The sequence below is a fragment of the Neovison vison genome, chromosome 6, assembly GCF_020171115.1.
Source record: "Neovison vison isolate M4711 chromosome 6, ASM_NN_V1, whole genome shotgun sequence".
Taxonomy (NCBI): Eukaryota; Metazoa; Chordata; class Mammalia; order Carnivora; family Mustelidae; genus Neogale; species Neogale vison.
The window spans coordinates 226870-347954 of NC_058096.1; the positions used below are offsets into that span (position 1 = coordinate 226870).

The following is a 121085-nucleotide window of genomic DNA, read 5'->3' on the forward strand; positions in this document are numbered from 1 at the left end:
CCCCCCGCGCAACCCCCCTGCGCCCCGGACCGCGGCTGCGGCGTGTTCGCGCGCGTCCTTTTCCGGGCGCGGCCGCTGCGGACCACGCGGTGACCCCGGGAGCCCCGGGGCGCGGGAGGGGCGTGTGTCCGCCGGGGCCCGACGCGGGGCGGTGCGGAGGCCGCGCCCGCCCTGGAGCCGCCGCAGCCGGGCCCGAGGGACGCCCGGAGGAGGACGGGCCCGAGTGGCCCCGACCCCGCGCCCCGCTCAGGAGCCGCCCCCGCCCCGCGACGGGCCAGGCCGGCCGGAGCTCCGCGCGCAGGGAGAAGCCGGCGGCGGCGGGAGGGACCCGGGAACGCAGCGGAGGACGCCGGTGGGGACGCGCGACGGCAGCCGTCCGGGAGGGTGCGCGGCCCGTGCCCTCGGGGCGCCGCCGAAGCCCCTGAGGACGACGGGGGCGCCGGGTGGCTCCGCCCTGGACTGCCGGACGCCGGACATCGGCTCCGCCCTCGGTCCCGGGGTCCTAGTCCGAGGCCTGCACGGGGCGCCCGGGGGGGGCGTGAAGCCGACTTTAAAAAATTACATAAAAAGGAAAACGGGCGCCTGGGGACTGCAGGGCCTGCGTGGGTCCCCTGCTCCGTGGGGCTCTGCTCCCTCCCTCCCCTGCTGCTCCCCTACTTTCTCTCTCGGCCAACAAAATAAATAAAAATCTCAAAAAGTAAATGGAAATCTAAAAGGAAAAGAAGACCAATGGGTAGCGGATGGCTAGCAGTGGATGGCGGCCTCTTCGGCCGCATATAAAGAAACCGTCCGCCACGCGGAGATGATAAAGACCAGGGCCAGGCCCAGAGACTACTACCGCAAAGATGGTGAACACCCGACGAGGCAGTTCTGTTATGCCAAGTGTGGGGCCCTGGCTGGGAAGAGCTGGGGCCATGACCCGGGTGCAGGTGTTTGATATCTCGCTAGATGCCATCAAAGGTTTGCACTCCCCAGCCTACCCCTGTGCCTTACCTCTCCCTATGTAGCGAGCACTCCTTCCCCCACCTGCAGGACCGGCGCCTATAACACAGTTATTTGGGGGCATAGTTTAGTTGGAAGCATGAGAAAGAACGGGAACTCTAGTCCCCTCCCCCTCAAAAGGACTGTAGCACAGACAAGGTGGCTTACCAGGAATTTGTCTCTGGAGGCCAGAAGTCAGAACAGGACAGCATGGGGGCCCCTGGCTGGCTCCGGAAGAGCATGGGGGTCATGAGCTAGAGCCCCACGTTGGGGGTAGAGATTACTAAAAAAAAAAAAGTTTAAAGAAAAAAAAGGACAGCATGTGTGGGTCCTGCTGAGAGGTCTCACTCCTCTGTCCCAGCTTACGGTTCGCTGGCAGTGGTCAGTGTTCCCTGGCTTGTGGGTGTGTGACACCCGTCTATGCCTTCATAGTCACATGCCTTTTCCCTCCACACGTGTCCGTTTCTGTGTCCAAATTTCCCCTACTTAGGGGGACACCAGTGGTAGGGAATTACAGCCCACCCGGAGGAATTCCTCTGAACTGGACCCAGGGTTAGTACTGCAACATCCTCTTCTGAAAGGGGGCGGAGATACCATTCAACCCAAAACAAGCTGGAAGACCAGCCAACATGTACTTCCAGGAACTGGGAAAATTTGTGTGGGCCTGGATTAGGAGTGTGTTTAATGAGTGCTGGTCCCCAATACCTTTAACTCACCAGCATGACCCTTACAGAAATCGGAAAGGAGCTGCAATGTCAATACAAAATTGGGCGAAGACAAACGTAGTGACCCGAAGGGGCCCCTGCCCCCCAGAGTTCACAGCAGCGACGCCCATGACAGCCGGACTGCGGGAAGAGCCCGGACGTCCGTCGGCAGATGCACGGACAGAGAGGACGGGCTTCGTCGACACAACGGAATGTGACTCGGCCATCAGAAAGGGAGACGTCCTGCCCCTGGCCTCGGCGTGGATGGAACCGGAGGGACTAGAGGTTATTATTCTGAGTGAAACAAGGCAGTCAGAGAAAGACAATTATGTGATCTCTTTGATACTCGGAAGTTAAGAAACAAAGCAGATGAACATGGAGGAAGGGAGAGAAAACTAAAACAAGACGAAACCAAAGAGGAGACAAACGAGAAGAGACTCTTAACCGGAGGAGATGAACCGAGGGTGGCTGGAGGGGGGGGGTGACTGGGGACGGGCATTAAGGAGGGCACGTGACGTGAGGAGCCCTGGTGTCAAGTGCACCTGATGAGTCATTGACCTCTACCTCTGAAACCAGTAATACGCTCCATGTGAATTAACTGAATTTAAGTAAATTAAGAAAGTAACATTGGCTGGAAGGATTTACTGGCTCACAAGCAATCTTCCGCGATGCGGGTTTTAAGACCTGCGCGAACAGGGTATGAACGTGCTGCGGGCGTGACGGGGTATCGAGAGCCACGTAACAAATGACCGCACACTTAGTGGCTTGACACAACAAGAATCTCTCTTGGGGACTCCTTTACTCACATGTGTGACGGCTGATGTTGGCCCCCAGGTGGTGGGACACGTGGACCAAACACAGAGTTTTGTCCGAAGGCCATGTTGACGACTGCATCGTCCCGCTCCGTCAAGAACAACATGTTCACGAGCCAGATGAGCTGGAGACCTTGGTGAGAGGCAGCTGCTCCGCAGGGACTAAGAAATCCTGTGAAGATCAGGGTCCTGCAGTGCCGTCCCAGTTTTGGGGACCCGGCGGTCCGCGGTGTCCCACAGGGCAGCCTTCTGAAAGTAAAAGACAATTCCTGCACCGGTGCCTTCAACAATTAGAAAGCCAGACATCGTTGGACTGCTTCCCGTTCCAGAAGCAGCATGTGCCACGCCCGGAACCCAGCTCTGACTCAAATACCGAGTGAGCTGGAGAACTTGAGCTCTGAGAAGAACCCAGAACTCCGATACCCATCCTTGGGCCATCATCGTGGTGTCCTGTTAGCGTGCCCCGTAAGGGGGTAGTAATGGATGGAGGCTATCATAGCAGGTGTCTAGCAGGTGGTACTGCCGGTTATTGGTGGTGGGCATCAACGCAACGTGGGGTTTCTGGCATGTCCCACGAGGAGATTCACAATTCAGGGCTCAGGGTTCATGCCATACTACTTGGAGCAGAGAATTTATATGTCTTTTGGGGCAAAAAAATATCCTATGCTGGTTTGCTGCTGCGCTCAGATAGAGAAGGAACACCCGACCTTGGGGCACTCAAGTCACCACGCAGGCGAAGTTGCCCGTTGAGACCCCGTCTCAACTTAGGAAGTCCCGACGTCGGCTGGGCCCAGCAGTAACCCGTCCTAAGCAGTTCACCACGACTCAGCAGGAGAAGGTACGGAGGTCCCAAGGGAGCCCAGACCGCGTGGCATCCGCTGCTGTTCTTTGAGAGCTGCTCTGGCCGTCACGTCCGCGGGACCTTTATGACCCACGGACAAAGGCGCAAATGTCTTGAGCTTGGTTCCTAAATGGGCTGGCGTGTGAGTTCAAGATGAAGACAGACAGCATGTAGGACGGTGTGGGATGGTGTGGGACGGTGTGCCCTCCCATAAGGCAAAGCTCCTAGTCACTTACCTTTTTTTTTTTTTTTTTTTTAACGTAATGAGCAAACCAAGGTGAGAATATATATGACTCACGGGCAGTGCTGGGTGACCTGGGGGACTGGTCGGGGCTGGAGTGAAAATAAGGAGCGGCGTGGGACAAAGCGGTCTGTGACGGAAGCCTGAGGGCAGGTTCGGAAGAGGCACCATGCGGCGTGGCCTCTGTATAAGATGCGAACGTCCAAGGGCATCCCTGAAAGAAGGACGAGACAGCCAGGTGGACAGAATGCGCCCGCCCCTCTGTCGGCAGCAGTTCTCCCCGGCGGCCCGAGTCCCGGCACTGCAGCACCAGGACGAGGGTGACAGCGGGTCATGCATGGTTCCTGGGCCCAGGGTGTGGGTTCTCTGACCAAAGCTGAGCTTTGCTCCAAGTCGCTGCTGCTCAATGTCCAGCCTGCCCACAAAAGACCGGTGCTGAGCTCCCGCGGGGCTCCTGACCTCGAGAAGGGCCATCAGGCAACTTCCGTCCGGGAAGAGCCGCTCCTTCCCACAGCAGCAGACTCACGTTCTCTGTGTCAGTTTGGCCTTCGTGCCCACAAAGACAGGCAGCGAGGGCTTCGGACGTGTGCTGCTCGGGCACAGGACCCTCACGGGGCGTCACGAGGCAGGACTCACTCACCGCAAAGGAGGTGCAGGACCGCACACTGCGCGGGACACGGGCAGGGAGCACAGGACCTGCTGCCTGGCAGAGCACTGGGATAGCCGGCCAGGGGCACGGCCGAAGCGTCAGAGCCGACTGCTACTCTGCAAAGACAGGGCGCCTTCCAGACCTTTACGGCAGCGCGCTCCCCCGGGGAGGGAGGCGTGAGCGGAAACCCAAGGGCTGGAAACAGGAGCGGTCCACTTCCCACCGCCCCCAGCCGTTCCCCAGGGAACTCTATGCTTCCCGTCGCCCGAGTGCAGACCGCAGGGTTAGAGGTCCTGGACCCCGCAAAGGACACTCACCAGAACATATCAACTATTCACTGGCCTGCAAACTACGGAGGCTGGCAACGGCGGGTCCGAAGGAGTCCGCGTCCTGGCGGTGAAGGTAGGGCTGCTCTTGGTTCACGACGCGATGGGGAAGAGCCGCTGGAGCCGCGGTGACCCGTGTGGGTGCGTCTTGCTGCTGCTTCGCCGTGACTAAGAAACAGTTAACACACTCCCTGGAGAGTTTCCCCGCACCGTGTGCTCACCGCGGGCGACTACCACAGCCAGGACTCGGGGGCGGCCCAGGGTCCGGCGACGGAGGACGGATCAAGAGGCGGTAAGCGTTCACGGTGGGGTTGCTCCTGGCCATTGAAAAGGAACGGAACCGCCCGCGCGTTCCTGTGGCTGGAGCCGCAGCGCTTTATGCTAAGCAGCCGCGTCCGGCACGGAGGGACCCGTCGGCTCTCGCTGCCTCGCGGGGTCTGGAAACAAACCGGAGACGCGAGGAGCCGGCCCAGGAGCACGAAGAACTGGTGGCTGCCGGGGGGAGACGGGGGGTCGGGGGGCGGCGCGGCTGCCGCTGACGAGCCGGTCGCGGGCGTGAGAACCGCAGCCGGGGGAGGCGGTCACACCCGCGAGCGCGGTGACCCCGTGCGGACTTGGACGGCTGCGCTCTGCACCCGCAGCTGGAGCCACACTGCCCGCCGACCGTCCTTCCAGGAGAAAGGAAACCATGGGGGCCGCTGGCTGGCGCCGGCCGTGGACTCTGCGACTCGATCCTGGGGTCATGAGTTTGACCCCCACGTGGGACAGGAAGCCTACCTAAAAAAGAAAGTAAAAACAAACAAAAAGAAAACTAAAAGGTAAAATGAAAAGTTAATAAAAGTGCATTAGAAACAAAAGCACACGTGAAGAACGTTTTGTTCCATGAAAAAACTAAGAAGCAGGCGCACCCGGGGCCGCATCCGTGGTGCACGCAGCTCCCCGTCTCGCGTCGTGAGTCCAAGCGCCGCGTGGGCCGCAGAGATGACTTAGAAATTGTTTCAATTCAGATAAAGTACAAACACGAAAATGCACTGGAAGAAAAAGAAACCTAAGAACTTCAACTTGCAGACGCAACGAAGGGGTCTGCCTCTTGATTCGCGGATTCCCGCGGCGCGGGAAGGGAGGCAGCGGCGGGGGGGCTGCCGGTTCAAGGGACACACCACTGAGACGGTCCCTCCAGGCTGCGGGAGGTGCTCCCAAGCCGCGGCTGGAAGGCGGCCTTCGGTCCCCTTCACTCAAGGCGGCGGTCTCCGGCCGCGGGGACACACGTGTGCGTTCACACACAGGGCCGTGTGCGCGGATGCCCAGAAGAGAAGGAGGCGAGAGGTGAGGCCGACCGCTGCCGGCTGTCGGGTGCAGGTATGACTCGCAAGGGGCTGATTTGGGAGGCCCGTCTTGGGCAGCGGAAGACGGGTAGATCTCCACACCCACCTACCAGCTGAAGGGTTAGACTGAGGCCTTAACTGGATTCAGTCACGTACTCAATCCGGACGGACTGCACAAGGCTCTGTGCTGGGAACAGCTCCCGCAGGGGAACAGGAGCAGAGCACACATTCCAAGGACGGGGAGGGAGTGAGGGGCCTCGGGCTGATTGCCTGGTCCGGCTCGCGGGCAGCTGGCAGTCACCTCCTGTCCGGGGCCGCCCCAAGAACAGGGAGCCCCTGACTTCCGGACCCTGCGCTCACCGCGCACACTCATCGCGGAACAGCCGGGGACTCAGAGGCGGCTGGGGCGGCGGGGGGGGGGCAGTCTGCAAGTTCACAGACGCCACCGACGGGGGGCCACACTCACACCTGCAGTCGGAGTCCCAGGATGACTGACCGCCGCCTCCTCTGTAGCGGAGGAAGCCGGCCACCGCGTCGGTCTCAGCACTGGCCGCTGGTCCTGGCAGCTCGGGCCTGAGGAGTGGCAGAAACCAAATGGAAATCCCACCCCCACCCCCGAGCTGGGGGGTAGGGCGGCCGGCAGGCTCTGTAGACCCGACCGCGGAGCAAGTCTGGGCTCTCCGGGGCCGCCAGCTGGCCCCAGCGAGCTCCCCGGGAGCCCTTGCCCGGCCCCCCACCCCAGGAGGCGGGAGGCGGGGGCCTGGGAGACTGGGCACCACCCGCTTTGGTGGGACGTGTGCAGGCCCAGCTGCGCACCTGCTAATGCGACGGCAGGGGGAGCTGTGGGAGGCCCCGGTTCCGGGGGTCGTTCCGGGGGTCGTTCCGGGGGTCTGAGGGCGAAGCCTCTGTGGGTGGCTCAGAGCCTGACGCGTCGCGGGAGCTCGCGCCCTCTGCCGTCCGCGCGGGAAGCCCCAGCGGGCAGTGTGCCCCCCGCAGCGCGGCCATGCGCTCCCCCGGACCTCCCGCCTGCACGACCGTGAGCGACACATTTCGTCCTGGGCTGTCGCCTGCCCAGTGTACGGCTTTGCTCACAGCCGCCGGAGCCAGGACGACACGGGGTCCAGCCCTCGGGGTTGCTGCTCGCCCCGCACTGACTTGCTCGGGCCGCCTCCGCCCAGAGCAGGGTCGCTCTCTTCTGGGACCAAACCCTCGACCAGGGTCCAGAAGCTACAACCCCTGATAAAGAGATTCAAGTCAGGCGCCTTCTCGGGTTTTCCTCGACACCAGTCATAAAAGACAGTTCCGTTCCCGGGGACAGAGGCAGCGGCGCCCGCCACAGTCTTATTTTGGCCCTCACGCACTTTGTTCCTCCTCCTCCAAGTCGGGATCGGCCGCCGGAGACGCCGCACAGTCCACACAGCAGCACCCGCTGAGACGGGAACACGAGGCTGCCAGCGCCAGGCTCCGCGGTGTCCTCAGGAACGCAGCAGAGGACCGTCCCCACCCCCCGCCCAGGAACGGGCCTGCACGTCTCGGTGAACAGAAGGTTCTCTCCCCTGTGTTTTCCTCGCGCAAGGCGGGGGCATCGGGACTTCCTCCCACGGGTACTGAGCTGGCGTGATGGCACCCGCCCACGTGAGGGTCGAGCCATTCAGTGTTTGATAACTACCACTGTGACTCTCCTTCTGGACGTGAAACTGAAGAGACCCTGCCTGGGCTCCACGTCCTGGGGCTGGGACGACCCGGCCTCGGGGACAGCAAGAGGCGGAGTGCACCGCTAGGCAGAAGAGGCGGAAAGGCCACCGATGGGCCTGACGGTCGTGTCCACGGACACACAGAGAACAGAGACGTGCACCAGGGCCGCGGACTATACGGAAAATCGACTGCGGAAATATGCGGTCATTCGTAAAAGTGGTTTGACATCAAAACCTACGCCCAGCAGAACGAATACGACGTTCCAAAGTCCTAAAACCCCATGGAAATACTAAGAAACCAAGAAAGACCAAGGCAAGTGGCCATCTTTCTCTCTTTACTGGGCGAGGAGGACTTTGCATTCCACCGAGAACGCGGACGTCCAGTTCAACATAAATTCTAGGTCTGTTCTGGTTTTTCACCAATGATGGGGCAAACCGGACAGAACGGAAAAACAACACAAGGGCCATTCACAAATAAAATAGTGCTTGATTTTATTCTTTTTGTTCTTGGGGTGTTTCTGTTTTTAAACCAAGTTCCCATCTGTACACTTTCAGAAAATCAACAACGAGGAGGCCAGCTCTGGCCGCTCACACCGAGCAGGACGGGCACCAGTCACCCCCGGGCGCGCGCCCCCTTCGGAAGGTTAGGAGCTCAAACACACGGCAGTCACACAGAACACCCTCCACCGGGCTCGCCAGCATCGCAGGGAGGTGGGGACGCCCCGCGAGCGGCTCCTGGGGCTGGCGTCTCAGGCTCGGAGGAGACCAGCCACTGAGCACAGGCCACGCCACGCCATGAGTCTTCCTTGAGAAAAGGGAAAAAACAAATCTTTTCCTCAAGTGGAACTGTCATGGTAAGAGCCACAAGGGTTTTATTCACTGTTTAATCTTCTGGCGGCAAGATTTCTTTGAAGCAGAATCTAAAAATAAAGGAAAATGACACAGCAATTCGTTAGAAGTCTTCCTGTGTCTTTTAAGAATTTCAAAATTTTTAGACAGTGCCCCTGTCTAAATGAGAATTAATCTCATTTCTGGTAAAAACAGACAACTGAGGTGCAGCACGGTTTCAAGGACAGTGAAGAAACCCCAACCCCAAAGCCGGGTCGCTGCGGCCCGAGCGTGTGAGGGAAGCAGCGAACAGTCCCCACGCTTCCCGCCAAGGACCCGTCTGAGGCGCCTGCGCTCGCGACCGTCCTGAGGCACCGACGGAAGCTCACTCAGCCTGCGCCCCGGGGCTGTGCGCTCCTCGGGTGCCCCGTCTCATCGAGAGAAACAGAACCCGTTACCTGGAGGGGCCCCGCCCAGTCTCTGCTGGACCATCTCCAAATGATGAATATATTCCGTCAAGGAACGTTCGGGGTCTTGAGAAGCAGCCAGGGATCTTTCGGATCTCGAATCCGGGGACGGAGTGGATCTTCAAACAAACAAACACACACACCAAGAAACGGTGAAACTCAAGCGACGGTGAACACAGCAGCAGACAGCGGGGACGGGGGCCACACGCCGTTTCCTTCTGACGCCTGCTGCACCCCAAAATGAGAGAGTAGAGCGTGTGTACTTCTCCGTGTGCTTCTGTGCGCGTACGTCGGTCGGCACGTCCTCTCTCTGCCACCGTGAGGGTCGAGCCCCTGACCCAGAGATCAGGAGCCACACAGGCCGCCAACGGGCCAGCCGGGCGCCCCCAAGCTCGGGCGCGGTTTCCGAGTGTCACGCGACGCTTTGAAAACCAACTTCCCGGGGCGCCTGGGTGGCTCCGTCGGGGCAACGTCTGCCTCCAGCTCAGGTCACGATCCCGGCGTCCTGGGGTCCAGCCCTGCCATCGGGCTCCCTGCTCAGCGGGAAGCCTGCTTCTCTCCCTCCCTCTCCTCCCGCTCATGCTGTCTTGGGCTCAGTCACTCTCGCAAATAAATAGATAAAATCTTGAAAAACAAACAAAACCAACTTCTATAAGAGTTAAAATGAATAAAAATTATTGTATATTACTTTATTATTTACAAAGACTTATTTATGGGGGCCCATCAGGAGACGGGTAGAGGGAAACAGAATCCCAAGCAGACTCCACACGGAGCATCGAATCTGATGCAGGGCTCGATCTCATGACCTTGAGATCATGACCTGAGCAGAAAGCAAGAATTGGACATTTAACCGACTAAGCCACCCAGGTGCCCCAAGATATGTTACTTTATTCACAAAAAATTTTTTTATTTACGAAATTTTCAAGTATAAATGTGTTACCTCAACTGGATTGCGCAGCCGTGTCCCTCAGAACCCCCCCCCCCCGGTGCCCTGCGGGTGACCCAATGACCCCCTGGCCTCTCCTTGATCATCCCAAAGCATCCCCTTTGCTCAGGGCACGACCTGCCCGATCCAGTCTCTGCACAGCACCTTTCCTCCCGGCCTCTGCCCTGCTACCCTCACGCTCCTTCGGCTGTCTTGGACTCTCCGTAACCATCACCCACCCAGACCCCAGGGGGGCCACAGCCACAGACGGAGCGTCTCTGCCCTCCCCACACGGGGCTGCGCCTCTGGGCCCCCGAGTCCTGCACACGCCCTGCCTTGCTTGGGGCCAGCCCAAAGCCAGAGCTTCCAAACCACATCTCCCCGAGGAGCCCCACGCGTCGGTGGGACGTCACCAGCAGGCGATCGACGTCAGCCGTACACCCAGCTGGTGCCGAGCTGGGGTGCGCGTTTGCGCCCGGGCGTGTGTCCTGTCTGTCCTGCCAGGACGGCCCCACCAGAGACGAGCCGTGTGCAGAGAAGCCCCCGTCAGCCAGGGGCAAGGGCTGGAGGCACACACGCCAGCGCGTCCTCCCCATCCTGTCCCGGAGCCGTGCTGCTGCGGAAAGCGCGCGCAGAGAAACGGGGGACCCTGGACGTGCGGACAGACGCGCAGACACAGACTGAACTTGGCCGCGTTAAGACCTGGCACCGTCGTGGCTGAGAGGAGGGAACACCGCGCGCGTCTCGGTGCCTGAGGCGGGCGTTCGGGCGTTTGCTCTGCAGAAAGGAAACCCAGGCCCCCCCCTGCACGGTAACACCCGGAGGGGAAGCCGCGGCCACAACCCCTTCCCGCCGGGTCTGCGCAGTCAGGGCTCCGCCTGCTCGCGGTAACGTGGAAGCGAACTTGCATTCCGCCGTCCGCCCACTGGCCCTCGGCGTGGGAACCCCTCAACAGCCAGCTGAGCGGGACGCAGGGAGGTGACATCGTGTGTGCAGAACCCCCCGAACGGCTCAGAGAGGAGATGAGCTCAAGCCCCCCCCAGGACTGCTGAGCACGGCTCGTCTGGGGAGCCGCCCCGCGCACGGAGCTGGCCCGCTGCCCACCTACGCCGGAAACGCGGCCCGGAAGCCCACTCACCTTTCCCTCCTGCGCGGGGAGGCCTTGGGCACACGGTCCCCGGCGTGGCTGGAGGACACGTCCCGGGTTGGCGGGGACGTGCTGGTTTTGGGTGGAGCCTGCTGGCGTGGAACCGGGACTCCTTCCCCGGCCACCGCTGAACAACACAGGGGTTAGCAAAAGAGACGAAAGCCTTTTAGCAGGAAGACCCCTCTACCAAAATTTAAAATTTACGAACGTCTAAGAGTCTGTATGGCAATTTGAAAACATTTTTAAAATACCCGATTTATAAAAACCACGTTTCAAAAAGCTCTAGAGAAAATGTTGGTTTGATCACTTGTGTTGTGCCCCTGCTGGGCTGACCTGACCCCAGGGGAGCCCTCTGTGACCTTGTGGAGCCAGTGGGGCGCTCCCCCCACCCTGGCTTTGAGGAGGGGGCTCTGGAGAAGGGAGAAGCTGAACCGAGACCACCAGGTACACCTGGTTGGGGAACAAACTCTCCTGAAGGCCCAAGGACCCCAGTACCCATCGGTGGCCGGGGGAGGCCAGCTGTCGAGGGTCTGGCCGCCTCCCCTCCAGATGCCCGAAGCCCTCCCTGCAGGACTGGGGGGCACGTCCCCCTGCGAGGGGGGGTTCTCTGCACACGGCTGCTCTGGGGCAGGGCCCGCGGCCAGCAGCCGAGGTCTGTTTCGGGGGTCACTCGCCTCTACCTCGGCACCTGCACACCGTTCCCACCGTAGCTGGTGTGCGCTTCCAGCACTGAAACCGCCCGCCTCCACGAGCCACCGCGCCCCGGGGCTTCCTGCGGGCTTCGCTGGGCTCCCACCTGGACGGGGCGCTCGGCCCAGCATGACGGCCCCTTTCCGATCTACCTCTTGCCACTTCTTAACCAAGAAACGCAACCTACAAAGGAAAGAAAGGACAGGAAACATCGGAAACTAGAGCGAAACCGTTGTGGAAAGAGCAATGAAGTCCAGGCGTGACCGACAGCCGGGATCAGACCCGGGTGGCCCCTGCTGTGGCGCTGCCCTGACACCCACCAGCCCGGGGTCCCCCAGACTCAGTTCAAAACCCGCAACACCCGCTCCCCGCCGCCACGAACGCCACCCGAGGACTCGGCGGGAGGAGCAAAGACAGAGGCCGCTGCCCTCAGGCGTTCTCGGTCAGATGGGGAGCACGGCTGTCAGGGTGACGAGCGCCAGAGGTCGGCCCCCAGAGGTGCACCGCGGCGGGGCTCCCTGGCCCCTCTTGGGACGGCCCCTCCGGGGCTCAGCAGACACCCTTCTGGCCTTCCTACCAGCTGCTCCTTCCAGACACCGCTGCCTCTGACCGTGCGCCCTCCCAGATGGCGCCTTCTGACCCGCATCAAAACCGCAGCCGCTGGAAATGCTCGGCCCCTTGGCAGGAAGGCTGAAGGCAGGGCCTGGGCCTGGTCAGCTGCCCGTATGGCACCCACCGGGCTCCCTGGCACGGGGCCTTCTCTCCAAACACGCAGACCGGAAGGACGGATGGACTGGGGATGGCTGGGCGGTGTGTGGTCAAAACTCAGAGATGAGGGGACCAAGTGCCCTGAGGCTGAGGGCTGAGAGCAGGAGAGCGAGGAGCCAGGCAGCCCCCGCCGCTGCTGGGACCGTCCGGCCGAGTGCTGGGTCTCTGCGGGCGTAGGGCTCCGCAGCACGGTCGGGAGAAGCCGGGGAAGCCAGCCCACCCGGCTGCTGCGTTGGGCGTTTGGCCCACACGGACGGCGACGACGGGGGCTGAGGAAGGCACCTCTCGGGCTTCCCACGGCACACATCGCACTAACAACTGTTAGTGGGACAAACGTGTGGAAATTCAGCAAATCTTAATGTTATAAAATGGATTTTCATCACTGTTAATTCTGAACGGGTCAAAATTCCCAGTCACACCAGAGACACACATAGCTGCTCCCGAAACAACAGCCCGTGTCAACAACCCCTGGGGCCCCGAGACTGGCAGGACCCCCGGGCCCTGACCTCCCCCGGGGCATGGGTTTGTAGCCAGGGTGACACCACCACACACAGCTACTGCCCGCGCGGGTCACGTGCTCCGGTGGACCCGGCCCCTCTCACGGAAATACAGGGACGGAGAACGTGAAGCCATGAATGCGGTTTCAAACTCTTATCGGCTGTGCCTGGTGTCAGAGGGTCCCACAGGAGGCCCACCGAGGGGCGAGGTGTTGCTGGGTGACAGGAAGGCCTCCCTGAACCCTAGTGTCAGAAGGAGACAGCTCTGCACACGGTCTCCTGGAGGCAAGTGTCGCTCAGAAGGGGGCACATTCACGCACACAGCCCGAGCCCTCGCACGCTCCGGCCCGGGACGCGGCGGCGGCAGGGGCCCCAGTGCTACCTTAGTATCGCGATCACCACCCTGACGGCCGTCCGAAACTTCGTAAAAGGGCGAGAAGGTGTCATTTTCTTGTCTGCTTTGGAAGGAAACACTCCCAAATGCGCGATCATGGACAGCGTTTCCTGTTCAGAGTCCTGGAATCCGCCAATCAATAGCAGAAGATACTTCTTTTGATAAATCAGAGCTTTTCTGAAGCTTTCTGCTCTCAAGTAATGCAGGTACAACTTCTCCACCTGAGAGAAAGCGGACGTCAAGCGATCAGGAAACGAAGACCCCTTCCGCCACGTGCACCGCGTCTGCACTGCCGGTGTCAGGGAGCAGCAGGCAGCGCGCGGCCGGCTCGGTCAGCACAGCGAACGCCCCAGGATCTTGGGGTTGTCAGCTCAAGCCCCACGTGGGGCGTAGGCAGGACTTAAATAGATAAATAATCTTCTAAAAGGTCAAACTGAGAAAACTCCGACTGTTCCTCTGTCCCGCAAACTGTCACATTGTTACGGAAGCCAGCCCTGCAGGACCCGTCCCCAGGGCCAGCCTCACGGGGCGCTTTGACAAACAGCAGATCAGACACCCTTTCCGAGTCTCACAGGAGCCCCCAAAGGCCCCAAGAATCGGACCACGAGGTGAGGTGCGCTCCCGGGGTGGGATGGGGTCTCATCCCCAGGCCCTTGGGACGTCTCGGGGCTGTGGGAAACCCCTGAAGGCCTACCCGGAGGCGTACCCGCAAACCCTGTTACTCTAACACACAGTTTCCTCTAGAGAGGCCTCGGAGCTCGGACCGCAGGGACAAACACGCTGACCAGCGAATCCCCAGTCTGGGGTGTTTTCAGGCTGCGATGACCATCACCTAACGCGACCCCAAGTCAGATGCCCTGAATTCGTGCGCACAGACACGAAGTACTTGTGCGGAACAACACCGCAGGGGCAACTGTATCCACTGTCGCTGCTCCCGTCTGTGGCGGCTCCACGTCTCCCGACGGACACGCGTGTACACGTGTCGGCACCTGTGCTCAGGCGAGGGAGAGCCCCGCCGTCACGACACTGCTTGTGCGGCTACAGGGGAGACCCTCGGAATGCGCTCCGCCGAGAGTGAACCCCGACGTCCCCTGTGGACGGGGTGACGGCCGTCGGTGCTCACCAAGTGTGGCCATCGACACAGGGGCAAGAACGCACCGGCGGTCTCCGCACCTTCGCTCCGACTCTGCCGTCAGCCCTGCGCTCTTCTAGGAACATGAAGGCCTTTTCCTTTTTAAGAGTACGAGTGAGCGAGCAGCAGAGGCAGAGGAGAGGGAGAGAGCATCCCAAGCCACTCCCTGCTGAGCACGGAGCCTAACACGGGGTCAGTCCCACGACCCCGAGATCATGGCCTGAGCCGAAATCAAGAGTCGGACATCAACTGGCGGAGCTCCCCATGCGCCCCAGAAATACAGTCTGAGAGACGGATAAGGGGCCCGCCCCAAGTGGGGGGCGCCGTACACACCCCGCGCGGCCCAGGCCTGGCCTTACTTGCACGCTGCAGCTGTTGGCCTCCTCGCGTGCGGCTGGCGCGGGCGGTGCCGGGTCAGGCTGTCGCGCTGAGCTCTGCAAGCCCGTCCCGTCCTGCTTCCACACAGACTTGTCCGGCCTCTGTAACAAACCCCAGAGGACATCGTCTGCACGGTTCCCCCAGCAGAAGACCATCTCGCGAGTACGGCCGAGGGCAGTCGGCACCACCACCCCAGGGTCAGGGTCACGTCTCCCGAGTGCCGGGACATGGGCCGTCCTGGGTCCATCCGGGCAGAGCGGTCACGTAGCATCAAGCAGATCGTCAGCCCTCAGGGGTGGGGACTGCATACCAATTACTGCACAACAGGTCCATTTTTATTAAAAACAAACTCCAAATACTGGTGAAAAAACAGCAGATTCAAAGCATTAAGCCTGTTGAACACACACAGTCTCAGGTCCTAGACAGGCTCCTTCCTGACAGGCCTGAGTCCCGGGTCGTACCGCGGGACCGGCAAATCCCAGGCCTGGAAACCTCAGCAAGGGCCCCACGCGGGCACCATGCACACTGAGGGGCTGTCACGGCCAAGCAGCACCCAAACGTGGGTAGTGCGGCCTGGATACCACAGTGTGCGGAGGGCGCCCAGAGCTCCGTGGGGGGCTTGTTTCCGGAGCACGAGGAACCCCCAGTGAGGACAGCAGAGGGGCTGCCCACACGGATGACCAGAGGGCACTCCGAGCATCGGGCCGTGTGCATGGTGGCCTTGGTCCCACCATGTGGAACAGGAATCAGAGGTCACCTGGTCACACCAGCCCCCAGCCCCAGGGTGCCGCTGAGAGAATGAGTCTGTGACCGAGCAAGATTCTAAGATTTATGCAGCAAGACAGAGGAACGGGAATAGCCACGTAATTGGAAGACAGAAAGCCTGAGCACTCCCACTGCCCTGCGCGAGGCTGCGGCGTGACCCAAGCTGCCGGGTCGGCAGCGCCGTAAGGACAGTCCAGACAGACACACACACACACTGCGCAAGGGCTTCTGGCATCGGTGCAAGACGTGTCAGGAAAAGAGACCGTCTTCCAACATGTCCCAGGAAATCGCGATCAGCACGCACACAACCCTCGACAGAAACCTAAAAAGTAGAACTACCGAACTCTTGGCGTGATCCACACACAAAAAAACTGACTTTATTAAAATGAAAAACTCCTGATCTGCAAAGGCTACTGTCTCTACAGAGGGGGCTGCACAGACCGCGGCGGGGCGGGGCGTCACACGTCACACCTCTAACCACACAGTCCTGTCCACAACACGCAAACCGCTCCGAACGCAGCAGTATCGGAACGCAAACAGCGCAGCTTACACGTGGGCAAGGCCGGTAAGGGACAGGTCACGAGGAAGATCCAGACGCCATCGGCACAGGGCGCGACGCCGGCAGCCAGCGAGCCGACACAGCGACGGCACTGCCCCTCTGCTCGAGGGGAAGGGGAACGGTGAGCGCTGCACACTAGGTTGCCTCGACATGCACATTGCAGGGACACAGCGGCCCCCGTGCGCCCACCCAGGCATTTGCCCCAGAGCAACTGCTTCCAGGAACGCGAGCAGCCCGTGTGCAGCCCCCGAGGCCACGCAGCCACCCTGCGGAGGCCCATCTGCACCCGAACGCTGCTCGGCGGCACGGCAGCTACGTCAACGCCCAGGACGGCTCACGGGTGCTCCCGGAAGAAGCAAAGGGCCTGCAAGAGGACACACCGTGCGCCTCGGGGCCTGTGACACGCGGGAAACAGCCAGGCTGTGCCTGGGGCAGCGGGCTCTGTCAGCACGAATGAGCACGCGGGTCACGAGTCTGGGCATGTGTAACCTCACGTGACCCTACTAACGAGGGGCTGACCTTACTGCGCGTAAAGTAAAAAATAATTTAAAATTTTTCACTGCAGGGGCGCCTGGATGTTTCAGTCATTAAGCCTCTGCCTTTGGCTCTGGTCATGATCTCAGGGTCCTGGGATGGCGCCCCGGAGCCTGCTTCTCCCTCCCCCACTCCCCCTGCTTGTGTTCCCGCTCTCGCGGAGTCTTCGTGAAATAAAATCTTAAAAAGAAGAATTTAAAAAAGCCTTTTTTTCTTTGTAAAAAAAGAAAAGTAAATCACAAAGATACGAATCTAAGTATAAAAGAAAAAACCAGGCATTGTAGGAATAAAGTCTATCAAACTACGTGATCAGGAACACTACATCATTTTAATTAGGTAAAAGTCAGATAGATTTCCTGCCCCAAGGCCGTGGGGAACGTGATCTGACGCGTGTCTGCGCGGGCGCTCGCGTCTGGGAACGGCGGACGCGGGGCCGCAGGGCGCACGCGGGGGCTCAGAGGCCCCCGGCCAGAGGGAGCCCCGCCGGCCCGCGGGCCGCAGGGAGGCGCGTACGTACACTGCACACACTGCGCCGCACCAGGTGCTGCTTCAGCGACTTCTCCAGCTGCGACACCGCCCGGCACAGCTCCGCCTTCTCCTGCGTCACCGTGCGCAAGGCTGTGGTCAGGGAGTCGTTGTCCTTCAGGAGGACGTCCACCAGCTGGGTCTGCAGCTCCGCCGTCATCTTCCTCTTAACAGGAGAAAACAAAAATTGGGAAACGAATCTGTCTGTTAAAAGGTATCTCTGAGCAGAGCCTGGGGGGCTGAGTCGGCGACACGTCTGCCTGCGGCTCGGGTCATGACCCCGAGGTCCTGAGATGGAGGCCCGCGTCGGGGAGGGGCCTGCTCAGCGGGGAGCCTGCTTCTCCCCGTCCCTCCGCCGCGCCCCTGCTTGTGAGCTCTCTCTCCCTCTCTCTCACTGAAGTGAATAAGATCTTTGCAAAAAAAAGGATACTTGCTACTTGTGTTTTTTACTGTTGGTTACTTTCAGGAACCACAGTTTTATACACGTCTGGGGCTCAGCGGGAGCTTGTGGGGCTGGACAGACGTCTCCACCTACGGGACCGCAGGTAACAAGTCCTGACTCTTATTGCCGTTCCTCTGTGCACGAGACACCACCCAGCGCGGGGCTGCACTGACGAAGCCCGAGCGACAGAACTCCGTGTGGACGGGGAACGGGGAACGCCGTGTGCTCGTCCGGGGGGCCCAACACGCACGTCCCTGGAGCGTGCAGCCTGCAGCTGACTCGGGACGCGGACACGGGCACGGCCTCCTCGGAGAGCACGCCCCACACAGACCGGGCGGCCCCACGGGCACGCGGTCCGCTCTCCTGCTGCCTACGTGTGCCACCTCCACGAGACGCGGCGGGATCTCACGGGGTCACCCACCAGGAACCGACATCAGCCTCAGGACTTCCGAACCCTCCAGGCGCCGCTGCCAGGGAGCGTGGACTCGGCCCTCGGGAGCTCACTTCTGGCTCAGGCTTTCAACCCACCTGTACGTGGAGCAGCCTGGGTCCGCGGGGGCCCTGGGACACCTGCCCTGAGCACCACAGCCCAGCCTGTGCCCGCCGGAGGGTGCGCCCGGGCACTTGGCAAGGTCACGCCCACGGGAGGGGGTCAGACTGAGGAACCACGCGGGGGGCGGGAGAGCTGCCCTCACCTGGGAGGGTCCGGGTGTGCTCAGCTCAGACTTGAGTTCCTCTAACGTGCGCAGTAAGGAGGTCACGGCTTTCTCGTTCGATGACGTCCAGTCGCTAATTGTCCTGTGAACAGAGAGAGACACTGGAAGGGCTGGCGCAGGCCACGCCGCCGCCCCTGGAGGGTGTGCTTCGGACCACCCCCTCGAGCTGCGCTCTGCCCACGGCGGCCGCAGGGACGGGACGCAGCCCTCGTGCGCACAGTCCGCGAGGGCCAGAGACGTCCGGCCGCTGAGCACAGACCACAGCGACTGCCCGAGCGCGGCTTTCCGCTGGCGTCTGGTTTGGGTGTGAAGCACCGTGTGGAAGGAAGGCCTGCTTGGAGCTCCAGCCGCTCTCCAAGTGAAACCGATACCCGACGGAAGAACCATGCAGACAGCAGAGGGCAAGTGTGAACTCTTTGGTCGGCCCCTTAAACACGGGGGGCACCCGGCTTGCGTGAGCCGCGGTCCTGGCAGACACCGTGCGGACCTGCTGCACCACCCGACCCCAGCGGGCCCCAGTGGGCCGGGCCTGTATCCCCGCCCGGAACCTCGGGATGGGGACTGGTTGCAAAGGGACGTGAGGAGACCAGATCTAAGAGAAACCTGGGCTTTACTGTTCCAACCGCAACGCAAACAAACACAATCCTGTCGCCGTCTTTCAGGAAGGTGCTGCCCAGAAATCCATCAAACCCGTGGGAACACAAGAACCTGCCGCATTAACACGGGACTGGAAGCCGAAGACCGGTCCCCAGCGCCCACCCGGCTCGGCTGGGGGACAGCCCGTCCGACGGGCTCACCTGTCCACCGTCCGGCTGACAAAGCTGGTCAGGAGCCCGGCGGCGCACAGCAGCTGCTGCCGGACCTTCTCCAGGCCGAGCCGCTCCTCCTGCAGCCGTTCCGCCTCCGGGGCCTGGCCAGCCGCCTCCTTCGCCTGCAGGGCCTGCACCATCCGCTGAAGCTGCCGGATCTTGTGCTCGCCTCGCTGGCGCTGCAGCTCCAGCTCTCGCTGTTGCGGAAAAACAACAAAGTCCTTCACACGCCTGTTCCCGAAGCAGAAGCCTGAAGCCCAGCCATCATGGGGGGGGGGGGCACGGGCGGCACGGGGTCCCGGGGCAGGGTGGGGGGCGAAGCGGGGCTTGCATGGTACAGCAACACCCTCCACGCCGCCTCTGAGAACGGTCGGGCTTCTACAAGCGCGCGCTGGGGAGGCGGGACACGGAAACAGGAGTCCTCACAGGCCCACGTCCCGGCTTCCCCCGTGGGCGCCCGCACACACGCCCACACACACCCACACACGGACCCGACGGGCACGGAGGAAGGTGCACGTGCACCTGGCGGAAATGGCCTCACTGCCCTTCACCACGGAGGTGCCGGGCGTGGCAGGACAGCCCCCGGCTCCCGGCCCAGCACGGGGATCTGCACCCCCATCGGGGACACAGAGCGGGTCACCGGCGGAAACCCGTCCAGGCAGCCGTGAACGCAAGAAGGCCGCTTGGAGGAGCTTCCGCAGGTGAGGATGCCTTGGGAAGGGCCAGAGAGGCGGCGTGTCCGGTAGAACCTGGGTCGCCCAGAACCCAGCCCAGGCCTCCTGCCGCTGCGCGGCCCACGCAGCACAGACCACAGTGTCCGCTCGATCGACGCAACAGCCTCGTGAGGACGGGGGCATCGGTACTTGGCTATTTTCTGGGTGAGGAAAGCAAGACGCCGAGAGACCTACGAGTTACGGGGTGCGGAAGAGCTGGGACAGACCGGGAGCAGCCACCGCGGGAGGCAGCCGCGCCCGGAAGAAAGTCCACAATCCGGAGCAAACCAACCGTCTACGGACCAGCACACCCAGAGAGCTGTGTCAATCCCTTAAATCTCTGTTCCATGACACGCTGTGAAGAACAATTTATTAACTTGAAAAACATTTTTGTTGCATTTTTAAAGCTAAAACAAATCAAAGTTAAGGGGTTTGGCTGAAAACTTTGGAGGTGGTTTGAGGAAGTTCTTCAAAAGCACGTGGAGGCCACAGGCTGCCCAGGGAGAAAAGGCAAGCAGGTACACACGTGCGCACAAACACACACACGCACACAATCCTGGACACATTCAGGGGTTCTGCACCAGCAAGGTCCACCCTGGGCGTGACTCGACCCGTCTCTTTCACAAACAGCACAGGGTCCGTCCAGCCCCTGCTCCTTGCAACACCTCCAAACTGGTGCGTGTTTCCGGGTGGGGGCGCGGTAAACACGACCATGACCGGGAAAGCTGCGTCCCACAGCACGGCACACACATGGGCCTTGGAAACACCGTGGAAGGAGCTGGGCAGGGAGGCCCCACACTGCCCGATTCCTTCCCAGGAAACGTGCACCACAGGCCGACCCACACACAGGAAGGTGACTTGCCAGGGCCAGGGCTGAGCATTAATGGTGTGGCTTCCGTGTGGGGCGACGGACGTGTCCTAACATGCGTGGTGGCGACAGGCACAAGATTCCGAAGCTACCGAAACCCCTGATGCACGGAAGCGAGGCTGCTGAACTCGGGTGTGAGCCGGGTCTCAGCAAACCGTCCAGCGCACTGATCACACCGGCTGTGAACTTCCCGAACTAACCAATCGCATAGCATCGGGGGAGCTGACGTATCCTTGTAACACTGAGAAATCTAGTTTTCGGAAACATATTCATTTCTCAAATATTTCAGGACAGGCTAACCACTGAGAACACCAGGCTACTCGCTTTCCTCGTATGTTTTTAAAAACTTATTTGGATTTTCACAATTTAAAAAAATTACGTTTAAAAAACATTTTTTAAGAGAACAACACAAGTGTCCATCCGTGCAAAGACACACAGTTCAATTTTCTCGGAAACAAAGATTTCTGATTGACATAAAACATACCTAAAAGTAACATTTTATCCAAAACACTGAAACACTTCCCAGCCTGCAAGGCAAAAATCATCCAGGTGTCAAGGTCAAAAACACCACAACTTGAAAAAGACCCATGTCCCCTACGAACACAGATGCAGAACCCTAACCAAACGCGGCAAGCCGCAGCCAGCGCCGTACACAAAAGCACCACCGGAGCGGGGTTCGGCCGGGAACGCACGGCGGGCTCCACAGACGGGACCTGATCTACAGGAAGCTCGGCGTCAACAGAATAAAGGGCAAAAGCATCGATTCCAAGACACGAAAAATGCAATCCAAACTCTCACGATGAAGACACGGCACACGCAGGCTGAGCGACCAGCAAGAGAGCCTCCTGCGACGGCGGGAGACCCTGACGGTGGCCCTGGGACGGTCAGGGGCCGTGGGAAAGTCAGCTGCACAGGGACGGTTGGAGCCGCCGCGGACGTGCAGGAGACGTGATCTCACACACGGGAAACTCCACGTACGTTAAGCCGCTGGGAATAAGGGACGTCGCGGACACCTGGCCGATGGCGCCCACTCATCACCTGGAAGCCGCAGCCCCGAGGATCAGGCCCAGCTGTGCGGAGGGACTGCCTCCTTCACCCTCCGCAGAGGGGACCTCGCCAAGGGGACTGCCCCCCGGAGCTGCCCGCAGAGTCTGCGCGGGACCCAAGTGCCCAGATGATCCCAAGAGACCCGCCACGGAGCAGTGGCGACCGAAGGGCGGCGGATGGATGGACCAGCGGGACGGAGGGGGTGGGATCCGGCCCCACCGCGGGAGTCAGGGCGGCAACGCGGCGCGTGCTCACCCGTTTCTCCTTGTCTCCCGGCGGCCGCAGCTCCGCGTCGGCCCGGCCCGGCCCCGTCTCCGCTCGCCTTCTTGCGTCCTTGTGTCCTTCCCGCGCGGCCGGCCTCGCCTGTGCGCACTCTAGTCCCGCTGGTGGCCCCGCGGCTGCCAGCCGGGGCTCCCGGGCCGGGGACGGCTCCGTGCTGGGGCCGTGCGCCGCCCTTACCTCCTTGTCCCGCTCCAGCTCCGCCGCCCGCCGCTGCATCTGCTCCAGTCGGGCCTGCGGCTCCGGCCCATGCGCCCGCTCGTCCCTCGGCCTCCGCGGCGGGGCCTGCTGCGCTGGGGGGTCGCGGGCGCCGCGGCTCAGCTGCTCCGTCAGCAGCCGCTCGTGACGCAGGGCAGCCGCCAGCTCCCGCGAGCGGCCCTTCTCGGCCTCCAGGCTGCGCCGCAGCTCACACAGCTGGCCCTGCTCCTGCGCCAGCAGCGCCTCGCAGCGGGAGGCCTCGATCTGCAGCTCCCGCCGCAGGTTGTCCGCGGCCGTCTGCTCGTGCTCCAGGGCCACGCGCAGCCGGCTGCTCTGGGCGCACTGCTGCTCCAGGGCCGACCTCAGCTCCTGCCAGGGGAGCGGACGGCACGTGGTAACCCAAGGGGAAGGATCCTGCTGTCCGGCCGCAGCCGCCGCACCCCCCAATCCACGGACGGGGCCGTCCCACCGTCCCCCGCCCGAGCCTCGCCGCGGAAGGTCTGGAGGCCACAACCCCGGCCTCGGCTCGCCGTCCTGCCCGTCCAACCCCAGCACCCGTGGGTCACGACAAAGATGCCGCCGGTCCGCCCGGCCGCCGGGCACATGCCCGCGGTGAGAGGACGAGAGGGGCCCCGCCAGCCCCGCCGCCCACTGGCCCCGCCGCCCAGGCACCTCCAGGGTCTTGGAGCTCTGGCCCTCCTCGCGCAGGTGCCGTAGCCGCTGCTCCTCCAGCCGGCCCCGCAGGGCGCGCTCCTTCCCGCGCTCACACTCCAGCTCCTGCAGCGCGGCCTTCAGGCTGCTCTCCTTGCCGTCCAGCACGGACCTGCGCGGGAGACGGGGACAGAGCCCGCGGCCTCGTCTGACCTGCATGTGTGCCTGCGCCGGGCGCCCCCCGCACATCCAACACCCCGTCACAGCCTGCGCACAAACCGCAGCCCGCCAGGGCCGCCCTCCCCGGCCACACCAAGGGAAGGGGTGCAGACGCCTGCCAGGCCTCTGTGCCTCCCTCGACAGAGTCTGCGGACGGACCGGACCGGGGCCCGGAGGCGCGTGCAGGGGGGGTGGCGGCCTACCTCAGCTGCAGGACCTCCTTCTGCGCCTCGCTGAGGGAGGCCAGCAGCCTCTCGTTGTCCTGTTTGCACTCACGGAGCTCAGCTCTCAAGTCTCGAACGGCGGTCTGCTCCACCGCCAGGAGCTTCCGCGCACTGCCGGCCTTCTCCTGCTCCTCCTTCAGGGTTTTCTGCACGTCACTGGCTATCCGCTTCTCCTGCTCGACCTTATACGCCAGTAGCTCCACTGAGAAAGACACAGAGGACAGGAGACAGCCTCACCCACAAATCCAGGGTGAGCTGTGCCCATGACCTCAGAAATTAAACACAAACTGTATGGGGACGGGACATACTCACTCTTGGGGAAAACGACACTTCCAGGCTTACAGCCGGGTCGCTGGCCTCCCCACCACACTCCCCGGGCCTCAGGGCACCCAGAGGTAGATGGGCAGACTGACCCCACAGGCCAGAGGACAGGACAAGGCTCCCCAGGGCCAGTGGCTCAGGCCTGGGGTCTGCCTGGAGGCTCAGGAAGGAGATGGACCGTCCCCTGCTCTTTCTGGATCACCACTTCCCTGTGACTCCTACACCGTGCGCTCCCCACAGAGACGGCCCCAACCCCAACAGTGTCACGGCCCCAAACCCTAGGGAGGGAACAGCCCCGGTCCTCTATAGACCTATCTGGAACCCAGAAGAAAAGGGACACCTGCACACCCTCCACAGGGCTGGCATGACTCCAGCACCAGAGCCAAAGACAAAACCACAGCCCCTCACGCATGCAGACGAGAAGAACCAGCAGCCCGGCCCAGAAACGCTCCCAAGACAAGGCAACACGACGCAAACGCAAGGCCACGCGCTGGACGGCTCTGGCCCGCCGTTCAGCACCCCGAACCAGGAGGAGAAGGGGCCCTGGGAGCTGCCGGCACGCGCGGGCAGGGACCACAGCTGGCACCACGAGTCGGAGCAGGAGGTGGGGCACTGCCCCCGTGGCCAGACCTGCTCCTGCCCTCACTCACCAATGCTCAAGGCCTAACCAGAGCGACAGTAGCAGGAGGCAGGTGGGAAAAAAAATAAAATTGTGCCCCCGTGTCCCACTCTCGCAGCAGACGCGAGCATGGCACCCACCCTGCCTGCGCAGCTGGTGCTCCTGCCGGCTCCCGCGGGCCTCCGCGCTGGTCAGCGCCCCGCACAGCTGCTGCAGCTTCTCCTGGTTCTGCAGGTGCGTCATGCGCAGCTGGGCGCGCAGGGCCTGGATCTCCGCCAGCAAGCTGCTCCTGTCCGACAGACGGAGGTGCTCCAAGGACTTCTCCTGCACACGGCCCGAGAGATGGGGCGGGAAGGGAGGGGAGCAGGGTCACGGACTCGGCCACTGGACGGCCCTGTGGAGGAACACCCCTGAATGGAGGAACGGGAGCATGGAGTGCGCCCCAGGGCGGGCGAGGGCGGGCCTGGCAACGTGCTGGTGGCTCCACACGAGCAGCGCACCCTCTGCAAATTCGTGCCTCCAGCTCCGCGGGCCCGAGCCTGGGGACGGAGCCTCGTCCCCGACAGAGTAAGAACAGGCTCGCAGGAGGGGTCGGCGACAAACAGGTAGTGTGGAACGGAGGCCCCAGGGGACCTTCCGACCTCACACGGCTCCCTGCGGGTCTGTGCTACAGGCCACTGTGACCTACCGTGGACCTGCCTCTAGACTCTAGTGCCCTCTCCTCCAAAGGACTCGGTGGAGACCGTGCTGACCCCTCTGGCTCTCTGACCTTCCCCACCCGGGGCTCAGCGCTCATGGCCTACGTCAGGACACTTGGTGCTGCTCTGCCTTTAGGAAAAGGCCAGTTACTTCCAGAACACAGAGACTGAGAAGCAGGATAAACGTACAGACGTCTGCACTGGGCGAGATCGCGATTCAACAGTGTTACACGTGGACGGAGGCAGGACACCTTCCCCAGTCCCTGCCGCGTCCCAAGGTCAAACTCCCACGAACCCATTCCGTCACCCTCTCCGTTGCGGGGCTGCAGGAACCGCATCACGGCACGTGCTCACCTGCTCCTGGACCACCTTCTCCAGCCGCTGCAGCAGGGAGCTGTGGTCCCCGGGGTCCGGAGCACAGGCCTGCGGCTGCAACTCGGCCCTCAGCACCTCCCACTCTCTTCCAAATGCCTCCTGCACAACCTGCAGAAATTCTCCTCTCCAGGCAAGACACGTGTCGGGAGGTTCCTAAAATATTGGGACAAGAAGCTCAGCGTTCTTACAAACACATCCTGCGGTGGCCCCGGAAACCGCCCCCCACAAGAGCACCCACCGGTGCACCCACGACCGCCCTAGGGCACACGAAGCCAACGCCGCTGACGGAGGAGACACTACCGGAGGGAGAGCACGTGAGACCGGGCCAACGGTGGGCCAACTTCCTCCTTTCCCACCACCACGCCAGGCCCAGCGCGGACACTGCTGTCTGGCCACCTTGTCCGCCGGCAGGCCTGGGGCTGGCACTGGGGTATTGCTTCCTGCACACCCTGTGGTAGGTAGGTCCCTTGGGTGTGGAACCTACCCTTGGGTTCCCGGGCCTTCACCCAGCTGCCCTGGTTCCCCACTCACGGAGCAGGCACTGGGACCCCATAGGCCCAGGCCTGGCCCCCGTGCCCGGCCCCCGTCACCCACCTCTAGGTCCACCATGTGTCCTCCTCCCACGGCCTTTCCTGCCCTAAAGGGCCTGGAAGGTGCCAGCAAACATGACTGAGAGGGCGGCCGGCCGGGTCCAAGGCCCCTGTGCCCAGCGCTGACCACCCTCCTTCCCTTTATCCCACTCATCTAGCCAAGCGTCCCCCACCAAGTGCTCCTTGCCCACACCTTACCCTCTCTCAGGTGGAACGCCCCGTACCTTCTCTCCCTTTTGGAGGGCTAGGGTCTCATGTCTCCGCAGGGCCGGCACCGCCTCCAAAAGCCTGGAGCCCTCCCTTGGGAAGCACTCAAGGGGGGCCCTCGGCTCGCCCTTGCTCAGGGTGCTGGGTGGCCCGTGGCGCTCGGACAAGGCCAGTATGTGGTGGCTCTCGTCACAAACCATCTGCAGCAGGGCCTGCAACGGGACAGGCCTTTCAGGAAGAAGGAAAAGCGGCCGGAAGCCACCCGTCCATCTAGGCCCTGCCCATCCCCCAGGAACGCTCACCAGGGCTGCGCGCAGAGCTCTCCACAACCTCTGAACCCGAGAGCGGGCTCTGGGGTTCCGCGAGATTCTTCAACAACCACCCCCCACCGACCTTCAGACCCACTAGGAAACCATCTGGAAAGAGGATGTCGCTGTGCGCTACCCCCAGACGGCCGCCCCACCAGCGCCTGCACCAGGGACAGCGTCCCCACCACCCCTTCCATAAGCCTGGGCGGGGCGCAGGGCCGGGCCTTGGGCCAACTTCCCAGGCCCCATCATGGAGATGCCCAGCGACTCCCCAGCTCTCCTGGGACGGCAGCCACCACCGCGCTCTGAGAAGACTGCAGGGACCCGCACAGGGGGCCTGGGCTTCCCTAGGGGTGAGGCACCTGCACACAGCACCCGACCCACTGCAGGCCGCTCTGGCCCTCGCCGCCTACAGCAGGGCCCGGACATGGGCAGCAGGGAGAGGGTCGCCCAACGCCCAGACAAGTCCCGGCACACATGCTGGGACTGTGAGCACAGAACGGGTCCCGCACGGCACCAGGACTCTGGGACATGCACTGGCCGGGTCTCCTGCCCAAAGACACGGACAGAGGAACAAAGTGGCTTCCCCAGAGCTGCCCCCAGGTTAGGACCGACACAGGGTCCGAAGTAACCCGAGCGGCCCTCGCTGCACACGCAGGGTCATTCAAGGGGCGTGTTCCGCGTCCGTCTCTGCGGAACAGATGCTTCGAACAGGGAAGAACGAACGTAGCACTGAAGCGGGGGTGGCCGGGTCGGCTCGGAGGCCGGCCCTTGATTCCAGCCCGTGTCATGGTCTCGGGGTCCTCAGTTCGAGCCCCACATCAGGCTCCAGGCTCAGTGCAGGGTCTGCTTGTGGTTCTCTCCCTCTTGTGCGCCTGCTCTTGCCCAAGGAATCAGAAAAAGCAAGAACAAGAACAAAACCAAGAAACCCAAGTTCAACACCCAAAAAACAAACAACCCAGTTAAGAAGTGGACAAAAGGCACGAAGAGACACTTTTCCGAAAAAGACGTCCAGGCGGCGAAGAAATGCATGAAAAGATGCTCAACATCTCGCTCATCATCAGGGAAATACGAATCGACACCACAGTGAGGGTCGCCCGGTGGCTCAGTAGGTTAAAGCCGCTGCCTCTAGCTCAGGCCATGGTCCCAGGGTCCTGGGATCGAGTCCCGCATCGGGCTCTCTGCTCAGCGGGGAGCCTGCTTCCTCCTCTCTGTCTGCCTCTCTGCCTACTTGTGATCTGTCTCTCTGTCAGGTAAATAAATAAAATCTTTAAAAAAAAAAAATTTTTTTTTTAAATGAGTAAGTAAGTAAATGCGTGTTAAAATTCCTCTGTGGGAGAAGCAGCCATGAAGAGGCTTAGGACAGAGCAGGACCAGTTCACTAGAAACAGGTCTGGCTAGGATCCTAGCGATGGAGCCAGAACCGCGCAGAACCGATGCAGAAAGCGCTAACAGCCCAAGCACCTGTCGCGTCCATGCTCATGCTTCCCGCGCCGCAGCCCAGGGCAGACAGCGGCCGCTGTGGGGAGACGAGAGGCCGTCCCCGAGTCGGCAGCCCCACGCGCGGCCGGAAGAACTCCGTGGCAGACGACCGCCAGCCCCTCCTCCGGGAGCACTTGCCCGCGACTAGGCGTTCCGCGGAGCGCCTGTGAGGACGAAGGACCACGGCCTGCACCATCCCGCGAGTGAAGCTGCCGTCAGGTCACCGCGGCCCTTCGGGGACGTCGCAGGACCCCGGGTCTGCTGCTGAGCCCTACCCTCAGGACTGGCATTCCACCGCGGGACCTGCGCTTTGGGACTGCCCCTCCACGCGCGGTGTCGCCACGGCCTGCGAGCCTGCCCACCCCTCCTGTGGAGCCCGCGTTAGCTCCCGCCGGTGCACAGCACCCCCCAGCACCGCAGCACCAAGGTCCGTGCCACGGACCTGCTCGCGGCTGCTTCCGGAGAGGCCCTGGAGATGTCCAAGTCGGGCCTACCATGGCCTCCAGCGCCCGCTGGGCCTCCCCCCAAGTACTCCTGGCTGCGGGGCACCTGGAGCCGGGGCCACTCCGGCTCACGGCTGCCACGTCGGGAGGCCTGGTAGGGCCAGCTCAGACGGGAGCACAGGCTTCTCTTGACGCTGCCGTTCCCCCGTGGAGAGCGCGGCGGCCTCATGCTCCAGAAACAGTGTAGACACTTAAAGAAAAATGCGCCGAGAAACCTACCGGAAGATACCTCCGTCCTCTCCTCCTTTTTAACGAGGGAACGTGCGGACAAACACAGGGAGGGGCAGAGGGAGAATCTCAAGCAGACTGTGGGCTGAGGAGGAGCCAGGTGTGGGGCTCGATCCCACGACCCTGAGATCACCAAGCTCAACTGACCTCGCCAGCCGGGCGCCCCTCCTGTCCACTGTCACTTGGAAACAGGGAAGTCGCAGGTTCTGAGGGGCTGATGAAGGGCTGCACTAACCGCTCCTGACGCTCGCCCGCGTCCACGCGGCTCCCCTGCAGACCGCGGCTCCCTACAGACAGTCTCAGCCACTTCCTGGGCTCCAGGGCCTTCACTGGGCTTCTGTGTTTTCTTCGTTAATCACTGAACATTAAACCTCAAAGCCCAAGTATACGGAATTGTCCAAACAACTGAATCCAGTCCTGAAAATTACAGGTTCTTCCACCATTAGGTTGCCTGGATTGGAGCTGCTAAGAAACGTGCCTTTAATATTTTATGTCCCATAAAAAACTGAGGAGTGCAAGGGCACCGGGGTGGCTCAGGTCACGATCCCAGCATCCCGGGATCGAGCCCCACAGCAGGCTCCCTGCTCAGCGGAGGGGAGGGGGGGGCGGCTTCTCCCTCTGCCTCTGCCCCTCCCCCACACCGCTCACACTGGTGCGCGCACTCTCCCTCTCAAATAACCTTTAAAAAGAATCCCTTCCTTTGGCCGGCATTCTAACGGCGACGTCACGGGACAGGGGGCCCGTGGGGGCAGCACGCGTGACAGACTTGTCGAGCCGCCGAGCCATGCACCTGAAACCGCAGGGACACCGGCGTCAACGATCCTCACGCTAAAAGCAAACACGGAGCTGTCTTTGGACATGCTCTCGGGGTTGGAGCAGGACACGATGCGGACGCTGCACCACTGACTTATTCAGCCACGTCTGTGTCCGTGCCGTGACACCAACGGTTTGGTCTGCTAGTCCGGCGAGGGAAAGGGAACTCGTGGGAAGTGCCACGGACTTTCTGGCCAAGCAGACGGATGGCACCGTGGAGTCGCTGTACCACGAGCACACGGCGCCCACCGGCCGCGGTCAGTTCACACTAACGCAGCGTTCGCCCACGTCGGCTCCAAGTGGAACCGCGGCACGCGGACTGGGGCTTCCTTCCTCCGGCGACGCCCTGGCTCTGACCCGGAGCACCGAGTCCTCCCACCGTGACCGTGAGTGGAGGACAGGCCCCCGCTCTGTGACCAGGTGGCCATGTGACCGGGTCCTCGGGGGAGGCACATGCATAGCCGCGGCGGGCGGCTCACACCACACCCGGGTCAGAACGAGCCCAGCGCGCCGACGGGGCTGGTCTGGCGGGTGGATGAGCAGGTCTGCCCCGGCGGGCAGGAAAGGTCTTGTTGGGGGGCGGGGGAGGGCAAGGATGCTGCTGGCAAACAGGCGCGAAGGAAGCCTTGGGCCCGTTCTCTGCAGACAGGCCCCCCGCCATGCCGAGAGCCAGCGGATGGCGGAAGGGATGGGACAAGCGAGTGTGGACTCATTGGGGGCCCCCAGGTGTGCCCTTGGAGCTGCCCCACAGGAAGCTTCCGGTCTGGTACAGGAACACACGTGACTGGTGGAGCCGCGGGGCCGGGCCGGAGACTGCCCGTCCGCAATGCCCGCACCGCTACCCAAGTCCGGACAAGCTTCCTTCTCAAGAGCCGCCGCCGGGAAGACGGAGACAGCAGGGCAGAGCGCTCTACTCAACGGGACGGAGACGCCCTCTCCAGCGGCAGCTCCCGCGGCAAAGCCGGCCGCGCTCTCCACCGAGGCCCGGCGGCCCTGTGCCCGCAGACAGCCCCACTGCCCGTGCCCCGCAGCTCGGTTCCCCGCAGGTGCCGGGCAGAGGGCGGCCCAGTCAGGAGCACAGGCCACAGCTGTCTCAGGAAAGGCGAGAGTCCGTCTCCAGAACCAGACAAAGCCCACAACCACTTCCCCATAGAGGGTCATGCGTTCTGATACCTAAACTCAGTTCAGGAAGGCTGACCCTAATTTTGTCTTTTGTGATTTAGTACAACCGAGGCACCTGCAGGCCCCCAGCAGGTGCAGGGAGAGCTGGCCCTCCTCTGGGGACCCCGGAGCCCGAGGCTCCCGCAGCCCCCTCAAGCCCGCCGCGCCAGGATCTCACCTGGGACACCTGTCCCCACGCCCCCCAGGACAGCAGCTGGCTCCGTCTGCAAACACTCACAGGAGACGTCGTTCGAGCGCAGCTACAACCGACGCAGCGGCCTGGGTGGCAGGACGTACGCCACCCGACACGTCAGCACCACGCGGCAGTCACGGCGGCCGCCGACGGAGGCCCATCAACACCGCACGCCCTGCTCCTGCTGGCCCTCACCTTCACTTGTTTCAGATGGACTCCCTTCTCCTTCATGGCTTCCAGCGGCTGCCGGAACTTTCCAGAGGCAGGAGGCAGCACTGCAGGACTAGCAGTGGAGGCGTCGAGTCTTCCCGAACCTTGGTTTAGTATCTCTCCAAACCCCGAGCCATCACCTAAAAACACGGCACAAGGTCCAAGTCAAACCACAATCCTCTGGTGGCCTTCCTGGGGGAGGGCCCGGGGGCAGACACTCGGCAGTGACAGGGGTGTGGCCAGACCCCCGCTTCCTGGTGCTGTGTGAGGCCCCGAAACACCGGGAGAGCTATGGCTGGGACGCCCCTTCCTGAAGACACCCGCAGAGCACCAAAGAGAACAGAAATGTTTCTATAAATCTGTACGATGACTTAATTACATCCATTAAGAAAAAGCGTATTTTGCACGTTTGGCATGTAAACCCATGACTCCAATACAAGCCTTAATAGTCTCTCAGCTCATCTGTAAACAGACGCACGAGTGGGTTTCCTCATCCCCCAAAGACAGGACCCCAAGCCCACAGGGCTCCTGCCAGAAGCACCTGGGCTGACACACGTGTGTGGGATCCATACTTCCACACCCCAGGAAGGGACAAAGACAGGGCAGGACTCCACTCAGGCACACGGAGAGAAGACGGGGGACAGGAGACGCATGGTACCAACTGCAGGGCCGTGTGCGGGCGGCAGGTCAAGCAGCAAGGATCTGGCCAGGTAAAGGGGAGCCTGATGGGGGTGTTTGGAGGCCAGCCCTGAGACCAGCCAGGCTGGACGGGGGAGCCCTCTGGTGTTGAGGGCTCCAGATGCCAGAAACCCCACGGTGGGGCCTCAGAGAGGAGCCGCAAATGTGTCTGACGGACGCGGCACGTCCCTGAGCCTTGCAGAGGCTCGGAAAGCAGAGGGAGGCATCCAGGGAAAAGCAAGCTCGGCGTCTGCAGCTGCTTCTCTGACCGGGCTGGGGCGCCTCGCACAGACCTGGGAGCGCAGCTGCCCACGTGCACCCTGCTGGGGGTCTGAGTTCTCAGACACGCCAAGGGCTGCTCAGAAGACAGTGTGGAACAGGGGCTCAGAGGCGGCCGGAGGAGCCGGTGAAGCCGACACAGGAAACATCAGAAAACCAGAACATCTCCAGAGAAGTCAGTCGACGCAACAAGGAATTGTCAAGAAAAAGGACCAGAGAATACGAAAGAAGAGCTCTTTGAAGTTAAGACCCAGCAGAATGAAAACATTTACTTCCAAGCTTAAGAAATAATTCCTTAAAAGCTTCTTTTAAGAACCTTTATTATCAAATAAAACAAAAGTACAAAGAAATGGAAACAAAGTGAGAAAGTAAGAAAATCAGTTCCGTGGGCGACAGAAGTACAGCAAGATGAGAGCCACGGGTAGGACCCAAGGAGCAACGAGGCCTGTTCAGGGGGAAGGCTGCGGCCAGGCGTGTGGAGTCACGTGGTGGCCGCCCTGCTTCGCGACGCCAGGCTCTGGGACACTGGTCAGACCTGCTGGGGCCTGCGGGAACCTGACTTCTCCCCTGCAAGTCTGCACCAAGCCCAAACTATCCACGCTCGCTGGAAGATGCGGAAATTCTGACAACCCACCTCACACACGCTTTCTCTGCAAACGCTTCTAGAGAGCAGAGTACTTAAATGAGGGGCACGAAGGAGGGACAAGGGGTCTGACCCGGAGAGCGGAGGCGGCACATTCAGAGGGGGACGGCCGCGTGGGCAGCGCACACCCATGCTCGTGGACAGTGGGGCGGGACCCATGACGGAGAACAGGAGGGAGGCCACGAGAAAGGAAAACCAGCTGTCTGCGAGAGGACCCCGTCCCCGAGGCTCTGCGGGCAGGTGACCCGTGCGCTCGACACACACACACCCTGGGGTGTGCGGACAGGACAGGACGACGGGGCCACCTTACAAAGACCCAGAAGGGACGTATGAGGAGACCTGGCAGCCAGAAGTTTACACATGTTGCTGGAACCAGCAAATGGAATTTAGAAATAAATACCACACACACTTCCCGAAGTTAAACGTGGCGTCCTCAGGGAATGGTGGTTTGGCCGGGGGGCTGGGGGGCACCTTGCAGAACCGCTTGATTCTTAGACCAGGAACTCAGCACATGGAGTAACTCAAAACTAGAATTAGGAGGTCGCTGGCCCCACTGAGCACAAGCGGAAATGCCCATGAACTCGCCTTTGCGGTCTCGTTTTCAAAAGCACCGAGTTGAGTCAATGATGACTTTCTTATAAAAAGTGGAAACATCTCAGGAGGTGACGGACTTGGGAAAACCAGTCAGAGAAGGACAAAGCTAGGAGGCTGTGCTTTGGCAACCATCCTAATGATGACCCAGGCCACACTCACGCCTGGAGACCAACACGAGCGGGTCCGAGTCAGAAACGAGATCACGGCACGAGGTCCACGCAGTCTCCCGCCCGACACCAGGCAGTCAAAATCGGGAAATCTGAACAAAGCCTGGCAGACACCAAGGGGTCCAACGGACACAGGCCTCGTGCCGGGGTGCCCTGGAAGGCCACGGCATTGGTGTGCACACTCTCCGGACACCGGGGACCCCCACGCTGACGACGTTGCCACAGACCCTGACGAGATTCAGGACCTGCTGGCAAAGGGCTTCCTCTCCAGTCCAGACGGCATAGCCTCCCTCCCACACTGCGGTGGTCAGCAAGGGACACCCGAGTGCCTCGTAACGCGCAGCACCCCTCCCGTGAAGGGCGCCGACGGGAGAGTGGCAAAATCTGAGGAGGGTCTGTAGTTGAGATGCTGCCGTGGGCCACGAGGAGGTCTGGGTGCGGAGTGCAGGTTTTGAAGGTGCCCAGTTGGGTTTTCCAGAAGAACAAGACCTCAGGCCTTCGAGTGCCACTCAGCACAGGGAGGAGAGGGAGGCAGGCACGGCCAGGCTGCACCTGCAGGTGTAGCAAACGCCAGCCTGGAGGGCCCGTGGTTCCCTGAAACCTTAACAGTTAAAAAAAGAAAAAAGATGGACTCACTGTTTTCACTTCCGTTGTTTTTCCCTTCAAACCCGAGAGGACAGGTTCTGGGCTTTTCTTGAGCGTCAAGAGATGTTACAATAAAATCTTCAACATCTTTCTCCTGTTCAAACAGGCAAGTTTTTAAATGGTCATAAAATAACAACTTATCACATCAGGGAGCTGAACTAGCCAGACGGAAACTTTCTAAGGCCTGAACTGATCATTTTCCCACACAGAACCCAAGTAAGAGTGTTTCACGCCTGGGAACGCACTGAAATCATGTGCTTCTAAGAAGTTAAACAAACCCGGCCACAGTTCTCTAGGACTATTTTAAAGGAGTCACCAGCAAACATCTCAGATTAGAAACCAGTTCCGTGGTAGTGTGTGCACGGGTATCTCAGGCATCATGTTCCCTGTAACTTGTTTTTTATTTTATCTAACCCAGGATGTGCAAAATCTCAATATTATTCCGTACAAAAAGACACAATCCATCTCAAAAATAACTTTTTGAGATTAATTACCATTAGATGTAGAACCTTGTAAGAAATACAACCGAAAACCCATCTAGAAAACCCGCCCTAGACCAAGAACCTGAACAACTACATGCGCAGGCGGGTTTGGGGCCGCACTGCTCGAGGCCGCGCTAGGAGCGCACGGAGGCCTGGCACATCTGAGCAGGACTCGTGCATCACACGTACTTTCAGGGATACCTCAAGTCCTCTAACTATTCATATTACAAGCGACTGGGGCTGGAGCTGCAGCTGTCCCTAAACATGGCTGACCAGGGGACTGCCGTGCACACCCGCGCCAGGGCCGCTGGCCCCGTGAGGAGATGAGCCAACAATGGCTGCAGCTATGATACCGCAGACGCTGCGGACACACCCCCATGGGAACACTCTGGGGCCTGGGCAACCCGAGGACGCCAAACCAGGGCAGCGGCCCCAGAAGACCACTCACCACAGACATCCACTGCACATGGCGGTCAGCGGAGGGCGCCCTATCTGCAGCCAAGGGAGATGCTGCCCACGTGGAGGCCTTTCCTGCTGCTGACCCACCCAGGTACCCAAGCAGCTCCACCTGGTCTGCCTGCAGTGAGGCACCGGTCCTGTCCTGCAGGGAGGCGTCCAAGCTCAGGGAGTCTGAGCACGGCGTCAGGGGCAGGCTGGGTGCAGGCTCAAGGGTCGAGTCCTTCCTGACAACCTCCGGCGAGCTCCAGGAGGACAGATCCATTCCCCGGAGTGCGTTCTTCAAGGGCCCGGGCCTCTCAGGATGGGCCAGGTCACGGGAGCCACCGTGGAAGCCTGCTTGTAAACAAGGTGACCCGTCCTGCAAATCAACCTGGTCTTGCTCGGGAACATCCGACATTTCATTTTTTATCAGTGGATCCTGACTTCCACTGAGGTTGATTAGATCACATGTGGTTTTCTCGATACGAGACGCATCAACAAGAGATTTATCCGTTTCTTCACCATTATCAGAACAATCACTCCAACTGTTTTCTAGAGCACGTGGAGATGCCACTGGCTGAAGTCTGAAATCCTCTGTCTCAATGTTCTGGAAGTTCACAGAATACAGCAAATGGTTCAACTTTTCTTGAAGTTCTTTCACCTGACTTAGGAGACCAACTTTCCATGGCTGACAATCTTCCAGTAGTTTTCCCTTATTCTGCATGTAAAAATGAAGAGGCATAAAGTGAAATAATTGAATCACACCTAGTCATATCTGTCTGGTTTCTATAAGCTAGTTTCAGAACTGCCTGAGCCCTTGAGAAGAAGCCTCCACGATGAGCGCTTGGGTGGAGATTTCAAGCTTTTTTAACTCCATGAAAGACAGAATCACAGCTGAGAGCTCCTTGCCTATGAGCTGACTGCTGCAAAGGACTCTGGGAAGATGGAAGAGCAGGAAGCAACAGGAATCTGTCTCCTGCCCAGGCATCTGCGCTGGCAGAACCGTGCCTGCTGTTATAACTCTGGAGTCTGTCCAAGGCTCGCAACTTCCAGGGGGAGGCTTGGAGGGTAAGCTGAGTCAGTCTGGGTCAGTTCCAGCTCTTAGCACAGCAGCAGCTACCCATCCCTGGACCTCCAGCCCCTCGGCAGGCTGGGGTGCGCCTACTCCTGGAGCATCTCGCACACAGCCTGCAGCACCTGGTTGGTTTCTACACACCAACAGGGCAAAAAAGGACCCTGTCCTCCAAACATTGGGCATCTGTGCTCTGCTTCGGCTTCTGATCGCAGCCCACAGGCAAAGTGGTGGGAAGCCGTTGTTGTGGCCCCTACCCCTCCGGCTGAAGTGACCACCAGAGGATTTAAAGGGAAACTGTCCTTCTTCCCCACCACAGCATTTTTCTTTTTGAGGAAAAACTAAACACTAGAACATTAAAAAAACAACTGCATATAGAGAGGAAATGAGAAAGTACACTGCATGTGCTCAGGTGAAGGTGCAAACTAAGAAAATATCTGAAGAGACCTGAAGTTTAAACTTCAAGCTGATCCTCAGCACAGAGACAGTCTACAACTAAAAACAACAAAAACAAAAAATAGCAAATTATGAGTAAGTAGGAGATTCAGATTTCCAAATACACAGTAGACTCAAATGTTCACTGTGCAAACACATACCAGAAAAAAAAGTATCCCAAGGCATATAAGGAAATAGGAAAGTATGGCCTATATTCAAAGAAAGAAAACAAACCCAAAGGAACTGTCCCAGAAAAAGACCCAATGTCGGATCTACTAGCCAAAAACGTTAAGACAACAGTCATGAAGACATTTGAGGAACTACAGGAAGATGTGGAGAAGATCAAGAAAGTGATGTGTAAACAAAGTAGAAATATCAAAGGAGAGAGGAAAATCTAAAGAAACCAAAAAGAAATTGCAAAGCAGAAAAGTAGAATAATTAAAATTAAAAATTTACTAAAGGGGGCGCCTGGGTGGCTCAGTGGGTTGGGCCGCTGCCTTCGGCTCAGGTCATGATCTCAGGGTCCTGGGATCGAGTCCCGCATCGGGCTCTCTGCTCAGCGGGGAGCCTGCTTCCTCCTCCCCCTCTGCCTGCCTCTCTGCCTACTTGTGATCTCTCTCTCTGTCAAATAAATAAATAAAATATTTAAAAAAAAATTTACTAAAGGGATTCAAAGACAGATTTGAGGAAGAGAAAGAACTGAACTTAAAGACAATAATGGAAATGATCCTGTCTGAGGGAAAAAAGAGGAGAAGATTGATAAAAGTGAATTCAGACTAAGGGACCTGTGGGACAGCAGCAAGCGGACCAACATACGCATTGTGGAGTCCCAGAGGACGAGAGAAAGGCGGCTGAGAGAATATCTGAGGACAGACTGACGAAAAGTTCCCAGAATTGATGAAAGACACAAATATAAACATCCAAGAAACTGAACAAACCCCAAAAAAGACGAATTCAAAGAGAGACGCACCAAGCTAGGTGACAACCAGATGCATAAAAGCTAAAGGCTCTAACTGACTTGTCACATACAAGGGTCCTCAGTAACATCACCACCAGGTTTCTCCTCAGAGACCGTGGCGGCCGGAGAACAGCAACTCGGCGTATTCCGAGTGCAGAAAGAAAAAACCCTGTCAGCGACAAATCCAACATCCAGCGAAACCGTCCTTGAGAGTGAGGAAGAAATTCAGACACTCCCAGGTCAGTAAAAGCAAGAGTTTGTGACCACTCCCCCTGCCCTGCAGCTGCATCTGTGCGGCCGACACCAGGTCGCCAGAGGTGCTGACTCAAGGTCCCGTGGCAAAGTAAAGACCTCAGTAAAGGTAAGAGCAAGCACAAGGAAAGCCAGTGTATACGACGGTGTGCCTGAAACAGAACACGGATTGTTCAAACACATGAATTTTTTTAAAAGTTCATGCTGTTATGACAGTGGTTTGCAACTCCACATTTTGTTTTCACCGTGATTTAAAAGATACATTTTTAAAAAGTTAATGGTCTAAAAGTCAGTATTATTAACTTCAGTTTGTAACTCCACATTTTTTTTCTACATAACTTAAAAAATTAACGAATATAAAACAATCATTAGTTTATCCTGTGAGGCACACAGGTATAAAAATGTACTTGGTGGGCGCCTGGGTGGCTCAGTGGGTTAAGCCGCTGCCTTCGGCTCAGGTCATGATCTCAGGGTCCTGGGATCGAGTCCCCATCAGGCTCTCTGCTCAGCGGGGAACCTGCTTCCCTTCCTCTCTCTCTGCCTGCCTCTCTGCCTACTTGTGATCTGTGTCTGTCAAATAAATAAATCTTTAAAAAAAAAATGTACTTGGTCACAACAAAAACCAAAAAGGGTGGGGCAGAGCTAAAAAGAAACAGTTTTCAAGAGTTAGGCTGGTGTAAATTCAAACCACAGTGTTATAATGCTGGATTCTGAATGTAATGCCTAACAGAAACCCCCCCCAACACACACACACACAGCTATAGTATATACATAAAGAAATGAAAAAGGAACTTAAAGATTTCAGTATAAAATGTCAAGTAAGCACAAGAGAATACAGTAATGCAGGAAATCAGAACAAAAAAAAGCTATATTAGCCATATAGGAAACAGAGCAAAATGACAAAAATATATGCTTCTTTATCCATAATTGCTTTAAATATAAGCGGATTAATCTCTCCAATCAAAGACAGAGATCAGCAGAAAGGATAAAAACACATGATCCTGGGGCACCCGGGTGGCATAGTCAGTTGGGAGTCTGACTCCTGATTTCAACTCAGGTCATGGTCTCAGTCCGTGGGAGATCACAAGTCCCACTTCAGGTTCATGCTCAGTGGGGTGTCTCCTCCTCTTCCCCCCCATATGCGCACGTGATCTCTGTCAAATAAATTAACAAAATCTTTGAAAGAAAAAAGATGGAAGCATGAGGTTGCTTCCAGACTCATGGCAAGAGCCCAGCATTACCTTGATCCTAAAGCTAGAGAAAGAAACTACAAAAACGAAAACTACAGACCAATATCCCCTATGAACTTTGATACAAAAAATTCTAAAATGCTACTAGCAAACTGAATTCAGTACCACACTAAAGGGATTATAAACTCTAACCAAGCAGTATTTACTCCTGGAATGTAAAGACAGTTCAACATAGGAAAACCAGTCTACATAATACACATTAGTAAAACGAAGGAGAAAAAAGTCACGCGATTGTCTCAATTGGTGCAGAAAATGTGTCTGACAAAGTTCAAGACTCTCCATTATAAAGACAGTCAACATACTGAAAGAAAACTACCCTAACATATAAAACCCATGCATGAAAACATGCAGTGAACCTCGTACTCAATGGTGACAGACTAAAACATCTTCCTCCAACACCAGGAACAAAGTGAGAACTCCCGCTTTCAGCACCTCCCTTCAGCACAGTACTGGACCTTCCAGTCAGAGCAATTTTGTAAGGAAAAAGACGTAAAATGGGTCCAAGTTGGAAAGGAAGAACTGAAATTATCTATGTTCCAAGATAGTATGATTGTACATTAAGAAAAACCCCATTAGAGGGGTGCCTGGGTGGCTCAGTGGGTTAAGCCTCTGCCTTCGGCTCAGGTCATGATCTCAGGGTCCTGGGATCGGGCCCCGCATCGGGCTCTCTGCTCAGAGGGGAGCCTGCTTCCTTCTCTCTCTCTGTCTGCCTCTCTGCCTGCTTGTGATCTCTGTCTGTCGAATAAATAAATAAAATCTTTAAAAAAAAATTGTAAGAAAAACCCCATTAGAATTAATATACCAATTCAGCAAAGTAACAGGATACAAAGTAAACACACAAAAAATCAGTCGTATTTCTACACACCAACAATAAGCAACCTGAAAAAATGAAGAAAACAATTCCATTTACAATAGCAACAAAAGAGAAGAAAAGAATTCACTGAACCAAGGAGATGAAAGTTTTGTACAAGCAAACTATAAAACACTGATGAGACAAATTACAGAAGAGAAATAAGCAGAAACACGTTTCACACACACGGACTGAAAGGCCTACTGGTGTCAGGGTGTCAATGCTAACAGTGACCGACAGGTTCAAAACAATCCCTGTAAAAATTCTAAGGATGTTTTTTGCAGAAACAGAAAAACCCATCCTAAAATTCAGAGAATCAACACAGTCCTGGAAAAGAACAAAGCTGGAGGATTATAATTGTCTGACTTCAGAACTTACAACCAAGCTGCAGTGATCCAAGCAGTGAGGTGTCGGTCGGGGGCTCAGTCTGCTAAGCAGCGGCCTTCAGCTCAGGTCATGATCCTGGAGCCCCAGGGCTAAGGGTGGGCAAGGGCTCGCAGGGGGTCTGATCCCCCCTAACACTCCCACGCCTCCCCCCAGCCCCTGCCCCAGCTCCTGCTCTTTCACCCTCTCTCTAATACATAAAATCTTTAAAAAAAAAAAAAAAACGGTTAAGATGGGGGGCACCCAGCTGGCTCAGTGCGTGGAGCCTACACCTGCTGGTCTCTGGGTTCTAAGCAAGCCCCAGGTTGGATGTAGAGATCACTTACCAAAAAATAAAATCTTTTTTAAGACTTATTTTTCAGGGGCGCCTGGGTGGCTCAGGGGGTTAAGCCTCTGCCTTTGGCTCAGGTCATGATCTCAGGGTCCTGGGATCGAGCCCCACATGGGGCTCTCTGCTCAGCAGGGAGCCTGCTTCCCTCTCTCTCTGCTGCCTCTCTGCCTGCTTGTAATCTCTGTCTCTGTCAAATAAATAAATAAAATCTTAAAAAAAAATTTTTTTCAAAAAAAAATTGTTTTTCCATCTGAGAGAGAGAAAACATGAGGGAGGGAGAGAAGAGGGAATCCAAGCAGACTCCCAGAAGCACGAGGCCCAATGCGGGGCTCCATCTCACCACCCCAAGATCATGACGTGAGCCAAAACCAAGAGTCAGATGCTCAAATGACTGAGTCGCCAGGGGACCCCAAAAATAAAAGTCTTTCTTTTTTAAAAAGTGGTTAAAATATAACTCTTCGGTTGCATGTATTTTACTACATACACTAAAAAGGCAACTGTCCTAACCTACTTCTGTGGTAGTTTACTTAAAACAATAGCATTTTTCCTTTTTTTTTTTTTAAAGGGAAAAAGGGCATGGGGCTCTTGATTTCAGGGTCACAAATTCAAGCCCAACACTGGGCGTACTGATCACTTAAAAACTAAAAGATAAGAAAAAAAGAAAGAATAATATAAAATTGTGACTTATGGAGTGAATCTGCAATTTCCCTGTCTGTGTGTAACTGCTAAGAATCTGGCAACCAGCTCATAATCACACAGCTGAGCTTTCCCGTAAGAATTCAAACAAATGTTTGTATCCCAAGGGCAGTGAGGAGTTTGCAGGGCAGAGTCAGAAAGGCCTCTCCAGCGAACTAAATGCCCCGCAGGGTCTGATAAACACATAAAGCCACGGCCGAGCATCTTCTATCAAAACCGCAGGCACAGGCCCCACACCCGCTCTGAGGCCACTGGACCGGTCCCTGCAGAATCCAGAACCACCTCATTTTACAGCAGGACTGTGGTGCATACGGCACGTTCCAGAAGAGTTCTCGGGCAGGGAGAGTGGGAACGTTCTTGTCAAACTGCGCAACGTCTACACCAGCAGGTTTACGGGAGGCTCAGGAGATCCTGGGCCCAAGCAGGCCACGGATCGAAGCACACTTTGCCACTGCACTTAGGAAAACCTCCCAACCAGCCAGCCACTTCCTATGTTCAGAACATCTCGACCCTGCGAGCCCTGACGTGGCCAGCGTGCAGCCTTCCCCACAGGAAAAGACAGGTCGGCTCTCCTGGGGCAGCCCTCGCGGTGACCGGAACCCCAAACGGTTGCATTCTTGATCACTGCGCTCTTCTCTGCCGGGAGCATGAACCAAAGTACGGAGGAAAAAACCCTGCGGTCCAAAAAATAAACAAGAGCCTTTCGAAGCAACCGACGCTGGTGACAAAGGCCTTGAGCCACAGAGCAGCCGTGTGGGCCACCTGTCCTCCCAGAACACCCAGAGACCGGCCTCGCAGTGCCATCAAGTCCTACTTGCATCGTTGCTGGAAAGTACGCGACGGCTCGTCTCCACAGGCCGAGAGACCGCGGGGGAGAGGTAGAGGGTTTCCCCAGCGAAGGTACAGAAGTTCAGGACCGATCTGAACAGACGAGCGGAAGGACCCGAGAGGGCAGCTGTCCTGTGTAACGTGCACGTCCCCTCCGCAAAAGCGTCAGGGACGTCTCTGCCCGTGCACAGCACGGCGGCGTGCCACGTACCTGCACCCCTCCCGGCCCTTGGCCGCCGTCCTCCGTCCTCACGTGCATCTCGGTCTCCGCCAAGAGCAGCTCCGACTGCAGCTGCTTCTGGCACGCGGCCAGCACCGACATCACGCTGTCCCGTCTGTGCAGAGCCGGGTGGCGGAAGCACCCTGGGGCCTCGGCCGGCTCCAAGTCCTCGGGAGCTGCACGCTACAGCGAACAGAGGAAACATCGACAATGAAGCTAGAGGCACCGGAGTCTGACGTGCCCCGAGCCCCGTCCCTGGGCTCCCTCGGGCTCTTGGAGCTCTGGAGCGGACGCGTCAGCCGGCAGGACCCCGAGGGAGCGTCCCCGTCTCCTATGCATCTCCTAAATCAGACCAGAGCCGCGCCCCACAGTCCTGCTTGCACACGGCCACCACAGGTCAGGGCACAGCCCCAGCTGGGCCACCCCACGACGCACGGGCCAGCGGGAGTGGCACAAGGCAGCGGGCGGCGAAGCGTGGCGTCTCCTCACAAGCAAAGTGCAGCTCGTCCCAGCGTGACTGGAGCTTGACGCGCGCCCAGGAAGGAAAACCCAGGGAGCCTGCGCAAGCCACAGCCTCTCCGTCTCATCGGACGCTCCCAGCCACGGGCTCCGAAAGCCTCGAGTGACAACAATGGTAGGTGAGAGCTGCCTGAAACAGGGAACCTTCCGGTCCGGTTTCAGCGTCTAAGCACGGTCTGAAACCCGAGCTTCTGTGCGCCTAACCACACCCAGGAGCCCCGAGCCTCAGCTCCACTCGACGCACCAGGAGCTGCCTACGAAACCACAGCCCCCGCTGCCACAGAAAGGACACCGGCTCCAGCTTACAGACAGAAGACCCGCAACGGGAGGTTCTGCAGAGAACCCGTAGCCCCCTCTGGTCCAGCCCCAGTGCCTGGCCACCCGCGGCCTGCGTCGGGGCCTCTCACAGGCGCCAAGGGCCTGCTGGCTCTGCGTGTGTGCCCGTACTCCCCACCCCCCAAACCCGTGCCCACCCCCACGTGCCCCCGCATGCCCCGCACACCCCTGGACCCATGTGCCCCCACGCCCCCCGCGCGCCCGTGTCCCCCGCGCCCCCCACACAGACAACAGGCCTCCGGCACACGGGCAGGAGGGAGCACAGCTCACCTGTGTGTCCCCAGCCTGGCCCTGCAGGTCTGTGGGCAGCGGTGACTCTTCGTCCCACGAGGCCCCTGCGGCCCTGGGGCCCTGGCCCTGGGGGCGGCCCTCCACACGAGGGTGCAGGTGAACCCGCGGCGCCTGCTGCCCATCCGGCTGCCCCTGGCAGCTGAGGAAGCGGAGGTGCAGCAGCTGCAGCTGGCGGCCCAGGCGGACACACCGGGCCCGCAGCCGCCGCAGCTCGGGGGGCTCGCCCTCGGTCTCGGCGGCCAGCGGCTGCTGCTCCAGCGCCAGGCGGAAGCGGGAAAAGGCCGCCAGGAGGGTCTCCAGCTCCGCCGATTGGGCCAGTTTCTGCCGCTTCATGGCGTCGATCTCTGAGTCCCTTTCCGCGATCCTGGCCTCCTTGGCCTCCAGGGCGGCTTCGAAGGCCTGGACCTGAGCGGCCAGGCCCCGGACCTGCGCCTCCCCGCGGGCCGCGCAGCGCTCCAGGTCCGCCAGCTGCGTCGCGGCGGCCTCCTCCGCAGCCCGCAGCCGCTGCTGCAGGGCCTCCAGGGCCTGGCCGTGCCTGCGCTCCTGCTCCACGAGCAGCTGGCCCGTGGCCCCCGCCGCCGCCAACGCCTCGGGTCCCACGGTGGGGACGGCCGGCGGCCGGCCGCTCTCAGCCCCAGGCCCCGCGGGCCCCCCGAGCGAGAGCTCTCTCTGCAGCCTCTCGATGACCTCGTGCAGACGCTCCGTCTCCTCCGCCTTCTCTCTCTGCAGGCGCTGCTGGTTCTCGCGCAGGTTCTCGATGATGGATCTCAGCTCCTCGACCTCGGAGCTCCTGTCCCACGGGACCTGGGGAGGAAGCACGGTCAGAGGACAAAGCCAGGCTTCCCCTTCAGGGTCTCTCCTCAGCCTGCGGACGACCCCCCGGAATTGCCCTGGTGCTGCACTCGGGCACGGCAGGTGCACCGAGCCGCTCGGAGTCACACAGCGGCCGCCCAGCCGCCTGCTCGGACACTTGCCGCGTCCGACACGTACCGTGCCACCCCCGCTGCAGGCAGGGGGGCGCAGACCGGCCACTTTTCACCTTCGGCATGTGTGTTCTTTGTATTTAAACTTTATAAATCATGAGTAAAAATCACTAGGGATCCGTCTAACACTAGAGGAACCAAGCAAGGAAACGGGCTTGGGAACGAGCAGTGCCGACGGCCAGGACCAAGGCGCATGGAGGGGGCCACAGGGTCTCGGTCACGGCCACCCTGGCTGCTCCAGGCCGAGGGCTGGGGCCCCTCACGTGTCGGAGCAACTTTGCCTCGTGCCGCTTAGTGCCGGCCTCCACAACCGTAAGGTAGGACTGTGCTCACGCGAACTCTGGAGCTAACACAACTAACATTCAGACGTTCAATATCCCGCCAAGACTACGAAGACGGAAAGTAGGAAGTCAGGTGGAAACGGTCATCAGCAAAGCTCAAGCTCCGTTCTCGTGAGGCTGAACCACCAGTGACACGGACCGACTCAGGCTCAGCGGACGATCCTCAGCCAATTTCTCACACTCCAATGTCTGCTTCCCAAAAGTCGAGGGTTTCGTAATAATTCTTGGTTTCATTAGTACCACCTCGTGCCTTTAAACTCAAGATCAAATCTGGCCCATACTGAACACAGAAGCAAGAAAACAGATGGCTTTCTGGTTGTGACTTCGATGCCATGAGCGGTCCTAGGACACACACCTGTGCATCTCCGAGCTCGGCTGTGACCAGTCCAGTTAGCCGAGGGCACTCTGGCGCTCAGGCGAGACTCACGGCCAGCTCCGGGGCGCCCCGCACTTCTGGAGCACCGACGGGAGTCTCAGCAGTGATGCCGTCCGCTCACGACCTGGGCGTACCACTCGCCGCTCCAGGCACCCACCACAGAGCAGCCCCACCACCACACAAACAGAAACCAGCACGGGAGGTGGTTGTAACCCCAAAACCAAGACGACTCCTCCGGTGTTCCGGGCAGATGGGGCAGGCAAGGCCAGCGAGGGGCAACACTGGTTGCCCCAAACCAGGAAAACCGCGCAGGCTGGGAACGGAGGACACGGCTGGACACGTGCGACAGGAGCACCTCAGGTCTCCGGGAGGTCTCGCGCAGCCTGAGGCAGCTCCGCTCCAAGCGGGGCCCTACAGAGGGCCGAGGCCCGAGAGCCCCCACCCCAGGGCGGTCAGCAGGGGCGCTCATCCCTCGACCAGCGCGGTTCCGGTGCAGGACTGTGGTCTGGGTGTGTGGCGCCGGGAAAGGCCTACCTCACCAAGCGTGCCACCTCCCACGCTGGCCCGCGGTGCCCCGAGCTGCTCGCTCCCACGCACGATCTCCTCCTCTTTGCTCTGAAGGAACGCCTGCGGGGACACAGTAACCGGCCATAGCCGTGCCGACGAAACGGGGCCCGAGCGCGGGAAGCACCCGCCTGCCCGCAACTCAGCGTGAGAACGGTCTCCCGTTCCCACGGAAGAAGCAGGAAACCCCCCGGAGAGATGCCTGCTGCCTGCCACTGGCCCACACCCTGCTGCCACGGACGTCACACACGGACGTCACACGCGTGGCCTGGGAGCGCCCACACAAAGCACAGGCCGAGGGTCTTCCGGCGCCTTCCGCTCACTCCGACAGCTGCTGGGCGCCAGCAAGGGCTCGGCACTCGGGCCATTTCTCTACAACTCGACTCCCCACTAAAGCACGTCAGATTAAGATGACAGATTTAAAAACCGTTCTACAGGAGAGTGCTGGGCGGCTTGGTTGGTTAAGCGCCTGACTTGATTCCTGCTCAGGGCATGGTGCTGGGGCGAGAGATGAAGCCCCGTGTGGGAGTCCGAGGCTCTCCTGCTGCCCCCACGTCCACTGCACGACCAGCCGACCAACCCGGCTCCTTCTCATCCTGCTCTGACGAGAGGTTAACTGTGAGCAAGTACTTAGCACAAGTCACCTCTCCTACAACAGGGTAACCCTTTCATGACCCAAATCAGGCCAACGCTGATGGTTTATTTCCTCATGACGGCTTCTGCCATCGGACAGGTGCGTCTCTCTTCTAAAACACGGGCTCTCAGAGCCGTAAGCCGGGTGCGGAGGATGCGCAGGAGGGACGCGGGCCACTGTCCCCTTTGGTGGCTCTGGGCTCCACCCCGGCTGCCGACCTCAGTACGGAAGGTCAGCGCCTCCTACACACGGACAGCGCGTGCGTCCTTGAGCTCCGGCCCCGGCGGGCCACAGCCCTGCCAGGAGCACCACCCCTGCGGGGGTCCGGGCGGGCGACCCGGTTTACCTTCAGGCCGGCGTTCTCCTCCGCAAGCTCCCGCGCGCCGCCGGCGGCTCGGCCGCGCTGCGCCCCCAGCTTCGCGTTCCGGCGTAGCACCTCGTCGCTGTCACACGCAGAGTCGTCTCTGATCGTCTCCAGCTGCTCGCGTAGGTCCAACACCTTCAGTACAACAGAAAATGCTGCAGATGATCTCCGATTCTGCCACTCCTCGGTACTAAAATTACTTTAAAATATTTAAAAGTGCACGCCACGAAGAGTCATCACTGTTTTGTAACTGAAAATCACGGAGCCCTCCAGCCGTCACAAGCCGTTCGCAGACCGGGTGGGGATCCCGCCCCAACAGCAGCCCCGAGCGGGCGGAGCCCCGGAGCCCCCCACTTGCCTCATGCTCTCGCTGCCGGAGCGCGCTCTGCACAGCGTCTAACTGGACGTCGGGGCCCTCGGGACGGCTGCCTGCGGGAGGCCCGGGTTGCAGAGTGGACACCAGAAGCAATTGGCTCATCAGCTGCTCCTCCAGCGCCGCCTTATCCTGAGGAGAAGAAAAGGAGGTTTATTCTCCGTAAGTATCTCGGGAATCGGGGGCCTCGAACTGTGGTAGGAATGCACCGTGCCCTCAGACCTCCCCGGTGCTCCGCGGAGCGTGCCTGTGTGCGCCCACCGTGAGAGCCACACGCCGGCTGCGCCCCAGAGCGCCCCTGGTGAAGACGGCGTGTGCCCGCGATGCCACCGCTAATTATTCAAGAAGGTGCGCAACAGTCTCTAGACTACGGCTGTCACGGCAACAAGAGGAAACAAAGTGAAGAACCTGTCCAAGGACAGGACAGCGACTGACGATGACGTTGTGCATCTGTACAATGCACATTAACATCTCCTCAAGGTGTTTCCAAAGGACATTTACTAGGGAAAAATTAGTCACAACAAGTAAAAAAGTTACAAAAGTGGTTCAACTTTGTAGAAGGAAAAAGGGCATTGCCTCCACCTGGAGCATCTGATACGCTCAGGAAATGTTCGCTAAGGGGAGAAAGGAGGGATGGAGGGAGCAGGGGTGGAGGGAGCAGGTGTGGAGGGAGTAGGGGTGAAGGGAGCAGGGTGGAGGGAGCACGGGTGGAGGGAGTAGGGGTGAAGGGAGCAGGGAGGAGGGATGGAGAGATCAGAAGGGGTCTTTCAGCTCCGCTGCCACCCCCGACCTCTGGGGAGTGAAGCCCCCACAAGAACCCCGAAGACTGGGTTTAGGGAGCTCCTGGGCCGGGGAAACGTGCCGGTGGCGCGCCTGGAGGGGGCCCAGGGGCCCCACTGCCCTCCCCCCGCGGCCCGCCCCCTCCACCTGGCTGCTCCTGAGTTCTACCCTTTCACAGGAAGTCCAGGTTTCCCTGGGATCTGTCAGCCGCTCTAGCAAGTCAGCTGAACCTGATCCAACCGGATGTGGGAACGACCCCGGAAGGGACCGAGCCCCTCGGCCACGGGGCCGATGCCACCTCCAGGCTGACGGTGTGTGAACAAGGGAGCCCGAGAACAGGCGGCCTGTGGGTGGGTGAGGCCTGGTGGCCGGAGGGACGGGCTGGGAGTGACTGAAGCACGGGGGGCCCAGGAGACGCTTCCCTCGGAGGCTGGGGCGGGGGCGGGGGCGGTGCGGCACCTGCTGCAAGGCTTTCACCGAGTCCCTCTGCCTCTCCAGCTCCTCCCGCAGCGCGGCCGCCTCCCTCCTGCAGCTGGCATTGGTCTCCTCCAGACGCCGGATCTCCTCGTCCTGGACTAACATCTGTCTGTCCACCAACTCCTTCTTCGCGGCCAACTCATTAAACCCATCTGATTTCTCTTGCAACTTTTCTTGTAACAATTTAACCTAAAATAACAAAAACACTAAGAAATGCAGGAGTGAAAACCGCGATCTCTGTAGAGGGAAGCGCGGCCCGCGGCGGAGCGCACACTGACCCCCATGAGCCTGTCTGCGGGGAGGGGCTCCCGGAGCCCAGAGACAGAGGTGGGGAAGCCGTGACGCGGGCGTTCTCTCAGGAAAGACGCAGAAAATCACAAGCCCAAAATGTATCCGTAAAATAAGGTTAATTTTGTCGGGAGACACTACTGGGCAAGAAGAGAGAAAAAGGCCAGGCAGGGCGGCCCCCAGGGGGCTCCAGACTCGGACTGGGGGCAGGTCAGTCCCCGACGGTCCCTCCCCCAGCCTGGTCCCCTGGTGCGGCCGTGAGGATGACACAACCAGCACCGAGGGCAGGGGCGTGGCTGGGAGGGCCCATGCCGAGGGGTGGGCTCCGTCTCCGTGGGCGTCACCCTGAGGAACGGGGTGGAGGCCGCACGGGACCACGTCCTACTGCTCACACCCAAACACAGGCCACAACTGTCCAAAAAGTGCTCAGGGTCTGGGGAGAACAGAGCAAATCAACGACAGCCATGCCGGCAGGTCCGGCTCCCCGCCAGAAACAGGCCCGCCCGTAGCAGCTCTCCCTCCCCACTGGCCACGCAGGGGTGAGGCGGGAAGGCAGCCCCCCTCCCCCATGCAGACCCACGACGCACCGTACCTCCTCCTCCAGCTGCTCCTGCTGCCGTTTCCACACACATGGAAAAAAAAAAAGTCATTCAAAAGGTTCAGTCTTTCAAATGCTCCCGAGACGGCGGGCAGACGGGTCCCGTTGCGGCTGACTTACCTCGCTGCCGCAGGAGCCCCGGGGCCGCGGCCGGGCCGCCTGTCGGAGCCGCTCCTCCAGACTCTCGATCTCCCGCTGGAACTCCTCCCGCTCGTGCTCCCTCTCCACGGCCTGCTCCTGTGGGGAGAGGGGCAGCGGCCTGGAGACGTCGGACGCCCTGACGGACACAGCACTTCTCCCCCCGGACGGAAGGGGGACGGCGTGGGGTCAGGAGAGAAGACTGCCCGCTCAGACGCGGATGTCCAGGGGGCCTCCCACACCGCACCCGGCCTTCCCCTTCCCACACGTGTCCACGGGCCAGGCTGGGGGCTCCCTGCCACGGGGCTCTGTGAGCGGAGCGGAGCGAAGAGGCAGGTACAAGGACAGGGACGGCAGAACGTGGACACAAGGGCATCCCGGGCGCCACGTCACTGAGCCATCTGCCTTCGGCTCAGGACAGGGTCTCAGGTCCTGGGATCGAGCCTCGCATGGGGCTCCCTGCTCGGCGGAAGCCGGCCCCTCCCCCGCCCCGCTTGTGCGTCCGCCCTCTCTCCCGCCCTCTCTCCTCCTCAAATAAATAAAACCAGAAGGAGGGAGACAGAGAGAACGACAGCCACGGACGGCAGATGGCTCGGGCCCGACCGGGGGAGTGCTGGGCACGCGGGGCCTGCAAGGTGGGCGGCCGAGGGCCCTCCGCAGCCCGCACGGGCACGCGGCGACAACCCCCGGGCCACGCACGGAGAAGCGAAGGGACCACAACAACGGGGCTGTGCACGGGCCCTAACGCCGTGTCCTGGCAGCGCACGCTGCGGAGGAGACCTCCGGGGACGCCCATCTAGCGCGTCCAAGACGCTCACGTCCATGAAGTGGCGCTGGCCCCGCAGCTGCTTGTCCAGAGCCGCCAGCTGCTGCCTCAGCGCGCAGAGCTCCTCGGCCTGCTGGGCGCTCGCTTCCTGCTGGGCCTGCTGCTCCTCCAGCTCCGCCTCCAGCACCGTCATCTGGGAAAGCAGCACGGCGCGGTCCTTCTCCGACTGCTTCCTGGCCTCCGCCTGCTCCTGGGTCAGACCGTCCACCTCCCTACGAAGAGCTGAAGACACGAAGCACACAGGGAGAAGAGCCCCACGGGTCAGAGTGGGTGCTCGGACGGAAGCAGAAGCATGAACCGTGCGCGGCGGGTGCCCCACAGATCCAGGGCCGCCCGAGGACAGAGCACGCCCAGGTCTAGCCTCCCTGGCAGCCCCAGCCCGAAGCCCGGCCAGGGGGCCGGGACGCGGCGTCGCTGAGGCTCCCAGACCCCACCCCGAGGAAACAACAGGATGCCGCAAGCCAGCGTGAGCCCGAGCCTGGCCAGACACTAACCCTAACCCTAACCCTAACAGCCACCACTTAGCCAAATACCCTCGGAAAATAGTCGAGTACCTCAGAAAAAAGAAAAAAAAATTACATCTTTTAAATTAAGACCGGCTAAAATAAAAAACTTTAAAGCCGGAGAAAACTCCATCCTGGTTCTTTCCAAGTGACACATCGGTTAATTTTCGAGAAAGTACAATTCTACATAGTCTCTCGTGTAGAAAAAGAACGGTCACTTCAGACGTCCACGGGAGGGCGCCCGAGGCCTGATGCAGGACGAGCTCCCCGTGCTCCCAGGGCATGAAGCCATCTCCGAGGAAACGGGTCCAGCCATCGCACATCAAAAGCCAATCTAGGGGCGCCTCCGTGGCTCAGTGGTTAAGCCCCTGCCTTCGGCTCAGGTCATGATCTCGGGGTCCTGGGATCGAGCCCCGCATCGGGCCCTCTGCTCAGGGGAAGTCTGCTTCCCTCTCTCTCTCTCTGCCTGCCTCTCTGCCTACTTGTGATCTCTGTCGAATAAATAAATAACATATTTAAAAAAGAAAAAAAAAAGCCGATCTAAAATTAACTGGATGATAAGGCCATAATCCAATGGAAACTGGAAATTCGTAAGCACCATATAAAAGGAGGCTTGCCTCTGATGAATCCTCGAGTGTTCAAACTGTCCCCAAACTGAAATTTTAATCTCATAAGTTTCACTACATTTTACCGGCTCTCTAAACTCCTTTCTTTTACACAAATCTGCCAGTCTCATGCCAAACCAGCATGACCGCGAACAGAACGTCCCCAATCAACTCCATGCTGCTAAGTCAGCACCTCGGGGACCCGCCTTCCACATGCGGTTAGGACAAGGAGCTCCCCACCCCTGCAGCCGGCCAGACCGCACCACCCCCAGGGGCCGCGTGCGGGAGGAAGAACCCCAGCCACGGCCCACATGGCCCCATGCAGGTGACGCTGCGGGGAAGCTGTCCTGTGGCCGTTCAGGCCATGCTGAGGGCCAGCCACGACGTCGGAGCAGCCCAGGAGCTCCGCTCGGGTTCCCCGAGCCCCTCCCTCGACCTCCCAGGACAGCGCATCTCCCGGCAGCCGTGGCTCCCGCACAGCAGCACCGGCCGCGGCTCAGGGCCGCAGAGGGCCTCACTGGACAGAAGCTCGTGCAGGGTCACGGGTCAGTTCAGAAGGTAACACCGGCATTGTTGTTAACAGTTTGCCACAAAAGCCTTGACGTAGTTTTCCTCTTTAGTGAAACACTGGGGCAATCTGGGGCAGACACAGCTCGTCTCACACAGCAGTCCCCTGACTGGTTTACAAACCTGAGTCCTCGTAGGCTAGGGGACCAGGTGTGCCTATGAAGGAAAACACAGCATCTTCAGATGTGGACACGGACGGTCAGTCAGCAGGAATCCAGGGCACGTCTGTGGTCCTGGGCAGTCCCTAACAGCCACGCTTTTCCGTAACGTCACCGCGACGGTCTGAACATGTGTCCCCCAACATCCATACATCGAACCTCACGGTTGGGATCGGAGCCTTCCCAGAGGCTCCAGCGTGTGGGACACAGCCCAGAGGGGGGCACTCATCCTTTACCCTGGACGTCCACCCTCAAGGACCGAGGGCACAGCGTCCGTCGGTTGTACCCGTCCGCACTGTTCTAGGACCGCAGCCTGGGCAGACTAGTTCCCTTTGGGCTGCAGCAGCTCCTGGAGGCCAAAGGATCTGGACTGTTAAAGGGGACAGAAGTCACGGCCCTGAGCGCAGCCACAAAACACACCACACGCCTACACACAGGCGAGGCCAACCTGAGTTTCTCTGACCGCCAAAAGCTCTTAGAAGTGGGTCAGCCTTCAGGAAGGCCCAAGGCAGAATCAGGACCACATACTGAACTGTGCCGGGGCAGGGGGGCATGGTCAGGGACGGTCAGGAGGTGCTGGGTAGGCGGCAGCGTTTTGTTTATAAAGATTTACTTATTTGGAGAGGAGGGAGGAAAAGAAAGCACGCGCACACACGCATGAGTGTGCACAGGGGGAGGGGCCGGGGAGAAACGCGGACTTGGCGCTGTGCATGGAGCCCAGTGTGGGGCTGGGTCTCACCATCCTGAGTCCACTGACAGAGCCACCAGGTGCCCCGAACTGTGTGTTAAACGATGTAATCATCTGCGAGTCCCAAAATGTGCGAATGGGTGAAGGAAAGGAAGAGCGCTCCGAGAAGAAATTCAGGGGGCACTAACGATGTAAGAGGGAAGCCAGCCAAGGGCCCCAGAGGATCCCAGAGGAGCGACAAAGACTGGCCCCACTCTCCCTTCTGCTAAGGAGTGCCAGGGCTCTGGGCGCGGGGGTGACCAGAGACGCAGAAGGGCAGCCGTGGACACAGCCTCGGGAAACGTGCAGGAGGAGCCAGGCCCAGGCACAGCAGAGGGACCTCACAGAGCTGGGTCCTCTCGGGCCTCAGGCAGGGAGCACGAGCCCGCTCCCCAGCTCAGGCCCCAGCTCTGAAGTCCTGACACCCTAGAAGTACACACATTCACGGGGGTAAACTCGGTGGACGGGTGCAGGCCTGGCCACCCCGCAGACCCGGAGGCTGGGCCAGGAACCCCTGAGAATGAGCAGGAGGGGCCCTGCACAGGCACTGGATCCACAGAGCACACGTGCTCGTGCCCCACTCCCCCACGGCCACGTGCCTTCTCTCACACAGGTGCACGCCCACACACACACGCCCGCGCGCTCACGCCGGCTCACATGCAGGCTGGCTCTCAGGTGCACAGACACAGGTGCACACCCCGGCTCACAGGCTTTTGCTCACGCATACGCTTGCTAACACGCCTGCACACATGCAGACACAGTCTCACGCGTGAATGAAGCCTTACTGGACACCAGCAGGGCTGGGCACCGGGCAGAGACGGGAACGGGGGAGAACGGGACAGGCTCAGCGCTGGGGAGCACGAGACAGTGGCCTGAACGAGGAAGGAGCAAAGCCCGGAGGAGAACGGGACGCACGGCTTCCGGGCAGCCGAGGAAGGTTCCTTCCACCCAGAGAGACACGGGAAGGAGAACAGGTCACCGGAAGAGCACGGCGGACAGAGAGGCTGCAGGCACAGCCACGAGACACAGCAGACACGACGTGGACCCTCCTCGGAAGTCATGCTAACGTGAGATCCGCAAGAGACACACTTGAAGGTGGAAAAAGACTTACCGGGTGGAAATAACATTCAAGAGAAAAAACAAAGCTCGGTTAAGTTTTCAACCTCAGAATCCTAGCTCAAAGAGTGGAAAGGGGCAGAGATACGTACAGGTGGACAGCCAAGCAGGGAGAGGTGGGCACCATTACACACAGACCTTCCAGAACATCCCCCGTGGGGGGAACCACGAGCCCCCGACAACTCCCTCCGCCTCAAGCAACCACGGCTCGTGAGACCCGCCTCTCAGCACGAGTAAGCCCGCGGCCTGGAGAGCTCACGGGACAAAGCAGGCCAGAAAGAATAAAGACAAGGCCGGAAACCCGTGAGCGGAGGACACAGGATACAGCAATGACCGGCACCCCCGGCAGCTGGTCGCGTACTGAGGGACGCCAAGCGGAGAAGAAAAGGGCCTTTCCCGAGCTGTTCGGGGTCGCAGGAGAACGGCTGAGGCGTCCCTCCATCAGACCCGTGCACCGGGACCCGGCCGGGGCCCAGGCCAGCGCACGCACACGGGGACGCGCGCTGCAGTCGGCCGGCGGGGAGAGAAGCCCAGTGAGCGAGACGCGGGTCTGGGGAAGGCCAGACCCACGCCGGCCGCTTCTTAAAACTCTGCCCGGACGCCGGACCCTCCCACGCACCCGTCTGAACGCTCGTGCTCTGACTGTTCACACCTGAAACACTGTAACACCAAAGCTCCGACCACCTGAAGTCACAACTTTCACGACAACTGCGTTTCCTACTCCAGGTTCATATTACACGATTTTTAAAAAATTTAAATAAAAATTTTCAGTAGCCTGCATTTCCCCCCAGACTTGGTTATTTGCCTCAAAGAGTCCAAAGCTCTTTTACTGGGAACAGCGGCATTTCCAGCATCCTCGTGCCGGCCAGAGGCGACGCGGGCCTCACACAGGCGTCCACCCGGCTTGCGGTCACCAGGACAACCCTGCCCCCCCCCGGCGGGGCAGCAGCAGCAGGGCCGCCCGCACGGGAAGGCCCTCGGCCCAGGGCTCCCACCGTCTTCCCCGGCCCTCCGCCACACTGAGCATCGCTAAACGGCGGCCGCCCCTGCTCCCGCCCTGCACCGTGCCCGTCTCTGACCCCCGGGCCAGCAACCCTTACCGGCTTCTCGCTCTCCCGCTTCGGCGGCCAAGGCCTCCTTCTGGGCGCACAGGGCGGAGTTCTGCTCCTCCAGCTCTGCCTTCTGCCGGGCCGCCCGCTGCAGCTGCTGCCTCAGGCTCTCCAGCTCGACTGCGAGGCCCTGCTCGGCCGCCTCCTTCTGGCCCAGCGCCTCCTGCAGGCTGGTCTTCTCCACCTTGAACCCTTCAATGATGCCTGCGGAGGCGCGGAGAGACCCAGCTCCTGAGGCTTTGCTGGCAGAGCAGAAGGATGGGCGTCCCCGCGAGGGAATCCAGCCCCAGTGAGATGCGGCCGGGGACACGAGAGCTGCAGGGTCACGCCTGCGACCCCGGACGGACAGCACAGGACTGGCGCACCAGGAGGACCGGGCGACACGCCCTGGAGCCGCTGCGCGCGCAACACCCCCACACCACGCGCCCAGCACACGAGACACTGTGACCACCACAAACCAGAAGCGTGGGGGCCAGAGGGGTCACAAATGTCACTTCCTGGGGCTAGGGAGGACCGACATGCATCTCCGCCCAGGAGGCCACTCAGGGGCTCGCAGCCTGGGGAGCAGCTTGGTGGCGCCTTGTTTCACGGACGAAAGTCAGAGGCCTTCCCCGGCATTAATTTCGTTCTACATTTTGCCTGTAAGACCTCTGTTAACACGGCCCTTCCCCACGCGCCGCGGCCTGCGTGCCCCACCGCCCTCCCCGGCCCGCACCGGTGCTCACCCTGAGCCTGGTGCAGCTCCAGCACCAGCTGCGTCCGGGCCGCGCTCGCCTCCTCCAGGCGCTCCAGTAACTCCTGGTGCTTCCTAACCACCTGCGCGGTCTCCTCGTTCTTACAGCTGAATTCCTTCTCGAAACGGGAATGGATCTGACGCGCTTCCTCCAGCTGTTAACACACACGGGGAAAACGAAACCGCACGTCCAAACAGAGCTGACGGTACCACCAACAGGACGAGGATTCTGGACAGCAGAATCGGACAAAACCACAAATACCCTGGAAGCAACGATACTGATCCTCGGCACCGTGTCAATCACTGGACAAGTTACTCATTCAGCAGTTTTTAAAAAAGAAAACTTCAAACACACACATTTAATGCAGCACAGAACATTCACATGTCCATGAACTACGGATACCACGTCTGCCCAACAACGCTGTTAAGGGAAAGGGCGCTCCAAAGGTCTCAAAAACTGTCCCTCAGGACCCTAGAATCCGAGCAGGGGTAGCCACCTGGCGCTCCACAGGGAGGGAGGGATGTGGAGGCCATGGGCGGGAGGAAGGGCTCCTTGGGCCGGTCACCACGGCGGGCCAGGCGCCTGACCCGTTTCTACCACCCATGCCACCACGCCTGCCTCCGTCACACCAGGGCCTCTGGGCCTCCTCTGATGCCACCCAGGCCTGGCCCAGTCCCAGGCCCCAATCTCCCCTTCCTCCCCTGCCCAGCCTGAGGCTCCCAGGCCACCTTCAGGCTTGGGGGTGAGGGGTGCCCAGACTGACCTCTGAATTCAGACGCCCACGCGCTGAGCCGAGAGACACCCGAACGCCTCGCTGGGCTTCCCCCCACCTCCTTCCCACGAACCCTAACTGCAGCTTCCCTAGACCCTGCCTCTGAGGGCATCTACTGGCGTCCCCCTGAAAAGAGCCCCGAGGCTCCCCTTCTCATACCTTCACCAAGTGGGGAGAACGTACTCAAGGCTTTCTGGGATGTAAACAGCAATGTTTCGGCTAAAAATGCTTATTTTCTAATTGGGCTGAACAGAAGAAAGGAACTCTATACTGCTTTTCATAATTCGTATTTAAGGTCTCTCCTGTGTAAAATGTTCTGAAAGGGTTAATGAACGTAATTTCCTTTGCTAGTGATAAGCTCTAAACACACATCCAATGTAACGTAAGTACTGCCGAAGGCAGAACAGAGTAAAGGCGAGAGATGGAACCATCTGTCCTTGGCCTGACACTCAGCTCTGACTTTCCATTCGCAGCAAGCCTACTGCTTCCAGAATTTCAGTTCAGAAAAGACTTCTGCTTAGGAAAAACAGGAGAATATCACTGGTGGCAACAGAAGATCAAAACAATGTGAGAAGAAGGCAGGTGCACACCCAGAACTGAGTTTCTGCTCTGCCCAGAGGAGTGAACAGCGAGAAAAGCCAGACCCACCTGGAAAGCGCCAAGGCCCCTTCTCGCCCTGCAGGTAACGCTCGAGAAGGACAAACACGCGTGTTCTGTGCCCAGCAGAGCACCTGGGAGCTGTGCTGGCCTCGTCTATCAAGCGGATGTCACCGAACCATTCAACTCGCCCACGAGTCAGCCTGTCGCCTTCTCAAAGGCGAGCAGCTGCGCAGCCGCGGCTCACCTGCCGGGTGGAGTCCAGAGCCAGCTCCAGCAGGCCGTCCACCGCCAGGCCGAGGCTCCGGTAGAGCTTCCTAACTGGCTGCTCACACTCCAGCGAACTTTCTGGGCTCATGAAAAAGCTTTCACAGAGGTGACTGCTAATTTCAGCCTCGGAAGACACCTCCGCACACTCGGGCAAAGTTCGGTCCAGCTCCAACGGGGCTGCCTCGGCCGCAGGCCACGTCTCATCGAGCACTGGGGCTGCAGAGTGAGCACACACAGAAACCGGCACACACAGTGCGTGGCCAGCTCCCCCGCCCCCCAGCGCTACTGCAGGACGAGCCCACCCGCGTCCCAGAGGCAACGACCCGTCCCGAACATCAGGAGCTCCTCCGGCCCGGCCCCAGCAGGGAAGGGGGACGGGTCACCAGCGGCGCACTCAGCGCCCCGGCCCAGGGGCTGCAGGCACAGGGCTGTCCGGGCACTCACCTGCAAACAGGGCCTGGCCACTGGGCCGCGCGTCAGGTAGGCCCTCGTCCTCCAGACAGAGCCCCACACGCTCACCGATGCGGCTCCTCAGGGTGACGGCAGCCCTCAGCGTCTCTCCAAACAAAGTGAGCAGCCTCCGCAGAGCGTCCCGGAGAGCCCTCCTGAACAAAGCACGGAGCGGACAGCAGACTGTCAGCCACGCCCCGAAGCCGGACGGACTCAGACAAGAGGGGCACAGCCCAGGGGGCAGCTCTGCCAACAAGACCAAACGCCTGGTCTTGACTTTAAAAAGACATCATCTCATCCCAGTTTTACCAGGCTCCTGTCCCCACTCACAGCCTTTCTACCCCTCAGGAGGAGAGCAGAGCACCCACATGGCCCCCTGTTCAGAGCACCGTGACCCCGTCCAGGACACGGCTGGGGGCAAAGTGCTGGAGCCGAGGCGGGGTCCTCACCGCTGGGAGATGCCAGGGCCCAGCGGGCGGGAGACAGGCTCCTCCGCCCCCATGCACATACTTCCGTCCCCACCATGGGCCTGGAACTACATCTGCTCCCAACACGGGGACATGCCACTGAACGAAACTCGGGAGAGCTGCCCCTTACAGAGCCGAAGGGCAGGGGAGAGACACAGCAGGAATGGGCGGGAAGGAAGCAGCAGGACAGACGAGAACGCGCAGGAACAGCCAGGGCCCCACGGCTCCCCGCTGCTGCCCAGGCCACCACAGCAGACTGCGGGGACCTTGCGGACAGAGGGTGGGCGGGCACAGGACGAGAGGGCACCGTCGGGGAGCGGGTGGAGGCAGGCGCGGGGTGACGGCGGACAGGGCGGGTCAGGGAGCTCAAGCAGAAACCCAAGTCAGCGTCAAAGCTGCCCCCTCTTCCCCGGCCCGGTGCAGGCCCGGATGGCGCGGAGCACGTGGGTGCCGGGGAGCGACACAGCCGTGACATGGCGCGAACACGGGGAAGCCTGTGCTCCCGCCGGTCTTGAGCTTAGAAACGACGCGCATCTGTAAGTCAGTGGACCGGCTCGGGCAGAAGTGACTCAGGACTCCGATGGCCGTTACCAGAACTGTTGACCCCCCTCAACCTGCTCTACGTGGAATTAAACTAGAAGCCACGGGTCCTTCCCGGAAGAGGAGGAACCTGCCGGGCCGGGCCGCCGACTTTAAATGTCTCGAGGCTCCCGGAGTCCCGAGATTCTGCCTCTTCACAAAACATTAAACTAAACTAAACTGAGGCAAACTGGGTCGCCTCGGCCTCCGGCTCAGGTCGCGACCTCAGGGTCCCGGGATCCAGCCCCGCATCGGGCTCCCCGCTCACTCTCCCCCGCCGGCGGTGCCCTGCCCATGCGCGCGCTCTCTCTCATGAATAAATTTAAAAACCTTTAAAAAATACAGATAAAAAATAAAGGAGCTGAGGCTTCTGAGGCCCCGCCCCCATCGCCTCCGCAGACACTCGGAACCGCCCAGTACCGGGTCCGGCTATCCCTGGCTCTTCTCTGGCCCAGCTGCCCTCCTCCTCCGACCCACCGAACCCGCCCCTGCAGGTCTTCCGAGGCCCCGCACGACCCCCAAGCTTCCGTGTCCTCCGCACCGAGAACGAGCCGTGAACCGCAGCTGGAGCGCGTCCTGAGGCGGCTGCGGGGCCTGGTCGCTCGGACGTGCACCGTCGGCCGGCGCGGGACGCAAGCGGCCCAGAGGACGCAGCCCCAGGGGGCTTCGGAGAACCCAGCCCTTCACCTTCTGTCAGGGCGCTACCACGGGCTCGGGAAATCACGGAGCGGATGCTCTCCTGAGCCCGCTCACTGGAACAACACTCAGGCTGTACACAGAAGCCTCAGACCTCTTCATGACCACCACAGCCAATGAGACCATTCCAGCTTCTAGCTGAATCCACCTGGGTAGCATTTAACTCTCTACACTTTTTAACAGGCTGAACTAGGATCTTTCCCTTTAGTTATAAAGGACCAGGACAGGGGCGCCTGGTGACTCAGTGGGTTAAGCCTCTGCCTTCGGCTCAGGTCATGATCTCAGGGTCCTGAGATCGAGTCCCGCATCGGGCTCTCTGCTCCGCGGGGAGCCTGCTTCCCCCTCTCTCTTTCTCTGCCTGCCTCTCTGCCTACCTGTGATCTCTGTCAAATAAATAAATAAAATCTTTAAAAAAAAAAAAAAAAAAAGGACCAGGACAGAACGAGACAGTGCCCACTCCAGATTTACTGACGACAGCAAACGAGCTGCTTATATCCTACATGAGTCACTGAAAGAACTGCGAAAATCCTCCATTTTCAAATCTGACAAGTAAAGGCCCCTAAACAAAACCAGAAAACTTACAGTTTCTGCTATTGCAAAGAGCCAGGATGCTGGGCCGGGCAGGGAGTGGGGCGATCTACTACAAACGTAAGCACTCCAGCCCTCCAGCCCTCCAGCTGGCCTTTTCTGTTGTTATTGTTTTTGTTTTTAAAGATTTTATTTATTTATTTGGGAGAGAGCGCGCGTGCACGAGCCCGCATGAGGGCAGAGGCAGAGGTAGGAGGCTTCCCACTGAGCAGGGAGCCTAACCAGCCCCTCTAGCCAGGCTTTTCTGAGGTAGGACAGGACAACCAGGAAAGTCCTTCCTGGCATGGAGGGACAAGACCATTAAACATGAAACACTTGACTCTTGGTCAGCTTTCGAGGAAAGATCTGGTCAAAAGGGAGAAAGGTAACAATTAAGAAAACCCCGACCAGAATGGGGTCAGGATGGGGCGCCTGGGCGGCTCAGTTGTTAAGCGTCTGCCTCAGGCTCAGGTCGTGGTCTCAGGGTCCTGGGATCGAGCCCCACATCAGCCTCCCTGCTCCGCGGAAAGCCTGCTTCTCCTTCTCCCTTCGCCCCTGCCTGTGATCCTTTCTCGCTGTGCCTCCCTCTGTCAAATAAAAAAAAGATCTTTAAGGAAAAAAAGAAAGAAAGAAAGAAAGAGAGAGAGAAAGAACGAACGAACGGGGTCAGGAAGCGGGGTGGAGGAGGTGGGGGGTGGGGAACTCCCTGGAGGGAAAGCCCTTCCAGCCGCTTATCTCTCAGGAAGAGGGGAACGTTGACCACATTAGGATTCCAGCAGGAGAAGGAGGGTTTCCTTCTGCCCAGCAACAACTCAGCCAATGAGAAACCACTATACCTTCAATACAGTTTCCTAATGGACTTTTGTTTCCAACAGTCCTAGTCCTCCTTCCATCTATAAAAGAGCTTCCTCTGTTCTCCAGACTTGTTTCTGGTGATGCACTAGCGAGCTTGTCCTGGACTGCAATTCTGTTATTCCAGAATAAACCCACCGTTTAAAGATTCCTTAAGAAATTAAAAATGGAGCTACCCTATGATCCTATACTTGCACTACTGGGTATTTACCCCAAAGACACAGATGCAGTGAAAAGAAGGGCCATCTGTACCCCAATGTTCATAGCAACAATGGCCACGGTCACCAAACTGTGGAAAGAACCAAGATGCCCTTCAACGGACGAATGGATAAAATAGATGTGGTCCAGATACACTATGGAGTGTTATGCCTCCATCAGAAAGGATGAATACCCAACTTTTGTAGCAACTTGGACGGGACTGGAAGAGATGATGCTGAGTGAAATAAGTCAAGCAGAGAGAGTCAATCATCATATGGTTTCACTTACTGTGGAGCATAAGGAATAACACAGAGGACATGGGGAGATGGAGAGAAGTGAGCTGGGGGAAATCGGAGGGGGAGATGAACCATGAGAGACTGTGGACTCTGAGAAACAAACTGAGGGTTTGGGAGGGGAGCGGGGGGAGGTTGGGTGAGCCCGGTGGTGGGCACTAAGGAGGGCACGGATCGCACGGATGTGGGTGTGGAGCATAAACAGTGAATATTGGAACACTGAAAAAATAAAAAAATAGAAAAAAATTTAAAGTTTTATTAGTTAGGGCGCCTGGGTGGCTCAGTGGGTTAAGCTGCTGCCTTCGCCTCGGGTTGTGATCTCAGGGTCCTGGGATCAAGTCCCGCATCGGGCTCTCTGCTCAGCAGGGAGCCTGCTTCCTCCTCTCTCTCTCTGCCTGCCTCTCTGCCTACTTGTGATCTCTGTCTGTCAAATAAATAAATAAAATCTTTAAAAAAAAAAAAAAAGTTTTATTAGTTTAAAAAAAAAAAAAAGAAAGAAAGAAAGAAAGAAAAAGAAAAAAAGAAAACAAACCAAAAATCCTGGCAATTTAACTTTAAGGTTAACTCCACATTACAGCATCAAATTTTATAATCTGGCAAAATGTGAAAATTTGGCAGAGTGAGTGGTGGGTATATGGGTATCGAACATTACTCAGTTCTTTTCTTGATGTTTCAAGTGTTTTTAAATGAGAAGAAGAAGGTGGCACAGAGTTCCATCCCGCCAGGTACTACCATGCACTTGGCAGCTCTGACAGAGGAGCACGTGACTGACCTTTCACGGTCAGACAGATCAACGTCGGACTTCAGCATCGAGATGAGATTTGTGCCTTCCTGGTTCTCCCTTTCACGCCTTTGCTGGAGCTTCTCCAGTTCAGAATGGCACTCGTCTACTTCTTGACTTAAGGATAAAATTTGGTCTTTCAGCTGTTGAGGAAAAATTGTTACAGCTTTATTTAGAACAATTTAGTCAGGAATAAACTTCTGTAAGAAACACTCATCATCCTAGTTAATAGTGATTAAAGGTGAAAATTACTAATTTTCTAATTACTAATTTTCCTAATTACAGGTACCCCCCAACCCCGCCATTATTCATTGCCTACAAAAGCAGAACGCATAAACATTCTGGCCTGCCCCAGGCACCGAGGGAAGGGGCAAACTCACCAGAGATTACTCTCACAAGTAAGAACTCAAAATCTCTTTTCTAGTCATCCAGAATAAACACCAGTTTCTAGACAAGTGAAGATCATTCTTATTTATTTCTCCTTGAAAAAGGAGCCCACAAAGGCGCCTGGGAGGCCCCGTCAGCTGAGCATCCAACTCTGGGTTCTGGCTCAGGTCGTCATCTCAGGGTCCTGGGATAGAGCCCCAGTGAGGCTGAGCTCAGAAGAGAGTTTGCTTGTGGTTCTCTCTCTCCCTCTGCCCCTCCTACTGTGCACACGCACACTCTAAATTAAATAAATAAGTCTTTTAAAAAAACAGTCAACAATCATGGGGTCTCAGTGAGCCAGCGGGGTGGGCAGCACCAGCTACCCTGGGCACCCCTGGCTACTGTGGGCTCCCCAGGTTGCCCAAGCACTGAGCACAGATCCCTGCAGTTTTGTTGTGCAGCTTAGTGAAATGACAAGTATGTCTTCCCGGCAATGCAGCGCCCGGAGCCCAGAGCCAACACAGTGATTTCTCAGGGCTGGCTGAGCTAATGGTCAAGAACCCGGGCATCGTCCGCACACAGAGCACGACAGAGCGTGACCACGCACACAGGCGGCACAGAGCCAGGCAGGCCACAGGCCTGTCCTCCGCCGCTCCCAAGAACCAGGAACAACGGGTGTCCACGGCGGCCGAGGCATGACACGCCCAGTGCCTCCGGCTCTAGAAGCGGACGCGTGGAGCCCGGAAGCAAGCGGACTCCAGGTGCGGAAGCCTGCCGGCAGGTGCACCCCAGCTGGCGCGGACAGCTCTTCAGCCGGAGTAAGAAAAGGTTTGCGTGGAGTAGGAAATGGGTAAGAGAACCCCAGGGGGGACCCATAAAATGTTAGCAAGTACAAGAAAGAAACAAAGACCAGATAAAAGAAGAGTGCAGTTTTGAAACCCGTACCAGGAGCGAAAGGAAACTGCAAAAACAACTGCAATGCTGCGCTTGTACGGAAATTAGAAAAAAACGCAGCTCCATAAACCACTGGTACCCCACGAAGATGGCAAGCCAGGACTACAACCAACAAAAGAGAGGAGAGGATGCTGCCGGCACACGAAACGGGCACCTGCGTGGCTCCAGGCCTGGCTGGGCCCCCGCTGGGGGCTGTGAAGAGAAGGCAGAGGCCCTCCAGGCGTGCAGCATGGAGCCCTGTTCCCACGGGCAGCCGCGGGCTGAGGCAGCAGCACCGCGAGGGCCAGCGGCACAGGCCTCCAGAGGCTGAGTCCACTTTCGAGCCTGTGGGACACAGACTTTTCCCTCTGCCGGCCCTGCTCCCTCCTTTTCACAAAAACAGTATGGAGACTGAAAAAAACCTAATAGATACATCTCTAGTGACACTGATCAAAAAACAGGAAAGTACAAATAAACATCCTAACAAAACCTTTTCTGGGGCGCCTGGGTGGCTCAGTCAGTTAAGCGGCTGCCTCCAGTTCAGGTCATGATCCTGAGGTCCTGGGATCGAGTCCTGCCTCAGGCTTCCCGCTCAGTGGGGAGCCTGCTTCTCCCTCTCCCTCTGCTTGTGCTCTCGCTCTGTCAAAAAAGTAAATAAAATCTTAAAAAAAAGAAAAAAGAAAAAGAAACAGAATTATTACACTCCTGAAAGATCTACATTGTGAGACTATCTCAAAAAATAGTATAAATAGGTGAACCCTGAGAGACTATGGACTCTGAAAAACAATCTGAGGGGTTGGAAGTGGCGGGGGGTGGGAGGTTGGGGTGCCAGGTGGTGGGTATCATAGAGGGCACGGCTTGCATGGAGCACTGGGTGTGGTGAAAAAATAATGAATACTGTTTTTCTGAAAATAAATAAATTGGAAAAAAAAATAGTATAAATCGGGACACCTGGCTGGCTGGGCTGCTGGAATACGTGACTCCTGATCTCAGGCCCTGAGTTCAAGCCCCACGCTGTGCGGGGAGCATACTTAAAAAAAAAGAAAAGAAAACAGTAAAACTGCACATACTAAACTTACAAAGGACGAACAAAAAACCAAACCCAATTCAAAAGCCATCAAAGAGCCTGAACAGACATTTCTCCGAAGACAAATGAACGGCCAATAAGCTCCTGAGAAGACGCTCGTCACTCCGCACCAGGGAAACGCACATCCGAACCACGATGTGGTCCGACCTCACGGCCGCTGTGACGGTCCGACCTCACGGCCGCTGTGACGGTCCGACCTCACGGCCGCTGTGACGTGCTCATGAACAGAGGGAAGACGGCGGACAAATGATGGCTGTGGGGAAACCGGAGCCCCGCACGCAGCCGGCAGGGGCACGCAATGGGGCAGCCGCCAGGAAGACAGTGCGGCGGCTCCTCAAGACAAAAACAGAGTCGCCAGGACCCGGCAATGCCGTTCTAGAAGCCCACAGCCCGAACCGACGGCAGGGACTGGAACAAGACTCGTACAGGTGGTGACGTTATTCACAGCAGCCGAGACGGAGAAACAAGCATGCAGAGGTCTACCAGCCGCCAAATCCATGGAGAGAGCAGCAGGACACGCATCTCTGTGTCACAGAACTGTCACTCCGCCACAAAACACCGAGACGCTCTGAGCCGCGCTGCCGCCCGGCGGGCCCCGCGGACGTTGCACTGAGTGACTAAACCAGACGCAGGAGGACTAATGCTGTTGGCCCCATCACAGGAGGCCCCAGAAGCCGTCAGAGTCAGCGGCACAAGGCAGAAGAGTGGGTGCCAGGGGCTGGAGGGAGGGAAAGGGGAGCTCGTGGGCAGTGGGGTAGTTTCTGCTTGTGTGAGGATGAGCAGTGCTGGAAACGGACAGCGGTGACAGCCGCACAACCCTGGGAACGGGGTACAATGCCCCTGAACCGTAACACTTAAAAATGATTAAAATGGTACATTTAATGTTATGCACATTTTACCACACACACACAAAAATAAAAACAAAGACAAGACACTTGCCACATACCCGTAGAATTTGGTCATTCTTCTCCTGAAGCTGCAGAAACAAAGACTCTTCCTCTTTTCGGCGAGGAGACTGTGCCTGCTCACACTCCAGCCTAGGGATCTCCTCCTGTTCATGCAAAGCAGCTTTCTTTTCCCCTTCAAATTCACCCTGTATAAAAGAACACTGTTAACAAAAACAACAAAAATGTCACTCTAAGCTCTAGAAGTTATGCTTGCTCCATTTCCTTGCTGTTTGCTAAAACAGTTCATTGAACAAGTATTTACTGAGTCCACCCTGTGCCAAGAGCAGTGATCAAAAGGGACGAAGCCACTACCCACAGTGAACACGTATTCAATGTGCTTCCCACAGAGAACATCAAGAGGACAGCTCGCTTCTTTTCCCAAACGATCACATTAAGAAATTACCCATCACCACGATACCACGGCCATCAGAATCTAAGATATTTAGAAACAAAGTTCCTTTGGTTTCAAAACATAAACCCTATTTCTTCCTAAATAATAAACATTGTTCTTCGTAAGATTCACCTAACAACTTATATTAATGAAATAAGCTTCTTTTTTTTTTTAAGGCCATCGTTTAAAAAAAAGAAAAGATATATATCCGATATATATACATATGCATACGTATACGTATATACATACGCACATATATATATATATTTGAGAGAGAGAGCACGAGATGGGGGAGGTCAGAGGGAGAAGCAGACTCTCCGCCAAGCAGGGAGCCTGATGCGAACTCCATCCCTGGACTCCAGGATCATGACCTGAGCTGAAGCAGTGGCTCAACCAACTGAGCCACCCTGGCATCTTTAATGAAATAAGCTTTAAACAAACAAACAAACAAACAAAACAACAACTACCACAGAGGCAGCACTTCCAAAATGGCAGAATAAGGACATCCAAGAACGCATTCCTCTATAACAGCACTGAGAACACTGACAGAAACTGTGAAAATGCAACTTCTTCAGAGCTCTGGAAATTAAGAAAGACTTGTAACAATCTAGAGTTTACTAAAAACAAAGTTTGAGTCTCCATCCAAACAGCAGCTATGAGGCACTCAAACCTGCCCTAATCCCATCCCTCGCACCTCCGGTAGAGCTCTGCCAACAGCCTCCCGCAGTCGTAAGGGTTGGGGGGGACCAGAGGGGTTCGGAGCTCCTCAAGAGCACCGGCCCGCCGACTCTCACCCACTGACCTATCCTGCAGCCCACTGAGAAGCTCCGTTCTCAAGGATGAGCTCCCAGAGCTCACGCTGTCACAACCCTACTGCCGGGCCACTTACCACAATCAACCGACAGCTACTGCTTAACATTACAGTGGCTGAAACCCATTAACTTGTCGCAGTTGGGGCCAGGAAGAGGTAAACAAAAAAAGCTTAAAAGCTTAAAAGGAACCACTAGAGAATGTGGTGTCAACAGGGAGCTCTGAAAGGCTCCAGCACATTCCTGGGAATTTAGGAAGCAAGTATAGGGCTATGTACCTATCAAGGAAAAGCTGAGAAGGCTCTAACACTCCTTGTTGACCTCACACTCACACAAAGTCAACGCTAAGGAAGAAGCCACCCACCAGTGCACTGGAAGCATGCCCCAGCCAGAGCCCCTCAGTAAAGAGACAGATTAGAAAGTGGAACTATAGAGCTATTCTGGAGCGGAGAGGTACAATTACTGAAATGAAAAATTCACTAGAGGCTCAACTGTAAATTCGAATGGGCAAAAGAATCAGCAAATATGAAGACAGATCAAATATGACTATTTGGTCTGAAGAATAAAAAGAAAAAAGAATAAAGAAAAGTAAATAGAAAAACGCCTTGGGTGTCCAACTCTTGATTTCAGCTCAGGCCATAATCTCAGAGATTCTCTCTTTCTATCCCTCTCACCCGCCCCTGCTCCCGAGCACACTCTCTCTTTAAATAAATAAATAAAGTAAAACCTCTAAAAAGAAGAAAGAAAGAAAAGTAAACAGAGCTCCCAAGGCCTGTGGGACACTCTCAAAGACCAACATACACGCAATGGGAGTCGCAGAGGAGAGGAGAAAGGAACAAGGTAGAAAGCCTGCTTTATGATATGATGGCCAAAAACCACAACTTGGATGAAAAAATATTAATCTACAAACACAAGAAGCCCAACTGACCCCAGGTAGGATAGATTCAAAGAGATCCATACCAAGAGACATTCCAATTAAACTGTGAAAGACTAAGAAAAAGAATCTTGAAAGCAGAAAGATGACAGACGAGGAGGGCACCCTATTTCAACCGGTCCCCTGAACTGAGCTGGGTACCTGCCAGCCCACTCTGAACACCCACAAAATCAGCCTGAGATGCTACACCTGAAGACGCATCTGGATTCCCACAAATGGGGTATCTCGGGCAGCTGGTCTCAAGGTCTGAAGGGGGAGCCGAGACTCCACACTCTACGGGTAGATACTGGAAGATAAACAGAAGGGGGAGGGAGTGGGATCCTGCACCACTGGAGCAGTGCCTGGACCTGGAAGCAGAGGGAGGGAGTGCTGCCGTGGGGCCCACAACCCAGGACGCTAAGGGGTTTAACAGAACAGACAGTAATGGAGACAGTGCGGCGTGGGGAGCTCACTGAAGAATAGACGGCGATCTCGGTCTTCTGAGAAAGGAGCCTGGACACAGTCACTTCTGTTCTCTCAGAAGAGACGGAAAAGCCACCTGGGGAAAGCCGCCAGAGAACAAAAGCCCCCCAAAACTGGTTTTCACTGAGCCAACTCCCACCTCCGGGGCATGGCAACTCTGCCCAAACAGGGTTGCCTGAGTAACAGCACAGCAGGTCCCTCCCCCAGAAGACAGGCTGGAAGACCAAGAGGCCGACAACCCTAAGGTCCCTATAAAACAGGTGCCTCTTGCTTGGGTCATGGTCAATACTTTGGACCCCGTGCACTCCCTCAACCACCACACAACAGAATGACTATGAAGAGGAACCCCCAACACAGGAATAATTCAGAGACTGTGGCTTCTGCCACAGAACTAATGGATATGGATATAACCAAACGTCAGAAACTGACATCAGAGTAACATTATGAAGGCGATCTCTAGGCTTAAGAAAAATATGGACAATATAGAATCTCTGAGGGCAGAAATGAGATCTAATCAGGCCGAACTTAAAAATGCTATAAATGAAATGCAGCCTAAACTGAATACTCCGACTGCCAGGGTAAAATAGGCAGAAGAATGAATTAGTGACCTAGAGGATAAGATGACAGAAAAGAAGCCAAGGAGGCCTGGAAAAACAGCTTAAAGCCCAAGAGATCAGACTGAGAGAGATTAATGACCATGAAATATTCCAATGTCAGAACTGCTGGGATCCCTGAGGGGATGGAGAGGGGTCCAGAAAATAAATTTGAGCATATCGTAACTGAGAACTTCCCTAATCTGGGGAAGGAAACAAGCAATCGTATCCAAGAGGCAGAGAGGACCCGTCCCAAGATCAATGAGACCAGACCAACACCACAACATATAATAGTACAATTTGCAAATCTTAGATCCAAGGGAAAAATCTTAAAAGCAGTGAGGGAGAAGAGATTTCTTACTTACAGAGTGAGGAACATCAGAAGAACATCAGACCTGTCGACAGAGCCCTGGCAAGCCAGAAAGGGCTGGCAAGACATATCCAGGGCACTAAATGAGAAGAACATGCAGCCAAGAAGTCTTTATTCAGCAAGGCTGTCATTCAGAATGGATGGACAGACAAGGAACTTCCAAGACCGGCAGAAACTGAAAGAGTATGTAACCACCAAGCAGGCCCTGCAAGAAATATTAAGGGGGGGGGGTTCTATAAAAGGAAAAAGGCCCCAAGAGTGATATAGAACAGAAATTTACAGAGACGACCTATAGAAACAACGATCTCACAGGCAACATAATGACAATAAAATCGTGTCTTTCAATAATCACTCTCAATGTGAACAGCCTAACTGCTCCCATGAAACAGCACAGGGCTGCAGACTGGATAAAAAGACATTACCTTTCCATACGCTGTCTACAAGAGACTCATTCTGAACCTAAAGATACATCCAGACTGAAAGTGAAGGGATGAAAACCATCTTTCATGCCAATAGGCCTCAAAAGAAAACTGGGGTAGCAATTCTCATATCAGACTAATTAGATTTCAAACTAAAGACTGTAGTCAGAGATGCAGAGGGACACTACATCATACTTAAAGGGCCTATCCAACAAGAGGATCTAACAACTGTAAGTATCTGTGCCCCTACAGTTGGAAGCAGCCAACTACGTAAGCCAACTGTTAACCGAAATAGACACATTGATGATAAGATGCTAACAGAAGGGGACGGCAACACTCCACTCACAGCAACACACAGGTCATCTAAGCAGAAGATCTACAAACAAGAGCTTAGAATGACACACGGGACCAGAGGGACCTCACAGATACACACAGAACATTCCATCATCAAACAACAGAATACTCATTCTTCTCAAGAGGCAGATGGAACTTTCTCTAGACCACATCCTGGGTCACAAATCAGGGCTCAACCGACACCAAAAGACTGAGACGACTCTCGGCATATTCTCAGACCACAAGGCTTTAAAACTGGAACTCACTCACAAGAAAACATTTGGAAGGAACACAAACACTTGGAAGCAAAAGACCACCCTGCTCAAGAACATTCGGATCAGGGACGCCTGGGTGGCTCAGCTGGGTAAGCAGCTGCCTTCAGCTCAGGTCATGATCCCATCGTCCTGGGATGGAGTCCCACATCGGGCTCCTTGCTCAGCAGGGAGTTCTACTTCTCCCTCTGCCTCTGCCTGCCACTCTGTCTGCCTGCGCTCGCTCTCTCTCCCTCTCTCTCTGACAAATAAATAAATAAAGTCTTAAAAAAAAAAAATGTTCGGATCAACCAGGAAATCAAAGAACTTAAACAATTCCTGGGAACCAATGAGAATGAAAACGCATTGGTCCAACACCTACGGGACACAGCAAAGGCAGTCTTAAGGGGGAAATACATAGCCATCCAAGCCTCATTCACATAAGTAGAAAAATCCCAAATGCAGAAGCTAAACTTACACCTAAAAGAACTGGAGAAAAAACAACAAAGAAAACTTAAACCAAGCAGAAGAAGAGGAATTATAAAGATTAGAGCAGAGATCAATGAAACAGACACCAGAATAACAGTAGAGCAGATCAATGAAACTAGAAGCTGGTTCTCTGAAAGATTAATAAGATCAATAAACCTTTGGCCAGACTTACCCAAAAGAACAGAGAGTGGACCCAAATAAATAAAATCATGAATGAAAGGAGAGAGATCATGACTAACACCGAGGAAACAGAAAAAATTATTAGAAATTATTATCAGCAACAATATGCCAATATGTTAAGCAAACTGGAAGAAATGGATGTCTTCCTGGAAACTTATAAACTGCCAAAACTGAAGCAGGAAGAAATACACAATCTGAATAGACCAATAACCAGTAACAAATTTGAAGCAGTAAATCAAAAAACTCCCAAAAAACAGGAATCCAGGGCCAGATGGATCCCAGGGGACTTCTACCAAATATTTAAAGAAGAAATAATACCTATTCTTCTAAAGCTGTTTCAAAAAAGAGAAACAGAAGGAAAACTCCCCAATTCATTCTATGAGGCCAGCATTATCTTGATCCCAAAACCGGACAAAGACCCTATCCAAAAGGAGAATTACAGACCAATATCCCTGATGAACATGGTTGCCAAAGTACTCAACAAGATCCTAGCCAACAGAATTCAACAGTATATTAAAAGGATTATCCTACAGGACCAGGAGGGATTTATTCCTGGGATGCAAGGGCGGTTCAACATTTGCAAATCAATCAACTTGATAGAGCACATTAATAAAAGACAAGAACCATATGATACTTTCAATTGATGCAGAAAAATCATTTGACAAAATACAGCATCTTTTCCTGAGTAAAACTCTTCAGAGTGTAGGGATAAAGGGAACAGTTCTTAAAAAAAACATCTATGAAAGCCCACAGTGAACATCATTCTCAATGGGGCAAAGCTGACAGCCTGCCCTTAAGACCAGGAACACGACGAGGATGCCCCCGCCTTGCCGCTGTTGTTCAGCACTGTACTAGAAGTCCTAACATCCGCAACCAGACAATAAAAAGGAGAAAGAGGTATTCAAAATGGCAATGAAGAAGTCAAACTCTCTCTCTTCGCAGATGACATGGTAACTTTATATGGAAAACCCAAAAGACTATATCCAAACTACTAGAACTCATACAGCAATTCAGTAATGTGCCAGGATACAGAATCAATGTACAGAAATCAGTTGCTTTCTTATACACTAACAATGAAAATATAGAAAGGGAAATTAGAGAACCAATTCTATTTACTGTAACACCAAAAAACCGTAAGATACCTGAGAATAAACCTAACCGAAGATGTAAAGGATCTATACTCAAGGAACTACTGAACACATGAAAGAAATTGAAGAAGACAGAAAAAGATGGAAGACCATTCCATGCTCACGTATTGGAAGAATGAACATTGTTAAAATATCTATACTGCCTAGAGCAATCTATACTTTCAATGCCATTCCAATCAAAATTCCACTGGCCTTTTTCAAAGAGGTGGAACAAACAATCCTAACACTTGTATGGAACCAGAAAAGACCCTGAATTGCTAAGGAAATGTTGAAAAAGGAAAACAAAGCTGGGGGAATCACATTGCCTGATTTCGAGCTGTATTACAAAGCAGTGGTCACCAAGACAAGCACAGTATTGGCAAAAAAAAAAAAAAAAAAAACAAAAAAAAACCCGGAGACATAGATCAATGGAACAGAATAGAGAGCACCGATATGGACACTCAACTCTGTGGTCAAATAATCTTGGATGAAGCAAGAAAAAATATCCAGTGGAAAAAAGACAGCCTCTTCAATAAATGGTGCTGGGAAAACTGGACAGCTATGTGCAGAAGAATGAAACTCGACCATTCTCTTACACCATACACAAAGATGAAACCGAAATGGATAAAAGACCTCAACGTGAGGCAGGAATCCATCAGAATCCTAGAAAAGAACATAGGCAGTAACCTCTTCACATCAGCCACAACAACTTCTTTCAAGACAGGTCTCCAAAGGGAAAGGAAACAAAAGCGAAAATGAACTTTTGGGACTTCATCAAGATCAAAACTTCTGCACAGCAAAGGAAACAGTCCATAAAACAAAGAGGCAACCCATGGAATGGGAGAAGATATTCATAAATGACAGTACAGACAAAGGGCTAATATCCAAAATCTACAAAGAACTCCTCAAACTCAACACACACAAAACAGATAATCGTGTCAAAAAATGGGCAGAAGACATGAACAGACACTTCTCCAAAGAATACATACAAATGGCTAACAGACACATGAAAAAATGTTCATCATCACTAGCCATCAGGGAGATTCTAATCAAAAACACACTGAGATACCACCTTACGCCAGTTAGAATGGCCAAAATTAACAAGGCAAGAAACAGTAAGTGCTGGAGGGGATGTGGAGAAAGGGGAAACCTCTCCCACTGTTGGTGGGAATGCAAGTTGGTGCAGCCACTTTGGAGAACAGTGTGGAGATTCCTCAAGAAATTAAAAATAGAGCTTCCCTATGACCCTGCCATTGCACTACTGGGTATTTACCCCAAAGACACAGATGTCGTGAAAAGAAGGGCCATCTGTACCCCAATGTTCATAGCAGCAATGGCCACGGTCGCCAAACTGTGGAAGGAGCCAAGATGCCCTTCAACGGACGAATGGATAAGGAAGATGTGGTCCATATACACTATGGAGTATGATGCCTCCATCAGAAAGGATGAATACCCAACTTTTGTAGCAACATGGACGGGACTGGAAGAGATTATGCTGAGTGAAGTAAGTCAAGCAGAGAGAGTCAGTCATCATACGGTTTCAATTACTGTGGAGCATAAGGAATAACTCGGAGGACATTCGGAGAAGTGAAAAATGACTGGGGGGAAGTCAGAGGGGGAGACGCACAAAGAGAGATTATGGACTCCGGGAATCAAACTGGGGGTTTTGGGGGGACGGTGAGCCCGGAGATGGGTATTAAGGGAGGCAAACCCTGCAGGGGGCACTGGGGGTTAACACACAAGCAATGAATCACGGAACACTACATCAAAAACTAATGACGTACTACATGGTGACTAACACAATACAAAACAAATCTTGAAAGCAGCAAGAGTGACTCAACACAAGCCATCCTCCACAGCGGGTCAACAGCTAGCCAGCTGCTCAGACCACAGAGGCCCAAAGGCAGCAGGGTGCTATCATCGGTGCTGAAAGAAAGACTTAAGCAGGAATTAGGTATCCAGGAAACTATCTTTCCAAAATGAGGGAGAAATTAAAACATTCCCAGGTAAATGAAAAGTGAGAGAATTCACTACTAACAGGCCTGCCCTGAAGATATACTGGAGGGCATCCTCAGGCCAAAGTGAAAGGACACTGGGCATGACCTTGAAACCACACAAAGAAACGAAGAACGTGGTAAAGGTGACTGAACGAGTAAATGGAAAGACAAAATAAACATAATTGTGGTCATTTTTTTCTTCTATCTAATTTAGAAGAAACTGAATAAATCAATGAGCATAAGTTGTAGATAACCGTAGTTTGTTGGACGGTACTAGGGACAGAGAAGGGAATGAAGCTACAAAGGAGAAGAGATCCGGAAACTATTAAAATTAAGACGGTACTAATTGGATCTCCACATTATAAAGGGCTCACTGTAATCCCCAGGGCAGGCACTAAGAAAATAACTAAAAAATATATAGAAAAATAAACATCAAGGAAATTGAAATGAAAAGAAGGCAGTAATGGAAAATTAGGAAAACAAGAGATAAAAGACACCTGAAAAGCAAACAGCAGGCACTGGAACACGCTACAGCACCTGTGACCTAGGAAAGGCCGGGCCAAGTCGAAGACACCAGCACAAAAGGCACTTACTGTATGAGTCCGCATCTACAAGGCCCAGAAGAGGCAAACCCGCACAACCCCTGCCGGGGCTGGGGGTCAGAGGAGGGGGCTGGGGGACGGGGAGTCCTCTGTGCAGAGGCGGATGTTCTGAAGTAGTGACAGAACAGTGACAGCTGCGTCACTTGGTGAATACGCTGAAATCCACTGAAATGCCTACTTAACAAGAGTGATTTTTACAGTACGGAAATTCTATCTCAATAACGTTCTTGTTAAAAAACTAAAACAGGCGCCTGGGTGGCTCAGTGGGTGAAGCCTCTGCCTTCAGCTCAGGTCATGATCTCAGGGTCCTGGGATCGAGCCCCGCATCGGGCTCTCTGCTCAGCGGGGAGCCTGCTTCCCCCTCTCTCTGCCGGCCTCTCTGCCTGCTTGTGATCTCTGTCAAATGAATAATAAATAAAATCCTCTGAAAGTTTTTTTAAAAAATAAAAATAAAATAAAGAACTAAACAAAGCTACATGAGAACTCCTCAGAGCAGGTGTCCGCGTGTCCCACACGAAGAGTGGTGATGTGGCTTCTGGGTCACCAAAGCAAGAAGACCCAAACTTCTCAGATTTAGGATATCGGTGGTAATTTCCTAGTGGAAAAGGAATGATAACCATCCTATTTAAAGAGAAAAAAATGAATGAAAAAGTTGCCTAAAAAGTCTAACACAGTGCAAATATTTCTTTTCACTTTGCAGATCACTGTTGACTGAAGAGTACAATTTCTCATTGATTTTGCAGCCGGGAAAGGGGAGCAGCAACACAGATCCCTCTTCACCCCTGCGCCCCCCGGCTGTGTGACCTACCGCTCTGCAAAGGCTTCCGACCGGCTCTTCTGCAGCCCCGTCTCCTTCCCTTGCAGCTCGGCCGGAAGAGCTGGGCGCTGGCCCCAAGCACTGCAGGAGCCAGGGTGCCCCCCGTGAACAGGGAGGAAGAGTCAGCCCTGAGCTCTTCTGCGTATGCACAGCCCTGACCATACTGGATCCCCTCTATTCCACGTATTCTCACTGTGACGACACACAGGAGTCAGGCTACAGCTCCTAGAACGTTCCGGACCACTGTGTAGGCTCTGGATTCTCATCTCGATCACAATCATCAGAAAACGGGACATGCATGGCACAACACTAAAATTATACTTTCTTTTTTTTTTTTTTTTTTTTAAGATTTTATTTATTTATTTGACAGGCAGAGATCACAAGTAGGCAGAGAGGCAGGCAGAGAGAGAAGAGGAAGCAGGCTCCCCGCCGAGCAGAGATCCCGATGCGGGACTCGATCCCAGGACCCCGGGATCATGACTTGAGCTGAAGGAGAGGCTTAACCCACTAAGCTGCCCCAGGTGCCCCTAAAATTATACATTCAAGTTACAGAGATAACATAAATTATTCCTATAAACTTTGTCTCCTGAAATAAATTTAACTCCAAAGCCTTTAAAAAGAAGCATCAAATCTCACTGACATGAAAAATCTGAGAAACAAGGCAGGGATCACAGGGAAAGGGAAGGAACACTGACAGAAGATGAAACCAGAGAGGGAGACAAACCCTAAGAGACTCTTCATCTCTGGAAACAGACTGCGGGGGGAGTTGGGGGTGGGAGGGACGGGGTGGCCGGTTGAGGGACACTGGGGAGGCATGAGCTACGGCGAGCGCTGTGACCTGTGTGAGACTACGGACCACAGACCTGCACCCCCGATACAGTAACACATTGTGTTACTAAAGAAAGAAGCATCGAGTGCAAACTCCAAGTCCTCACACGTCTCAGAGTTTCTCAAGTACTTGAATGACACGTTTAGGCCACAATTCCCCTCCGAGGGAAGGACGGGGCTGAGCCCACCGGTCGCAGCTGCGAAGGAAGCGGCAGCCCGGAGGGCAGTCAGGGTCGACGAGGCCCACTAATTCCGCGAGTGACAACCACAAAATGCGGGTTAATACAGGGAAAACCCTGAACGCCAACAGCACCACAGACCGGCAAGGCCAAGGCCAAGGGACAGGAACCATACTGCCTTTCCCCCAAAAAGACAGCTCAGGAAACACCGCCACCACTGTGAAGGACACCGGAAAAAAGAAAACCATCGACATGGAGGAAGAGGAAACCACCGCCCTGCCTCACCCCCAGCACACGAGAAACTGACTGATGTGGGAAACAAAGGCAGAAAAAAACTGATAAATTTCCTTACTACCTACAGCCCACTGACAAGTCCTCGACACAGGCAGCGCGACCTTCCTCTAGGGACTCAAGTGCCTCCATGTTATTACTTTGCTGAGGGCAAAGGCAGTGCCAGCCTGACCCCCGCTCCCCGGCCAGGACCCTGTGAGTCTACTTCAACATAGAGAAATTCCTTTGGAAACTTCCTTTACCTCTAAACCCCACAAGAGAGGTGTTGGTCGTCACCCCCCAAGCATACAGCCCACTGCTATGCATCTGAAGGGTCTGGTGACAACAGCCCCCCAAGATCCCGGGAACCTTGCTTCCGAATTCCTTAGACTCCCGCGATCTCTGGCCCCTCCCAACCTGGAAGTATGGAACGGGCCACTCCTCATGACCCCAGTGCGGCATTGCCCGTGCTTGAATAAATCCACCCTTTTGCACCAAAGACGTCTTAAGAATGCTTTCCCGGTGTTCGTCACGATGAACAACGCGACAGGAAAGGGGAACCACACTTCTTCCGGCCCTGGGACCCTGGTACAGGCCCGGGGGCGCTTCCCTCCCCGCGCCTTCAGGGACTGGTCAGGATGGCTGACCCCCCCCATGCTCACCCTGCCCGTCAAATGCTCTTCTGCAGACGCAGGAGGATTAGATACATGCTTCTTGGGAAACCTTGAAGATCGCTTTCTTCCGGCAACAATCCTTATAGAAGCCGACTTCTGTGTGAGGTCAGGCAGGAGTCCAAGAGCTCCGCATGCCCCCACATGCCCTTGAGGAACCCCGCCCTCCAGTCCTGGGGCACGTGGACCTGGTACCACGGCAGCAGTGATCAGCAGGCTCCAGGCCCCGCTCTCTGGCCACCTGGTCCTTCTGGACCTCAGCGTCCCTGCCACAGAGACTGCAGCCCCTCACGTGCCTGAGGGACCCACGGCCACACGGCGCACAGCTGCACTTGCTAAAAGACGGTGGACGCTAAGCGTATCATGTGCCCCCCATCGCTGTCTCGGGATCTTATGACGCACACGCGGCATGACAAGGGCATAAACGCACGAAGCCAGCAGCAAACAAAAGCACCCACCCCACGTGCACTGTGCGTAGGAGGAACGGCTCTACAAGGGGGCAGCGGACGCACTTCACACCTGTCCTGCCCAGTGCTCGCCCGGCCCCCAGCGGGAACTTGCGGGAAAAGTGCACCATCGCCATAACCGAGGCAAAGGCCAAACGGCAGCATCGTATGGCCGGATGGTCTCCGGGAAACACTCGGGAGTCCGGTGAGGCAGGAAAGGTGCAGGACAGCATCCGGCCATTGGACCTTGAAGGCCCAGTAGCTGCGGGATGGTTGCGGACGCCCAGTGGGACGCATTCTCAGGCCACCCCCTCCAACTGACTGGAGAGGCTCCAAGTCAAGTCCCCTCTGACTCATGCAACCCTACCCCACCCACAAGGCCTCCTCACACATAACCCTTTCTACTTCCAGCCTTGCGTGAAACTCCATTTGATTTTCCAGGTGCTAAACAGTAAGGTCCATGTAACAAAAAGATGCTTTTTGAAGTTTATTCTCCATTTTTTCTAAAGACACGGGAGAGAAACGTCATATATATCTTTTTAACCATTAAGAAAACATGAGAGATGTGCCCGGGAAAAAAAAAGTAGTATTACACAAAAAATACCAACACCGTCAGGAGCCAGGGCGGCTCGGGTTATGAGCTCAGGGTCCTGGGATAGAGCCCACATCGGGCTCCCTGCTCAGCGGGGAGCCTGCTTCCCCCCCACCCCGCCCCTCACCACCCCACAGCACCCCCGTGCACACTCCTGCTCCTTCTCTAATGAATAAAATCTTTTTAAAAAGTAATATAAATTCACCCGGTAATGAATTAACAACATTCTAACTATATCTAAAACGACCTTACTGTTTTCGAAAATTATATGTATGGAATTTTTTTTTAAATTGAAGAACAGATGAAACTGCCTTGAGCAACTGACACTGGGCAAACTGTGGTCCGCTCCCGTGCTCCAGACCTCGGCTGAGTGGTCCGGCCACAAGGGACAGTGTTCCACGGGAGGCACATCTCCAAGAAAAGGAAATCAAGCTTACAGTTTCAGAGAACTTTCCTCAGAAGTAACTCCAAAAGGAAGTAACCTGGAAAGTAATCCAATTAGCTCCCAAGTGCAAGTGAAATTACTCTTCTGGGAAGTGACCCTGCTTGACCAACAGGTGCAAAGATATTTGTGGCCCAGAGAAAAGCTGTCAGAGGAGGAACAGCGTGTCCGTGCTATTCTGGGGACACTGTCCCTGGCAGCCCAGAAAGTGCCCAGTTAAGCTTTCTGCAGGACCTGCCTGCGGGCCAGAGCCTGAGGGAAGGCCACAGCGGGAACACCCAGGAGTCCACACCGAGGCCCGACGGGACGGCCTGTGCAGCGGTCAGACAGGTCAGCCGGCATCCCAGCAGGCAGGAAAACCAGACTCCGAGCACACGTACCCCGTGTGGACCCAGAACTGAACCACGACAGGAAGAGACGGGAACTTGGGCTGGATACAGGATGACATCAAGGATTCCTGACCATTTTTAAGTTAGAACGGATCGCAGTTATGTTCTCTTGCCGGGAGAGAAACACACTACTTGGTACAGACACGGTGACGTCTTTATAGATGAAAACACACGCTCCCTGGGATCTGCTGTAAATCCGTGGGGGTGGGGGGAGCCCCCAGGCACGACGACGGGCACGTACCCGCCTGCGCAGCCAGAGAGCCTCACCCAACTATCCTATTTCCGCCCATGTCGAAATGTTCTCCGCTAAAAGCTAAAGTAGGGTCAGAAACAGCTTCCCACCTTCCCACAAGTCCAGCGGTTTCTGAGAAACCAGCCAGACAGCAAAGTCCCTTAAAAAGTATCTCATGTTCACCCTGGTGGCGGAGTAAAGGGAGCTCTAGCTTGAGCAAGGACTCACTCGTACGACTGGAAACGCTCCCGAAATGCTGTGGGACGCCCAGACGGCCGTCCACACAGAAATACAAGGAGGCCCGGCCCGAGCCCGGACCGGACGCGCGGCTCCAGCAAGCTCACGGCCGTGTCCCCACACGACAACGCGCCAGGAGGAGATGGTCGCCAACCACAGTCCGCGGCGGCAGGGCCGCAGCCCGGGAGACCCCGGAGAGAGGCGACAACCAGACCTCATCTTCCCAAGCTGAGACGACGGCCACCGTCCACGCGCGGGGACCGCCCCCCACCGCAGCTCAGCCGCGCGCCAGACCCAGGCCGGGGCGCGCCCGTCTCCCGGAGGCCCGTCCCACGCAGCTGGCTCACGAGACTCCCGGCCCCCGCCGGCACCCCGCTGCTACCACGGACGGCAGCGAGACAGAGCTGACAGGTCTGCCGCTGAACCTCCCTGCAGTGACGCCCCTTCCAGGCGGCCACCTGACCCCGCCGTGATGGCCACTGCGCCTGAGGGGCCTGGGGGACACCGTGGGGGCGAAGGGAGCACTGCTAGGACACCGAGATGGCTAAGGGTACACTGGAGGACACTATGGGGACACTGAGAGGGTTAAGGGGACACTGGGGGGACACTGGAGGGTTAAGGGGACATGGCGGGTGACATGGAAAGGGCTTCACCCGCTTAGTGAAAGTAGGAGCACAGTGTGAAGAGGAGACCATCCCCGTGGCCGCGTCACTGACCAGCTACAGCCCTGGCTCCCAGCAGAGGTCCTGCTGTGTCTCTCGAAGCCACCCTGAGGACACAGGCTTGCGCGCGTGCCTCCTCCGTCTTCTCCTCCCTCGGAGGGGAGAAACCCACCCAGAGCGGCCAGACTCAAGGCAACTTAAGAGTCCAAGAACCAAATCTCAAGAAAAATGCCGATTCCCAGATTTTTCAGCCAAACCAATGGGGATAAACCTCATTTTTATGCCTCCCTTTTTGTAATCGCCCGTAATTCTCCGGCTGGCAGGCGTCGCGGAGGAAACGGTGGAACCATGGACTTCACCGACGGACCGATGGCCACACAACTACGCACACGAGCCACCAACCCAGGACACGCAGACAGCGCCAGGCCTTATTTCGTGGTTAGAGAAAAGGGAGGGATGCGTCCTTCATAAAAAGCCCCACAGAAACACGGACAACAATCCGTACCCTCAACAGAACGGGGCACGACCGCTTCACACGAACGCCCGCCCGGAGTGTGGGAAGCAGGACAGCGCGCGTCCTCCGCCCCCAGGGCCTGGGAGGGGCAGGAGACACAAGCACTTCCCACCGGAAGATTCGGGGAGCGCAGCCCGCACCCCACTCGCCACCCCGCCTGCATGCACAGGACCGCAGGACACGAGCGCCCCTTCGCCGGGTCCCAGCCCACACGTCCCTCCCCACGGCAGCCTCGCGCGTTCCAGAGAATTCCACCGCTCTGCAGACTTCTGCCAACGACCACGAGGCACGTGGACACTCCGGCCTCGTGGAAGAGCCCGCGCAGGGAACCGGGGCGCACGCTGTAGCGCACGTGTTCCGTGTGGACACGAGGCGGCAGCACTGCTGCGGCAGCCGCCCCGCACGGTCCTCCCCTTCCCGCGGGGACGCCTCTTCCGCCTCAGCCGCCTCTGCCTCCCGCGAGCCCAGCGCCGTCTGTCCCCCCCCGCCGTCCCCCAGCCTCTGCACGACCCCAGAAGCACCGTGTCAGTCTTCCCCCAGCACACCCTGTGGGGCACCGGGTACCTCCTGCGGGGGTCCCGGGCCTGCCTCTGCGCCCTCCCATCCCAGCTTCCTGGGGGCCGCAGCCGACGCTCACCCCATGTGGCCCCATCACCGCCAGCCCTTCCTCCGTCCCGCCGTCCGACGGACGCTGCCGGAACAGAGCTGCGCCTTTGCCGCAGCCTGCGAGGTCAGGCCCCGCCTTCCAAGGACTCCACCCTCCAGTTCACCCCTGTGGATCCTGCCGACACTCCTCCCCACCCTGACCTCCGAGGTCACACCTACACAGGTCGGCCGGGCCACAGGGGTGGCCCCTGAAGGCGTCTGCAAAGACGCGCGGGGTCAGCCCAGGGTACAATCCCTTCTCGCAGGCTCCAGCCCGGGGCACAACGGAGAGCGCAGCCAGCACGAGAGCAAGGATGACGGGCACGACCCTCACGCTCTGCTCCCGCTGGGCCTGTGCAGGGCCCGGCCGAGACGTCCTGGACGAAGAGGAGGGTCCGCGCCGGGCAGGAGGGGACACATTGGTTGGGGAGGCGATCTGACGGGAACGGTGAGCGCAGGAGAAGACGATCACAGCACAGAGCGGCCAGCACCGGCCAGGTAACAAGGGACAGGACGGCGGGAGACACGGTCTGCGTGCACCTGCGGCAAGAGCTGGAGCAGCCCCGGACCAGAGGGAGCCGCCTGGGTGCACAACGCTGGGACCCACGTGCAGAAGAGACTACGGAGGAAGCCACCTTGCACGGACGACTGCTGCCGGCCGGACCGGGCGCTGGGACACGTTCTCCCCCAGCACGCGGCCCCGCCCGCATCTCCACGCACCCGTCCGCCCACCGCGCGCCCCCACCCCTGTCCGAGGCCACCTGCGAGGCAGCCCCAAGGCAGGAAGAGACCCGCCCTGAGCCCGGCCTCACCTGCTGCGCGACCCCGGCAGCCCCCGGATCCGCTTCCGTCTGTGCCGTGAAGCCGCCGTCCGCGGGCGGGAGCTCCTGGCCCCGCTCCCCAGTCGGCGCCGCGGGGCGGGAGGCGTCCTTGTGCGGCCGCTGCTTCTCCAGCTCTGCGCTCAGCTGCTCCAGAGCCCGGCGGTGCTGCTCCCGCAGGGCCTGCACCTCCGACCGGTGGCGCGACTCCAGAGAATCCAGGTGGGACGAGTGTCTGGCCTCGAGAGCCCGGAGCGCGGCCGCGTGCCCGGACTGCATCTCGGCCTCACGGGCCTGCGCCAGGGCCCGCTGCTCCCCCTCCACGGAGGCTCTCAGCTCCTCCTGCTCCGCGCGGCGCACGGCCTCCAGCTCGGCCGTCAGGGACAGCACGTGCCGCTGGTGTCTCTCCTGGAGCCGCTGGAGCTCGCGGCTGTGCTTCTCCTGGGCCTCCCGAAGGAGCGCGTCTTGCTCGGCCGCGAACTTCTCCGTGATCTCCTTCCGCTCCTTCAGGAACCTGCAAGGACCCGCAGCGTGAACACGGGCCGCGGAGCGACGGTCCTACACGCGCCCCCGGCCCTTCCCACACGAAACACGAGGTCGCTGCCGTGTCGGACTGTCCCCGCTCCTTCTCCCTCTGCCGTCCACCGCCCGCGAGCACCACCATCAGAAGTACGCGGGAGGGAAGGGGCCACACAAAGCCAGAGGAGCTCAAAGGACAAGGCCGCTCACGAACTAAGTGGGGATGCGGGACCCACAGCAAGACACCGCCTCCGCGCCGAAGCCGACGCACCGGCCCACGCGCGGTGAGAAGGACCGCGATGGGGCAGGGGCAGTAGGGTCCCCTGCAGGAGCCCACAGGGCCGTAAAGAACACTCAAAGGACCTCAGGAGAACTGCTGAATTAAGGGACACGAATGAGAAAGAGCCCCAGGGGTGCTGGCTGGCAGAGACACAGGCCAGCAGACTCCCCCTGAGCCGGGGCACCCAGGATCCCACCAGGGACAGGAAGACGCCCCACACGCTACACGGGCATGACTTGCCCTGGGGCGCTCCCACGAGGAGCGGTAAGACCCGGGTCACTGCTCTGCTTGGGCCGGTCGGCCACCAGAGACTCTGGAGGCGTCCCACACCACCCACGTACCCTCTGCACACGGGGCGGGCAGGAAGCGTTTGTGAGGCTGAGCACAGCGCCTGCATCCACCCAGCGTGCACCTGCTGGGCCGAGATCTGAACTCACGTCCTTAGACCCCAGACCCAAAGCTCCTGCACTCCAGTCACGACGGCGGGAGCTGCGGACCCGGGAGGACAAGCAGCCCAACGGCGAGTCCAATGGCCCCAAGACTCACCATCACCCCCAGGCAAGAAAGCTCAGATCTGCAGACTTGCCATGAACAGAGGCAAAGAACCAAACTACATTCTCAATCTATTTTCAAGGAAATGTGTGCAAGTTTTAGGAGGAAAACACTTACTTTTAAAAATATCTGCCTGGACCTTCAAAATAGAAAGAACTAATAGGACAAAGTGCCGTCAGGTAAGTGAGGTCTAATTCTTTGAAGCTTTGAAGCTTTTTTAAGCTTTTGAAGCTTTTAAATGTGGAAAGAACAAAACGGACGTGAAGACGCGTGCACAGTAGCGTCCACCAAGGGACACAGACTCCACCAGGAGCATCCGGACGCGGTCTCTGGCTGGTTCCCACACATCCAGTGTTGGGACAGGCGGTTCGACCCGCTGCCACTTCAGGGTGAGGACCAGGCGTCCGGGACTCCGGGCACACCATGCTCGGCCCTGCCTTCCTGCAGATCTCCCCACCCTGCTGAAAGCCCACAGCAGATGGCCCAGGGGACCTGCGTCCCATGCCGTGCGGCGGGTGCCGGGGTCGGGCCTCAGGCGGGAGAGCGACAGGCGTCTCTACAGCCAGCGCCCGCTCCGAGAGCGCCACCCACCTGTTCTGCGCCTGCATCAGCTGGAGGGCACAGTCCTCCTTCAGGCGGAGCGTGGCGAGCTCCCCGCCCTGGTCTGCGGGAGCCAGACGGCCGCCCGGCTCCCGGCCACACTGCGGACACTCCTCCCCGGCAAGGCCAAGCTCCAGCTGCCGTAGGCGGCCCTGCTGCTCCAGCAGGGACCCCTCCAGGTCCCGGATCTGGGCGGCCTGCTGATCCTGAAGCCGCCTCATTTCGAGCTCCCGCAGCTCAAACCTGGTCACCAGGGACCGCGTCTCGGCTTCGGCTTGCTCCCGGAGCTGCAGGAGGGCCAGCGCCCGTTCCTCTTCAGCTTCTCTCTTTAGGACTTCACTTGCCACCTTCCATCCTGCTTCTCTGTCTCTGGATTCCTGCTTCATCAGCTCCAGTTTCTCCTTCGCTTTCTTCAGCTCCTCCTGGTGACCTTCTACCAACTCACATTTTACCTACAGGGAGCAGAATCTCAGGTAAAACAGAAAGAACTTTTTAAAGGAGAAGATTACTGGCAGCAATGACAGCAAAGCCGGCTGCCCGTCCCTCTGGAGCCGGCAGGCCCGGACGAAACTAACGGAGTTCAACGCACACGCACACGTGCTCAGCAAACCCAGGGAGCGTCAGAGGCCTTCGTCGTGTGCCAGGACCGGCGGCAGAGGCAGGCACATCCCAGGGCCTCTGCCAGGGGAGGCCGACCACCCCAGACAGAGCAGAGCCGCCCTCAGCGAAAAGACCAGAAGAGCAAACGCCGCAACGAGCTCTAGTCTGTGGCCGCCTCTGTGCCCGCGATCTCCACGGAGCCTCGTCAAAGGACCGACGAACCAAAATTTAAACTTTTAAGAGTTTCTTCTGAAAAGGGAGGTGAACCACAAAGCTGACAGTAGGCAAACATTTCGATTTTCAAAAAAAGGAGGAAAGGAGGTCAATGAATGACAAAACATCATCAGAAAGAAACAAAAGTAAAAGCGGTATTGAAGACTGACCTCAGCTTCTTATTTAAAAGTTAAGTTATGGGGCACCTGGGGGGCTCAGTGGGTTAAAGCCTCTGCCTTCGGCTCAGGTCATGATCTCAGGGTCCTGGGATCGAGCCCCGCATCGGGCTCTCTGCTCAGCGGGGAGCCTGCTTCCCTCTCTCTCTGCCTGCCTCTCTGCCTACTTGTGATTTCTCTCTGTCCAATAAATGAATAAATAAATAAAAGTGAAGTTATTAAAGCAGCACCTGGCCGGCGTTAGTAGATCAACTTGCTCTCAGGGTCATGAGTTCACGCCCCACACTGGGTATAAAGTTTCTTAAAAAAAAAAAAAAATTAATAAAAGTAAGTTTAGGGTCATGCTTCTGGAGATGGCTGAGAAGCTTTAATCAGGCTAGCCCTCCCAGAGGGTAACAGCTATAAAGGCTAGAAAGAACATAAGAAACCACCCAAAGGCCTGAGAGAGCATCTATACGCAGAGAGATTGTGCAGAAGGCTGGACACCCAGAAGGAAGAGATGGCACTGGGCAATTTCCCTGTCCGTGCCACGCACACCGAAATCCCACAATCCCACGTGTGTGAACAGAGGAGGTAGAAAGTGAGAGGTGCCCATTAGGACGGAGCCAGAGAGACAGTCGGCTGTAAAATCTCTGCATCAGCCTCTGCCCGCATCTCAGGCGGACTCTGACGCACACGCGTGTGGGCAGACGCCAAGAGCCGAGCAACACAGGGAAGACACGGTGTGGAGTCAGAGCGCGCCAAGTCAGCTCCTGCTAAACAGAAAAACTCACACCCTTCAGCAGCGTGAAACAGATGCAGAGTCTCCACAACGTCTCCCTCACGACGTCCAGAATACAGTCCAAAATTAGTTTATATACAAATAAGCAGGAAATATGACCCATGCTAAAAAAAAAAAAAATACAATCACTGGAGAACCCCAAAATGACACAGATGTTGAACGGCAGACAAAGATTTTAGAAGCAGATACCCTAACTGCAAGAAAAACATGCTCATGACGAATAAAAAACAGCAAATCACGACAAAGAAAGAAGACCCTCTTGGGGGAAAAGAAAACAACAACCGAACAGAAATCCCAGAACTAGAAAGCACAGTATCTGAAATTTTAAAAACCACTGGATGGACTTAAAAGCAGATCAGAGCGAGCAAGAGACCACGAACCGGAGACCAACAGAATCCAACCAACAGGAAGGGAGCAAACCAGACAGAAACCGAACCAACAGAACCTCAGACACTGAAAGACGGAACATCCATGGGAACGGAGTCCAAGAGAAAGGACAGAATGGAGCAGAAGGAAGAAACTGGAGAACATACTTGGTAAAAATTTCTCAAACTTGGGAAAACACATAAACATACAGAATACTCTGTAAGTCACTAAAACAGGCTACCTTTTCAGTAGTGTCATTATTAAATGTAAGAAAAAATAAGGTCAATCCAGTATAAAGTTTTGTTTTCCTTTTTTTAGGTAACTATCTCAGAATCAATTTTATGCTTTTAAGATTTTAAGAATTTCACGAGAGGAAAAAACATCCAAGAAAATCACACGTAGGCACACCGTGGTAAAATGACTAAGAATAGGGGCACCTAGGGGTGCCTGGGTGGCTCAGTGGGTTAAAGCCTCTGCTCGGGTCATGATCTCAGAGCCCTGGGATCAAGCCCTGCATTGGGCTCTCTGCTCAGCGGGAACCTGCCTCCTCTTCTCTCTGCCTGCCTCTCTGCCTACTTGTGATCTTTGTCTGTCAAATGAGTAAATAAAATCTTCAAAAAAAAAGAGAGAATAAAAGATAGAGAGAAAAACAAGCAGTCAAAAGAAAATGACACATTACATTCGGGGTAAGACTGATTTCAGTGATCACTTATCGGAAATAAGGTCATACGTGAACACCTTTAAATCCTGGACAAAAACCTTGCCTTCTATATGTAGCAAAAATATTTCTTCATCAAAGACGGTAAAATAGATACTCTCAGCTCAAAGAAAACTTGTGAAGAAAACAGGCACAACATGAAAGGCTGAAGGAAAGTGAGGCCAAATGGAAACTCCTATCTTCTGGAGGAAAGAAAGAACGCTTCAGTGTTGTGAATCTAAGACCACTTTCCCTTTTAATTAATCAAGGACCCATGATTGTTCAAAGCAAAACTTCTATTGTGGAATCTAACCACCAAGACAGATGTGACACCGTCAGCGTGGAAGCACGGAAGACAGCGGACGAAGGACGCAGCTGGAGCTCACCTTCTAGCTGCATGGCGACCGTGTACCTCTGAGAAGACCGTGAGAACAAGACTATCCCCGAAAGCAATCATTAAACGCATGATGCAAAGAAATAGGACTGAGAAATCAACAGACACATTAAAATCAATTCTAAAAATTAATCCAATTCAATTAATCCAATCCAATTAATCAATCCAATTAACTAACCCAATTCTAAAAATAATACAAATAAATACAAAATAATACAAATAAATCCAAATAATCCAAGTAAATAAATACTCAAATAATCCGAAAGGCAAGAAAGAAGGAACACGGGAGCAAACAGAGAAACAGACGCACACACAGAAGAGTAAAACGCAGACACAGCTTCAACCAGGTCAACAACGAAACGAAATGTGACAAACTAAACACTCCGACTAAAAGGCAGGATTTATCAAAAAGGATTTTAAAAATATGCCACTGCAGGGGCTCCTGGGTGGCTCCGTCCGTCAACGACCCGTCAACGACCCGTCAACGACCCGTCCCGCTTTCAGCTCAGGTCATGGTCTTGGGGTCCTGGGATGGAGCTGGGGGTGGGCCCCTGCTCCGCAGAGAGTGCGTCTCCTTCTCCCTCTGCTCTTCCTCACCTCCCGACTTGGGCTCTCTTTCTCTCTCAAATAAATAAAATCTTAAAAAACGTAATCAACTATATGTCATGCACACGTGTAATATGTTAAAAAGTATGCAAGTATGCGGCCTCTGTCCCTTGTTCCTGACACACAGCTGCTAAAACCCTCGGAATTTCGGGCACAATCAGTGTCTTTTGCATGCTAATGAGACGGCAAGTGGCTGGGGACCTCTGGGTGGCTTCAGGGTGGAAGCTGGTCCCCAGAAAATCAGGGCAAGATTAGAGGGTTGGAAATTCCAGCTCCACCGCGACCTCCGAAGACGAGAGACGGAGACGGAGTTCAGCCACCAGCGGCCAGTGATTCAGACACGCCTGTGTTACGGAGCTTCCGTAAAAACTCCCAAATGGTGGGCCTCGGAGAGCTGCCAGGCGGGTGCACACGTGGGGGGCTGAGAGGTGGCAGGACAGGAGCGGGCGTGGACGCCGCCCACCACGCGCACCTCGCCCCACGCCTCTCTTCCCTTTGGTCGCTCGCTCGCCTCCGGCCTAAGACACTGTATTAGGACACTGTTTCCCTGAGCCACTTAGCCTGAAAGGGCCGTGACGGGCAGGGGACTCTCCAGACTCCAAAGCCGAGTCGGACCGAGACCCGTGGATCACCTGGGGACCCAGTAACTGCCAACGGCTCCTGATGTGGGGACAGTGTCCCGGGACTGAGCCCTCAACCCACAGGCGCCGGCACTGAGTCCAGGTGGTCCCCGGAGACTCCAAGCGAAACGCACAGAAAAGGGTCCGCCGTGCCAGCGGAACGTGCGTGAAGGCTGAACGCGGCGCTGATGAACAGAAGGCGGGCTGCGGCTCAAACAATGCTACGGAGGGAAGTGTGAAGTCGGGGGACACTTAGGACGCTGGCGAAACAGACTCCGCTCTAGCAACTCCGACCCAAAGAGGAGCCACTCCCCGCGCTGCGTATACAGTGAACGTGCCAGGAGTCTGGGGGAGGCCCACACGCCAGACCTCTGCCAGCGGGGGTGCTGCGCAGGCTCTCCGCGCGCCCACGGAACACCCCACTGCCACACAACCGACAGCAGGAGAGCCCAGGAGCCCAATACCACTGGAGACCCCAAGGCGCACGGGGCCTGCCGCTGGCCGTGCCGACCAGCCTGCCGCCCGTCTGAGGACGTCCAGCCAGTCCCCTGACCCTGGAGGCAGGGGGAAGGAGCAACAGGAGCCAGACCCTGCCTCGGCTCGAGCGGGGCCCTGGCCTGACCCACTTCTGCACGAACTCAACTGGGCCGCAGGCGGCAGGAGACGGAGCGCGGGGACCAGCGGGGCCCTCGCAGGACTCTGCCGCCGCGGAAGCCAGAACCACACTCACCCTCTCCCAGTCCTCCTTCAGGCTGATCGCCTCCTGCAACTTCTCGCGTAAACTTCTGTTTTCTAGTTTCAAGACATCAATTTCTTCCTTGAGCTCCGTCTGAAGAAGCGAGAGTTTAAGCTTGTGCTCAGTTTCCAAACGCAAGACTCTGGCTGCCACCTCGGCCTCCACCTGCGAGGCCGTGTCCTGCACACACGGGAGAGGCGCCTGAGCGAGCCCTGGGAGGGACGAGAAGCAGGGAGGAAAGTGAGGCACCTCGAGGGCACCACACACAGCACGGGGCCCGGCCCCTCGCACCACAAACACCTGGAGCTCTGCCAAGCCCTGGGGGAGCCCAGGCAGACGCGCCCTGGCCTGCCCCGTCCTGAGCGGCCCGCACCCCTTCAGGGCCCACCCCGGGCCACCAGTGGGGTATCAGGGGCTGTTTTCCGCTGTGGGGAGCTAGGCCGGGGGGACCCCTCCCGGGACGGTCAGCTCAGGACTCGTCCCCTCCCTGGGCTCCAGAATGAGCTGAGCGGCGGCCAGAAGAGCACCGCGCGCCCGTCGGCGGCCAGTGGCCACCGCGTGTGCAGCGGCTGAGAACAAGCTCCCTCCGTGGGACGAGAGCAAGAGGCAGAAGCCAAGTCAACGTGACCTTGGCGCTCACGAGCCACGGTCCTTCTCTCAGCCCGTCTCAGCAGCTCCAAGGGAGCCCTTGTCCAGAGCAGGAAGCAGTGTCAGAGCCCCCCACCGTGGAGCCAGCCCCCCACACCCTCGCCCTGGGACCCTCCACCTCGCCACCCCTGCGCTACGAGGCGTGGCAACAGCGCCCCCCGTCCTGGAATCCATCTCCAGGGCTGGCCTCACACCGGCTCCCCTCAGCAGTGGGGCCCCTGCCTGTCCCCCTCTGCTGCATCTGCTGGGAAGACCTCCGCCTCTCATCCGCCCCCATCTCCTGGGACCCCCGGCGCTGCATCTGGTCAGCCCCGAGCCCAGCTCCGAACTCTGAGGACACCACCAGGGAGGGTCTGTGGAGTGAGGCCCGGGATGTCCAGATAACCCACGCGGGAGCCCCCAACCTTCCCACACATCGCTCCCTGCGGGCCGAACCCCAGGCTCACACACCTTCGCTGGGCCCTTCTGAGAGCCCCACACGTTGCTCCCCTTCCGACACCGGGGTCCCTTCGCGGCCCACCTGCTGCCGGGTTTCCAGCGAGGACGGGCTCCGGTGGTTTTCTTCCAACTGCGCGTACAGATGCAGGGAAAATCACACACAGGAGGGTTACAAGGGGTCTCTTTAGCCCGTCGCCCGGTCACTGCCCCCGGAACCCTCGCGGGGCCGCGCGCTCACGCCGTCTCCTCCATCCGCGGCGCGTCACCTCCGGGGATCCGAGTAACTCAGGAGGCGGCAGGCCACCACCCGGAGGAGACGGGGCACACCACCGGCTGGAGAGCCCGCCTCACCCCCGTGCTGTCCTCATGGAGGCCGACACGGAGCCCCAGCTGAGGGATGCCAAGGAGGCCGCGGCCGCGAGCCTGACCAGAACGTTCACGGACAAGAACTGCTGCAGGCCCTGACCAGCAGACCCCCTCCTCCCAGGGCCGGGGCCTCGGCCAAACACAGCCTGCTCCGCTGCGGGGCCCCAGCATACTCACTCCCAAGCCCCCTCACTCCCCACACCGTGTCTCCCCACTGCACGTCCCCTTCTGGAGGCGGACACATGCCTGGCCTGCCTGGACATGGACCTGCCCCCAAGAGGAAGGGGCCCCCAAGGGAGGGGTGTCTGGGCCCTGCTGCAAGCACCCGACAACAAGCCCTGCCCAAGTACCCTGAGGGAAGGAAGGGAGGCGGGAAACTAGGCAAGGGTTCAGTGCACGTACTAAACTCTCCTGTTCCCCTTAAAATACAGCCGGTAAACCCGTTTTCCTCAAGTACCACGGAGCAGCCACACCGACCTCAACTTGCAGCTCATGATAAGGTCGCGTTATCTTTTAAAGCAAGACTCGAATCCCTGCGCTCCGACACAAACGAACCACTTGAGTGACAGGAGGAATCGAGTCCAGAAATGCACTTGTGCCCCGGGGACAGCTAAGCACACAGGCTGTGTTTTAACAGGTCAGGCCTGAGCGAGTGACCTGCCGTTTGGAAAGAGGGGGTCAGCTCATCAGCTCAGAGCCTACACCTCTGGCTGGACAATGACTAGGTTCCGGGTGGACAATGAAAAATCAAAGACTTTAAAATTAAATTAAAATCAGAAAAGGGGCGTCTGAGTGGCTCAGTGGGTTAAGCGTCTGCCTTCGGCTCAGGTCATGATCCCAGGGGCCTGGGATCGAGTTCCACGCTGGGCTCTCTGCTCCGCGGGAGCCTGCTTCCCCCTCTCCCCCTGCTTGTGTTCCCGCCCTCTCGCTGCCTCACTCTCTCTGAAATAAATCGAATCTCTAAAGACGAGTGAGTGAAATGAGAATAAAGTACAAGCGTCAGAAGGCAACGCAGGGGGACGCCTGGGTGGCGCAGTTGGTTGGACGACTGCCTTCGGCTCAGGTCATGATCCTGGAGTCCCGGGATCGAGTCCCGCATCAGGCTCCCAGCTCCATGGGGAGTCTGCTTCGCTCTCTGACCTTCTCCTCGCTCATGCTCTCTCTCACTGTCTATCTCTCTCTCAAATAAATAAATAAAATCTTTAAAAAAAAAAAGAAGGCAACGCAGGAAACCGGCGGGCACTCAGGATGGGGACAAAGAGCAAGGGGCCAGGGGAGGACCCACGACCGCAGACCCAGGCCCGTGAGCACAGCGTGAAAAGGGCCACGACCGAGTCCAAAGGCGAGCGGGGGGGCCCTCCGAACCGCAGGGGAATGGGGACCAACGCCAGGAGAGCCACGGTGTGCAGAAAGAGCTTGCAGGGGAGAACGCTCAGCTTCAAGTGAAAACAGGAAACCACAGAAACGCAAAGTGCCCACACACCGGCTGTCCCTCGGCGAGGAGCACACACTGGCGACCTCCAGCGGCGGCGGGAGGCCCTGGGCTCCCACACCCCCTGGGGGAGTTCCGCCGGACGCTCTGAGGAGGGCACAGTGGCCTGTCGACGTTTCCACACGCGTGCACACGTGCGAGGAGGCGTGCGCACACTCCGGACTTCCCGCCAACACGCGTCCCACCGCTCTCCTCTCCCTGCCTGCCCGAAACAACACGAGAGGCCATGGGAAGAGGTTCGAGACACCAAGGCCAGCCAACCTGGGACGACAAAACTGCTCACAGCACCGTCCGGGGCCCAGGGGCAGAGGGGCTGCGCGCACGCAGGACCCGCGGGCCGAGGCTGGCCGTCGGGGGGCCGGGGACCCGGCCTTCTAAAGCTGGACCCCAGAGGGAGCTCTGCCGCTGGCCTCCCTGACACCAGGGGGGCCTCATGCCGCCTGTGAAGACAAGCCCTGGACCAAAAACCGACAGAGGGGACCCTGACACCCACACAGAGGGACAGACGGACGGAAAGCAGGGCACACGGGAAGCACGAGAAACCCTTTAGCACCGAGGACCTCCAGAGACGTGTGTGAGAACGCCGCACCGTGGCACAGACAGAGCAAGCAAGAAAGCAGAACCCCCAGAAATCAAAAACGCCAACGGAAATGAGACGCTCGCTACAGAACAAGAACACAGCTCAGGAGCCACCAGGAAAGCGCACGGCGGACGCTGAGGAGTGCGGATGGGACCGGCCTCCCGGCCGCGGAGGGACGCAAGGCCCTCCCACACGGCCAGCGGGAACGGTGGACGCACACGCCGGAGCTGCTCCCTGAAAGCTCCAGGCAGCTCACAGGGGCCCCGGCGCTGCGGGCTGCGCACACAGAAGGGAGGATCAGCGGGATGGAGGGATGGCGGCTCTCCACGGCGCAGGCGCGGAGGACACCCAACACGCGCCCGACGTTACACGCGCCAAACACACGCGAACGAAACAAGCGCTCACAGGGCTCCCCTCACGCGCCCTTGGCCTCCACCGGGGAACGGGTGCAGCCAAGAGCGGGACCACGTGCGGACACACACCCGCTCCCCAGGCAGCAGGGACCGTCGACCAGAATGCAGGGGGCCCAGAGGGCAGGACAGGGCCGTGGACAAGGACCCGGAAGCTCTGCCGTGGCGGCCACACCACGCCCGGCAGGACACACGAGAAAGGAAGTGGAAGGGAGGGAGCCACCGCCACCCCGCGCCCTCGTCCCCAGAAATCATCGCAGCAGAGAGTTCCAGGAAAAGGACGTTAACCACAGGAAACCGGAAGCGGCCAGTTGAACAGGATCAACTGTGACCCCAAAATCCACATGTCTAAGTCTGAACCTCCAACGCCTTAGAATGGGGCCATCTGGACACCGGGACACACCGCAAACCTCCTGACCGGGCAGCCTGAGGGCGGCCGACCGCAAACCAAGGACACGGGGCTCAAGAGAACAGCCCCGAGCTCCCACTCCCGGCCTCCAGACGACGCGTCTCTGAGGGGACCCATCTCTGCCGTGTAACCGTCCGGTCTGAGGTGCACTCGTGACGGCCGCCCAGGGTGACTGCAAACCACCGACGCGGACGCGTGTCCTCACGGGGCCACCGTCATCCCGCATACCACCTGCCCGGGGTGACGGCCACGAGACCCGGGCCACCGACACCCCACGCATCACCGTAAGTAAAGGGACGCTCAGGAGGCAGGACACCACATCTCAAGTGCGCACAGCCCGAGCGTCGCGGACTGTCGGTCGGGCCGAGGGCGTGCGCACACACACGACCGAACACTCCTCAGCCACGAAGAAGGACGAGCCACTCGTGGACGTGGACGTGGACGTGGACGCACCCCGAGGGGAGAAGCGGAGTAAGTCGGAGAGAAACACGCCCCACGGGAGTCACTGCCCCGTGCGATGCTAACCGAGCTGACGGATACAGAGCGGCGGGCGTGGGCGTGGGCAGGACGGAGGGAGGGTCAGAGGCCACGAGCCTCCGGTCACAGAGCAGAGTCTGGGGGGGCAGTGCTCGGTGACCAGAGACAAGGCTGTACTGGACACGCGGGAGCGGCCGAGACGGTAGATCCTACAAGTCCTCGTCACGAGAAAAGGAAAGTCTGGACCCTGGGGCTGACAGGCGTTGAGGAGACCGAGGGGCGGTCACCGGCCACCCCGGCACACGCCAACACCTCGCGCTCCTGAAACGCGCGCTCCGCGTCCGCTCCCGGCATGCAGGGAAGAGGGGCCGTCACCTCCGGCTGAAGGCGGGGTCCCTCGAGGTGCTCTCTCCCTTCTTCTCCAGTCCTCTCCTCTAGAAACACGCCGGGTGCACTAGGAGAGAAGATGCGCTTTAAAACCTCCTCACACGCCCTTTCCCTCCCTGCTCCCTCCACGGTGACCCCCCACCCCCGTCAAGGACGGGAGCCCTGGGCCAAGCAGGCCGTGGCTGTGGGACCGCCTGGCGGGACCCCGTGCTGGAGCAGAGGGGACCCCGGATCTGCAGGTCCCATGTGGCTCCTTGTCTGAACCCTCTCCTGCTCGAGGCTCAAGCGGCAGCTGTTTCTTAAACATGAGGCCCCCAGTCTCCACGGGCAGGAAACCACAAATAAAACCAGACTCTGATTCAGCTCAAAGGCCCCGTATTTTGAGCACACAGCGAAGACGAAAGGCCCCGTGCACCTGACTCGTGCAGACTCGGGAACAGAGTCCTCTCGCTGCTGCTGCCGCTGCCGCGGATCCCACCTCCGGTGCTCCTGCTCCTCCCCGTGAGGCGTGCGGGCCGGGAGCTGGTCGTGGAATGCTTCAAGGGGAAGGAATTCCGCAGTCACCTCCGGGCCAGACACGGAGGACACGTCAGAACACACTGCAGACCTCAGCTCCCGGAAGGCCCCGGTCCCAGCCTCCGTGAAGGCGCAGCGGGACCCTCCGCGGCTTACGCTGGGGGATGCCTCACACAGGGAGCTGGCCGGGGCGACCTCAGCGGAGCCCGTGGGCCCCCGGAAGCACAGCACTTCTCAGGCTGGTGCTGCGGGCATCACAGAGACCAGAAATGCCAGCGGGTCTCCACGGGCGGCTGGGGCCACAGGGCAGGGATGTGGGCAGTCCCCAGGGCCTAAGAGCCCCGGCCGACGGCCAGCAAGGACACAAGACCTCGGCCCCCCAACTGCAGGGACTCATGCTGCCCCAGCCGTCGTGAGCCCCGCCGGGCCCCGCCAGCACCATGATTCCGGCTGCAGGTGACCCTGGATAGAAAACCCAGTCACGCCGTCCACTCCGACCTGCGCAGCACCAGCCGCTGCGGAGCGTGCGAGGCTCCCCACGGGCCATGGAGAGCCGAGCGCCACAGCTCACGCAGCCGCGACCGCAGAGCCGGGAGCCGCACCCGCCGCCATGGACAGGCTCGAGGCAAAGACCAGGCGTGAGCGGACGGGCGTGGCCCCAGCCACCACACGAGCTCTGGCCCTTCCTCCCAGCCTGCTCTGGGCCCCCAGCGATGCGCGTCCGGCAAGGCTGACCCCGGACTGCAGGGGCTCCACGTGGAGAGCAGCAGGACGAACACACGAGTCCGCCTGTCTCGCCCACGTCCCCCGACATCCGCGCTGGAGGCACCGTCCGCGAGCAGGGACCCTCTCACAGAGGGTCCGTAGGAGGAGCCGGGCGAGTCGCTGCGCCCAGCCGACGTGGGCAGCCCCCTCGGGGCCACAGGAGCCCGAGAGCACCTGCCCCAGGCGAGCTCAGGGGTGCAGGGGTGTGGCGGGATGAGGCGCGCCAGCCAGGCTGTAAGCCTCGCCGGCCCCCGCCCCCCGGCAGGTACCTCACGGCAAGTGAGCACCACCGCGACGCTGCCCCCACCCCCCGCAGGCCGGCCCCACGGTGAAGCCAAGGCCCTCGGGTTTGCGCCTGAAAACCACACGCCGGCCGCTGTCCGTGCAACAGCTGTCACGGCCGTGGAGACGCCGCGTCCGCTTCCGAGGACCTGAGCTCTGAACAGCAGATGCCTCACCGCTCGGGTCCTGACTGTCGCGTCCCGGAGACTCGAGCTGGGACCACAGGCGCCGGATCTCTTCCTGCGACTGGGCCTTCAGCGCGGCGTACGACGCTCGGAGGCTCTCCAACTGCAAGAGGAGGCCGCGGCATGAGACGTGCCGAGACCAAGCCCAGAAGGTCCGTGCCCAGCTCTGGGGAACGCGCGGGGAGACCCCAGGCCTGCAGCCAAGAGCGAACCAGCCACAGCGGCCGCACATGGCCGCACACGGCTCGTTCCTCACACGCCTCCCCCCGCTGCCGCCTGGCCCTCCCCTCGCTGAATGAGGACGTAAACTTTCTCTGTTGTCCCAGACACACGTCCTTCTACCTCGTCCGGGCAGGGAGGGCCAGGCTCCTGCCCACACTGCATCAGCACCAGCCTCCCGGGGGGTCCCTCCCTCCCCCTGTGGGGCATGGTGGAGTGTTCTCTGCATTTTTCCGTTACCCCCCACCCCAGGAAGGGTCTCTTCGGGGCTGAACAGAGCCAACCCTGCACCCACGGAGCCGAGAGCAGCTTGGAGTCAGGCTGCCCGTGGTCCCAAGGCACCAAGTGGTGGGTACAAGTGCAGGGCTCAGGGCTGAAGGACAAGGCCTGCCAGAGGGGACACAGGACATGGGAGTTCCGGCCTGCGGTGGCCCTGAGGTCGGCCGGCTGCCTTGTGGGTGGCCCCGCCCGCCTCACGCAGGGACAGGACAGAAGGTGCCCTTCCGTGCTCCTTCCCTATCCTCAAGGGAGAATGAGCACGGGGGTGATGGGGCATGGAGGCCGGGAGTGGGTGCGGACGCCATGGGGACAGAAACACAAGGTCCTCCTGGGTTCTCTTCTGAAATCCAGGCACAGGCCAACACGGACTCCGTCTCTCTGATTTCTCGGCCTGATGCTGGGGCCCAATGGCCCTCGGGTGTTTGGGTAAGACCTGACCACACCGCCCACCGAGGGAACATGATGTCTCGCTGGAAGAGTGTTCTGAACGCACGAGCAGCAGAAGTGTTTCTGGCTCAGTCTCCTTGAGACTTCGTGCTTCTTTAGGGTCCCGGTCAGAGAACCTGGCCTTAGACCCGTGATGCCTGCAGTCTGGGTCCCAGGCGCCCTGGTAAAGAGCACCAGCTCCGCGTGTGTGCGACCCAGCTCCGGCTCCGCGTGTGTGCGACCCAGGGGCAGCTCCGCGTGTGTGCGACCCAGCCTAAGTCACGCCGGCTCCACATGCTGTGCTTACCCCTCCATCTACTAGAAACCGACGGGCTCTGAATCTACTACCTGAGTTAGAGCTAACGCCAGAACGTGAAACGATCCCACCCAGAACCTTCTAGAGCCTCCCCTCCCTGCCGAGCGGCTGACACACACACACGTCCCGCCCACCTCGAGCTGCTTGGCCGCCTCCTGGTCGCGGAGCCTCTGCTCCAAGTCCCGCACGTGCCGACTGCTCTCGGACTGCAGGTCCTCGCGCAGCTGCCTCAGGGCCGCGTCCTGCTGCGTCTCCAGAGTCCTCAGCGCACCTGGGCACACACCTCCCTGAGCGCGTGGCCTTCCGACCACGCGGGAGCACGGCTCCTTCCGGACCCCACGGCCCCAGCACTCTGCTCTCCTGGGGAGCAGCCCAGACAGCCGCCACCTCCTGACCGTGATGGCGCTGGGCGGTGGGCGGCAAGAATAGAACGTGAACAAGAGCAGCGCTGCTTTCTTAACAACCATCACAAAACGTGGACAAACACCTCTGAAACCAAGGTTTCGGGGAGGTCAGGGAGCCGGAGAAGCCTGTGCTCACCGAGGGGAGAGTCCAAGACTGGGCCTGAGCCGCCCAGCGGACCCACTCCTGTCTCCATCGCCCACCACCCCTCTGGCAAGGAGATGCACATGCTCGTCCCCGGCAAGGGCCTGGCACCGCACGGGACTGTCCTTCTAGCAACACACACACACACACACACACACACACACGTCCCCTCTTCGAACCGGATCGTTTGAACTTGAAACTCACATTCAGCCTGATTTTTGGCTTGAAAAATCTTCTCCGATTCAGCTTTCTGTTCTGCCAGTTCATTCTTAAACTGGTCTTGCAAATTCTCCAACTCCAACCGATGCTTTGCCAACAATTCTCTGCGTAGGTTTTCTAAGCATAACTCTCTCTCGGCTTCCCATTCTTGCTTCAGGTTCTAATTCAAGTAAAGGGGAAAAAGACTATGGGCCAATGGTGGACGATCCGTGGTAAAAAACGTAAACTGCATTCGAAAACCAGGTGTGGACAGTCACTGCACCGACTGGACTGTCATACAGGAAGCTGGATGACCCCCACCACCCACAGGGACAGAAGCAGAGATAGCAAGGGCCACCTGCCCGGAAACGAAGCGAGGACAGAGATCATGCTCGGTAATTCTCACACACACACGTCCTCCACAGAAGACCCAAGATGCTACAGTGATGTCACCTGACCTCTGCCAAGGGCTGGCTTTGTCCCAGATGCCCTAAGAAAGGAGTCCCTGCTGTCCGGCACAGAGGGTGGGAGCTGGGACACGAGCCTCCAGCCTGGGACCAACAGCTGTCCTCCACCAACTGCCCGATCAGAACAGCTAGGACACAAACGTCCACGTGCCCAGTGTCAGACATGTGTCCCCCCATGTCACCAATGTCCCCCAATACTAGCCACTTCCTTTGCTGTCACTGGCACCAACAGCCCTTCCGCAAACGCGGCCCTGAGAAAGGGACACATGGCCAGGACGGACCGTCCCAGGGAGGGGCATCTTCAGAGAGGAGCTAACTCCGTCCCACCCGAACACAGAACTCTCTCCAGGAGGGGTGTGGGGGATCAGCGGGACCACCGCAGAACGCACGGTCAGCGGCGGGACCACCGCAGAACACACGGTCAGCACAGCACATGGGGCCAGCGGAGGAATCGCCGCACGCAGCTCTGCCCCACCCCTTCCCAACACGCTCCCCCGAGGTGCCTGGGACCGGCACCCCACATTTTACTCAGTTGCCACAGGGCACCTCCCTGCCCTGGGATGTCCGTCCGTCTGGCGCACAGTGACAGCCAGGCCACGGGGCCCCCTAGGAATCAGAGCTCAGGGTGGTAGAGCTTCCTGTGACAGCAGAAGCACACGTGAGCCCCCACACAAGCCGCGCTAACACCCCGTACACAGGAAAGAATGCTCTCCCTCTACAGCAAAAGGCATGTGTTTTCTACCAGCACGTCCAATCAGAGCTCGGACTGCATTCTGTCTGAATCAGGTGAGGCGCTCTCCTGTGGGGACTCTGGGCCAGCTGGAGCAATGCAGAGGAAAGGGGAACACCGCACACGCAAAGTGACCTTGCTAACGACGTCTACCTCTAGCATCCGTGCGTTCTTCTCCATTTCTAACTGTAACTTCTCCTTCAGCTCGGCTGCAAGAGAAACATAAAAGCAGATCAGCTCACAGAGTCTCCGAGTTTCCCACACCCTGACCACTCGCAGGGGAGAGGGCTACCGGCACCTAAAGGACACGCCATAGGAACACTCGCCAACACGGGAAAGACAGGAGGGCACATCCGTGAGGGAACAAGAATTCCACGTGTGACACAAAGACCAAGTTCTATTCCTACCCAAACCAAGGACAGAGCCTTCAGCCAGCCTGACAGCCCCACGCAGGCTGGCACATTAGACCTGGGTGCCCCTTCTGGTCTGTCTGCCCCACGCCGGGACCCCACGCCGGGCCCCCACGCACCCTGGGCCCATCGCCCAGCCTCCCGCTGCGCCAGACTCCAGGCAAGGTATGAAAGACAAAGACCTTCTAGGACCTATCAGCTCCCAAGCCCCAAGGGAAGAACCACAAGAAAAGATGCAGAGGAGGGGTGGGGCTGGACCAGTGGGCACGGCCTGGGCAGGGACTGAGAGGTGTGCGCCCACCTGGGGACGCGGGCACCAGAAAGAGACACAGGGACCTCAGGAGAGGGGGGAGGGGAAGCTGGGGCCAGGCAATGGCACACGTACAAAGTGAGGGCAGCCCAAGCAAGCCCAGAGCTCAAGCCAAGGCCAGACACCACCTCAGAGGGGAGGTCACAGGCACCCAGCCCATGGCAGAGCCTCACGGAGCAGAGGGCAGGCGTGGGCCCCTCTGTGGTCCCATTCCCCAGGGTGAGCAGAGAGAAGACAGCATTGGAAGGAGCCTAAAGGAAAGCATGTTTTGTATTTTTTAAAAATGAGCAAAAATGGGGGGACATAAAACTACTTATGTTTGCTTGACTCTACGTAAGGACACATGGGACGGCATCCCCAGAACCTGAGAAGGCCGGCTCCCTCTGAGGGCTGGCGTGGGACCCAGAAGAGGGCGACTTTCAACACACCCAGGCCACTGTTTTCAATTTTCAAGTGAAAAACTCGACCAGCAGATGAGCAGAGAAATGGGGGTGACCGCATGGGCGCGACTTTCTTTCTGGGGATCAATGTTCTAACCTTAGACCGTGGGACGTTTGCACGACTCTGAAATGCACACTTTAAATGGGAAACCTGTATGCTATGTGAACTAGAACACAAGCTGGTGTTCACAAAACTGACATCTTCCAAAGTAGCGACTAACAAAGAAGTTGGAAAACAAAAAATTAAAACAAAAAATTCGGAGAAAATAACCCATAAAATTCAATCTTAGATGTAGAGAAAGAGCTCGGTCTAGGCCAGAGAATCACCAAAGGAGCAGGTGCCTCAGTTGTCCCCCGGGAGTGACATGGCCCCACGGGAGCAGAGGGAGGAGCCCGTGGGATGCAGGGTCTGTGTCCAGGAGCATCTGGGGTGGTCAACAACGCTCGGCCACAGACAGTCCCGCCAGAGGCGGGCACGGAAGCTTCCGGCACACAAGCGGATCGCCTCCCATGACAGGACCCACTTCAAAGACGCACACGAGCCCAGGGGAGAAGTGGACAGCGGGCGAGGGGACCGCAGAGCCCCGCACGCGCTCAGGGAGCTCGGGATGGGACACCCGCCCCTGGCCGGGTCACCCGCCTGCCTCCGCACAGGCAGCCGCCGGCGCCGAGCCCCGGGCCAGGCCGGCACGCCGCACCTGTTTCCTGGCGGCAGCGCAGCTCCACCTCCTGGCGCTCCCGCGCGTGCTGCTCCCGGGCCAGCGCCTGCTCCTGCTGCTGCCGGCTCCGCAGCAGGGCCAGCTCCTGGGCGTGGCGGCCGTTGAGCGCGGCCCGCAGCTCGGTCAGCGCGGCCTCCTTCTCCCGCTGCAGGGTGGCCTGCGTCCGCTCCAGCTGCGCCGCGTGCAAGTTGCTCAGACTCAGGCGGAGCGCCTCCAGCTCCAGCGCGGGCACCGGCTGCGGGACAGGGGCGTTTCTGGGCGCTCCGGCGCACGGGCTGGCGGGGCCCACGGCCAGGCGGGGCCGGGGCTGCCAACTCGCTACAGCAGCAGCCCCTCCCCCACCCCCGCAGGCTCTTTGCACCCGCGTCCCGGGAGCCTCGTGCTCCAGGGACAGTACCAGCTCAGCTCCCCACAGGACCTCAGGTGGCCGGGCCCAGCCTGGCGGCTCCCCAGCCACCCGAAACGGCCCAGCCGGCCGTTCCTGAAGCCGCTCAGGCCCACAGGGCCCTGCCTTCGCCCAAAGTCCCTCTGCAGACAGCAGGGGCTGCAGTTCCTCCTGGAGGACACAGGCCACATGCAGCCACGCAGGATAGCCCCCAACCTCCCTCCAGGCAGACTCCCCAGCCCACAGGCCCATCCCAGCTGGAGACAGGGGAGCAGTCATTCCAGAGGTTGCAAGACCCCCATCAGATGGGGCGCCTGGGTGGCTCAGTGGGTTAAGCCTCTGCCTTTGACTCAGGTCATGGTCTCAGGGTCCTGGGATCGAGCCCCGCATCAGGCTCCCAGCTCTGCGGGGAGCCTGCTTCTCCCCCCTCCCTGCTGCTCTCCCTGCTCATCCTCCTTCTGTCAGTCAAATAAATAATTAAAATCCTTGAAAATAAATACGTGAGAAGCAGAAACCATGGGAAAAGAATGTGTCTCCAGAGAGGTGGGCAGGGACCTCCGGCAGGACAGCAAGGCGACAGTGGGGCGCACCAGCCCTCCTGCCACAAGCACCTCCTGCTTCCCGGAGGTGGCAGCCACCAGGGGAGTCAGATGTGCCTGGAGGATGGCCTGGCTCACAGCTTCTCTCCCTCGAGGCCCCTCAGCATCACGCAACCCGTGTTTAATGAATGGGAGCGGCAGCTGATAGGGAAACCGCTGGCTGTGCTGAGTGGCCCTTGGCCAAACTCACCATCCCCAGGTGTCCTCCCACACCTCTCCACCTGCCCTTTCAAAGCCCCCCACGCAGCAGGCCTGCGGCACAAACCTGTACTACCTGCAACCTTCCCGGATCCCAAACCCACTGGCGCAGGGACCAGCCACACCCCCAAGCATCCCGTGGCCGGGTCTGCAGCCGCACCTGCCGCGTCTCTGTCGGCTGCTGAAGCCCCCCGGCCACCTGCCGCTGTGCGCCAACGGCACCCTTCTGTCTTCTCGTCAGTTCCGCAGATTCTAGCTGACGTTCTTGTTCGCATTCCTGAAGAAGGAAAACAAAGGACATGAGTCAGAGAATTCACATGAGAAAACAGTCACTACACACACTCAGGACACACCGGAGGGAACTGAGCCCAGCAGTGTTCACGGCAGCACGCCTCACAGCTGCCAGAAGGTGGAAACAACCCAAGCGTCCACACACAGCAAAATGCACAAACAGAACGTGGAGAAGCCATCGGGGTTGGGGCAGCATCACTCTACTATAAAAAGGAGCTACGACACTGAAATCTCAAAACGTTAGACTCCGTGAAAGCAGCCAGACACACACTGTGCGGTTCTGTGAACATGAACTTCCAGAACAGGCAGATCCACAGGGACAGAATGATGGCCACTGGGTGCCAGGGGCCGGATGGACAGAGGAATGGGGAATGACCGCTAACGCGTATGAGGCTCCTTTCCGGGTAATGAAAATGTTTTGGGATTACACAGTTGTGATGGTTGCACAACAAAATGTATCAAAAGCCACTGGTATATATACTTTAAAATGGTAAATTTTATATATGTGCATCGTATCTCAATAAAAATAACTAAGAAAGAACAATCAGCCCGTTTAAGTGGCTTAGGGTAAAGCAGAAAACCGCAGAGGTGTGGCTAACGGACAGCAGCCGCAGGTGTTGCTGCGGGACGGCAGCGTGAGCGCCCCTGGCTGTCCGCTCCTCAGTCAGGAGCGACGCTTGCAGGAAGGAAAACGCACTTAAGACGCCTGCGACGGTGGTACCAGTAAAAGCTCAACGAACCTGACAGGTAAAACTGAAATGTCGTTTTATAGCTAGTCAGTCAGTCAGCAAAAGCTCGTGGTAATATGGATCCTCAATGTCACCAAAGTCACGGGGAAACAACCAAACACGTCAACAGCAAAGGAAGCTGCTGTAACTTTTTCTTATGAGCAATTCTGACAACATACGTCAAGCGCCATAGAAAACGTTTCTGTCTTAATACTCCCCGGGCTGGGGACGCCTGGGTGGCTCAGTGGGTTAAGCAGCTGCCTTCGGCTCAGGTCATGATCCCAGTGTCCTGGGATCGAGTCCCGCATCCGGCTCCTTGCTCCTCAGGGAGCCTGCTTCTCCCTCTGCCTCTGCCTGCCTATCTGTCTGCCGGTGCTCGCTCTCTCTCCCTCTCTCTCTGAAAAATAAATAAATAAAAAATCTTTAAAAATAAATAAATAAGTAAATAAATAAAATCTTTAAAAAAAACACTCCCCGGGCTGGGGGCACCTGGGTGGCTCGGGTGGCTGAGCATCCGACTCTGGATCTCAGCCCGTCCTGATCTCTGAGTCGTGAGCTCAAGCCTCACGCTGGGCTGCACGCTGGGCTCAGAGCCCACTTAAAAAACATTTCCAACTCTAGGAACATTTTCAGCATCGACAATCTAAAGGGAAACGAAAAGCTACAGGCCTTCTGTGAGCATCCCAGTCTCCCCTACCCTCCCCCGCAACCAGCCCCAGGCCAGGCCTAGAGAAGACCTAGCCTGGACCACGCCCAGCCAGGAGCAGGCCCCGCCCAGAGCAGCACCCGCCCCCCCCAGAGCAACCCCCCCCAGCACTCCCCCCTATTCCTGCCCCCGCCCCCCCCCAGAGCAACCCCCCCCAGCACTCCCCCCTATTCCTGCCCCCGCCCCCGTCACAGCAACCCCCACAGCAGCCAAAGGCCAATCCTGGCCACCCTCCATTCCCATGAGCAACAGGTGACCGGCCCCCACGGTCACTCGGCCTCATGTGAGGTCAGTGGCTTGGCGGCCAGATGATACATTCAGAGAACAAATCCAACCTTGTCACCCCCTTGAAAAACTCGGTGCATCTGCTGCCCTTGGGGAAAAATCCCTGAAGGGGGCAGTCCCTCCTGCTGTCCCACTTGGCCCCTGCCTCGTGCACCGGGGGGCCCTGCACATACGGACCGGCTCTGCCTCCCCTCCTTAAGCTCCTCTGGGACTTCCCAGCCCTGACACCCACCCCCGCTGCTCCCTGCTCCCAGGAGCCTGCTCCCTGATGCCCAGGAATCCGCCCTGTAGCTGTGAGGCACAGCGCGCCTCTACCTGTGCAGCTCACCGCGTGGAAGCAAACCGTTCCAAGGGCAGTGTTAGAGCCCAGTAAATATCACTATGGACCCTTCTTCAGATTAAAGGGCTCTTTCCAATGGTAAAAGATAATATAGGAATGTCCAGTTTAAAACATAAAAGGCAGAATCTCAAGACATTTTTGCTACAAACATCAGAATTGTGGGATAAAATATAACAAAAATGACTCTAAATGCTCTCCGGGAGGGAACCCACCAGGTGCCAGACAGGAGAGACCCAGAATCTAAAATGATCTAGGGGGACAGGGACACGTGAGGGCAGCACACGCTCCCAGAACTGGCAGCTTTGCCGGGAGGGCAGTTAGAAATGAGATGTCGGACACAAGCAGGTGTCCTGAAGGCTGTGCGGCAGGACAGGACGCGTACCTTCGCTGCCCGAGGGTGGGAAGGCAGGTGTGGGAGGCCAGGGAGCTGACCCACGTCCAGACGCCGAGGCAGAGGCGGCGAGGTGGGGGCGTCTCTCCTGAAACATTAAAACCCAGGCCTGGGGCGCCTGGGTGGCTCAGTGGGTTAAGCCGCTGCCTTTGGCTCAGGTCATGATCTCGGGGTCCTGGGATCGAGTCCCGCATCAGGCTCTCTGCTCAGCAGGGAGCCTGCTTCCTCCTCTCTCTCTGCCTGCCTCTCTGCCTACTTGTGATCTCTGTCAAATAAATAAATAAAATATTAAAAAAAAAAAAAACAAAAACAAACCCAGGCCTGCTCATCGCATTTTTACAAACGTATACATGCCGTGGGATGCAGAAACCCCCACGCCAAGACACACGTAAAAACAAGTCCCAGCAAGGGCACACAGGCGGCGCAGTCCACGAAGCGTCTGCCTTCAGCTCAGGTCATGACATTAAGGTCCTGGGACGGAGCCCTGGGTCCAGTCAGGCTCCCTACTCAGCAGGGAGTCTGCTTCTCCCCACCCCCCCGCGTGCTGTTCCCCCTTCTTGTGTGCTCTCTCTCTCTCTCAAATAAAATCTTAAAAGAAAAAATAAGTCCTAGCAAAGGGCTGTTCCTGGGACACCTATCAGATACACATCTGGCACCGGTCCGGAGGGGCTCCCACTAGCGAGGGACACAAGATATTCTCATGGGAACCACACAAACACCTCACTAAAAGCGAGCACACACAGGCTACCCCAGGAAGTAGCAGGTACCTGCACAACAAGATCTTAAAGAAGACCTTCGGCAGCCTCCGCAGGGGGTCCCCACAGAGGTGCGCGGCCCAAAACGAGCCCAAGCCCTACAGTAACCTACAGAGAGGAACGGACCTCACCTCTGAACACTGGGCAAAATTCAGACCAATTTGCTCATGAAAAGGTACAGCTGCACTTAAAACAAAATCAGCTCCAAAGTATCTCCAGGAAACATTACATGACACAAAATGACACTGCTGTCTTTAAGGAGTCCAAACAGAACGTCCCAAAATACAGAGAGCAGAGCCAAAGTCAACAACTCAACAGATGGATTTCGGAGCCGATGACACACAGATGAATAGAGTAAAGAAGAGAGAACCCAGACAAAATCTGCCAGGGTAACCGAAAGAAGGAGCGTGCAGAAAACAAGATGGGACAGGTGTACACAGAGGAGCTCGGAAAACCGCCACTGGGATTTCAGGCCCCCGGAGAAAGAAGAGCCAGACGCTGTGTGTGGAGATGCGCCTGGAGATCTTCTAGAAGCAACAGACGCAAGAGCCCAGGTCCCAGGTCGCGCTAGTAAAATGAGACACGCACATCTCGGCCTAGGAAAGTGAGAGTGCGGAAGGCCAAGCAGGAAGTGTGCAAGGCGGCAGCGGCGAAGGGACGAAGGGACCGTGAGCTGGCTGTGGACACTGAAGCCGGGGCAGAGCCGGGCAAACACCCAGCACGCGACACACACCACCAATCTCCGAGTCCACGCCGGCAGGGCTATCTTTCAGGAACGAAGGGAAAACGCCAAAAACATATTCAGGAAAACATCAAATGGGAGCATGGGCACAAGAAGGGTCTTGCCACAGGAAATGCTGAAGAGTGTCCTGCAGACAGAAGGGGCGAGGCCCCGCCGCGCAAGTCTGAAAAGGAGCAAAGGAGGAAGAAAACAGAACTACAGTGCTAACCCTAAACAAGAACTGACACTAAAAAATAAATGACTCCTTCCATCGTGCGGAAGCAACCAGGTAAGCGGGTCAACGAGCACGTCCGTGCAGTAAAGCAATCAAAGAAGGGGGCCCTGAGGGAGAATCAGCTGGCATGAACCTACGTTTGTTGTGCTACAGGTCCAAAAAGTCAGACCCAAAAGGCTACACATTCTAGGATCCCATCCGTACCACAGAAAAGGCAAAAGTACAGAACAGACAGAGGCAGGCAGTCACTCGGGGCTGGGGGAGGGAGGGGAGGCTGACAGCGGGGGTGGGGGGGCACAGGGTAACTTGCAGGGGTGGAGCTGTTCCGTGGGGAGCCCTGTGGTGCCGGACTGGATCTGGGGGAGCAGGATGTGCTCAAGCGTACTTGAATAAGCGCACATAAGGACAGACAGACACAGAATTAACTGCAGTGAGTTAATAACCGCGCACACACACGGACTAGCGTGCCCACGCATCCACTGAGTGACCCAGCAGTGACCACACGCGGAGCCCCGGTCTTGGTTTCTACCAGCATCAAACGGAAGGAATCAGGGCCCCTCGAAGAAACGTGTGACTCCAGAACCGAGGCAGGGAGCGCAAGACGAGCCTGAAGAAAGCCAGAACGTGCTTCTAAGACAAAGGATGGGGCATGTCACCAGGACGCAGGGGCCGGACTGAAAAAGCTCCCCGTGGCCCGAGCCGGAACCCTTAAAGCAACAAGAAATACGACGTAGTTTGAGGTCACAGCAGAAAGTGTACCATAAATACACACGAGCCCACACTGATGTAAATATGTGATTAAATTAATTAATGGGGGCGAAGAAGCAACTCTCCCTTATAGAAGAATCGCAAACAGAATGTGTGGCTACCCCTCCCTGTGGGAGGCGGCACGTGATTTCCGTCCCTTGAGGAGTGCGCTGGGCTCAGTGGCTCCCTCCCGAACAGGAGAGTCTGGAGAGGGGAAACCCGGCTGACCCGGCCCGGCAGGAGGAGGCTACAGGGGCACGTCGCCGCGGTGGCGAAATCCCTAATGGTGACAATCATCAGAGAGACCCAGACGGAGGGAGGGTCCCCGAGCAGCCACCAGCGCTGTTCCCAATGGTCGCCAGAAAGTGAGACGTGGTCAGAGGCCTGAGGAGACGAAGCAGGCGACCCAGAGTGATGTGGTCCTGGGCGGAGTCCCAGTCGGAAAAAGCTCGTAGCTGGAAAACTCCTGGGACCCAAGTGAGTCCGCACACAGTTAGCACTGACGCTGCAGTTAGGGCCTTAGCTCCGACACGTGTGCCCACGTCCGCGATGCCAGCAGGACGAAAGGGAGTGAGGGAGTACGGGAACGGCACCCACTCTGCAACTCTGCTGTAAATCTCTAACGCTTCCCAAACAAAAGCTTATTTAAACCAATGAACGGCTGGATAATAGAAGGCTGAACGAAATGTGGGACTAAAAATTATTTTTAAAAAAAGGAAAGCAAGGGCACCTGGCTGGCAGAGTTGGTAGAGCGTACAATGCTTGATCTCAGGGTCATGAGTTCAAACCCCACGCTGGGTGCAGAGTTTACTTAAACAAACAAAAAGGAATGTGACACCCATTAGGCTGGCTACTATAAAAAAGAGAAAACAGGTGTTGGTGAGGACGTGCACAGCTGGTGGAAATGTAAACTGAGGCAGCCACTGTGGAAAACAGTGTGGAGGTTTCTTGAAAATTAAAATCAGAATTACCATCTGATTTATTAGCACACTTCCTGACACATACCGCCAGAGACTTGAAAGCAGAGTCTCAAGGAGGTGTTCGGACACCTCTCCGCAGCAGCATTACTCACGATGCCTAAAACGTGGAAGACTCAAGCATCCTCCCCCAGATGAATGGACCAAAAAGCAGTCTAACCATACTAAGGAACATTAGCCTTAAAAAGGAAGGAAACTTTGTCACAAGCTACAACACATATGAACCTTGAGGATATCATGCTAACTGAAATAAGCCACTCGTAAAAAAAAAAAAAATACCACCACATATTCCACTTATGTGCGGTATCTAGAATAGTCAAAACCAGAGACTGAGAAAGTAGAATGGTGGCTGCCAGAGTCTAGGGGAGGGGGAATGGGGACATACTGTTTAAAGCCAACAGAGTTTCAGCTTAACAAGATGACAAAAGCTATGGAGATAGACAGTGGTGATGGCCGCATGACATTATGAATGCATTTTAAAACAAAAGGGCTGTGCACTTAAAAATGGTTAAGGAGCACCTGGCTGGCTCAGTCGGTTAAGTACCTAACTCTTGGTTTTGGCTCAGGTCATGATCTTGGGGTCTTGAGATTGAGCAACTTGTCAGACTCTGTGCTCAGTGGGGGAGTCTGCTTGAGATTCTCCCCCTCTCCCTCTGTCCCTCCACCCTGCTCTGTGTATGCCCCCCCGTCTCTCTGTCTAAAATAAATAAATCTTTAAAAAAAAATGGTTAAGATGGTAAATTTTATGGTGTTATTTTATAATAAAAAAATAACAATAACATACACTGAGAGACTTATAAATGGGGTTTAAATATTCTAAGATCCTTGTACTTTCAAAGACCAAAGTTACTGATTAAGTTTACGCATAGAAAAATAGAAATGTTCTATGTAATAAGCTCACCAGTAAAAGAACAGAAACTGAGTATATTATTACTTCAAAATGGGTGAAGGGAGAATTAAAAAAAAGAAATCCCCTGATAAAAAATAATCCAAAGCCTTACCCCGCAAAAGGAAAAAGGAAATAAACAGCCTAAAAATGAAACATAAGCTCAAACACATCAGTGATTACATTAAATGTAAATGAATTATATTATCCACCAAAAAGACACAGACTATCAGAATAATTTTTAAAAATCAAGCCCCCACTGTTTAGCAGGACATAAACTGAAACACAAGGACGCAAAGATGTTGGAAGGGTAAGGACAGAGGGCGCCTGGGTGGCTCAGTGGGTTAAGCCGCTGCCTTCGGCTCAGGTCATGATCTCAGGGTCCTGGGATCGAGTCCCGCATCAGGCTCTCTGCTCAGCAGGGAGCCTGCTTCCTCCTCTCTCTCTCTGCCTGCCTCTCTGCCTACTTGTGGTCTCTCTCTGTCAAATAAATAAATAAAATCTTTAAAAAAAAAAAAAAAAAAAGGGTAAGGACAGAAACACAGCAGCACCACGTCTGACCCATTTACACAGCGTTCTAAAGCACAACTGCCATGGAAATCAGGGTGCAGCTGACTTCGGGGTCGAAAGAAGACAGCAGCAGGCCCAGCACTGTCACGTGTCTTACCTGCGGGGGGATGACGTGGTGTTTATTGTGTACTTGTTAGGCTGTATGTACATTTTATGCAGCTTCTACTTTTCCGTGTACATGCTGTATATCACAGGGATCATTTTCCATTTTTTGTGTCACAGTTTAGAACAAGTATAAAAACATGAATTTTAGGGTGATCCTTGTGGACCCCACCAGAAACGATTTTTACAGGCCCTGCCTATGATCCAGATCTCACCTGCAATAATACAGATTAAAAACCGAGCTTGCTCACTGTCTAAAGTAATGTGAACTGAGTCCAGCTAGAATCCAATGTTTAAAATACAGAATTTTAACACAACACTTTCAAACCAGTCAATTCAGCATCTAATGAATTTTCTTCCAAATGCTAAAACAAAACAAACAATTAATAAGTGTAACTAATCCATCATATATGGAATTCATGCCAGGCTCTGTGGCAGAAACAGACCCCACACACACAACTAACAATGGGAGAGATAAAGGCCAGGCCCAAGGAACACGCCACAACATTTGGGCATGGGAAAATGAGGAAAGTCAGACATGACCACTAGCATCAGTGCATAAAAGGCAACCTTCTCTCTTCCACATCCGGAAGGAAAGATCAAAGGTCCCAAGGAAGGGAGACTGGGGCTCCATCAGAAGGGTCCCCAGAAAGACCTTCTGTGCAAGGGTGACACCAAGGAAGTGAGGCCTGCAGGGGAAGTTCTGTATCCAGCTCTCTTTGTTCTGAGCTTCTACTCTTGAAGAGACAGGGTCCTTCAGATATTGAGTCCTCTCTCTGGTTTGGATTTCCACCGCAAGATGGAGAAATCCTCTGACAAGGAACACACTTTAACAGAGAACCCGGAAGAATACCTCTGTGATATCCTCAGGCTGTTCCAAGTGGTCGCCATCCAGCTTCTGCTGTGGCTGCTCCGAGTGCCCTGTCCTCTCTCCACTGGGGTCCTCCAGCTAAGAAGGAAGGGCCAGAGAAGAGCATTTACAGCAACATCCAGAGCTGCAACCTCAGGCCTTCCCACCCACACACCCAAATGCCCACACCAATTCCATTCCCACCTGTTCAGAATGCACGTTCCTCCATAAAGAATTCTCAAACCCTAAACATTTTTTATGCAGCCATTTCCCTAATGATGTTACTGCCCTTCTATTTTTTGAGATTTGATTTATTTATCTGGGGGTAGGGAAGGGCAGAGAGGGAAGGAGAGGGACAAGCAGACTCCATGCTAAGTGCAGAGCCCAACATGGGGCTCGGTCCCAGGATCCTGAGATTATGACCTGAGCCAAAACCAAGAGCTGGATGCTTAACCGACTGAGCCCCTAGGCACCGTGCTGCTCTTCTATTTAATGAATTCTGCCTCATTTCACTGTGCATGACACTTAAATTACTAAATTTTAGTTTCACAATAAATTCTAATCTTTCAGACACATGCATATTTCCTAAGCTCTTTTTATTTAAGTTCAAATATTTCATCCTCAAGATTTTCCATTTTTCAATAGCTTGCTTTGTTATAAGAATACCGTAGGAGCACCTGTGTGGCTCAGTTGGCTAAGGGTCTGCCTTCAGCTTACACTGTCATCTCAGGATCCTGGGATCAAGCCCCGCATAGAGCTTCCTGCTCAGCAGGGAACCTGACTTTCTCCCTCTCCCTCTGTGACTCCCCTTGACTCATGCTCAGGCTCTTGCTATCTCTCTCTCAAATAAATAAATAAATATTTTTTTAAAAAAAAGAATACCATATATGATACAGAAAACACACAAAGTATGTGTTAATCGACTGTTACATCACAATTGCTGGTAAGGCTTCTGGTCAACAGTAGTTATGTTTTGGGAAGTCAAAAGTTATAGGCCTATTTTCAACTGCATGGGGGGGTCAGTGCCCCAACCCCCTTGCTGTTGAAGGGTCAACTACATATACAAATATTCTAGTTAGTAAGTTTATTTTCACAGGAGTGAGGATTAGCAATTCTGAAACTAATCTGTATAAATTTTAAGACTGATGAAGTAAGTGAATTTATTGTACATAAGACGCCAGGTTTCTCACTATTGGTAAAAGGAATTAAGATTAAGGAGAGGGGTGAGAAGCTAGAATGATTCCTGTGATGTTGGATGGGAACTGAAGGTACTAGTGGGAACTCATGATACTAGTGTGAACTCATAACTATACACAGAGACTGACAAAGAAACAGAGACCTAGCTCTCTGTTAAAGCAGTTTGGAACCAAAGACACCCCAATAGCACTGAGCACACCTATCATCAGGATATTGGTTTCTAAATACCATTCTCCACTAAAAGAAACCAGAGCTCCTTGAAGAATTGGGTGATAACAGTCTGAAAAGGACAAAACAAACTTGGGAAATCTCTGTCCCAAAATGCAAAGAACTAAGGTGCCAAAAACAAGGCCATGTAGGAAAGGCTGATGCCAATTCAAAGGCACACCCAATGGCCAAATCTCTGTATTTTGGCAACGAAATAGACACTGGCGTGGTTGCTGTAATGGAGCAAAACCTACAGAATAAACGCAGGGCACCTGGCTGGCTCAGGTGGTGAGAGCGTGACTCTTGATCTCGGGGTCAAGTGTGTAAGCCCCATGTTGGGTGTAAGGTTTACTTAAAAAAGGAAAAAAAAAAAAGAAAAGAAAAGAGAAATCCCTAAATCCACACTAGCATACACAACTGGACACACAAGCAGACTAGAGGGAAACGACAGCTCCTCCTCACGTCAACACATGGAGACAGAGTAACAGACACAGAAATCATCATTTGGCCAACACCACCATAACAACTGCTGCAAGCAAGAATCACCAATGGAAGGTAAAATTAGTGGAGGAAAGCAGGAGAAATAGGGCTTTGCAGGGTCTCTCTCTTCCCACAATAAACATACTAACTCCAAAGTTAAAAACAGTGACTTTTCTATCAAGGGACATCTGGCAGGTCCCATAGTAACTCAGTGATCAAAGCTGACCTCACCGGTACTAGTGAGACTACCACGTATCAATACCACCTGCACGGAGCAGGGAATCCTCACTTCTACCCTGTTCTCACCAGAACTTATAACCTGATTTTAATCAGAAGGAAACATCAAACAATCCCAAGCTGACGGGCATTCCACAAAATGACTAGTGAGGGATCGCCCGGGTGGCTCACCAGGTTAAGCTTCTACCATCAGCTCAGGTCAAGATCCCAGGGTCCTGGGTCTGAGTACGGCATGGGGCTCCTGCTCAGCAGGGAGTCTGCTTCTCTCTCCCCCTCTACCTCTCCCCCTGGCTTGTGGGCGCACGCTCTCTCTTTCTCAAATAAAAATAAAATCTTTAAAAAAAAAAAAAAATACCTACCAGTGACTCTTTGAAGATATCCGACTTATAAAAGACAAGGTAAGACTGAGAAAGTGTCTCAGACTGGAGGAGACTAAGATGGCAGGACACTGAGATGCAGTCCACAGTCCTGGACTGGAAAAAGGGCAGCAGTGGGACCGAGAGAGAACCCTGAGCATGCTCCATCCGTTAGCTCACGGTCCTGTTTCAGCGTGAACTGAAACAGATTATGATCATCGTGCGGTAACACAAAACGTTAACACTTCAGAAATCGGAGTGAACAGCGTCCATAAACCCTGGGCTAATTTTTTTTTTTTTTAAAGATTTTATTTGTTTATTTGACAGAAATCACAAGTAGACAGAGAGGCAGGCAGAGAGAGAGAGAGAGGGAAGCAGGCTCCCTGCTGAGCAGAGAGCCCGATGCGGGACTCGATCCCAGGACCCTGAGATCATGACCTGAGCCGAAGGCAGCGGCTTAACCCACTGAGCCACCCAGGCGCCCAACCCTGGGCTAATTTTTGCAAATTTTTTTTTTTAAGATTTTATTTATTTATTTGTCAGAGAGAGAGGGAGAGAGAGCGAGCACAGGCAGACAGAATGGCAGGCAGAGGCAGAGGGAGAAGCAGGCTCCCTGCCGAGCAAGGAGCCCGATGTGGGACTCGATCCCAGGACGCCGGGATCATGACCTGAGCCGAAGGCAGCTGCTCAACCAACTGAGCCACCCAGGCTTTTTAAGCTGAACATTATTTCAAAATGAAAAGCTAAAATATACAGAACCCTTAACATAAAATTAAAAAACTTCTCTGACTTGAAAGCAAAAATAAAACCACCATTAACTATAAGTCATGAGCTTTTCTCCTCAAGGAGCCGTGAAGAAAACATGCAGGGAAGAGTCCTGGAAGCCAACTCTCAGGCCGCTGTGTGCGGCGCGTTCACCTGCACGGCCGTGAGGGCGGCGACCTCACCCCAGGACAAGCACAGGGGAGGACGGCGACCGTCAGGCCTGCAGTGGGGGATCAAGCTGACCCAAAGGCTGGGCCCCCAGAGTGCTGGCCAGCTGCCCTCCCCCCGACAAGGGAGTACAACAGCAACGTCTTCCAAATCTCTAGAAGAAAAATTCCAGATGTGTAGGCAGAACATCGTAAATTTACAAACTGGCAATGACGCCACTTTTCCAGTAAAGCAGGCCAGATGCATCGGAGGTTTCGTCAAATTCTGCCCTCAGCCACCAGTGTTCCAGCCGCTTCTAGCCAACACCGGCCCCTGCCCCTGCTCTGCCGCACACGGCAAGGACCCTCAGTAAGGTACCGAAGAAGCCACAATGCAAGCCCACCCACAGGCGACCCGGAGGCCAGGTGGGCCCCACACCCGCCCCCGACTAGGCCTCAAGCAGAGAGCGGTGCCTTGTCCAGCAAGTCCCCACTCCCGGAACGCCTCCACCAGGCCTTCGCCACCCTGACATTCAGAGAGAAAGTGAAGAACAGAGACGGTGAGCGGATGAAGGAATATTATGGTTTAAGTGTCCAAAGGAAAAAGCCTGTTAAAGGGGCTGATCCAGCCACACCCAGGGAGCACTGATAAAATCTCCACTACCAAAGTGAGAACCAACAACAGCACTTGCCTTCAGTCAATCCAAAATCACAAACGGTAAGACACTCACTAGGAGTGAAAACAATAAATACATTCCCTTTTTCATAAAGCGAAACTCTCTTTCCCGACCTCTGACAGGCAAAAACAGACCCAAGTTGCTGGTGCCGCGAAGCTGCACCGAGCCGAGACACCCACCTGCGCCGCCTGTGCTCCCTTGGGGGTGTCGCCGCACGACGCGTCTTTGCAAACGTCCCCTCTTCCCAGGAGTCCACCACCCTCGGGGGCTACCGGGCCCTCCTCCTGGACAGGCGCATCGACAGCCGGGCCCTTCCTCTTCGCCGTCTTTTTCTTCGGATGCGCACCGTCACCTTTTGTTTTTCTCTGTCGGAAGTGAGCAAGCTGCGCAAAAACGTCGAGAAGTAGTAAAGGCAAAGGTAAGTAAGAAAAAAGTAACAGAACCACAAAGCCAGTGAGCTGGTGGGGAACATGAGGCTGTGGCGCTCAGTGCGCTCGCCAAACCTCGCCAGACCCACAGGTCAGCCCGCAGATCCCCGTCCCACCAACTCTGCCTTCATGAATATCTGCAATGCCAGCGCGTAAGTTCAGAATTCTATCCGAACAGTCCCATAAGAAGAGCTGCTAATTACCCTATATACAGACAAAAGAAAGCAATCCGGCCAACGGGCAGATGAGCTCTTCTAGCCCCTGGCAGGTCAAAGAAAAATACGATTTAAAAAAAATACATCTATTTAAAAGACTGATGGCTTTATCAAGGCATGCTTAAGGTTTAAAACGATATAAATGCTAAATCTCTTTTTGCTCCCATTTTCCCCCAATCGAGGAAATCATAGCCGAGCCAAAACTTCCTAGCCACAGATTCTGAGGCAAGGTACAGAAATAGCAAAAAATTAATTAAGCCAGGTCAATCTACGATCCTCCTTTATGGAATCAGATGCTCTATTTTCCATGACACAGCTCACAGTGCACCAGGGACCTCCGGAGTGTCACCCATCAGAAGACACCTCCGAGCTCTGCTCTGTCCCTCAAACTGCAGGGTTTCCGAGTGTGTCCCCACACCATCTCCCGTGAGATCTTACTCGAAGGTACGAGATCTAACATCAGCTTGTCCTGAGACACCAGCTCCTTCACACGACAGCCGTACTCGGAAGAGCAGACGCATTTAGCACACACGTGTGTCACTGCACAAGTGCACACTTCCACAGACGCAGAAAAACTTCGTAAGGCCACCGCACAGCCTGCCTTCCCAACCGCCCCATTCCTCCTTTCATGGCCCCTCCGTCAGCTCTGCCCCCAGGTCCCGCCCACATCACCGCCCTCAGGTCTGGCCTGGGCTCCCCAGCAAGAGGCGCCCTGCTTCCTCCTGCAAGGAGGCGAACCTTCCTCAGCAGCCCAGCGCCCGTCAAGCGTGTTGATGCTCACTCCAGGGCAAGCTCGGGGAAACACGTCAGATGCTGAACGGCGGCTCGCTTCCTGACCCATGCACATGCCCGGCCCGTGGAAGGAGAAAAACGGGCCACCGCCGCCCTCCTCAAACCCCAGTCACAAGTTCTGCCTCCCAGGGAGCCTGAATGAGGCCACGCTGTCCCCTCCCTGTCGCCCGGCGGCCGGACGCCGCTACAGCGGTCAGTACGCGTGTGACGGCCTCGTCACTGCAGCGGCCCCGGGGTTCCCTCCTCGGGATCAGCACGAGGGTGTCCGCGAGCTGGTCCGGATTCTAGTCCCGACGTCCGGCCGCACCTGACCTCCCGCAGCGACACCCCGTGCTCGACCCTCGGCCAGCAGGGAACGCACCCCCGAAGCAGCCAGAAGGGGGACGGGGCGGGGCAGGGAGTCACAGCCTAAGCGCCTGGGTGCTCCCCTCTGCGGCCGCCGCCCGGGTCAGGCCGGCTCACGGCTCAAGCCCCACGATACGCCCCTGACGGAGGTACCGGTGTTGGCGTGAAAAGCCGGGCAGAGGCAGGAAGACCCCCGCGCCCTGCGGCCGCCCGACTCCGGGGCACGGAGCTCCCGGGCTTGCGCAACCGAGCGGCCCGCACCTGTCCAGCTGGGGGGCTGCCCCCAGCAGAGCTCCTCGCCCGGGCCCCGGCCACGAGGCCGCAAGAGCTTCGGGACCCCGGGCGGGCAGCGGGCCCTCGGCAGGGTGGACAGGCCGCGGGCCCCGGCCACTCTCCCAAAGTCTCTCATGTTAAGAACAGCCGCAGGCTCCGGGGAAACGCTAACGCGCGGACTGAACCGGGCGGGATGCAGCCGAGCCCGGAGAGAGGGAAGTCACGGCCGCTACGAGCGGTCCCCGAGCCCCGAGTTCGGGGGCCGGGGCCGCGGCAGGTGCAGGAGCTCGGCTGTGCGACAAGGACGCGCGGCGCGGGGGGAGGGGGCGCGTTCCTAGGCCACCCGTGTCCATCAGGGCTCTACTGGCCGACACGGCCGGGCGCCTCCAGAGGCGGCCGCGCCAGCTTCCCTGGAAACGCGGGAAGGCGCGGAAGAGCGCGGAAAGGTCCCGGGCTGGGGCGGGAGTCCGCGCGCGGCCGAGACCTGCCCCCACCCCGCCCGCCGGCACTGCCCCTCCCCGCCGTGCGCTCCCACGGGCGTCCGCCCCGCCCTGCGCGCAGGCGCAGCCCCGCAAAACCCCGGCATGCCCCGCGCCTGGTCCCCTCGCGCCCCCCTCCCCCCCCTACGTCTTCGACCTGTGATTGGCTGCGGCCGCCGCGGGGGCGGGGCCGGGCAAAGGGCGGCGGATTCAAGATGGCGGCGGCCAGGAGGCGGCTTCCAGCCGAGTCGGCGGGAAGGGCGAGACTGTGCCGGCGGTCCCTGCCTGCCCGCACCCGCTCCTAGCACGGAACAGGAGCGGTCACCGGAACCCGCCCTTGGGAACCCACGCTGGGACAGCGGGAGGAGGCGGCGGCGCTGTCGTTTACCTTCGCCCTCCCGGCCTCCACCTTCCTGCGCCGCTGCTCCTGCTCGTCTTCTTCCATGCCCTCCAGGGCTTCTCACGGGGCGCCCGAGAAGCGACGGGGTCGGAGGCCGCCGCCTTCGCTCTATTTACACTCCCTCCCCCTAGTCTGGGCTCGCCCTCCCCCCCGAGACAACTGTCACGCAGACGTGAGCCCGGCTCCGCCCCCGGCGTGCGCCCTCCGCCCGCCGCCAATCCCGGAGTGGGTGGGGAGGTCGCGCTCCCGCCCTCGCGCACGCGCGGTGAGGGCGGTGCGACCCAGGTCCCGCCCCTGCCGGCTGCTGGCCTCCCATTGGCGCGATGATGATCCCGCCTCTCTGCAGGACCAATGGTGGAGCGCGGAGGCCTCGGCTGTCTCTGTGATTGGCCGGATTTAGAGGAGTCCGGGCTGGGTGCGGGCCCGTAGGGCGGTGCGTTCCCGCTGCCTCCCGGGCCGCACCTGAGCTTCGACGACCCTTGGGGCGAGCGCGGACGTAAGCCTCCGTCCGCGTTCCTGTTAGCGGGGAGCGAGGCGTGGCCGCGGCCCGTCCGTGCAGGGGGCAGGCGCAGGGGCGGCGGGCTGCGCGGCGGCCCTGCCCCGACGGAGGGAGCTCGCCCGGAAGAGGCCGCAGCGTCGGGGGCGCGGCCGTCCCGCACCTGCTCTCTGCGCGCGCGCCGGCAGCCTGGGCGCTGGGGCGAGCTCCGCGGTCCTGGCCCGCACGTCCGCGCTGGAGCAGCGCCCGGGGACCCCGCGGGGGCCGCCGCACGGGCGAACCGCACGGCCTGTCCTCGTAGGGGCCGCGGCCGCGGGGCGCCCTGCCGAGCGGCCTTCGGTGCCCTCGAGACGTGGTCGCGGTCGGCCGGCGTCGGCGAAGGTCGCGCCCCCCCAGACGGCGGCGGGACGCGGGCTTGGAGCGGAGCTGCGCACGGGGACCGCGGCCGGAGGGCGCGGGGGCGGGAGAGCCGCGCGGGCCTTGCCCCGGGCAGTGCTGCAGCGGACGCGGCCTGGGCTCTGGGTCTCCTGCTCGCCTGTCCCCGCGCCTCGGCTCCGGCGTGTGCGGGTCGTGCGCGCCCCGCGGGCTCCCCGGTGAGACCCACCGAGGGTCACGGCGGGAGCGCCCCGGGCGCCTGCGGGGCTCCGCGGGGTGAGCCTGTGCCTTCGGCTCAGGTCGTGGTCTCGGGGTCCTGGGATCGAGCCCCGCATCGGGCTCTCTGCTGCCCCCGCCCCGCGCCTGCTCGTGGTCTCAGTCCGTCAGATAAATAGATAAAATCTTAAAAATCATCCTCATCTTCAGCGCCTCCCGCCGGCCGCGTGCGGGGCCACCGCCTTGCGGACCCGGCGCATCGCTCGCGCGGCGAGTCCGGGGTCCACGCAGCCACGACCCCCGCGGGCCCCTCGGACCCCTCGGCGGAGGCTGGAAACCGCCCCGGAGAGCGCTCCTGGGTCACACCACAGCCCTGCGGCAGCTCCCGCTCTCCGCCCGCATCGGTGGTTCGAGCCGCGCGCGAGGCCGGAGACCGGGGCGGCCGAGCTCGGTCCGACCCCCCGGAGCCGCTGCGGGCCAGAGCCCGGCTCGCTGCACCGTCACCCGCCGGGCTCCGAGGGAGGCTCCGCAGGCCGCGTGCGCACGGCCGCCCCCCCGCGGGCTGGGTCCCCGGTCGGTATCCCGCCGTTCCCTAGACCCGCGCGGCCGTCTCCGGGGTCCGTCCCGTCCGGACCGTTGATCCCTAAGTTTGTCAGTAACAAAACGCCGCCGAGTCCTTCTTTAATGAGATGATGAGATACTCAACCCACGGAGGAAACCGAACCCCCACTCCGTGAGCTGCACGGGACCTCCCGCACCGGGACTCCGGAAAGGGATAAAAATAGCAGCTGTGGGGTGAAGAAGCACCGGCCGGGCCCTCGGGGCTGAGGTCAGCAGTGGCGGGGCGGGGCACCCGCACCGTGACAACTCTGTTGCACCATCTTCCTGATTTTTCTGTAAATACAAACTTTTTAAATAAATAACTTCATTTTTAAAAAACCGTTTGTTAACAAACTCAGGCCAGGGTGTGTGACGTCAGCCACTGGGACTGTCTCCTGGCTGCCAGAGCGGCTCAGTGCCCTCCTCTCCGCACACTCAGACCTCCGGTTTGAAGGCTGGGGCTGTGATGCGCTGAAACCCTGAACACTGAAGTGTACGGGCAATTTAAGGGACTTTTAGCCAAATTTTGGCCTCTGATACAAGTGTCTTGGCTCAGTTGCATGGAGGAGGGGCCGTTTGTGAGCTGATCCCTCCTTCCCACCCCACCCCAGGACTCCAGGAGCCAGTCTGCTCCACCCACGTTGTTTGCTGGGTTGATTGATTTGTAACCCTGAAATGCAGAGCCAGTGCATCAGACTGATGCGTTTTGTGCCCCATGCTCTGTGTGAAGGGTCATTTAGAACAGGCTTCTCTTGCTGGGGGCCCCTCCCCGCCCCACCTGTGCTGCTGTGTTTCCAGCCACCAACTCCTGACCTGACCAGGGGTCCTGTCCCGAAGTCAGCTGCTCTCTCTGGGCCGGGATCCCCACAGGGCAGCCCCAATTCTGCAATCACAATCCCTCCTGGAGGAGTGTAGCCCCGTGTGGCCCTGTGTCCTGTGGGGTGGTGCCACCGAGAAGCCCCACGGGAAGCCCCAGAGCAAGTCACTGGTCAGCTCCCTGTGCTGCCCCCTCTGCCGCCCAGAATTTCCTGAAATCACAGGGACGTGGTGCCCCCACCGTCCTCCGGGTGTCCAGGCTTCACTCCCGTCTGGCTCTGAGGGTCCCTAGAGGGGGCAGGGGGCCTGCCGGCCCCTTGGAGGTAACAAGGGCTGAGGGGAGAGGAGGCCCCGGCAGTGCATGGGCGTACACGCAGCTGCCCCCCGCTCCTACCCTGTACTCTTCAGGGCCCAGTCCTGAAAGTGGAGCAATGCGTGGGGGAAT

The 121085-nt window shown here is 57.4% G+C and overlaps 1 protein-coding gene across 8 annotated transcripts; it reads right to left on the reverse strand.

Moving 5' to 3' along the window:
* Nucleotides 1-8038: 8038 nt before the first annotated feature.
* On the reverse strand, nt 8039-118323 carry PCNT (pericentrin). 8 transcript variants are annotated; one of them, XM_044250746.1, is made up of 48 exons: nt 118126-118317; nt 115385-115588; nt 111144-111239; nt 102717-102833; nt 101354-101609; nt 99649-99704; nt 98305-98479; nt 97689-97825; nt 96306-96417; nt 94982-95102; nt 94555-94633; nt 90458-90575; nt 89354-89571; nt 84162-84622; nt 82214-82733; nt 65520-65681; nt 62179-62330; nt 57749-57909; nt 57282-57514; nt 55657-55819; nt 54923-55135; nt 50139-50368; nt 49303-49419; nt 49177-49197; nt 48279-48485; nt 47025-47171; nt 46649-46801; nt 45639-45731; nt 43384-44208; nt 42250-42441; nt 34993-35700; nt 34054-34156; nt 31042-31196; nt 26176-26370; nt 25341-25514; nt 24429-24612; nt 23328-23550; nt 22927-23077; nt 22033-22623; nt 19138-19346; nt 18320-18422; nt 17175-17348; nt 14781-14900; nt 13278-13510; nt 11737-11813; nt 10932-11067; nt 8860-8987; nt 8039-8493 (listed from the first exon to the last, which is right to left on the reverse strand). In XM_044250746.1, exons 1-48 carry the CDS (start codon nt 118180-118182, stop codon nt 8450-8452), a joined length of 9504 nt encoding a protein of 3167 aa, XP_044106681.1. In that variant the 5' UTR covers nt 118183-118317; the 3' UTR covers nt 8039-8449. The 8 variants fall into 8 exon arrangements, with proteins under 8 accessions (XP_044106681.1, XP_044106683.1, XP_044106684.1 ...); XM_044250748.1 differs by having other exon boundaries at nt 57282-57520; nt 65520-65666; nt 118126-118316; XM_044250749.1 differs by having other exon boundaries at nt 22237-22623; nt 57282-57520; nt 118126-118316.
* Between the last annotated feature and the right edge of the window lie 2762 nt (nt 118324-121085).

Excerpts from the sequence above, each read along its gene's own strand:
- PCNT (XM_044250745.1), bottom strand. The coding sequence starts at position 118,182 with ATGGAAGAAGACGAGCAGGAGCAGCGGCGCAGGAAGGTGGAGGCCGGG. Across the intron at positions 96,418-97,688 it reads AGGCGGCCAAGCAGCTCGAG|TTGGAGAGCCTCCGAGCGTC; the intron begins GTGGGCGGGACG and ends CTCCTCTTGCAG. Across the intron at positions 57,521-57,748 it reads TGGCCAGGCCCTGTTTGCAG|CCCCAGTGCTCGATGAGACG; the intron begins GTGAGTGCCCGG and ends CTCACTCTGCAG.